At 38.6% G+C, this 144,179-nt stretch overlaps 1 protein-coding gene across 1 annotated transcript; it reads left to right on the top strand.

Annotated features, from left to right (window-relative positions):
- The first annotated feature begins 11,092 nt into the window (after positions 1–11,092).
- LOC122751134 (protein argonaute-3) lies at positions 11,093–121,553 on the top strand. Its single transcript, XM_043998073.1, has 19 exons — positions 11,093–11,477; positions 41,394–41,565; positions 57,203–57,323; positions 59,877–60,085; positions 64,667–64,803; positions 82,010–82,144; positions 85,143–85,230; positions 85,382–85,529; positions 86,432–86,551; positions 99,815–99,937; positions 100,281–100,414; positions 101,493–101,677; positions 102,438–102,597; positions 105,000–105,090; positions 113,075–113,269; positions 114,260–114,394; positions 116,166–116,267; positions 118,800–118,999; positions 119,656–121,553. Exons 1-19 carry the CDS (start codon positions 11,459–11,461, stop codon positions 119,762–119,764), a joined length of 2,583 nt encoding a protein of 860 aa, XP_043854008.1. The 5' UTR covers positions 11,093–11,458; the 3' UTR covers positions 119,765–121,553.
- The last annotated feature ends 22,626 nt before the right edge of the window (positions 121,554–144,179 follow it).

Genomic DNA, 144,179 nt, shown 5'->3' on the forward strand with positions numbered 1-144,179 from the left:
TTCTGCTGCTTGCTTTCACTGCTGTTTACACAATATACTTTTAGTTCTGCGCGCAAGGGGCAAATGGGGAAGTGTATACATGTGTGTGTATAGGCTTCCCTCTTTCTGCAGTCAGTGAAGGGGTCTGGCTGGGGAAGGGTCAGAGGGGTATAGTTGGTCAGTCACCAACTTGGGCACCAGACTGTCCAAGGCCTCTTTAGGCTGCTGGGTGCCCAGGGTGTCAGTGGTTAGGCCCCTTCCTCTGGCATGGGTAAGCATAGGGACTGCTTATTTTTTTTTTTTTTTTGCCCAGCTGGTGAGGACAAGGAACCTCAGCTCATTGTGGGAATTTCTCTTTGCGCTTTAAAGGATTAGACACAAGGCAGCCTAGTCTGTCATCTCTTCTACTGGGCTTTAGTTTGGTTGTTTTGCAACAACTGACCTTGAGGGCCACACCCTTAGATGAAGCCCATGTGAAAAGCCTTGGCCCTCAGGCCTAGTAGCTGGTAAAGCAGACATAGGACTGGAGGCTGGCTTCAAACCAATTCTCTGTCCTTGTCTGCTCAGGGAAAGGCGGGCAGGTGTTGAAACTGGCTCTTCCCCCTTCCCAGCAGAAGAGTTGCCAGACCATGATTTGCTATGCAAAATAATCTACCCCAATCTCTATTTTTGTTGACCGTTATTGTTCAAAGATATCAGCAAAATTTAGCACAAACAGTAGTTGTGGAATAGGGCATTGGGACAGTTTGGTAATTCCTTCCATTCTTCCTTCCTTCCCTTCCTTCCTAGCCAGTAGTATCGCCTACCCTGCTGTCCATAGACTGGATGGCTGGGAAAGCCAGTGGCTCTCCCCTAGCTGTGGGTGGCAGGGTGGGGAGGGGCTCTGGGAGGGGGTGAGCTCACCTAGGAGCCTACATTCCTTACACAAGTGCCTATATCGTGATGTCAACACTCTGCCCGCCTCTGTCCATCTCCATATCCCTGCCTCTAGTTTGTGTCCATTCATACCTCTGGGTGGGGCTTCAGCCTTTTGAAGCTCCCCCAGGACCAGTGGCTTTGCATGTTTTCTCCGCATGTGTCTTGGGGTTGGGGTACAGGGCAGTTTTCCTGGGAGGGTACAATCATTCACCAGCATTTATCCATGTCCGTGGCATGTGGCAACCACAGGGCCCGGTTTGTGTTCCTCCTTTTCTCTCTCTGCCTCCCTCCTGTTGAGTTTTGAGCTGGGGTCTGAATTGCTTTTTTAGACATGTTGGCATTACATATGCCATTTGTAAAATAAATGAAAGTGCGAGGAGCAGCTTGGGCATTGGTAAAAACAAACAAAAACAACAAACAAAAACAAAACTGCTTTGTTGCTCTTGTGATTTTTTTTTTTTAGCCTTTGAGACTTGAAATATAAACTTGACTTTAGAATTTGCACTTGTGTGTGAGGTGCCGTGTACAGGATGAGAAGGTGGTCCTGGCAGCGAGCTCTTAGCTCTGGGCTTGCTGGTCCAGGTGTTGGGGGCACTCAGTGTGCCCCGGCCAGCCTCTTAACTGTCTGTTGCTTCCCCCACCTTTCTCAGTACCCCCATACTGCTTCTATGCCTTTTTGAGCTCAAGCCTCTGCAGAGCCCCAGTGTCAGTAGTTAAACCTATCGTGAAGCCATTGCTTCTTTGCTTCTGAGCACCTGGAATTCCATTTTTTTTCTATAGGTCTGACTCATAGTGTAGTGCCCACCTGGCATCTGGTGCTGCATGAGTGTCCATGTGAGCCTCTTGCTATATGTCTCTGTCCCAAGGCCTCAGCTGATACAGAATCAACAGGCATGCCAAGCTGGGGTGACAATAGGAGGCTTTGCTTCTCCTTAGGCCCATCCCCAACCACCACAAGGTGCTATTCCTGCTGTAATACTGAGCACCCTGTATGCTTCTGGTCCTGGTTACCCCAGCAGCTGCCTCTCTTTCTGGGCCACATCTCTGAGTAGCCTCCTTTGAGGAGGCCTGGAATTCAATGCCTTAGGTGGCCAAATATTTTAGGCTGGGTGGGTAAGGGGGGCAGAGAGAACAAAATTCTTGCCTTCTCTTCCTTCATGGGTGCATGGGGTCAGACTGGATGAAAGATCCATCCCTTCCACTGTTTTGGCTAGAGTGTTAGTTGTTAAGCCAGTGGCTAAATAGAGAAAGGAAAGGGGAAGGAGTACTCCTGAACACTGCAAAGGCTGCCCAGGTTGGATTGAACTGATTCTTACTTGACATGCCAGTTGGGTCATCCCCTCCATCTGGGATCAGTGCCACAGAACCCCTGGGGTCCAGAGCAGCAGTGTTGGAAGTGGGGATGAGCCCCCTGGACAAGATGGGCAGCTTGGGACATACTTTTTCTCCTTGACTGGGCCAATAGTTAGGTACAAAGCTGTTGGAGGCTTTCTCTAGAGCTGGGACCTAGCAGGGAAGGCTGTTTGGCATAGGATATGGGGAGAGCTACCTCTGTGTAGCAAAAAAAAGGGGCTTTGGAAATAGCACCCAAGGGTGGTTGTGCTTTATTTATTCACCTGGTATCTGTGCCAGGATGAGTACTGGGTTACCCTCTTCTCCCAAAAGCTTGGACATCAAGTGGATGTGCCAAGTCCATGGAGGGCACCCAAGGCATTCTGCACCCTCTCTGCTCTGTTTGGCCCTCCGAAGCTGGGGAGGTGCTCTTATCTTTTCATCTCTTCAATTTTTAAGGACTTGCCTTCTCCCTGGGCTGATGCAAGACCCAAAATGGTTTTCTACAGCCATTCCACTCTCTTCAGATTCTGAGCTTCAGGCTGCTGCAGAGGGGAGGTTAGGGACACATTACTGAAGCACCCAAGGCTTGTGAAGAAGCACTAAAGAGGGGCAGGGTTCATCTCCCTTTTGAAAATGAATCTTCAGAACTGTGCAAATAAAGAGAATCTGTTGAGTCTAATGACAGTCCAATGGCTGAACAGCAATAAGAAAACGCTGGAGGACGTTTGTGTGTTTGTGGTGTTGTTGCACTTAGCAGAGGTATGGTGGGCAGAGGGTTCAGAGCACTCCCGGGGTTTAGTTTCAGTTCAGTTTCTAAACTTTCACACCTCCCTGAGCCCAGTGAGGGCGGAGCTGTCCTTGGGGCCCCACACCCAGAGTCCTTGTTTGCTTTTGGTTTTCTCTTTGACCTGTGTTAGTGTCCTGCTTCTGACTGTATGCTGGATGGTCCATTTGTGAAACTGCCCAAGCGGTTGTAACGGACATTTATTTCTGAAACAAGCAGCCGCATGATATTGTGTTTTATAAAGATAACAATGGCATATGTTTTAAAAGTACAGCATCATTTTTCTTCTTTTTTGGTGGGGGGCGGGGGTGGGGTGGATATCTGAACAAAGCTGCCAAGAGCAATTACATTGATTTTAGGCCAAAACAATAAAGAGATAGAGTAGAACCACTATCGCTTTTGAAGGAGAAAAAAAGAATTAAGAATTAAACAACCTCCAGATCATTGTATTTACATGTGGCTTCCTTGCTTATGAGAGGTGACTTCTTGGGCTCTGGTCCTTATGTTCCTGTTCCTGAGGGTGAGGGACTGTCTTTCCCAAGGGAGGCTCTGAGGGCCTTTATTTTGAGGTAGAAGGTCAAAGGTGAGCAAGGGTTTCATCAGGTTACAGCTCCATACAAACAAAGGAACCCACATCAGACCTTGACCTGTCCCCCAGAGGCCCTAGATCTAAGCCCATCTTATCTTCTTGAAGTGTCTCCTGGAGGGCTAGAGGCTATTTCCATGTCCGTGGTATGTTGAAGCCACATTTTTTTTTTTGAGGCACTTGGGGTTAAGTGACTTGCCCAGGGTCACACAGCTAGTAAGTGCTAAATGTCTGAGTTCAAATTTGAACTCAGGTCCTCCTGAATCCAGGGCCAGTGCTCTATCCACTGTGCCACTTAGCTGCCCCTGAGGCTATTTCCTATTAACAGCCAATCCATTAAGGATGCTTCAGAATTCATTCAATGGTGCTTCCACCACAGGATGAATATGAAGGCCTTCCAAAACTTCTGGGGCCCTGGAAGTAGATCCTGATTCTGTCATTGTCTTAAGGCTCAAATCAGCAGCCTCACTACTGTGCTGTCTTCTGTCCAAACTAAAGCAACCACAGGCCTTGTCTTCAATTCAGTAAACATTTCTTAAGTGCTTATTTTGTGCAAAGGTCAGGTGCCATAAAGAGGGAAGGACAGCTAGAGGTCCTATCATGCACTTGGTTTAGTGTCAGAAGACCTGGGTTCAAGTTCTGATTTTGCAGCCTAAGTTAATTCATCTGTAAAATGGATAATATTTCCACTACCTAACAGGGCTGTAATGTGAGGATCAGAAGATATCATGTATGTGAAAGCACTTTGTAACTGTAAGAAGCTACATAAATGCAAGGTGTTATTAGGATAGAATGTTATAAGGGTGGCACAAATGCTTTAAAAAAAGTATCACAGAGTGGATGTCATTTAAACTGGGTCTTAAAGGATGGGTAGAATTTCAACCATTAGAGATCTTGGGGTTCAGGGTGAGTGTGAGGAGATCATTCAAGGTAGAAGCACTTTGGATCTAATAAAAGGAGGCATGGAGACAGACTACTGTATACACATTGAATCAGAACAGAGATACTTACTTGTCTGTTGGTTTGGCCCACTGCCTGAGCCTAATATTCCTGGGGCTCTAAAGTGTGCTTCACTGCGATAAGCTGGTACTAGATCTCCCTTGGGTCCTCAAAGTGGTCTTTTGCAAGTAGACAGGGCTGCAGCACCCTTAGCCACTCCTGGGCTCATTCTCAGCATGGGAGACTAGCCCATGCCCAGGAAGGTTTCAAACAATCTGACACTAGCTTACTGTTGCTAACTTTTTAACTAATACCAGGGAATTAGATTGTGTCTTTTCCTATTTGCCTCCTCATTCCACCTCCTCTCAGGGGGTGTGTGTGTGTGTGGGGGGGTGGCAAGTGTCTATATAGCTTGGAAGAGCATAGTTGTGGCTCTCAAACTTTCCCTAATATGTCCTTTCATTTAGAACATTAGAACCACCTCTAAATAAGGCCAAGGCCTGCACTTCCAAAGTGTTTTCTTAGCCTCTTGCCATCCCTCCCCCACTCCCGGACCCCAGGAGATACTTCAGAGATAGGAGTAAAAAACCAGCTTTCCTTTCTACTTTCCTGGCCTTTTTGTGGAGGGACTAGGGCTGGGCATACCGGGGGCAGCTGCAGCTTGCTTTGGGAGAGACTATGGTCCTATTGGTGGAATGGAAAATGCATTGGAGTCAGAAAACCTGGGCTTCAGATCCATCCATAGCACTTCTGGGTAGGCAAGGGGCTTAACCTTTCTGGGCCTCAGTTTCTTCCCCTGTAAAGTGGAGATATTACTATTTGCATTACCTACCTCACAGGGCTGTTGTGAGGAAAGCACTCTAGAAATGAAAGTGATTATTATGTGACAACACCACTTTCTTTCCTAAGGTAAAACTACATCCTTAACTATCAGGTAAGGATAGACCGCCAGCATCCTTCATCATGTCCTTTCCCCAAATAAAATAAAAATGGTCCAACAGTTGACTAGGTCACATGGCTACTGTAAATCTTTCACCAAATAGTCCTTAACTCTGTAAAATCTTATCAAACATCATTCCCTTCCAGGAAAGCCAGTATCTGACCTGCCCCTCCCCAGCTGAACTGACTGGCCTGGCCCTTGGTACAGTGTGATGGTCATCTCAGTGAGATAGCTCAAGCAGGATGTGGGGAATTAGAGCTTCCAGATTGGGAAGAGAGGGATCACTTGCCCATGCCCAGCCTTCCAATAAGGGTTAAGTGTTGGGATTTTTCCAGATGTCCTGAATACAAGTGCTGCCTATGAATACAACTGCCTATGGCCACATCCCTGGCCAGATTCCACCGGGGAAAAACCTTTTTAGTATTAACAGCCAAATCCAAGTTTCTTTTTGGTAAGAAAAGAGGGATGGGGCGGGGGGGGGGGTAGCTGGCTGTGGTTGAAACTGTAGAGCAAGTTGAAACCTGGAATGAATTTTTTCCAACTGAAATAGAAAGCTGAAAAATAAGTTGTAATCCAAATGCTAGCAGTGGGTTTATTCTACTATCCCAAGGGATAGACGCAAAGTGTCTAGGTAAGAAATGGGGAGGTAACCTGGATGATTTGCTGCTCTATTTGGACTTAGAAGCAACTGAGGTTGTATGAGCTTCTGCATCAGGCAGTTAGCTGCTCCCCTGAGAACAGACATCTTGGTAGTGCAGGGAGCTGGAGCTGGCCAAGCATGTATTCAGTTCCAGGCCAAGGCTCTATTCCACCTAGGCCCAAAGCCAAAGATCCTGGGCTCAGGCTTGTCTCAGCCACTCCATGTTCTTTCTCTGCATAGGTTGTGCTGCCTCTTTGCCCATCCTGGGTTGGGGACATGTATCCAGTATTCCTGTGAACAAATTATCCTGTCTCCTATGTCTTTGCAGGTGGGTGGTCGGGCAGAGGGGGAGGGGATTCCAGCAGTTCCCAATGAAATGGTGCTGGAATCCAGTGCAGAGGCAAAGTTGAGGATGAAATGGGGTCCCTGTGGGGCTACAGGACCAGCACATTAGAAAGCATGTCTAAGAATTGATGGCATTTAGCTAAGTTGTGATGGGAGATGTAGGGACAGCCAGAAGAACCTAGGTTTCTTTCACTTAGATCAGGCCATCCCTCCAGTGACCTACATAAGACCCCGACCCAGACACTAATTTGGTTATGGGGAGTGGTATAGCAACTTTACCAGTTCCTTCTCTCCCTTGGCTGCCCTAGCAGCAAACTTGGAATATATATGCTTCTCTGAGCTGAGGAAGGACGATTGGTATTGGAGGGTGGGCCATGCTGCCTACAGTCCTCCTTCAAAGCTGCTACTTCTGGAAGGAGAAGCTGGAAAAATAGAGGCTTGCTGGGTCTGACTGAAGAGCCCTTTGGTTAACATACTACAACTGTCTGAGGCCTGTAGCCAAGCCAAAGCATTGCTTCCCCTCTCCGACCCCCCCGCCTCCCCAGCCCCAGCCCCTCCCTTTCCTTGGATGTTCCCTTTCCACAGGCTGCTGTGGTTTATGCTCAAGGAACATTATGTCCTGCTCTCCCTAGTTTGCTGCTCCAGGGGCAGCTACAAAGCTTACCCTGCCAGCAGTGCTACAGAGGGGCTAGGTAGAGGCAGAAGGGAACAGCAGCCCCTGGGGCCCACCTTGGCTTCCTGATCAGCCCCTAACCTTTCTTCCCAACAGAAATATCTATTTTATAAGCTGTCAGGGAAGTAAGAGTAGGGTAGAGGACCCCAGCCGGATCTTGGAGAAATACTGTGTGAAGAGCTTTTTTTTTTTTTTAATCCTGCTACAGGAAAAAATCTTAGGAATTCTCTCCTGTATTTCCAGGTCCTAGTATGATGTTTAGCACAATTAGGTACTTAATAAATGCTTTTCCATTTTTTCAAGGCAAGCATCAGCAATTGGACACAGGGGAAGAGCAATGAGTCTACTCCAGATCCAGTCCCAGCCCCTGAATAGTGAAAGAACCCAAGTTCAGGGCCAGAGCCTGACTCTTGGGGAATTACTCAGGGCGGGGGTGGGGGTCGTGGGGGTGGTGGTGATGAGAAAGCACTTTGATACATATCTATATAAAACTGATAGCTGCAGCTGATTATCTCTTCCTGGGCACAATGGGCATCTTCTTAGAAGCTGAGATGGTTCAGTTTTCATAGGGCACTTGGCCTACTCCCCATTTTACCAGGAATTCTGTTCTATTTTCTGTCGTGTTCCTCTCTGGGGTTAATATATGCCAATGGGAAGGAAGACAGAACTGTTATAATCAGGTAGTGGCTGCTGCTGTCAGGCTGGGTATAAGGCTGGGCTGATGTACCTTGATGTAGTTCTTCAGTCATAATCACACAATCCCAAAGTTGGAAGGAATTTAAGAGTTTAACCCATACCTACCTGACTGAGGTTTACCTCTTACAATGCCCCATCAAATAGTTATCCAGCTTTCACTTAAAGCCCTCAAGAGAGGAAGAACCTATCACCCAACCTGAGGTCAGCTCATTTCAGTTGTGGATGGATCTTTTTGTTGGGAAATTTTTCCTTATGTCTAGTCAAAATCTGTCTCTACAAATTGGTTCTTGTTCTATATCCTGGGACCAAGAAAAGCAAACTGAATTTCTTTCCAACCTGTCCTCCCCTCTAAGTTTCTTCTCTTCCCACTTCAGTCTCATAGTTTAGGTGGTAGGGAAGCAGATACTTGTGTTCTTAAGGCACCGTCAGTGTAGAAGGTGGTTGACCAAACAACCTCCAACTTTGCTTTTCATAAAAAAAAGCCTTTGAAAAATACAAATTCCTTCCCACTTCCTCCTCCTTATTTCTATTGCAGAAAACTAAACATCTCAGAAAATCAATTAGAAATTCAATTGCAAGAAGTCCTTAAGGTCTATCCTCTACTTGAAGTGTAAGTACTTACTTGCTTGGATACTTCAATACCATTAGAATGTAAGCTCATTGAGGCTAGGGACTACTTTTCTTTTTGTTGCTGTAAACCCCAGGACCTAGCACATAGTAGGCACATAATAAATGATTGTTGGATTAGATACTGAAGAAAATTTATGATTTCATTGCTATGGGCCTTCTTTCCACCTATGCACAATTCAATTCCTCTATCTTGGTGGTCTGTTTCATGAACTGTGGTTATCAAAAAACAAAATCAGCACCTGATAGTCAGCCCTACAATGAATGAATGAATGAATGAATGATGAACTTCAACTTTAGCTAGGCCGATTCCTATATGACAAACGAGCATGTCACTAGGCCTGTCCTTGAAGCCTTTCTAGCTTGGCAGAACTTCCCAAGAGCTCATATCCTGCTGGCAGAGCCTTTGAAAACTCAGGGTGACCTTCATGCCACAATGAGGCATCAAAGGTCTTCCTGTCTCAGTTTTGAAGACCTCACTGGTGACCTGCCAAAGAAGTCCATTACTCTTTTGAATAGCTCCAATTGTTAGCCATACTCCTTCCTTTATCTTGAGCTGACTACTGCCTCCCTGTAACTTTCACCTCATTCAGATAGAAGATGCACTCTTTCTCATGACCTTTAAGAACCTGAAGACAGTGATACTGTCCTTTCCAGCCTAAACACCAAAATGGTGTTAGTGCCACAATCCTTTAGTCTAAAGAGGCTGAATTAAATAGGTTATTTGTTTGACAAACTCCCTATGCCTGGAATCTAGGGACTCAGAAGCATGACCAGGAGAATGGGAAATCATTTAAGGAAACAGATTCAAAGCCATCAACCGTGGTAATAGGAGTGTAACTACAGGGCAGAGGTGACTAAAGACAGCTTGGAGATGGTCCTCACTCTGTGGTAGAATTCCAGTCAGTTGCAGGTGCTCTATTTCCCAACTCCCATTTCCCAGAGGACCAGCTTGGCCAAGGGAGGAGTGTGTTTTTGAAGCTCCCTCAGAAATTTATTGCTCAATCCAAGATTTTTACTTAAGAAAAATTGAAAATCGGTTATGTGGGGATGGGGATGGAGGGCCAACGATACTGGGCTTAGGGGGTGGTATGGGTTTTCAGCGTCTATCCTTCAACTCCTTCGTTCCAAGAATGGGTTTTAAGGCAGCAGTTCTCGTTCTTGGAAATGCCGTTTCCCCCACCCTGCGCCCCCAATTCCACCCCTCTTTTAGGAATGTTTGAGGGAGCTGCTGCTGTATTCCTTCCACCTAATCCTAGGCTTCAGTACTCAGGAGCAGCTTGGTGCAGCTGAGATGGGCCTTCAAGCTCGGGAGGAAGAAAAAACGAATGAGAGAATGAGACGCAGGAACCGAGTGCAGTTTTCCGATGTCCTCGTTGTGGCAGGAGCTGCGGCTCCCGTATGGGACTGCACAGCCACACTGTGGCCTGTGGTTCTTCAATGCCACTGATCCATGGTCGTGCGCAACTAATGGAAGCCTACTACTACTAATCCTAGGCAACTGAGAGGATCAGAAGAGTTGACTGTTGTTGGGAAGGGGGCCTTAGTTTTCCCATCTGTAAAATGACTAGATGAAGTCCCTTTTGGCGTTGACATCAAGGCGACACGCATTTATTATGCGCCTACCATGTACTAGGCGCTGGGGATTCAAGGAGGAAAAGAAAAGCCCCTGTGCTCAAATAGCTTACGTACAATTACTGAATGCATATGATGACCAGGGCCTGAGAAAGTCTAGGAATTGGCAGTGTGCCGGGCACATAATAAGCGCTTAATAATGCTCGTGGACTGATCACCCGTATGGGGGGGCGGGGCTGATCTTTCCGCCTAGAGATGACTGAGAGTAGAAACTGTCATGGCGGCCCTACTGGGAAGATCAGGGCTGGGGCAGGCTGCTGAGTGGGCAATGTCCTGGACAGCCCAGCCAGCGCGCGGGCGGTGGGCGGTGGGCGGGCGATCGACCGTTAAACGGCCCCTCAGTAGCAGTTGGTGGAATGTTCAGGCTACTCAACACCGAAGTGTAACTGTATAAACAGTCGAGAGGGAGAGACTCGGAGTGTCCAATCAGAGATGCAGAAAAGTGACAGACATGGCTATCAGCCAATCCTGAAATAGTCCGGGGGGGGCTGTCTGAAAAAGCTTCTTACCCGCCCCATGCCCGTCAGTCAGCATGGAGCAATAGGAGGTACTTGGAGAGTTCTGCCCCCTAGGAAGACCACGCCTCCAGAGCTTTCTTTTTCCCGATTGGCCCCATCCCCCCCGCACACCTGAGACCGATGGGACTTGCCCCAAGTCCGCAGGTCTCTTCAGGCCACCCCCCCACCCCCCCACCCCCCCACCCCCCCACCCCCCGTCATGTGTCCATCTGCTCCGCCCCTACCACACACCCCTTCCCCACTCCCTTCATCACCAACCCCGCCCACCTCCGGCACGAGGAAATCTTGCTTTCCCGTAGTTTCGCGCCCCGCCTCTTTTCCCCCCTCCCTGTCTCGGCGCCTTACAGCGCGCTCCGGCATAAAGTATTCATTCAGGGTAAAGGGCGGCTAGGCAACAGAGGCTGCAGGCTAGAACTGGCTACGGAAGTGACGTTGGAGGGCTTCCGGGGGGGCGCCGGCGGGGAAGTCGGAGGCAGTGGCGGTTGAGCGAGTCAGAGAGCCAGTGGCCGCTGGCTACGACAGTTCCGGACTACGGCTCGCTGCTCTCCCCTCCTCTCCTGTTCTCAGCTCAGTTCAGCTCGTGTCTGTGCGGCCGGCGCGCCTGCCTTTCCTCTGCGGCCGTCCCCTCCCCGCGTTGTCGGAGCGGCGAAGCTGAGGAGCTGAGGAGAGCAGAGCCCGGCCGGCAGTCGGCCAGCTCAGGGAAGGGGCCCTAGAGAAGGAGCCGCTGCCGCCGCCGCCCCGGGAGCCTAGCGCAGGGAGCGAGCCGCCTCCCACTTCATTTCGTCTCCTCCCTCGCCGGACCGGCCCCACTCTCTCTTAGAGCAGCCCTGCCCAGCTCCATGAATGGAAATCGGCCCCGCAGGTGAGTGGGAGCCCCCTCCGGTGCGTCGCCCAGCTTCCCCGCCCGGCGCGCTCCGCGTGGAAGGTCTATGGGAACCCCCCACCCCATCGTGAGCTCTCCGCCCCTCCCGGGAATCTCCACGGGGTCCCCTGGGTGTGTGTCACGCTGCTAGCGGTGGGCGGCACCCATCTCTGTCACTTCTGGGTGAGGTGTGTGGGGAAGAGCCTCATGGGCCAGCTGTCCACCCCCCTCCCCCGTCCCCTTCTCCATCCCACCCGAGCAGCTGTGGAGTTGTCCAGAGGACGTGTGTGTGTGTGTGTGTGTGTGTGTGTGTCCAGAGCACGTCACCTTTAGGTGATGCTTTACCATTCATTACTTTGCCTTTTGAAGGGAAATGGTTTGTTGACTAGACAAGGCTGTGCCTGTGTGCGTGTCCCAGAGTTGCTTTTAGACGTCTGTGCCCACTTCACCAAGTTGTCAGGATTAACGAATGTATTGGGTAACTTTGAAAACGTGTATAAACTGCAATGGAAATACGTGGTGATACCTGTTGCTACTACGCGCCTCTTAGTCATCGCCGTTGTAAAGTGCTTTAATGTTAACGCTTTAAGCAAATCAACCCAGGTCATTGTGTGCGGGCCCTGGTAGCCTAGCAGAGACGGGGTCCCTTGGGAGCGCAGAGTAGAAAACGATATGTCAGACTGAATAAACTCATTGAGGGCAAGGACAATCTTTTTGCTTATAGTTGTATCCCCAACGGTTAGCAGAGTACCTGACACAGTAATCCGGAAAGGTCTTGATGTCCATAGAAACCGATCGGAAAAAAGGAGTGTCAGTGATGATTTGTTATCATTTCTGGAGATTTTGCTTTGAGGGGAAGTTGAAATCTAGGCAATATTTTATTTTATCCACTTCTATTAATTAAAAGGTCCTTTGGGTAGGACATTAAAATGTATGTCCAATTTGATTCATTTCTAAAATGGCCACGTTTGGCAAATCTGCCTTTAAACGTATAGTTTATTCAAACATTTAGAAATTAATTTGATGTATTATTTAGATAATTACCATAAATGGAGCTACAAATTGCTAAGCTTTGAACTTAGTCTTTGCTTGTTCTAGAAACAGGAAAAAACTTGAACAAGAAGAAACCAACATTATAGTAAAACCAAATTGCTACGTTTTTCTGGGCATGGTGTCCACCACAACATCCAGCAAATGCAGAAAAAATTCTTTTTTCAGAAAAGATTGTGAAGGGGAAAAAAAAAGCCCTTCTTCTCCAAATGTATTGACTACAATTTTGGCTTTTAAGATGCTACTTTCTTACCTTTACAACATCCTGTAAACAAAAGGGTTTTTTTACCTAGATTTGTGCAAGCTTTATCATCTTTTTTTATTATCATAAAAGTATTTTATTATTTTCTAGTTACATGTAGAGATAGTTTCCAACATTTGTTTTTGTAAGATTTCCAGTTCCAAACTTTTCTCCCTCCATTGGCCTCTCCCTAAGACAATAAGCAATCTGATACAGGTTATATATTTTACCATCTTTTTACAAGAATTGTAGCACTGGACTTGAAAATCAGGAGGGACTTGGGTTCTCCGATACTGAGACTATGAAAATTCAATGAGCCTTTTATTACGTTTGAAGTAATAGACCAAGTACTTGTGCTAGATACTGAGGATATTAAGAAAAAATTTCCTTTCCCTCAAGCATCTTGCCATAGTAGTTTAAGGTTTGCAAAGCCTTTCACACACATGATCTCATTTGATCTTCACAGCAATCTTAGGAAAGAGGTTCTATGATTGTCCTTATTGTACAAATGAAGAAACTGAAGCTCAAAATCAATAAATATTAAGCACCTACTATGGGGAGGGGATTATTCAAGAATAAGAAAATTTAAGGGATTATGCTGAAAAAATAGGGATAATATCTGTGGTACCTGCTCCTGTTGTTCTGAAATATAAATAAAATATTTAAAATACTTTGCAAATTTTAAAGCTCTACATAATGGCAGTTATACCTTGTATATAAAATTTTCTTATCACATTTAAAAATTTAGTTCAGTAACAATGTACAAGCATCTTACCTAGAATATTTTATGAAGTCATTCTAAAACAAATTTTTTCACTTATGCTTTAGATAAAATAAAATAAAGTGTTGGGTTGTTTTCTGAAATTTTCTCTGCACACCCCCTTCCCCTTGCCTACTTTGATTCTTTGTGGAGCAATGAGGGTTAAGTGATTTGCCCAGGATCACACAGCTAGTGTCCCATGTCTGAAGCTAGATTTGAACTTGGGTCCTCCTGAATCCAGGGCAGGTACTTTATCCACTGTGGCACCTAGCTGCCCTTCTTATTTTGATTCTTTATGTATATAAATTCATCCACTTTAATTTTTGTTTCCATGTAAAGTTATATGAAAGATCAGGTATAATCTGCCTTTTGAAACGAATTCTTCAAAATATTCTCCTGATGTAGCCTTTCTGCCCAGAAGTTGAGTTCAGTGCAAATTATACAGTGTTCTTGCCATTTGAATAATTTTACTGCTTTTATTTTATACTAATGCTGAAATACATCTTCATTTAAGTTAAAGGAGTAGTTAATTTGTACTTAGATTGGCCATATGCTTGAGCATTTTGAAACAGAAAATCACTTTATGTGTTTGATTATTGCTAGTACATAAATTTACTATAGCTGGGTAACTAAAAATAACTATAACATTGTTTTAAAATAATCATCTTTGGTTGTTATTAATAAAACAAAATCTTGTACTATGCCTTAAATTTTTATTTGTTTTTTGGTTGGGCAATGAGGGTTTTAAGTGACTTGCCCAAGGTCACACAGCTAGTAAGCGTCAAGTGTCTTAGGTCCGATTTGAACTCAGGTCCTCCCGACTCCAGGGACAGTGCTCTATCCACTGTGCCACCTAGCTGACATATGCCTTAAATTTTTGATGATGGGAAATATGACAACTCAGTAGCAGGCATTTTATATAATACAGTACTTTAAGGTGTGCTTAGATGAAAAAGGAATACTGAACCTCCAAAAGGTTTTCGAGATATGTAGTAGAGAATGGATTGTATTAGAATGTTTAGATGTTAAAATCCCAGATTTTCAGAGTTGGAAGCAGTACCCACAAGAGCATTTAGTCTAGTGGTGTCAAACTCAAATAGAAATGGGGCTACTACACTGTGCAAAAGAGGATCCCTGTGCCTGTATTGATTTAGAAAACCACATGTTAACATTATTTATGTTCTATCATATTTTTAAATTTTGCTAAATATTTCCCAATTATATTTTAATCTATTTGTGGCTGCACCTGGGAACGTTGTGGTCCTCCTGCAGGTCCAGTGTTTGAAGCCTCTAATCTGTGTCTGAAGTAGAATCCTAGCTACAACCTCTCTGACAAATGGTCACCTAGAGTGTGTATAGTAACCTAATTGGACACTTCCCTACTTGAGAAGTATTTGTTGAGCCCCAAAATAACATGCTAATGTTATTTTTCTGAATCTCTGAAATGCTCTGAAATAAGAATCTTAGGAGATAAAGTAATTGTTTTAATTAGTGGTTAGAAAACAAACTCCAGTTATAGAATTGTTTTGTATTATATGGCTCTGGAAAAAAAAAAACTAAGGGGGCAGCTAGGTGGCGAAGTGGATAAAGCACCTGTCCTGGATTCAGGAGGACCTGAGTTCAAATCCAGCCTCAGACACTTGACACTTACTAGCTGTGTGACTGGGCAAATCACTTAACCCTCATTGCCCCACAAATAAGCAAAAAAATTAAAAAAAAAACCTTTATAGTTGTATTTGAATTGTTTTGTGAATCACTTTCACAAACTTTAAGCCTCTTGTTTCAGATGAAATATTTTAACTAGTATTTAGGATTATTTTATGATCTTGACCTCCCTGTTTATCGCAATTAATTGATACAGTAAAGAAAAGTGAGTTTGACTTAAACTATGGTTTAAGGTACTAGATATGATTACTATAGTTTCAACTCAAACTTAAAAAAAAATTGATTCTCCTTTCTTCTTCACTCCCACCCCCAAATAGCAAGATAACCTTTTAAAAACAATGATATTGGGGCAGCTAGATGGCACAGTGGATAGAGCACCGGCCCGAGTACCTGAGTTCAAATCTGGCCTCAGACACTTAACACTTACTAGCTGTGTGACCCTGGGCAAGTCACTTAAGCCCAACTGCCTCACCAAAAAAAAATAAATAAAAATAAAAACAATGATATTAATTGTTTTTGACCATCACCAGTACATAGTGTATAAACAAAGCAAAACACCACAATGAGGAGTATGAAAGACATCACAAATTGTCTGCTAGAAAATATTGAATCTTGTTTACTAAGCAGGGAGACACAGTAGCCAATGGAAATGCCAATTTTAAGTATAAACTTCTCTATAAAGCATTTCAAGGATGACAAGAAATTATAAGCAGCAATGCCTTGCAAAACAGTGAAAAGAAGTTGAGTAGGAAAATGACTTCAGACTGCAAAGGTTGGCATTGTTGCTGGCTGAGTCAGGGCATTTGGAAAGAATTTGTATATGAAATAAATTGATCAGTAAATCAATGATCATTTATTAAGCACTTTCTATGTGCCAGGTACTGTGTGAAGCACTGATAATACAAATATAGAAGTGAAACGGTTCCTACTTTCTAATTGGTGAGACATCATGTATACTTATAGATAGATAATAGGTAGGAAAGAAGGGAGGGAGGAATTTAGGAAGAAAGGAAGGACTCTGAAGATTTTTGAGAGGGGGGGTGATGGTGACATGATCAGACCTATACTTTAGGAAACTAAGTATAGCAGCTATGTAAGAAGATGGATTGAAGCAGAAAGAATTGAGACAGGGAGACCAATTAAGAAGACTATTGCAGGGGGCAGCTAGATGGTGCAGTAGATAGAGCACCGGCCCTGGAGTCAGGAGTACCTGAGTTCAAATCTGGCCTCAGACACGACACTTACTAGCTGTGTGACCCTGGGCAAGTCACTTAACCCCAATTGCCTCACTTTAAAAAAAAAAGAAGAAGAAGAAGACTATTGCAGTAGTTCAGGTGAAAGATAAGGAGAGCCAGAACTAGTTATGGTAGGTATGAGTAGAGATAAGGGCATGTTTTTTACTGTCATCATTCATTCTCACTGAGCTTAGCTCCGCTGGCCCATCAACTTAAATGACTTTCTCAAACTTGGCCTCAAATCAATGTTGCTTATTTTTATCATTGAAGAAATGTAGGTTTCTTAAAAGAATGAATCTCAACCACAGGCTGCAGGCAAAGATAAAGACATATTTGCATGTAGTCTTGAAAAAGATAAGATTATATAGGTTAACCAAAGAATTTTGCCCACATGATTTGTATTTAAGTTTTTTAGAATCTTCATTTTATAAACAATACTATAGATGTAAGATTTCTGCCCCTAAACTAAGCATATTTTGGCATAGATTAGTTTAAATAATTGAAATACTCTTATAGTCTTCCATATAGCTTTTGGAAAGAGTTAATAATTCTCAAAAGAATTTGGGGATTTTAACATAAAAACAATAGTTTAGTAATTTTCATTCAACCTAAGTAAGCATGTTCTTTTTGCGGGGGGTGGGGGGTGGGGGAGAAGGTCTGGGCAGTGAGGATTAAGTGACTTGCCCAGGGTCACAAAACTAGTAAGTGCCACGTCTGAGGCTGGGTTTGAACTCAGGGCCTGTGCTTTTTTCACTGTGCCACCTAGCTGCCCCCCCAGTTTTTCTACTAATCAAACTTCTCATTGCATCTCAACTCTGATACAACCTGATTGTGTAATTTAAAATTCTAAATGTGGGTTCTAATCTGTTCCCCCAGTTTTGGGGGAAACGGACTAAAATCACTGATAAAACGAGTTTAGGTTTTTAAGGGTTTATTGAAAGACAGAAAGAGAAAGGTTGAGAACAGAATTCCTACAGCTTGGTAATCCTATTTTTCCTCAATTTTCCTGTGAAGTCCTCTGGAGTCTCTCTCCTCCACCATGGTGAAGTCAGGAACCCAGAGACAGAGCTCTCTGCTCAGGCTCTCCTTCCTCCTTCCTGTCCCCTCCCAGAAATGGGAGGTTCTTCAGGCTGGTTGGTTGACTGGGCTGGAAGTTCAAAGTTTTTTTAGATTCTGAGAACCATGCTTTCTTAAGTACTCTCAAGCACCAGCCAGATGTGCTTAGAATCTAGTCAACTAGTAATCCAGTCAAATCAACCAGTAATCCACTCGGTTGGGCTCCTGAGTATCTGCCAAATCTCATCTATCACATTCCATTATCTTGACGTGATGTAAATGTCATTCCAAGAGTCATAGCACTCACTTAGAAGCTGAACACAAACTTCATGTTGATCTTGGCTGCCTACATCATGAGGGACAGGCACCTCAGAAACTCCTGTCAGAGGAATCAAAGGCATGAAGAAGTGAAGCATCCTAATCTTTACAAAGTTGCTCAATCAATGAATACCATCGCTTAAGTGAAATTTGGGTAGTTTTCTTGCCTTCATCAAATAGAAAGAAATTTAATAATAAGAGTTAACATTTATATAGTGCTTACTATATGGCAGGCATTATTATGCTAAGTGCTTTACAAGCATTAGCTTATTTGATTTCCACAATAGCCTTGGGTGATAGGTAGTATTATTATCCCCATTTTACAGATGAGGAAACTGAGGCAAAGTTGCACACCTGGTAAAAGTATGGGGCAGGATTTGAACTCAGGTCTTCCTAATTCCAAGCCTGGTTCTTTATCCACTCTGCCACCTTCCTATTTGTTTGGCATTTAAAACTCTTTACAAACTGGCCTCTTTCCACGTTTTGTCTTCTTATATTCTACTTTCTTCCACACTCTGATCCAGCCATATTAAGCTGTTTGCTTGACACTACATCTTTCATCTTGTGTCTTTACGTTGGTTGTCTCAGATGCCTGCATTTGCCATCTCTTTATCTCCTCTTAGAATATCTGGCTTCCTTCAAGGCTTAACTCAAAGCCCCACTTCTGGAGAGGCCTTTCTGAGGTTTCACTTCCTCACCCCACTTCTCCCCCCAGGTCCTAGAGTCTTCCTCTACAAGGTTACCTTCCTTTTACCGTGTGTGTGTGTGTGTGTGTGTGTGTGTGTGTGTGTGTGTGTGTGTGTGTGTGTGTGTGTGTGTAATTATTCACATGTCACTTTCTGCTAGAATATAAGTTCCTTGAGGTTGGGGACTGGTTTTGCTTTCCTGGATAGCCTTAGTGCTTGCTTAGTACAATATTTCCATGTAGTAACTGTTAATCAATTAATTAATAAACACTAAAACATAATACAACTCTGAGTATAGAACACAGAATACATATTCTCATTTTATAATATTTTTGGTATGTTTATTTTTTTTTCATGAGGCAATTGGGGTTAAGTGACTTGCCCAGGGTCACACAGCCAGTAAGTGTTAAGTGTCTGAGGTCGGATTTGAACTCAGGGCGTCCTGAATCCAGGGCTGGTGCTCTATCCACTGCGCCACCTAGCTGCCCCAGTATGTTTATTTAAGAAGAAAAGGAGGGGGCGGCTAGGTGGCGCAGTGGATAGAGCACCAGCCCTGGATTCAGGACGCCCTGAGTTCAAATCCGACCTCAGACACTTAACACTTACTGGCTGTGTGACCCTGGGCAAGTCACTTAACCCCCATAGCCCTGCAAAAAACAAAAACAAAAAAACAAAGAAGAAAAGGATATTCATGTCTGTATTGGGGAAGTAATGGATTTCATATTTTTCTGATGCTAAATATAGCATACTTTATATTAATTGCCCAGTTTCAGTTTGTTGGTATTTGTGAGGTTTAACCAGTTATAAGATTTTAAACAATTGTGGAAGATTTAAATAACAAGGTGTTAAGTTAGTATCTGTACTTCCTGTTTGCTAATGATAGAATAACTTGAAGAAAATAATTTTCTTAAAATAGAACTCAAAGAAAAGTAAATGTTATGAAGAAATAACTGAAAATGAATGAAATAAATGAAAAGATCTTTAGATGATGGTACTTTTTAACAGGGGGTTGAGCATGTAGTCATTAATGTAGAATTGACTTCTATTTTCCAAAGGAAGTGATGAGTTATTCTGGCTGGGCCTCTCAGTCTAAGCAAAGGTCTGGGGCCTGTAAAAGGGAATTTTTCCTAGAAGGGTTCTTTCTGTTGGACACAGACCAGTTCTCTATGACATAGAAAAGCCTTAGTTTAGAGCAGAGTATCTGCTTAGACAAATCATTCTGAGCCTCTGAACCATAGCTAAGTGATATTTTATTTAATAATGAATTTATCTTGTCTCACCCTGTATCTTCTTAAAGGGTGGCTTAAACTAAATATTTCATTAATCTAGCCCCAAATACGTTGGTTTATAATACTGAAAACTGAGAACAAAAAAGTATTACTTGTTGGCAAGTAATTATATGCTTGGAGGAAGGGAGAACTGACACTTTTTGTTGGAGGGGAGTTAAAATAAAAGGATAATTTTATTTCAGATCGATATTATTTTCATACTTGTTTAGAAGATTAGAAAAAATTGCTGTGATGTCTTAGAATGCTCCCATGAAAAGCATTCCCAAACATTCCTACTTCTAATTCAGTTATCTAGGATACTCAATAGTATCCTTGGCTTTTAAACAAAGTAGACCCAAGAAAGCATAGGATGTAGTTCAAGCATAGTGTATCTGCAGTTAGGATACATAAACAGCCTTTTTGTGTTTGGATTTTTTTTTTTTGGTTAATTATCTGTGTGATATAACTTTCTTTGGGTATGAATGAGAGACAACAGACAGGAAAGGATTCAGCAGAAAACCTTTTCACATAACTCCACTCCTCCATCTTAAATATGGGCTTTTGTAGTTGGTTAAAAAAAATGTTCCTTAGCCTGGAATGCCAGTTTAATGGTCCATTATCTGGAGGGATTCATTGTTCATGTCAGCCAGTGTTTTAAAAACTTTTAATGTAAATTGGCTAATTCTTTGAAAGTCAGACAATACAGAACATTTTTTGTGTTTTATTTAATGAGAAAAATCTTTGGACTGTGCCCTTGGTTATGTGGTAAGCATGCTACATGGTAATTTAAAAAAAATTATTGATGCCGGGGAAGCTAGGTGGCTCGGTGGATAAAGCACCGGCCCTAGAGTCAGGAGGACCTGAGTTCAAATCCAGATCACTTACTAGTTGTGTGACCCTGGGCAAGTCACTTAACCCTCATTGCCCTGCAAAAAAAAAAAAGGAAAAAAAAAGAAATTTTAATTTATTGATGCCTTTTGTCTTTATCTTTACATCAATCCTTTCAGGAAAAAGGATACCCCCAAAAAAAAATTGTGCAAAAATGCCTTATAATAAACGACAGCATCATCTCTCCCTAGACTAATGTGATAGCCTGCTCAATGGTCTTCCAAGCCCAGCTCTCTCTTCTCTTAGCTTCTAGCTTAGCTTCTTAGTCTTCTGTATCAGAAGTGTCAAACGTGTAGGTGGCTTGCAGTACTCCCCAGTGCAGCCTGAATGGGATAAAAATGTAATTGGGAAATAGCGAAATAAAAATACAGGAGAACATAAATAACATTACATTTTAAAACTAAGTTAATATGTGGCCTCCAGGATCCTTAAGCAGGTAATAGTGGCCCCCTTTTCTAGTTTAACTCCACCATTGTACACAACTGTCAAATATTCCTAATGCACGGGTCTGACTGTGCCACTTAGATTCCCTATTACCTCTAGGATTGGATACAAACTTTCTTTCTTTTTTTAAATTTTTATTTTGCAGGGCAATTAGGGTTAAGTGACTTGCCCAGGGTCATACAGCCAGTAAGTGTTAAGTCTCTGAGGCTGGATTTGAACTCAGGTCCTCCTGAATCCAGGGCCAGTGCTTTATCTACTTTGCCACCTAGCTGCCCCAAAACTTTCATTTTTGTTATTAAAACTCTTTAGGGTATGAGTCCAGCCTACTTTTCCAGTTTTAGACATACATTCCCATTTATGTTCTGTGGTCCAGCCAAACTTGCCTACTTGTTCCTTACATAACATTCTATTTTCCATCTCCATGTGTTTGAACAGGTTGTCCCCTCTGCCTGGAATTTATTCCCTCCTCACCTTGGTTGCTCAGTAAGTCTCTTCGAAGCTACATGAGACCTTTCCTGATGTCATCTCCGCCATGCCCCCATTACTTTGTGTGTATTTTGTATATTCTTATATATGTGTATGATAGCTTCATCCAATAAAATGTAAGCACCTTGAGGTCAGGGACCGTTAAATTTTTGTCTTTGTATCTCTTAACACCTGACCTACCTGGGTCATAGTAGGTACTTGATGAAGGCTTATAGATTGATTGACATAACATTTTTCCCTAGTATTTCTCAGTCTTGAGGAGAGTGGTTTGTTGCATTATTTGTTTTTTCAGACTTTCATTGGTTTTTGAAGTACTCTGAATTTACTTTCCTTCCATTCCATCTGCTCCACCAGATTCCTCTCCTCTTCCTTTGTCCCCATTTATTTTAACATATTTTTACTTATTTTCAGTCTCTGTCTACTGGCTCATACTGCTTACAAACATGCCCTTTTCTCCTCAATCCTAAAAACCAAAACCAAAACCCCCTCACTGTTTCTTCCATTCCCAATAACTACTGTCCTACATCTCTTCTGCCTTCACTTTCTCTCCTCTCTTTTCTTAACCCCTTACAAATCTGGGTTCCAACCTTAATCATTCTACCAAAACTGCTCTCTCCAAAGTTACTATTGCTCTCTTAGCTGCCAAATCCAGTGGCCTTTTCTCTGTTCTCCTTCTCCTTGACTTCTCTGCAGGTCTTTGATTGTATTGATAACTCTCCTCAGTACTCTCTTCTTTCTAGGTTTTTAGGATACTATTCTCTCCTGGTTCTCTTCCTACTGACTGTTAGTCTTCTTTGCTGAATTCTTATATGGGCCCTCAGGGTCCTTTCCTGGGCTCTCTCTCTTTTTTCTTTTCTTCTTCTATGCTACTCCTCTTGGTGATCTCATCAGCTCCTACAGATTTAATTGGCATCTTTATGGTGATGATTTTTAAATTTACCTATCCTGCCCCAACCTCTCTGCTGATCTCCAATTTCGAATCTTCACCTACCTTTCAGACATCTTCAATTTTTTTCCCCCAGGGCAGTGAAGGTTAAGTGACTTGCCCAAGGTCACACACCTAGCAGGTGTCAAGTATCTGAGGCGAGATTACCTTTCAGACATCTCCCCCCCCCCCCCAAAAGAGGGTTAAGTGACTTGCCCAGGGTCATACAGCTAGTAAGTATCAAGTGTCTGAGGTTGGATTTGAACTCAGGTCCTTCTGAATCCAGGGTTGATGCTTTATCCACTCCACCACCTAGCTGCCCCCGCCTTTCAAACATCTTGAACAAAATGTCCAATAGACATCTTTAACTCAATGTGTCTAAAACCAAGTTAATTATCTTTTCCTCTTAATCTGCTCCCCCATACCTTATTATTGTAGAGAGCAACTTCATTCTCCCAGTCCCTCAAAAGCTTGCAAACTAGGGAGTCATCCTGGACTCCTCACTTTCTCTTACCCAACCCAAGCTGTTGCCAAGCAAGGCATGTCAATTTCACTTTTTCAACATCACTTGAACATGTCCCCTTCTCTCTTATATGGCTGCTACTCTGGAGAAGGTCCCCTAGGTCCACTATTGTAATAGCCTGCCTCAAGTCTCTCCTCTCTACATTGCATCCTCCATTCAGCTACTAAAATGTGATTTCCTAAAGCGCAGGTTCAGCTATGTGTCTCTCACACACACACACACACACACACACACACACACACACACACACACACACACACACACACACACACACACCTCTCCCCCAATAAACTTCCAGTGGCTCCCAGTTACCTCCAGGATCAAATACAAAATGCTCTGCTTGGCATTCAAAACCTTCATAACATATCCCCTTTCTACCTTTCCACTTTACTTCCTACCTCCTTACTTTACTTCCCGACATGTTTATTTCTTCCATTCTGCGACACTGGCCTCCTGACTGTTCCACAAACAAGGTACTCCATCTCTCATCTCCAGGCATTTTCTCTGGCTCTCCTCCATGCCTGAAATGCTCTCTCTCTTCCATGTTACTTACCTCCCTGGCTTCCTTTAAGTCCCAACTTAAAATTTCCCTTTTTCCTGAAAATCTTTTCCAATCACTCTTAATTCTAGTACCTCACCTATCTTAATTCCTATTCATCCTGCATGTAGCTTCCTTTGTATATAGTTGGTTGCATGTTGTTTCCCTAATTTGATTGTAAGCTCCTTGAGTACAGGTACTGTCTTTTACTTCTTTTTGTATTCCTAAAACTTAGCACATAATAGGTGCTTAATAAATGTTGCTTAATTGATTTAATGGTCTTTTCATTTATGTTGTAGTCACTGTGTATTCTTTTAATTTTGCTTGTTTCACTCTGCATCTTCCAACATTTCTTTTCATTCCTTATTTGCCATTTCTTATTGCACAATAATATTCCAGTGCATTTCTGACCAGTAGTGGTGTGTTTTTTTTCCCCTTAGGTTTTTGGGTTGGTTTGTTTTTTAAGCATTTCTCTAATTGGAGAGCACCCACTTTATTTCCAGTTCTTTGCTAACACAAGAGAGGTGCTATGAAGATTTTGGTATTTATTGGACCTTTGCTTTTGTCTTTGACTTTCTTAGAGTGTATGCTCAGTACTGCATTTGGTGTCACTTTTCTTGAATCATTCCAAATTGATATCCAGAATGATTGAACTACTTCACAGTAGTCTATATTCAGTCAAATGTATTGGGATGGTACACTTGAAGTTTTAAGTTTGCCTAAAGTCTGAGAAAAGTTCATTCAAACAAAATAGGTGCTAGGAAAGAGAGAGAACTTAGATAAGATAGATAGGATTCTGGTTCCTATGGAGCTTATGGTCTAATAGCTCCATAATAATAAGACAAAACATAAATGAGTGAGATGCATAATATTCTAGTTAATAAATGCACAGTATTAAGCTAGATTCTGGAGATACAATGACAAAACATTCCCTGTTCTCTAGGAGATAAAATATGTAAGGGCTGTTAGTGGAAGTCTGCAGAAGAGGCGGTGTTTGACTTGAGCCTTTTTGGATGTTTAGGAATAAAACAGGCAGAGGAAAGGAGATGGTAAAATGCAGGGAGGTTAGGGGTCAAGTTTGACAGTTTAAAAGAGAGGACTATGAGAATACATAAAAGGTAGTGTTAAGAAATTGTGGAGGGTCTTGAATGTTAGGCAAAGGAAATTAAAAAAAAATTTTCCCCAATTACACATATAAGCAATTTTTGTTTTTTGTTTTTTGTTTTTGTAGGGCAATGAGGGTTAAGTGACTTGCCCAAGGTCACACAGCTAGTGTCAAGTGTCTGAGGCTGGATTTGAACTCAGGTCCTCCTGAATCCAAGGCCAGTGCTTTATCCACTGCGCCACCTAGCTGCCCCCTCATATAAGCAATTTTTAACATTTGTTTGGGGGTTTTTTGAATTCCAAATTTTATCCTTCCCTTCCTCTTGTCCCCCACCCCAAGAGGACAAGCAATTTGATATGGGTTATACATGTGCAATCATGAATATTTCCATATTAGTCATCTTGTGAAAAGACCCCCCCCCCCCCCAATAAAAAAAACACAAAAAAATAAAACGAAAAATAGTGCGTTTTGATCTGCATTTGGACTCCATCAGTTCTTTCTCTGGAGGTGGTTAACATTTTTCATCTTGACTCCTTCAGAATTCTCTTCGATCATTGTGTTGGTGAGAATAGCTACGTCATTCACAGTTGATCATTGCACAATATTTCTGTTACTGTATATAATGTTCTCCTGGTTCTTAGGCAAAGGCTTTTGAACCTGGTAGCTAGTAGTGGATCTCAGAAGGTGTTTTTTTCTTTGTTTTTTTCAATCAGAAGATTTTTTCAGCAGTGACAAATTTAACAGTTTAAGTAAATTACAAGGACATTTTTTGAAAGGCTACAGAATGACAAAGTGTGGTTTTGTATTTTTGTTTTTTTGCCTTCCTACTGCTAGAAACTCGGTGTTTTGTAGTGTTGTCTTGTGTTTTTAAGAAACCTGCTTTCTTCCAAATTTGAACTTGTTTGCCATAAAGTATAATAAGTATGCTCTCCATAAAGATAATGGCATTGCACTGATCCTTGGCTTGACACCAAAAATTTGAAAAGGTCCTCTTTAAACCTCTTGACATATGAGGTCTACTTGTGTGATTTCACCTGTGGAAGGGAGGAAAAGGAGAATCTTTTTTCCCCCCAGATTTTCTGCTGTTGGCCAGACTTTTTTTGGGGGGGGGGTTGAGGTAATTGGGGTTAAGTGACTTGCCCAGGGTCACACAGCTAGTAAGTGTCCACTACACCACTTAGCTGCCCCATGTTTGCCAGACTTAAGTGAATATTTGAAGGCTTAATTGTAGCATATGATCTTCAGCTTAGATACCTTCCACAAAGTGGAAGCTAAAGTGGGTATTATGGATAAATGCAGTGTGTTATGACAACTTAAAGTCTTTTAATGCTTTTAAAATCTGAATTAATGGAAATAACTTTGATTTGATGTAGCCTCCATATTGATGCCTCTAGGTTTGTATTTGTGCAGTGGAAATAGTGCTGGATCTAGTCTAAGAACCTAAAAAATTTTTCTTTTCCTCTTAATACCTACCTATGATTTGGACAAATAACTTAACCTTTCTGGGAGGTAAAATGATGGCATTAGGCTAGATGACTTATAAACCCTTTTCTAGCTTAAAATGTATAATTCTGTGATTCCACTGATCTCTGGTAGACTTAAGGCAAAGACAGTGACCACTAGTGATCTCAGACTTTAGGACAGAACGGGCAGGGTAAAAGTAAAGTTGCCAATCAAAATCTATGCCATAACAAGTTATTATATATTTCTAGCATTACATTTGAGATTTGTTAGATCTATTAATAAACCAAATTTTTGAACAGTGATTAATTCACACTTATCACTATGACCATTTGCTTTAGTCCACTTCCAAAGGAATTTGTTTAATATTTTTTTGCTTTTGCACAGTTTTTGAATATTTAAATTTAGATACTTAGGAAATGACAAACTACTCAACAACAAAAGTCTTGAAAAGGCTCTGTGGTAAAGTAGAAAGAGGGCTAAATTTAGTTAAGAGGATTTGGGGGACAGCTAGGTGGCGCAGTGGATAGAGCACTGGCCCTGGAGTCAGGAGGACCTGAGTTCAAATCCGGCCTCAGACACTTAACACTTACTAGCTGTGTGACCCTGGGCAAGTCACTTAACCCCAATTACCTCACCCCCCCCCCAAAAAATGGGGGGGGGCAGCTAGTTGGCACAGTGGACAGAGCACCGGCCCTGGATTCAGGAAATTGGGAAGACCCAGTTTTTAATATTGCCTCTGTCAGTTACTAGCAGTGTGACCCCATTGGATAAGGCACTTAATCTCTCCAAGCCTTATTTACTCATCTGTAAAATGGGGATATTTCCTATAGTATCTACTTTATAGCTGGAAGGACCTTCAGAAGTTATTTTCCCTAATCTTCTCACTTGCATTTAACATATGGCAAAACTGAAGCCACAAGAAGTGAAATGATTGGAGACAAATGGAATTCTGTAAAGTAGTTTGAGCATCAATTTAAAAAAAACCTTAATGTAGCAGTAGTAGTGTGTACATAGGATTGGAGGAATGAGTACATGAAGATGGAGCCTAACTAGATACCAGTTCAGAGACTGTTGTGATGTTCCCATAATTAGGTGGTGTAAGTCATTATTTAAGAGTGGTGGTATCTAGTCCTTGACAAAAAAGCTAGTTTATTTCTTGGTTTTCTGTAGCATACACCTGTAGTATTGTCACAGAATGCTCATTTTTAGAATTGAAAAAAAGATTACCTTTCTACAAGTTTATTTAAACTTCAACAAAGATGGTTCTTCCCCTCCTGCATTATTTCACTAATTATTCTAAATTTCTTTTAGGAAGTTCTAAGAATATAATTGGTCATTTGCTTGCAGTATGGTTTTTCTTTACTCATTGTTTCTCTTATTTTCCATTAAGTGGATGCACTTTAGTGTATGTATTCTTTAACTATCTTTTATGCCTTATACTCTACTATTTATGTCCTATACTCTACTTATTTAATCAAAGCATTTTTTTCATTACAAAGTATAACTTTACTTTTCATTGTATTTTGGCACATTGTGTTTCTTTAAAGACTTGAGGAAGATTAAATGAAAAATTTTCACAATAAGGAAATATTAACTTTCAGGTTACACACACACACACACACACGCACGCACACACATACACACATATATATTTTTTTTAGTGAGGCAATTGGGGTTAAGTGACTTGCCCAGGGTCACACAGCTAGTAAGTGTTAAGTGTCTGAGGCCAGATTTGAACTCAGGTACTCCTGACTCCAGGGCCGGTACTCTATCCACTGCACTACCTAGCTGCCCCTCAGGTTACTAATATTTTAACACATATTTTACTAAGATTTTAGATTACTAAATGATTACTTTCAGCTGCTAATATAAATCCCATAGGGTGCTATATCTGTGCTGTAGATAAATGCTAGATAGACATAAGTCGTTCAATAGAGCCATGATCTTATCCATGTTGCACAAGTCACTTAACCTCTATTTACCTCATTTTCCTCTCCTGAAAAATGGGGATAGTTAACAGCACCTACTTAGAAAGGGTTGTTGTGAGGCTCAAAGGAGGTAATAATTGTACAGCACTTAGCACAATGCCTTGCACATAGTAAGCACTATAGAAATGTTAGCTATTTTTTATTATCCTCATCGTTGCAGTGATGATGATGGTGGTGGTGATGTCATCCATATGGTCTACACCTTCTTTTCCATGAAGTTCTTGTCCACAACCTCATATAACTCTTCTATAGAGAAGCTACTTGTCAATATGGAGGCCTTTCTTCTAGATCTTCATATTTGCACTGTGCATGTGTTATCTCTTCCCTCCTTTTTTGATCATGTCTTCTTTTCGTCAATTCTTACAAGTAAGTTATCATTGGTCATCTTCTATAGCCTATACATTATATCCACCATGCATCTCTCCTTTGTTCTGTAAGTCACTTGCAATTTTGGTGTTTTAAACATTTTTTTATTTGGCATCCTATGACTCAGTCATGTAACATCGCCAGGGGAAAAGGAATTCTAGAATTAGAAAAAATGTGGAACACGAGATATGACAGATAAAAGATATAGGGGAGGTTATCTAAATTCTAAGGCAGACAACTATTGAAAGAAGCAGGTAGAAAGAATTGAAGGACAATTGCTTTGGTATGTGACAACCAGTTCCAGTACTCTGTTGTCCTTCAATTTCATAAGCAGCATATTATAATGCAGAGAAATTTTCCACCTCCAAACATAATTGTAGAGTATCTCTAATATAGAATTTTCTCATTCTACACCTATAATCTCCCTTAGTGAAGGGAGGGGAATGTATTTTATCACTTGTTCTCTGTGTCTGGTATAGATCATTGCAAATAATCTGTTGCCAGTTGCCTTTTAGGACTTTCATATATGTTATTTATAGTCATTATTCTTTTTTTAAAAATTTCTTAAAACTTAAATACAAAATGAGAAGAGAAAAAAAGTTGCCATGTACACAGCAGAACATTAGGAGAGGATTCAATAAAAAACAATAAATATCCATATTTAAAAACCCTACATAGTAAATATACACTTTTCATATCTTCTCAGCTTTTCTTTGCAGTTGATTTTCTTTTATTCTCTGCTGTGTACTTTTTACTTTATTTCCTCCTCCCTCCTCCCACCCTAAAGAAGGCTGCAATTAAGCATATACATATATATACACACACATACGTAGATATCTATACACATGCACATATACATATATGTAAGACTGTACTCTGCTTATTTCCACTCATCATCTGTTTCTCTGAGGTTGGCTAGCACTTTCCTTCACAAGTCCAAGTCTTTCCGTGCCTTTCCAAATCAACCAGGTCATCATCTCCTTCACCAAAGCAATATTCCAACTCACTTACATCCTATCTGAGAGATTGCCCGTGAAAGTTCCCCCCAACCCAAGTTTCTGCATTCCTTATATTCTTGGCTTACGTAGGTTTGGGGTTTTTTATACAAGAAAAATTAATTTAAAATAATCAAAGTAGGGGGCAGCTAGGTGGCGCAGTGGATAAAGCACCGGCCCTGGATTCAGGTGGACCTGAGTTCAAATCCGACCCCAGACACTTGACACTAACTAACTGTGTGACCCTGGGCAAGTCACTTAACCCCCATTGCCCCACAAAACAAAAACAATAAAATAATCAAAGTTATCCATTTTACACTTCAGTACTCTCACCTAATATTAAGGTCTGATAATGCTGAAACTATTTCCTTTACATCTTTTTTCCTGGTTTCTTTGAAGTTCTTGATATTTTGTTCTTCCAAATAACTTTGTTATTTTTTCTAAATCAGTAAAATATTTTTAAAAATGATTTATTTGGGATGACATTGAGTCCATAGATTAGTTAGGTAAAATTGTCATTTAAAAATTATATTGGCTTTTACCTACCCGTGAATAATTAATATTACTTCATTTATTTGGATCTTATTCTACTGGCTACCTTGCCCCCATATTCCCTACCCTACCCACCTCTCTAAGAGCTCCTTCCTTAACCCTCTCCCTGCTCTCTATCCCCTTTTAGCCCATTCCTGATGTTAGGTTCCATCACTACCTGCCCTTCCCCCTACTCGCTTCTTCTGTAACAGTTTTTCCTTTTGTGCCTCATTTGTTTGAGATAATTACTCCTTTTTATTTCTCCCTACAATTTTATTTTTTGAATCACCTCATCATACTCAAACTACTCAAATAATAATGACAATCACAAAAATACTGCTAATGTTTTCACATTTAAGAAGTAAACACTTTGTCCTTATTGAGTCCCTTATAATTAATTGGTTTTTAATGTTTATATTTCTCCTGGATGCTATATGTTGAATTTTCCCTTAAGTTCTGGGTTTTTGTTGTTGTTGTTGTTGTTTTTAATCACAAAAGCCCCAAAGTCTTTCAATTCATTGGATGTCCATTTAAAAAAATTAATGATTATACTTAACTATGCTGGGTAAATTACCCTTGGTCATAATCTCTGATGTTTTTCTAAGACCTACAGCCATTCAACATAATGGCTGCTAAGTCTTATGTAATCCTTATTGTAGTTTCATGATATTTAAATTTTTTTTCTTGTTGCTTCCAATATCTTCTCCTCAACATGGGAGCTTTGAAACTTGGCTATTATATTTCTGTGGGGTTTTCTCCTGGGATCTTTCAGGGGGTGATCAGTGGATTTTTTTCTATTTCTGCTTTGCCTTCTTGTTCTAGAACTTCAGGGCAATTTTCCTTAATAATTTCTTGTAATGTTATATCGAGATTCTTTTTGTTAATTGTAATTTTCAGGTAGTCTGATTATTATTTTGTTTCTTCTCAATCTGTTCTCCAGATCAGTTGTTTTTCTGATGAGATGTTTTACTTTCTCTTCTATTTTTTTTTTTCATTCTTTTGGTTTTGTTTTATGATTTCTTGTTGTCTTGGAAAATCATTATCTTACCCTTGCTGAATTCTAATTTTTGTTGTTGTTGTTTTTAAATTATGCTTCAATCTGTATTCAGACATCATCAGTTCTTTCTCTGGAGATGGATTGCATTTTTCATAAGCCCTTCAGAGTTGTCTTGGATCATTGTATTGCTGAAAATAGCTAAGTCATTCACAGCTGATCATCTTACAATATTGCTGTTACTTTGTATCCAGTACATTTCACTTTGCATTAGCTCATGTAAGTCTTTCCAGGTTTTTCTGATAGCCTCCTGCTCATCATTTCTTATAGCACAGTAGCGTTCCATCATAACCTCATCCCACAGTTTGTTCAGCCATTCCCCAATTGATGGGCATCTCTTCAATTTTGTGAATTCTGGTTTTCAAGAAATTATTTTCTTCCTTAAATTTTTGGTTCTCTGTTTCAAGTTTGTTGACTTTCTTTTCATGATTTTCTTGGATTGCTCTTGTTGTTTTTCTAATTTTTCCCCAGTCTCTCTCATTTGGTTTTTAAAGTCCTTTTAAATTTCTTCCAAGAAGTCTTTTTGTGTTTGGGACCATTTGACTTTTCTCTTTGAAAAAAGAATGGCTTGGGGCAGCTAGGTGGTGCAGTGGCTAGAGCACCACCCCTGGAGTCAGGAGGACCTGAGTTCATCTGTCCTCAGACACTTGATACTTAATGGCTGTGTGATCCTGTGCCAGTCACTTAATCCCAATTGCCAGAGGCTGGGGCTGGGGGGGGGGGGGGGGGGGAGTCGAAGAGAAGAGAAGAAGTCTTTTTTTTTTTTTTTTTTAGCACTGTCATCTTCCTCTGAATATGAACCCAGATCTCTACAGCCATAGTCACTACCTGTGGTTGGGCTCTTTCTCCTTTGCTTGCTCATTTTTATTCATTCATTTATTTTGTTTTGTTTTGGTTTTGGTGAGGCAATGGGTTAAGTGACTTGCCCAGGGCCACACAGCTAGTAAGTGTCAAGTGTCTGAGGCAGGATTTGAACTCAGGTCCTCTTGAATCCATGGCCAGTGCTCTCTATCCACAGCACCACCTAGCTGCCCCTATTTATTTTGTTTTTAGCAGTTTTTTCTGAGATCTGTCTCAGGGCCCAACTTTGGGCTCTCCTTTTCACCCCTAAGCCACAGGCCCCTAGCCGCACTGTCCTGCAAATGCTCTCTTGGCTGCAAACTATCCTCTTTGCCCTGGAACTGAAACCAGGGACTCTACTCTCTTTGCAGGTGCCCACAGCCCACATGGTCTCCACCTCTTGCTCCTCAGTCACTGCCCAGGGCGCATCTGGTCAGCACAACTGTGCTTGGCGTTCCTCAGCAGTGGAGAAAGTCTTTCAATCTACTCAACCAGCAGTTCCCTACACTGTGAGATGAAAGTTTCTAAGGCCGAGGCTGCCTCTCTCTACGCAGCTGCCTCCAGGGCATGTTGTTTGTTGATTCTGCTGAATCAGCCTGTAGGTGTTTGCACTTCACTCTGGCCAAACCTCTGCCCCTGGAGTTCTCATCTTTCCTGGGGTCTTCTCAGATTTATTTCTGCTGCTCTGTGGCAATGTTCTGGTTGGGGTTTTTGTTTGTTTGTTTGTTTGTTTTTGTGTGGAGGGAATTTGGAGAACCATGAATTTTCTGCCCAACTCCTGCCATCTTCCCCTATTGTCATTCTTATGACACACCTATCTTTTATCTCTGCACCTTTGCACTGACTGTTACTTCTGTTTAAAAATACACTTCCAAAATCCCTTCACCTCTTAGAATCTCTTGTTTTATTCAGAGCTCAGTCAACACCTAGATGAAGCATTTCTTGAACCCCTTGGCTGCTGGTGTCCTCCCTTCCAAAATTAAGAATCTTTTATTTATTTTGTATATTTTTAGATACTTTGTTTAAGATTTTTTTAAAATAGCAATTATTTCTTTTCTCTCTCACCTTCCCCTCCTTAAAAAAATTAAAAAGAGAAATAAAACTTGTAAGAAATATGCATAGTGAAACGTAACAAATTCCCACATTGGCCATGTAAAAATATATGTCTCATTCTGAATCTTGAATCTATCACCTTTCTGTCAGTAGGTAGGTAGCATTCTTCATCAGTCTTTTTGGAATCATGGTTGCTCGTTGCATTGATCAAAGTTCTTAAGTCTTTCAGCATTATTACATTGTGGTTGTTGCATATATTCTGATTGTGCTAATTTAACTCTGCATAAATTCATACAAATCTTCCCTTGTTTCTCTGAAATCATCCCCTTTCATCATCATCATCATCATTTTTTCCGGGGCAATGGGGGTTAAGTGACTTGCCCAGGGTCACACAGCTAATAAGTGTCAAGTGTCTGAGGCTGGACTTGAACTCAGGTCCTCCTGAATCCAGGGCTGGTGCTTTATCTACTGAGCCACCTAGCTGCCCTCCCCTTTCATCATTTCTTGTGGTTTAGTGTGATGTTCTGTTTCATTTGTTCAGCCATTTCATAATTGATGGGCATTCCTTAATTTCCCTTTTTTTTTTTTTTGCTACTACAAAAAGGGCTGCTATGAATATTTTTGTATATCTAGATCCTTTTCCTCTTTGATTGCTTTGGGCTATAAGCCTAGTAGTGTCAAAGGACATGCACAGTTTAGTAACTTTTAAGGCATAATTTAAAATTGTTTTTGAGAATTGTTGAACCAATTCCTGGCTCTACTAAGTGTGCATTAATGTGCCTGTTTTCCCATAACTTCTATAACATTTGCTATTTTCTTTATTGTTAGCTTTATCAGTCTGAGGGATAAGGGGTAGAACCTTAGTTTATTTTAATTTCTTTAATTTTTAGTGTTTTGGAGCATTTTTTCATATGGCTAATGATAGCTTAGATTTCTTCCTTTGAAAACTGTTCATATTACTTGACTATCATTTGTGGGGAATGGGTCTTATTCCTATTAATTTGAATTAGTTCATTGTATATTTTGGAAATGAGAGGAAACCTTTTTTTTTTTTTTGAGATATTTTATTTTTTCCGTTACATGTAAAGATAGTTCTCAACTTTTGTTTATACAAGCTTTACAATTTCAGATTTTTCTCCCTCCCTCCCCTCCCTCCCCCCTCCCCTAGACAGCAGGTAATCTGATATAGGTTATATCTATATATCTCTATACATATACATATATATATACACACACACATATATATATACACATAATAACATTAATCCTATTTCTGCATTAATCCTGTTACAAGAGAAAGAATCAGAGCAGTGATGCAAAACCTCAAAATAGAAAAAAAAACCAACAGCACCCAAAACAAAAGAAATAATATGGTTCAATCAGCATCTATACTCCACAGTTCTTTCTTTCTTTTTTCTTTCTTGGATTTGGAGATCCTCTTCTATCATGAGTTCCCTGGAACTCTTCTGTGCCATTGCATTGGTGAGAAGAATATAGTCCATCACAGTAGGTCAACACTCAATGTTGATGATACTGTGTACAATGTTCTTCTGGTTCTGCTCATCTCACTCATCATCAGCTCACGTAAGACCCTCCAGGTTTCTCTGAACTCTTCCTGCTCATCATTTCTTACAGCACAATAGTATTCCATTGTATTCATATACCACAACTTGTCCAGCCATTCCCCAATGGATGGGCACCCCCTCAACTTCCAATTCCTTGCTACCACGTAAAGAGCAGCTATAAATATTTTTGTACATGTGGGTCCCTTTCCCCCTTCCATGATTTCTTTGGGCAAAAGACCTAAAAGTGGGATTGCTGGGTCAAAGGGTATGCACAGCTTTATCGCCCTTTGGGCATAATTCCAAATTGCTCTCCAGAATGGTTGGATCAGCTCACAGCTCCACCAACAATGCATTAGTGTTCCAATTGAGGAAACCTTTTTCAAAGAAACTTCTATGTTGTTTTTTTCAACCTACACCTATTTTAAATTTTAACTAAATTTAACTAAATTAATTTTTTTTTTTTGGTGAGGCAATTGGGGTTAAGTGACTTGCCTAGGGTCACACAGCTAGTGTTAAGTGTCAGGTCAGATTTGAACTCAGGTCCTCCTGACTCCAGGGCTGGTGCTCTATCCACTGCACCACTTAGCCTCCCCCTTAATTAATTTTTTTAATGAATAAAAATCTACCTTCTCTCCCTTTCTTCCCCCCATTAAAAAAGAAAACAAAATCCTTTGTGCCAAATATGCATAATCAAGCAAAACAGATTTCTACATTGGCCATCTCAAAATAGATCTATAGATATTGATAGATTGCCCCCTCTATCAGAAGGACCTGAGTTTAAATCTGGGCTCAGACATTTACTAGCTCTGTGACCATGGGTGAGACACTTAACCCTATTTGCCTCAGTTTCCTCCTCGGTAAATTGAGCTAGAGAAGGAAATGGCAAGCCACTCTGGTATCTTTGCCAAGAAAACTCCAAATGGGTCACAAAGAGTCAGACATAACTGAAAGGACTCAACAACAATAACACAGGTCCATAAGCCCTCTCCTCTTTTGTTGCCAAATTCCTTGAGAAAGCTATCTGCAATAGATGCCTCCACTTCCTTTCCACTCCCTCTTTTCTTAACTGTCTCTGAATTAGAATTATCAAACTCAACAGTAGACAAAAGACCTCAAAGCAGCCAGAATCATATTGAAATGTTATTGAGAAATTCAATTCAGTAAATATTTATTAGGTACCTTCTGTGTGCCAGACACTATCCTGAGCTCAGGGGATACAAAAAGAGGCAACAGACAATCCCTACCCTTATGGAGCTTACAGTCTAATAGGGGAGATAACATACAAACAAATACATACAAAATAAGCTACATACAGGATAAATAGGAAATAATTAACAGGGAAGGCACTGGAATTGAAAAGGGTTGGGGAAAGCTTCCTTTAAGAGGTGGGATTTTAGTTGGGACTTAAAGGAAACCAGGGAGGTCAGTAGTGAGAGTGGAGGAGGGAAAGCATTCAAGGCATGAAGGAGAACCAGAGAGAATGCCTGGAGCAGAGAGATGGAGTGTCTTGGGGGCAGCTAGGTGGTGAAGTGGATAAAGCACCAGCTTTGGATTCAGTAATACCTGAGTTCAAATCCAGCTTCAGATACTTGACATTTACTAGCTGTGAGGGAGAGGGAGAGAGAAGAGAAGAGAAGAGAAGAGAAGAGAAGAGAAGAGAAGAGAAGAGAAGAGAAGAGAAGAGAAGAGAAGAGAACTCTTCTCTTAGTGTCAGAACCTTGGTACAGGCCCTTATCACCACATGTCAGGACTATTTACAGTAGACTGCTCTTTGGTCTCTGTGCCTTAATTCTTTCCCCATTGTCCACTTAGCTGTCAAATTGATTTTCCTAAAGTACCTGTTGAATAAACTCCCAATGGCTCCCCATTGCCTGTGTGATCAAATATAAAATTCTCTGGCTTTTTAGCCCTTCATAACTTGGCCCCCTCCTAGCTTTCCAGTGTTCTTAATTTTTTTTTTTTTGGTGAGGTAATTGGGGTTAAGTGACTTGCCCAGGGTCACACAGCTAGTAAGTGTCAAGTGTCTGAGGCCAGATTTGAACTCAGGTACTCCTGAATCCAGGGCTGGTGCTTTATCTACTATGCCACCTAGCTGCCCCTTCCAGTGTTCTTAAATGCCCATCCCTTCCCCTATATACTCTGCAATTAGTGAAACTGGCCTCTTTGTTCTTTCTTCTACATGACAGTACGTGTCTTGATTCCAGGTATTTTCACTGACTGTCCCCCATGCCTAGAATTCTCTCCTTCCTTATCTCTGCCTCCTGGCTTGCTTTAAGTTTTACCTTAAGTCCCACCTTTTGTAAGAAATCTTATCTAATTTTCCTTTATCTTAATGTCTTTCCTCTTGAATTAGCCCTAATTAATATTGTCTGTATCTTGTTCATGCATAGCTGTTTGCAGACTGTCTTTCCCTTTAGACTGTGAGCTCTTTGAGAATTGGGACTGTCTTTTGTCATTCATCGTATCCTCAGTGCTTAGCATAGTACCTGGCACATAGTAACTGTTTAACAAATGCTTCTTTTTTTTAATGTAATAAAACATTTTTATTTATACTCTTGGATTCCAATTTTTATCCATCCTTCCCTTCTCCCTCTCCCTCCCTGAGGCAGCAAGCAATCAGAAATAGGTTATACATGTATGATCATGTAAAACATCACTATATTTTTAATAAATGCTTTTTGATGGAAACTTAAATGGTCTGTTGTAATGGGGTTTCATTTTCAGGTGTGGGTTGAACTAAATGACCATTGGGGTCCCTTCCATCTCTGTAATTATCTTATTGTGATCTTATTCTTCTTATATCTATATGTGTTTATTGGAGAAATTTACCTGGTTGTCTCACTGACACTTGAAAATCATGATACGGGGGGGGGGAAATGGTTTTGAGTCACAAAAACCTTGGTTTAAATCCCAGTTTTGCCACTTAATTACTCAGATTATATTTACTTGTCTTTGGCAAGTTCCTTAACCTCTCTGGGCCTCTGTTTCCTCATCTGTAAAATCTCCTGTCCTATGTAACTCCTCTCCTTTTTTCTAAACTATGTAGCTAGGTGACATGGTAGATACAGTGTAGAATTTGGAGTTAGGGAAAGTTGAATTCAGATCCTACTTCCGACACTACCTGTGTGACACTGGGCAAGTTATTTAATGTCTCAGCCTCATCTGCAAAGTAGGTTCAGTAACAGTACCTCCTTCACAGGGTTGTTGTGAGGTTTAAATGCAATAATTAATATATGTAAAGTACTTGGCAAACCTTAAAGCATTAAAGTGTTAACTATTATTACTACCCTGTTTTTTTAGTACTTCCCATTATTCCATTCACCGTTTATAACCTAACAATGAATTTTGACTCTTCCTTATCCTATACTCCAAATTTTCAGTCACTTGCCAAGTCATGTCAATTCTATCTTCACAATATATTTTTCATCTTTTTTTTCTCTATTTTTACACTGCTACTATCCTAATTGAGGCTTTTATCACCACTTGGCTAAAATGTTGAAATAGCTATCATATTGGTCTTTGTTACTCTAGGGTATCCCTCTTCAGTTCATCCTTAGCTATGGAAAAATAACATCTTCCTGATGCTTATCATTCCTGTGCTCATCAACCTTCAGTGGCTTTTTCTTGCCTTTAGGTTAAAATGTAAAGCCTGGCATTTAAGCACTTTCACAATCTGGCTCTATCCTACCTTTCTAGCTTTATTTTACCTTACTCCACATTATGTTTTGGGCAAGTAGGTGACACATTGCTTAGAGCATGGTGTCAAATTCCAGAGAAACAGGGCCACTAAAGCCTGTACGTAAGGATTCCTGCAGGCCACAGGTGGTAATGCAGAGTGGTATTTGATACCTCTGGGGTAGAGTATAGGAGGATTTCTTAAACTTTTTCCACTCATGACCCCTTTTTGCCAGAGAAATTTTTATTCGACCCAAGGTATATAAAATAGGTATACATTTTACTGTTGCCAAATTTTTCACAACCCCCACATTCAGTTACATGATTCCATATGGTGTTGTGACCCACAGTTTAAGAAGTTTTGGCTTATAGAACTTGGAGACAGGAAGACATGAGTTCAAATCCTTCCTCAGGCACTTGCTGAGTTTGTGACTTAGTCTATATATGTCTGTTTCCCCATCTATAAAATGGAAATAGTAATAATAGCACATAACTTATATAACTTATGAGGATGAAATGAGTATGTAAAGCAAGTATGAAATACATAAAGCACTTTGTAAACCTTAAAATGATATAGAAATGCTAGCCATTATTAACACTTTGTTTTCTAGCAATATTTGACTACTAGCTATATCCCATGCTTGGAATGTACTTCCTTCTTAACTCTGATTTGTAGAATCCTTATCATGAAGGTTTAGCTTAGGTGCCACTTCTTCCATGAAGTTCTCTGTAATTTCCTCCATTATTATTCTTTTTTTCCTTTTAAAAGTTTCTTGGGGGTCAGCTAGGTGACGCAGTGGGTAGAGCACTGGCCCTGGATTCAGGAGGATTCTGAGTTAAAATCTGACCTCAGACACTTGACACTAGCTATGTGATCCTGGGCAAGTCACTTAACCCTCATTGCCCTGCCCCCCCCCCCAAGTAGTCTAAAAGTTTCTTGGGATACATTGATATTTATTTCTCTTGCTTTTTACAGGTTAGTGTTATAGATGTATGTATATGTGTGTGGGGGGGGGGTATGTGTATGTATCTATGTATATGTTTTATTCCCTTCCTTGAGGCTAAGGATTATTTGGTTTCTCTTTATATCTCCAAGACCTGGCACACACAGTAGGCCCTCAGTACATGCTCCTGTCAATTGAATTTCTGTCTTGATTTGTGGCTGTTGCTGGATGAAGATAGAAGAGTGAGCAATTACAGGATGGCCTCTTGAGTGCCATCCCCATGGAGATTCTCCCTTTTTCTTTTCTTCTGCTTTAATACAACAAATAGGCTTAATCATACAAACCATCAACCAGTACCTTCCCAGAAAATAATTAAGTAAAATTATGTGAGAGTAATTGCCACTGGTTATAGATGTGGCCTTATATTTTTAATGACCTTACCATTCATTCAATCAGTTCTCAAAAATGGCTTGAAGAAATAAGTCAGCAATTCATTCTAGAGAGCAACGAAGACATGGTTGGTCTAGATAACCTCCTTAAAATACATATCTGTATAGTTCCTGCTGTTTTAATCAGACTTAATCTCCCTCTTGTAATTATTGGAAGTCACTGAAGTGTGTGTGTGTGTGTGTGTGTGTGTGTGTGTGTGTGTGTGTGTGTGTGTGTGTGTGTGTGTTTGTGGGAGGGAAGTGGGTCCTTACCTTATTTTTTATGAGGCAGCATAGTATAGTATCCAAAAGACCAGTTTTAGAATCTAGAAAACCTGAGTTTCAGTCCTGCTGCTGACATATTGGCAGTGAAGCTGCTCTCAAGTCACAGGTCTTAAAGTAATTTTCTCTAAGACTATAAATTGCCCAAGTGGAGGGAGTTTGAAAGTTCTCTATGACAAAACAACTCATCTTCCTCCTCCCCTCAAACTCTCTGCTTTCAAACTTCCCTGTTACCATCAACAGCACCCCCATAACAATCTTGATGTCATTTTCAACTCCTTACTTTCATTCAGCCTTAATATCTAATCTGATCATGTCACTCCCTCCATTCAATAAAGTCCAGTTGTTCCCTGTTACCTCTAGGATCAAATAAAAAATCCTCTGTTTGACATTCAAAGCTTGACATTCATACCTGATCTCCTCCTACCTTTCCAGTCTTTTTATGTTTTAAATGTTCTCCATGAATTCTGTAACACAGTGGCACTGGACTCTGTACTAGTCCTCAAAAAAGAGACTCCATCTCCAGACTCTAGGCATTTTTTAGGCCTAGAATAATCTCTCTGTTCATCACCTTCTGGCTTCCCTGACTTCCTTCAAGTTCCAGATCAAATTCCGTTTTTTATGAGAAGCCTTTTTTGCTTACCTTTAATGCTAGTACCTTCTATTGATTATTTCTAATTTATCCTGTCCATATTTTATTTGTAAATAGCTGTATGTTGTTTTTCCCCCATTATACTGTGAGCTCCTTGAGAACAGGCACTTGTCTTTTACCTTTGGGGGGGGGGGCGCGGCGGATTCCCAGTGCTTAGCACAGCACTTGAGACATAAGTGGTGCTTAATAAATATTTATTGACTAAATGAAGAATCTTGAATCTTACCACTAGTATCCCTAATTTTTTTTTTTTTGGTGAGGCAATTGGGGTTAAGTGACTTGCCCAGGATCATACAGCTAGTAAGTGTTAAGTGTCTGAGGCTGGATTTGAACCCAGGTACTCCTGACTCCAGGGCCGGTGCTCTTATCCACTGCACCACCTAGCTGCCCCCCATCCCTGATTCTTAAAGTGCATTGATTAAGTTCTTGCTGATCACAATTCCTCCCTTTGAAATTCATTATTGTAGGTATCTCAATAGTTTTAATAATGTCTCTAAGTAGATATGACATACAATTATAGGCAACACTGTCAGAATTGACTTTTTTCATATTAAATGCATAGAAACCCTCAACCCAAGGTGTATATTAAGCTTTGCAGCAAGCCCAGATCCAGGAATCATCAAGTACAATATTAGGTTATCCCCATTTGAATATGACAGTGTTGATATTAATCATGTAGAACAGGGCTTTATAAGCTTCTTCATCATACTTTTGTTATGGCCATGGACCCACTTTAGCAGTCTGGTCATGTCTATGGATCTTTTCTCAGAATGTTTTTAAATGCATAAAATAAAATACATAGGACTGTGAAAGAAATCAATTATATAAGTATATATAATTATATAAGCAAATATAAGGTGCAATGATACATTTCTCTTTTTTTCCTATCAGGACCCGTTGGGGCACAGCCCCTGCTCATGGTGCCCAGACGTCCTGGCTATGGCACCATGGGCAAACCCATTAAGCTGCTGGCCAACTGCTTCCAAGTTGAAATTCCAAAGATTGATGTCTATCTCTATGAGGTAGATATAAAACCAGACAAATGTCCTAGGAGGGTAAACAGGTAAGATATGAAACATTTTGATTTTAGGAGTACTTTGCAACCTACTTTAATTGTTTGTGCATCTGTTATAAGAGTATGTCTATAATTTGACTAAGTATACTCCAACTTATTTTAGAATTTAGTATATACCTTGGGGATAGAAGAGTTGCAAAAGTAATAGTACTATTATCTAAACTATATTTCACTTTAACTTGAACATTTACATTATCCTAGTCATGATAGAAAAAGTCTAATGCAACTGTACATCTTTCCTTAACTCAGGGTAAACCCAGTAGGGAGGTGGGGAACATTCACAGCTGATCATCTTACAGTATTGTTGTTACTTTGTACACAGTACATTTCACTTTGCATCAGCTCGTGTAAGTCTTTCCAGGTTTTTCTAAGAGCATCCTGCTCATCATTTCTTATAGCATAATAGTATTACATCATAGTCACATAGTATAATTTGTTCAGCCATTCCCCAGTTGATAGGCATTCCTTCAATTTCCAGTTCTTTGCCAGCAGAAAAGAGCTGCTGTGAATATTTTTGTACATATGGGTCCTTTTCCTTTTGTTTTTTATCTCTTTTTGGATGCAGGCCTAGTAGTGGTATTGCTAGGTCAAAGAATATGCATGGTTTTATAGTCCTTTGGGCATAGTTCCAAATTGCTTTACAGAATGATTGAATCAGTTTACAACTCCGCCAACAGTGCATTATTAATGTCTCATTTTCCCCACATCCCTTCCAATATTTGTCATTTTCCTCTTCTGTCCTATTGGCCAATCTAATAGGCATGAGGTAATACCCCAGAATTGTTTTGATTTGTATCTCTCCAATAGTGAATTTGAGAATTTTTTTTCCATATGGCTATAGATAATTTTGATTACTTTATCAGAAAAATTGTTCATTTATCAATGGGCAATGACTTGTTTTCAGAGAGTTACTTCAGTTTTTTTTTTCCCACAGTTACTATTGCTAACTGTATTTCCCTTCATGCTTCCCCCCCCCCAATTTATTCTATTCTCTCTCCTTTAACCTGTCCCTCCTCAAAAGTGTTATACTTCTAACTACTCCCTTCCCTAATCTGCCCTCCCTTCTGTACAGGGCTAAAATTCTAGCTAGTCTGTCTAAAATATCTAATGAGTAGTTGCCAATAAATTATAAGCTTTAGCAAGAGTTAGACTTTTAAGCATTTATTAAGGAGAATAAGAATTTGGTGAAGAGAGAGAAAGAGACCTAGATTCAGCTGCCTATCTCAGGGAGTCAGTGTCTCCAGCTCTTCTCCCCCCCCCCCCCCCCCCCCCCCCCCCCCGCCCCAAGCTCCTCCAGAAAGAGAGCAAGCCTCACCTCTTTTATAGACAGTACCCACGAGCAAACGTCACTTCCTGATGCCAAGGAAAATTGCATGGCTTGCCCTCAGACAACTTCTCCTCATGGCGGAGCTTTCCTACAGTAGCTCTCCAGCAGGTGGCGTCATTCCAATCGTTACACTTTATCACCACCACCTCCTTCTCTTATCCCCTTCCTCTCCTTTTCTGTAGGGTAAGAAAGATTTCTATAAACAACTGGGTGTGTATATAATTCCCTCTTTGAGATACTTCTGATGAAAGTAAGATTCGTTCATTCCCCCTCACTTCCCCTATCTTCCTCTCCCTGTAAAAGCCTTTTCTTGCCTCTTTTATGTGAGATAATTTACTCATTCTACCTCTCCTTTTCTCTCAGAGCATTTCTCTCTCACCCTTTAATTTTATTTTTTTAGATACCATCCCTTCATATTCAACTCATCACCTGTGTCCCCCTGTGTGTGTGTGTGTGTTCCTTCCAACTGTCCTAATCTAAAAATTTCTTATAAAGTCTTAATAAAGTTCTTATGAGTTACAAGTACCATCTTCCCATGTAGGAATGTAAACAGTTTAATCTTATTAATAAAATAAGTCCCCGGGGCAGCTAGATGGCACAGTGGATAGAGCACCCATCCTGGATTCAGGAAGACCTGAGTTCAAATCCGGCCTCAGACACTTGACACTTACTAGCTGTGTGACCCTGGGCAAATCACTTAACCCCACTTGCCTCACCAAAATAAATAAATAAAAAAAAATAAAATAAAATAAGTCCCTTATGAGTTCCCTGTCCTGTTTACCTTTTGTGTGTGTATGAGGCAATTGGGGTTAAGTGACTTGCCCAGGGTCACACAGCTAGTAATTGTTAAGTGTCTAAGGCTGGATTTGAACTCAGGTCCTCCTGACTCCAGGGCTGGTGCTCTGTTCATTGAGCCACCTAGCTGCCCCTCTTGTTTACCTTTTTATGTTTCTCTTGAGCCTTGTATTTGAGAGTCTGTGACTTGCCCAAGATCACAAAGCTAGCTAAGTGTCATGTCTGAAGCTGAATTTGAACTCAGGTCTTCCTGAATCCAGGGCCAATGCTCTATCCACTGTGCCACCTAGCTGCCCCTGAGAGTCAAAGTTTTTATTCAACACTGGTTGCCTAAAAGTCCACTCTTTCATTGAGCTCATTTTTTCCCCTGAAAGGTTATACTCATTTTCACTGGGTAGGTGATTTTGGTTGTAATCTCAGTTCCTTTGCTCTCCAGAATATCATATTCCAAGGCCTCCAGTCCTTTAATGTAGAAGCTGCTAAATCTTCTGTAATCTTGACTGTGGTTCAACAATACTTGAATTGTTTCTTTCTGGCAGCTTGCAATATTCTCTCCTTGACCTGGGAGTTCTGGAGTTTGGCTAAAATATTCCTGGGATCTTTCAGGAGGTGATCAGTGGATTCTTTCACTTTCTATTTTATTCTCTGGTTCTAGAATATTAGGCAGTTTTCCTTGATGATTTCTTAAAAGATGATGTCTGGGCACTTTTTTTAATCTTAGTTTTCCAGTAATTTAAAAATTATCTCTCCTGGCTCTATGTTCCTGGTCAGTTGTTTTTCCAATGAGATATTTCACATTGTCTTCTATTTTTTCATTCTTTTGGTTTTGTTTGATTGTTTTTTGATTTCTCATAAAGTCATTAGCTTCCATTTGTTCAATTTTAATTTTTAAGTAATTATTTTTTCAGTGAGTTTTTGTATCTCCTTTTCCATTTGGCCAATTCTACTTTTTAAGGAGTTTTTTTCTTCATTGAATTTTTGTGTCTCCTTTACCAAGCTGTTGACCCTTTTTTCATAATTTTCTTGTATCACTTTCATTTGTCTTCGCAATTTTTCCTCTACCTCTCTTACTTCATTTTCAAAATCCTTTTTGAGCTCTTCCATGGGTTAAAACCAATTTATATTTTTCTTGGAGGCTTTGGATGTTGGAGCTTTGACTTTATCTTCTTCTGAGGGTGTGTTTTGATCTTTCTTGTCACCATAGTAACTTTCTATGGTCAGATTTTTTTTCTGTTGTTTGCTTATTTTCTCAGCCTGTTTCTTGACTTTTGGGGGGGAAGCAGGGCAGTGAGGGTTAAATCACTTGCCCAAGGTCACATGGCTAGTAAGTGTCAAGTTTCTGAGGCTGAATTTGAACTCGGGTCCTCCTGAATCCAAGGCTGGTGCTTTATCCACTGTGCCACCTAGCTGCTTCTTGTTTCTTGACTTTTAATACTTTGTTAAAGTAGGACTCTGCTTCCAGGGTGGAGGGTACACTGTAATAGCTTCAGGGAATTTGTGCAGCTGTTTTTAGAGATACTTCTAAAGACCTGTATGTTTTCAGTTCTTTCAAGTTTGTATGATCTAACCAGAGGTGTGTTTACTATTCTCCTGATCTGTGAGAGACCACAAACACTCTTTTCTGCCCTGGAAAATGTGATGAGGGTGCCTGTTTCACTAGGGCTGCAAGCTCTCTCTGGTGTGATAGTGCTACTCCTTGCCTTGGGACTCCTCCCCAAGACTGCAACCTGGAACTGTGTATGGGCAAAACAACAGAGTCCTGCTTCAGTGCTAGAAAAAAGAGGCCCCTGTAATCTCTTTCTGACCAGTCATTCAACCCCCTAATTATCTATGGACTGACATCAATTGGGGAATGGCTGGACAAGTTGTGGTATATGAATACAATGGAATACTATTGTGCTGTAAGAAATGATGAGCAGGAAGAGTTCAGAGAAACCTGGAGGGTCTTACGTGAGCTGATGATGAGTGAGATGAGCAGAACCAGAAGAACATTGTACACAGTATCATCAACATTGAGTGTTGACCTACTGGGATGGACTATATTCTTCTCACCAATGCAATGGCACAGAAGAGTTCCAGGGAACTCATGATAGAAGAGGATCTCCAAATCCAAGAAAGAAAAAAGAAAGAAAGAACTGTGGAGTATAGATGCTGATTGAACCATATTATTTCTTTTGTTTTGGGTGCTGTTGTTTTTTTTTTTCTATTTTGAGGTTTTGCATCACTGCTCTGATTCTTTCTCTTGTAACAGGATTAATGCAGAAATAGGATTAATGTTATTATGTGTATATATATATGTGTGTGTGTATATATATATGTATATGTATAGAGATATATAGATATAACCTATATCAGATTACCTGCTGTCTAGGGGAGGGGGGGAGGGAGGGGAGGGAGGGAGAAAAATCTGAAATTGTAAAGCATGTATAAACAAAAGTTGAGAACTATCTTTACATGTAATGGAAAAAATAAAATACCTTATACATAAAAAAAAAAATTATCTATGGGCTGAGAGCTCCAGAAGTAGCCGCTGTTGCTCATTCAGTGGTTCCCAAGGCCTGCTCCTGGTTTGCTGGGGCCTGGTCTATGCTGGCAGAGCCTGTGCTGGACTGCACTTCACTCTCGCCCTACTGGGACAGACCTTTCCTGCCAACCGTCTAAGTTATATTTGCTTAATGAATTAATGAATTAATTTATTTTTCAGTTTTTCTGGGCAATGAGGGTTAAGTGACTTGCCCAGGGTCACACAGCTAGTAAGTGTCAAGTGTCTGAGGTCGGATCTCAACTCAGGTCCTCCTGAATCCAGGGCCGGTGCTTTATCCACTGCACCACCTAGCTGCCCCACTGTGCCACGTAGCTGCCCTGCCCACTGCAATTAAAAAAAAAAAGTCATCTTAGATTGAGTCAATAGAAGCTTAGCCTTCAAGAATAGGGATGTGATAGTTGCACTGAAATTGAATATTGTTTCCAGTTCCGGGTGCTAGAAGAAGAAAATTAATAAACCTGAGTGTCCAGAGAAAGGCAACTAGAGTGGTAAAGGACCTTGAGTTGGTGATAAGTGATGATCAGTTGAAAGAACTGAGTACATTTATGATGGAGAAGACTCTAGGGAAACATGATAAACAAAGGTATTTGAAGGACTGGTGTGTGGAGGAAGGATTAGACTTGTTTTATTTGGTCAAAGGCAAATTTGGACTTGATGTCAGTAGAAACTACCTATCAATTAGAAGTATACAAAAGTGGAATTGGTTTCCGTGAGAGGTAGAGGGTTCTACCTACTGGGAGGTCTTGAAGCAGAGGCTGGATGACTACTTGACAACTACATCATTTCTTATGGGTATTGGTTGGACGAGGCTGCTGAAGTATCAAAATTTGTGATGTTGGGGGCAACTAGGTGGCACAGTGGATAGAGCACTGGCCCTGGAGTCAGGAGTACCTGAGTTCAAATCCAGCCTCAGACACTTAACACTTAACTAGCTGTGTGACCCTGGGCAAGTCACTTAACCCCAATTGCCTCACTTAAAAAAAAAAAAAAATTGTGATGTTGACCTTAGCCTTGCAGGAAGATAAGGATTCTGAGAGGTAGAGATAAGAAGTATTTCCCAGACATGGGGAAACAAATGCATAGGGGTGAAAAATGCCTTCCTACTGTCTAACTTGTGGTTTATTGGTGATTTATTTTTTTATATCTGAAAAAGGATAAGAAATCTACAGGTTACTATGCATGTGAACCCCAAATGGATTCCATTATAGATATTTGAGAGGGAGAATGATATCTTAAAAACAGTATGCTAGAAGAGCCCTAAGCTAATTAGCATAAGGGTAGAGTTTGTGTGAAGGGTTGATTGACTCTTGAAGTAGACCAGACTTGAGGTAATGAGGGACTGGACTAGAGTGGTGGCAGTCAGAGTAGAAAAAAAGGATAGACTAATTCACTAGATGTTCAAAAACAAACTACTAAATCACAAGCCTCTGTCTGTGTGTGTGTGTATGCATGTGTTGATATTGGTTCTGTTCGTAGTTTTAAAAATTTGTGTGGTTGATCCTACTATAAAAATGCTAAATGTAGATGAGATTAATCCTTTGGGTATGAGTTGGATTAGATGGTTTGTAAATTCTTTTCCAACTCCATGTTTTTGTTCCATTTAATCTCCAGTTTTATATCTTGAAATGTAGATTATCTTCTCATTGGTTGCATCATTTTATTGTTACTCAGGTAGGAGGAAAGAGGATCTCTGATTTTGTTCATTTTATTTTGATTTTCAGTTACAAATTATCTCCCTCCATCCTCCTCCTCATCCATAGAGAAGGCAAGAAATACAATACCCATTTTCCCCAATTACATGTCAAGACAGTTTCTAGCATTCTTTTTTTTTTTTTTTTTGCAGGGCAATGGGGGTTAAGTGACTTGCCCAGGGTCACACAGCTAGTAAATGTCAAGTGTCTGAGGCCGGATTTGAACTCAGGTACTCCTGAATCCAGGGTGGGTGCTTTATCCACTGCGCCACCTAGCCGCCCCCGTCTAGCATTCATTTTTACAAGATTTTGAGTTCCAAATTTTTCTCCCTCACCTTTTCCAAAATTGGTAGTCAATTTTGATATAGGTTATACATATCCTAAGAAAAATGAAAATTTTAAAATATGTTTCAGTGTGTACTCAGAGTTCATCAGTTCTTTCTCTAGAGGTAGATAAGCATTTTTCATCATGAGACTTTAATCTTTGATCAGAGTAGCTAAGTCTCTTACCATTGATTTTTGTTACAATATTTTTATTGTATCAGTTCATATAAATGTCCCCAAGTTTCTTTGAAACCATACCCTTTGTCATTTCTTATAGCACAGTACTATTCCATCACAATCATATACCGTAACTTGTTCAGCCATTCCCCAATTGATGGGCATTCCCTCAGTTTTCAATTCTTTGCCACCAGAAAAAGAGCTGCTTGTGAATATTTTTGTGCTTATTGGTCCTTTTTCTTTAATCTCACTGGGATACAGACCTAGTGGTGGTATTGTTAGATTAAAGGGTATGCACAGTTTTATAGAAGAATTTTTAGGCATTGTTCTCCAGAATGGTTGGACCAGTTCACAACAACTCCACCAACAAGTACATCAGTGTCCCTATTTTTCCACATCCCCTCCAGCATTTTCCTTTTCTGTCATGTTAGCCAGCCCGATGGGTGTGAGGTGGTGGTACATGAGAGTTGTTTTAATTTACATTTCTCTATTAATAGTGATTTAGATTTTTTTACATATGACTATTAATAACTGATTTCTTCCTCTGAAAATTGCCCATTCATATTCTTTGACCATTTATTAAGGGTGAGAAGTGAGACCTTTATCAGGAAAACTTGCTATAAATCTTCCCCCCGGTTTCCCATTTTCCTTCTAATTTTTACTGCATTGTTTTTTTGTTTGAAAACCCTTTGTAAGTTAGTGTAATCAAAATTCCATTTTACCTTCCTTGATTCTCTCTGTTGTTTTAGTCATGAACTCTTTCTTCCTTTATCCATAGATCTAACAGGTAATTAGGATCTCTGGTTTTGTTAAGTATTTCCAAACTAATTAGCTAAGGAGTACTTTTGGATATATAATATAAGAACTTTAGTATGGAATATGGGGATGGGGCCTAGGATAACTGTAATAAAGGAAACATTAATAATATTTTGGAGCAAAATAATGCTAGTTAAACTTGTTTTCATAATGTAAATTTCCCACATGTTGAAAAAACATTTTGACATATGAATTCATATCAAATATGATTAACATCTGAATTCTCATAAAACCTATTCACATCATACAGAATAGTCTGAGAAGTACTGCTTTCAGTGATTCCAGATGGAAACAAATTTTGGTTCCATTCTGTTTTATAACACTCTTCACCTTAAGGCAGCAACTATTTTATTTTGTCTTTTTATCCACAGTGCCTTTCCTATTATAATAGTCACTTAATAATTGTTTGTTGAATTAAACTAATTTAAAATTCAGAGGCTTTTTGTACCTCTGGAACTACTACTGATATTCTAATGTCAGTTTTATGCTTTATAAATATTTTTAGTTACTGTAGACTTGATTGAGTTGTCAAGATCAGCAGAATTTAATTCTAAATTCTTGATATCTTTTTATATTCTCCACATTCTGTTTTACAAAGAAGTGTTTGTTTTCAATTTCCATACTATGACCGCTTGAATTGACCAATTAAACCTCTTGATTAATTTATGGAATTTGTGGTTTAATGAGAGAAAAAAATACCCTGAACTTGCACAACTGCTATTTTAGAAAAGTGAGAGGTAGCTAGGATTCATTAACAATTTGCATTTGGGGGCAGCTAGGTGGTGCAGTGGATAAAGCACTGGCCTTGGATTCAGGAGGACCTGAGTTCAAATCCGGCCTCAGACACTTGATGCTTACTAACTGTGTGACCCTGGGCAAGTCACTTAACCCCCTACACCCCCACCAAAAAAAAAAAAAAGAAGAAGAAGAAGAACAGTTTGCATTTGTCTTAACCAGATAGCTGTGGATAAAACCTCAAAGTCACTATAGGATTAGATTTTAATTTGCAAAGTGTACAGGTTCTACCCAGTGACTTGTTAGTGGAAATGTTTGTTTATTTCTGTGAAGGCTTATGAATGATTCACTTAAGTGACTAATGCTCTGAAATACTCCAAAATGAACATGTGTTGGGTTCAGCAGGTCCATATGCAGTTCACACAAATATTTGCCAGAAGTGTATTAAATGGAGTACTAGAATGATAAATCCCATTGAATTACTGCTTCAGTCAGGAGTTTTATGGGTTCCCAGAATGTAATTAAATGCCTTTGCTTATGGTTCTGCATAGCATGTACATGAATCATCTCATGAGTAAACTTGAAAGATTTATTCTTCAGACTTAAGAGTCCGCTGCCTTTATGTTCCTTTTCTCTTGATTTTATTCTTATTCAGTGGTTTTGATTGGAATTTGTCAATAGTAGGTGACCATTTTTATTACACTGGTATCAAATGCTATAAATGCTTATTTTAAAACTTAGATGGATTTTAATAAAAAGAAACCTTTTAAGAATTGACCTAGATTAGAAATATTATAATTTTTCTAAGTTCTGTTCTGGTTCTTTATTTTGCTAATTTATATATATTGATAACTTATTTTCCTTCTTTCCTTGTGTGATCATGCCTGCGAGTATCTCTGGGGTAGAAGTTATTCTAATTTCAGAAGGACTTATATATATTTTACCAGTGTTTTATTTTATATTGTGTTAAATAGTATTTACTTTCAGGTGCTTATCTGTGTACTAATATAACATGGTATTCACAAGCAACTGAGTTCTGCCACCTGGCTCTATCCCATCAAGGGTATCTCTAAGGATCTTAAATAGTTACATCAACAATATTATACTGACCTTGTCTAGATGGGATCATTTAAGGATGCCTAGCACTTCCCACTGCTTTATTAATACTTACAATAATGAAGCCCATGAGAGAGCTATGTAAAACTATATACGATTTTTAATTCCTTTGCTTAAGGAATTTCTTTTTCCCTATACTAAGGCCACCTATGAAGCAATGTGGCATTCTACTTCTTGTTAACTAAAAGGCACAGAAAGCTTATATTCATTAAATGAATTAGTATGAAGTAAGAGAATATTAAATATTTGGATGAGATTTCAATCTGTATTGAAGCTAGATTCTCTAGTCTCCAAAAAGGGTAAAATTATCAAATACTATACAGAAATAGTTTAAAATCTAAGCATCTGATTGCAGTATGGCTAAAACTTCACATTCTTCTATAGAACAACTGATAGAATATGAGGTTATTTCTTTTTTTCTCATACATTATGTTATTGTCATTGTGAATTTCTGTATAGTTATCACACAGAAGCCAGCAGGTTGGCCAGGATTTCCTTCTTGTTCACCTAGAAGTAGCTCTGGAAGATAGACATCTTCTCCAGCATTTCCTTCTCTACTTTAGTGCTACAACTGCCATGGCACCCAGAGCAGTAGCTTCTTTGGCCTTCAGTCTTTTTCTTTCTTTAGTCAGTACTGTTCCCTCTCAGTCCAGGACTGCTTTTGCCTGCTTCAGTCTCTGGTTCTCTTATTTGCCTGCTTCAGAAACCTCAACAACTCACTTCTGAGCCTGTAGCAGCTGCTATATACCCCACAGCAAGCTGGCTATAATCATGCCAAGACTGCTAGGACTAAGCTCACCACCATATATTTAATTGGTAGAACAAAGACAGTGAAAATGACATCCTATCTGAATGTTTTTGAAGCTGTGCCATTGACCTGTATCATCAGTGTGCTAATTGCTTGCCGTTTTGTCCATAGCTACTCTGTAAATTATAGGTTAATATTCCTTTTGTTGCTGAGATATTGTGAAGACAGATATTAAATGATAAAATATTTAGTTGCGATGTAATATCTTTTTTTCTTTTCTTTTCTTTTTTTTTTTTTTGCAGGGCAATTGGGGTTAAGTAACTTGCCCAGGGTCACACAGCTAGTAAGTGTTAAGTGTCTGAGGCCAGATTTGAACTCAGGTACTCCTGAATCCAGGGCCAGTGCTCTATCCACTGCGCCATCTAGCTGCCCACAATGTAATATCTTAATGGGCTAATTTGATGAAAAGAAACTAGTGTTTTTCTGTATAAAGGTATTTTTAATAGATATACTAATTCTACTCCAATTATTATAGGAATATTAGTGGTTGCAATGGGGTAGTTGCTCCAATGCATGTATAGAATGCTTTTGTGTGATGTGATTTTGGAGGAAAGACCCAAGAAAATGTGAGAAACTTAGTTTTAGGTACTGCTCTGAGTACTTAGCTCTCTTGGGGAAACTATAGCAAACAAAATATATCGATAACTATAGTTATTGTTCACTGTTTTACTTAGAAAGTTAGAAAACTGACAAATACCAGTTGAATGCCTCACAGAGCTTAAAATGATCTTGGAGTAATATCTAAATACATCTTAATTGAAAGGAAGAATGATTCTTTTTATGACAGAACAAAATTTGGAATGACTATATGTGGACTTTTACATATAAAGTTAGATATCTTTCCTAACTTTTGGCCATCTTGGCAAATTATAACATTTTAGAGCTGAATAAATAGGACCCTAGAGACTCTGATTCCTTATTTTTCTTAACTTTGTCCTCCTTTTAAGCTCAGTTTAAGGGTTGGTTTGTTTTATAGACCAGTGATCTGAGCCCCTCCTTGAATAGAGGTTTTGGGAGGAGCCATTCAATCTGGGAGAGGGGCCCAGGACCTGGGGGTACTTCTTTGGTGAGCATTCCAGGGCTGAAGTAATCTTCCAGGATGAAGAGATTTCTGGGGCATATGGAGAAGTCCTTAGGAGTGTAGTCAGTTGGAAATGAAGAGAATTATGTAATGACAAATTTGGAGGAGGACTTTAATCTAAAGCTTACCTGATCAGGAATACCTAGTGCATTATCTCCAGGTAGTCAGCTACCTTTCCCTTAAAGACCTATTCTGAAGGAACCTAATGCCTCCTGAGATAGCTTAAACTGTTAGGAAATTTTTCTTGAGTCAAGTGTAAAAGCAGCTGGGAGTAGTGAAGAGAGATCAGTCTGAGTTCTGTAATATCCTAAGTCAGTTAGTCATCTATAGTTATTAAGTAACTGCTATGTGCCAGGAACTGAGCTAAGTGCTAGGGATACAAAGAAAGACAAAAATAAAATTCCCTGCACTTGAGGAGCTCACATTCTAATGGGTGAGACAATGTGCAAACAGATAATGTGCAAACAAGATAGAAGCAGGATAAATTGAAGATTATCAACAGAGGGAAGGCACTAGAATTAAATGGAATAAGGAAAGCTTTTTGTCAAAGGTGGGATTTTAGTTGGGGCTAGAAGGAAGCCATGGAATCCATAGAGACCAACCAGCAAACTATTTGTAATGATTCAGACGTGAGATGATGAAGGCCTCCACTAAGGTGATGGCATTGTCAAAGAAGAGAGAGAAGTATATGTGAGAGATATTATGAAGGAAGAAACAGCAGGATTTGACCACTGATTGGAAATAAGGGTGGGAGGTAGTGAGAGAGTGAGGAGTAAAGAATGACTCCCAAATAAAAATGTTTATTATTTAAAAAAAAAAAAGAATGGCTTCTGACTTGCAGGCCTAGGAATAGTGGTATCCTAGACAGTAATAGGAAAGTTTTGGGGTTTTTGTTTAAGGAGATGACCATTTATTTTACTTTTTTAAAAATGATAAACATTTTTACTTAAAGTTTTGAGTTTCAAATTTTATCCTTCCTGGGGCAGCTAGGTGGTGCAGTGGATAGAGTACTGGCCCTGGTGTTAGGAGGACCTGAGTTCAAATGTGGCCTCAGATACTTACTACCTGTGTGACCCTGGGCAAGTCACTTAACCCTCATTGCCCCACAAAAAAACCCCCAAAAAACAAAAAAAGAAAATTAAAGGAAAAAATGAAAGAAAGTGAAAAATAGCATGCTTCTGTGTTCTATCAATATCAGTTCTTTCTTTGAAGGTGGATAGTATGCTTCATTAGTCCTCTGGGATTGTCTTAGATCTTGTTGTATTTCTGAGAATAGTTAAGTCATTCACAGTTCTTCATCAAACAATATTTTGTTCTCTTGGTTCTGCTCACTTCACTATATATCAGTTCATATAAGTCTTTCCAGGCCTTTCTGAAATCATCCTGATTGTTATTTCTTACAGCACAATAATATTCCATCACCATCATATACCATAGCTTGTTTAGCCATTTTCCCAATTGATGGACATTCCTTTAATAGGAAAATTTAGAAGGGGGGTGGATTTGGAAGAAAAGATAAGTTCAGTTTTTGAAATATGGAGTTTGAGATTTCTGTAGGACATTCAGTTCAAGATATCCAATAGGATATGAGAGACTAGAGGTCATTAGAAAGGTTAAGGTTGAACAAATAAATCTGACAATCATCTACATAGAGATAATATTTGAATCCATAGGAATTGATGAGATCACCATGTGAAATAGTATAGGAGAAGAGGACCCAGGAGTGAGCCTTTGGGGATAGTTATTTAAGTCTGTAGTTCTGTAAAAGTGCTTTGTGGTTGTGTTCATACAATTCTTCTATGTGTCTTAGCAAATGGACTTGCAGATCTGTTATATTCCATTTGGTTAGTCAACAAGCATTTATTAAGAATTTTCTATGTTCTGATCACTTTTGCTGAATAGCGAGGATGTAAGGGAAAACAAAAACACAGTTCCTGCTTTCAAGGAACTCATATTTTAATGGGAGACAACGTGAGAAACAAGTACATCAAGATGGATACAATGTACGTGGAAGGTAATTTCAGAGGAAAGATTCTAGCAATTAAGGGATGAGGGTAGAACAAGCAAGAAGTTGGAATTTAAACTGTGTTGAAGGAACCCAAGGAAGCCAGGCATCTGAGGTGAGAAGGAAAAGCAAGCAGTCCAGGGATGGGGACAGCCAGTGCAAAAGCGGAATTGGGAGATATGGTGACTAGATGATGGTGTGTATGGAGGGGAGTTAAGCTCCAGAGTCCTGAGTAGTGGGGAAATTATATGATTAATCTACATCTAGCTGGTATTCTTTTAGTTTAGGTTCAGTATTGGAATGGTAGATTTACTTAGCTATTAACTATAGTATAGAAAAGATCTTCAACAAAAATATGGTATTACTTAGCTTGGGTAGAAGTGTCTCATCTCAGCAGGAGGAGTTCAGAGAAACCTGGAAGGACTTGCGTGAACTGATGATGAGTAAGAGAACAACATTATACACAGTATCATCAACATTATGTATTGATCAACTGTGATAGACTAGATTCTTCTCACCAATACAACAGTACAAGAAAGTTCCAAAGGACTCATGATGGAAAAGGCTCTCAGTCCAGGGGGGGAAAAAGGAACTGTGGAATATGGATGCTGATTGAACCATACTATTTCTTTTGTTTTTGGTGCTGTTGTTTTTCTTTTTTGAGGTTTTTCCTTTTTGCTCTGATTCTTCTCTTATAACGACTAATGCAGAAATATGTTTAATGTTATTATATATATATAAAACCTATATCAGATTACCTGCTGTCTAGGGGAGGGGGAGAGGGAGGAAGAAAAATTGGAAATCGGAAATCTTATATAAACAAATGTTGAAAACTATCTCTACATGTAACTGGAAAATAGTAAAATACTTTTATTTTAAAAAAAGAAGAAGAAAAAAAGAAGTATCTCATCTCTATTCCTTTGCATAGGCTGTCCCCCATGTTTGGAATACATTCTTCCCTTATCTCCCTTTTATAGAATCCCTTTCATCCTTCAAAGTTCAACTTGTATCACCTCCAGGAAGTCTGTCCTGATGTCAATTGTTAGTGTTGTTCCCTCCCCCTCACAAAATTAATTTGTATTTATATTTTGTATTTAATTTTTTTTTTTTAGATAGGCAATTGGGGTTAAGTGATTTGCCCAGGGTCACACAGCTAGTAAGTGTTAAGTGTCTGAGGTCGGATTTGAACTCAGGTGCTCCTGACTCCAGGGCTGGTGCTCTATCCACTGCGCCACCTAGCTGCCCCTTTGTATTTAATTTTATGCTCATGTTTCTCTACCCTAATAAAAATATAAGTTTTTTGAAGTTAGGCAGTATTTTGCTTTTGTCTTTGTATCTCCATAGCAGTCAGTCACTAAATGCCTGTTGGATGGTTGAATAGGTGAAAATAGAAAGAAATTTCGGTGTGGGAATTAAAGCTTCTTCTTAGTAAAAGAGGAAATGAGGGCATTGTTAGAAGCCTAAAGAGAGTACAAAAGGTTTGAAGATCAGCTGTGTGAATGGGATTGGGATTCAGAAATAAATAAAAAAGATTATCAGGCAATAGTGTGGTCTTACTGTACTTCTGACTTCAGGTTTATGGATTTCCATAGAATTATATATGCAAAGCTTCTTTATGTACAATGCTATTTCATTACCCTTCCTATTATACCTGATTCTTTTGAATAATTTAAAATTTTCAGCTATGAGGCCTATTCCACTGTCTCAATTTTAACAGATATCTAGCTCTACAATTTTTAGATTTTTATTCCTGCCTTCTCCCTCATTTCAGTTGGCAGCCTTCTTGAACAAGTTATCCAGCCAAATACATTCTTCCCTTCTCAAAATATCTAATCTTTGCCAGGAGCACATTGTTTTGTTTGTTTTTTTTAGTGAGGCAATTGGGGTTAAGTGACTTGCCCAGGGTCACACGGCTAGTTAAATGTTAAGTGTCTGAGGCCGGATTTGAACTCAGGTACTCCTGAATCCAGGGCCGGTGCTCTATTCACTGCGCCACCTAGCTGCCCCAGAAGCACATTGTTTGGATAATAATTTTCCAGAAAACCAAATTCCTTTCAGAATGTTGACAGGTTCTTAAATCTTATCAAAAATTGATTCAGCTAAATAGGTGATACTAAACGTGATACTAAAGATTTGTGATTTATTATCTTTTTTCCCTTCAGCCTCACATAGACATTCATATTAATATTGTTTTTTCTTCTTTAGGGAAGTGGTTGACTCAATGGTTCAACATTTTAAGGTAACAATATTCGGAGACCGAAGACCAGTTTATGATGGGAAAAGAAGCCTTTATACAGCCAATCCACTTCCGGTAGCAACTACTGGGGTAAGAAATTCATACTTTTTGCAGTTTTTATTAATATAGATGTGCTTTTACTAAGAGCCAACCACCTTCCCTTTCCCCCCCCCCCCCAGCCAAAAAAAAATAGAACTAGAAAAATACTACACACTATGTCCATATAAGAGAAATAGAATGAAGGAGAATGAATAGGGAGGAAAAAAAGCAAAGAGCTCTGATGGTAACCTCCAGGATGGGGCTGAAAAGTTATGATCCTTTATGTGTGAAAATTAATTTAAATGCACTTTGTTAGTTTGCTCAAGAAAATGCCTGAAGCCAAGAGATGCAGTTTTCCCCTCCTGGAATTCTTTGCCTCTTGGCTTCCCTGAAGTCTCAGATAAAATCCTACTTTGTATGGGAAGCCTTTCCCAGTCCATATTAATTCTAGTGCCTTTCCTCTGTTGATTACTTCCTATTTATCCTGTCTACAGCTTGTTTGTATGTATGTGTTTTGTCTCCCACATTAGATAGTGGGGTCTCTGAGGGCAGGGAATCTCTTTTGCCTTTTTGGGGGGTTGGGGGAGGTTAATCACTTGTACTTAGTACAGAATTTGACACTTAGAAGATGCTTAATAAATGTTCATCAATTGACCATTACTAAACAAGTTTAGTTGGTTGTCAATGTTTATTATTAAGGTTTAATAACATTTAAATTTAAAATCTGTGTTTATGCCTTGCAAGATAAGTCTTGCGTTATTTCATTTAAAATGCTTATTTAGTATTGTCCATGTGAATAATAATAGACATTTGAAAAGTTTTATTTATCTTTTAATAGCACCTCATTTCCTATTATGTTCTTGCCTTCTCCTCCCAGAAATCTGTCTGCTCTAACAAAGAGTTTTTTAAAAAGGGAAAAACTAAGTTCAGCCAAAAAAATCAACAACACGTCAACCCTTTCCAACATTATATGTAGCATTCTTGATGGAAGTGAGGTCTATCACCATACCTCTTCAGTGACAAGCTTGTTCATAATTATACAGTACTAACTTTAAATTTTGTTTTCAATTTATATTGTTGTAGCTATTGTATTATTTTCCTGGTTCTATTTATTTCACTTTTATATAAGTTCATATGACTTCTCATGCTTCTCTGTATTCTTTTTCATTGTTTCTCACAGCACAGAAATATTACATTACATTTTATGTAACACAATTTATTTAATCATTCCTTAGTTGATGGCATCTATTTTTTCTTCCAGTCCTTTTTATTTTTTTTTTAAATGATGCTGTAAATATTTTGGTTTATTGAATCTTTCATTTTGCCACTGTCTCTTTGAACTATGTGCCTAGCAATGGGATCTCTGTGTATGTCATAGCATATGGACATTTTAATCATTTGTTTAAATTACTTTCTAGAACGTTTGCTCCACTAACAGTACATCAATATGTTTGCTTCTGTCATTTACTATTCCCTTCCTTTTTCATGTTTGCCAAATTTCTGAATGTGAGGTGAAGCATCAAAGACTGTTTAGTTGCTTTTTTCCTTTTAATGATATGGAAATGTTTCCATATGGACATCATTAGTTTACAGTTATCTTTTTTAGAACTGTTTGTTTTGTTTTGTTTTGTTTTGTTTTTTGCAGGGCAATGGGGGTTAAGTGACTTGCCCAGGGTCACACAGCTAATAAGTGTCAAGTGTCTGAGGCCGGATTTGAACTCAGGTACTCCTGAATCCAGGGCCAGTGCTTTATCCACTGCGCCACCTAGCCGCCCCCAGAACTGTTTGTTAATATCATTCGACCATATTAGGTTTGTGGGGAATTCTTTTGTTTTAGACATTTGTATTGATTCCCTATATATATTTTGGATAGTTTCCTTTAATCAGAGGTAGTCGATGTAAATATTTCTACCTATTCAACTGATTCCCTTATCATCTCTGTGACTTTAATTTTCTTGTACAAAAGCTTTTCAATTTTAATGTATGCACTTTTTTTTTTTTGGCGGGACAATGGGAGTTAAGTGACTTGCCCAGGGTCACACAGCTACTAAGTGTCAAGTGTCTGAGGCTGGATTTGAACTCAGGTCCACCTGAATCCAGGGCCGGTGCTTTATCCACTGTGCCACCTAGCCACCCCCTAATGTATGCACTTTTAAAAGCTCTCATGTAAGTTTCCACTTTTACTTTGCTGTTTTTTTAAATTAATGCTTTAATATTTTAAGGCATTTGTGATGTTGTCTATTATATTCACACGTATCTCTGCTTGAACAGTCTTAGTAGTTTCTTCTAAAAAAAAAAATCAATCCCTCTGCCACCATTTCTGGTGATAAAGTCACCTGACTTCAGCCTCACTAGTCCTCCCACCAAAAATTTTCTTTAAAATCTGGTACCATATTTGAAGTTCTTTTGTTGTGGTGGATTTTTTTTGTTTGTTTGTTTGGTGCAGGATAGGGCTTATTTTCTACTGGCATAGTCTTTGTAGGCTATTGTCGGCCCCATGCCATGATGAAGCATTGGACCTTAGTGGAGAACTTGTAATTAAAGATCAGAGAACATGTGTGTATCTTGTTATGTTTTGATTTGGTTCTTTTTCTTTCCCAACAGGTGGATTTAGATGTTACGTTGCCTGGAGAGGGTGGAAAAGATCGTCCTTTCAAGGTGTCAATAAAATTTGTGTCTCGGGTGAGCTGGCATCTGCTGCATGAAGTTCTGACAGGACGGGCTTTACCTGAGCCTATAGAACTAGACAAACCAATCAGCACTAACCCTGTTCATGCTGTCGATGTGGTGCTACGACATCTACCCTCCATGAAGTGGGTTCTCTTATTTTCTTTGTATTTTTAAAAAATGAGGGGTGATTTGTGCATATTTTTCTTTGAAAGGCCCTCATTAGTTTTCCTATGTTGATCAGGCATTACATGTATGATCATCTGAAGTACAGATGTATTTTCCTTCAGGATTTGAAATCATAAACCTCATTGTGTCAGTATTCATCATATTTGTGTTCTGAGGGGGCAGCTAAGGTGGCGCAGTGGATAAAGCACTGGCCCTGGATTCAGGAGGATCCGAGTTCAAATCTGGCCTCAGACATGTGACATTTACTAGCTGTGTGAGCCTGGGCAAGTCACTTAACCCCCTTTGCCCCGCCTCTCCCCCAATTGTGTTCTGATGGCTACTTGTGGTAAAAATAGATATGTGATAAAGAAGATACTCATCCTTTCTCTTAGCTGATTAATTTTTATAGTTTTTTGTCCTACTAATGTTTTATATGTTATCTAATTTCATCCTCAAGAAAATCCTATCCATTAGGTCATATATGTGTTATTCCCATTTCTCAGATGAAACAAAAGCTTAGAATTTCCCACGGTCACACAGTAAGTGTCAGAACTTAGATTAGAACTTAGGTCTTCTGATTCCAAACTTGTTATTCTTTTCACTATGCTGCAGTATCTTTGTATATTTCAAACACCTTATTTTAAAAGCTATTTATCCTGTTGCTCAACCAATCAGTAAGAATTTATTAAGCTGGATAAAGCACCGGCCCTGGATTCAGGAGTTCCTGAGTTCAAATCCGGCCTCAGACACTTGACACTTAATAGCTGTGTGACTCTGGGCAAGTCACTTAACCCCATTGCCCCGTAAAAAAAAAAGAAAAAAAAAAAGAATTTATTAAGCTCCTACTGTTTGCCAGACACTGTGCTGGGCACTGGGTTACAAATACAAAAAAATGGAGCCTCTCTTAAGGAACTTGTATTCTAATGGAGAGATAGCTAGTACAAAGATAAGCATATACAGAATAAATGTAAAGAAAATAAATATAAGGTAATTAGGGAAGGAGGGGACTAGTTGTCGTTGGAAGATACAGGGATCAGGAAAGGCTTCAGGTAGGAGATGGTGCTTGAACTGCCTCTTGAAGGAATTCTTTGAGGTAGAGATGAGGAAGGAGTGCTTACCAGATACGGTGGATGGTCAGTGCAAAGGCATGGAGACTGGGAGAATAAGGCCAGATAGAATGGATCACAGCTTGTGGGAGAGGTAGTGAGATATTGGACACATAAACTGGATTAGGTTGTAAAGGGCTTTTAAAGCTAAAAATATCCTACTCATACCCTGGGTGACCTGAATTCTTGCACTGACTTCTTCCCAAGGTTAGGCCCCTCTGTATCATTGAGATTCAGACTGGATAGGATCTTCAGAAGTTCTTTGACATGTTAGGTCAGAATGCTAGGATCGTTAGAGCCCCTGGGCCTGGGCTGGCCAGGTCTGAGGACTGTTTTATTGTGGTCAGCTTTAGGCTAGGCTGGGCTAGGAGCAGCTAGGTGGCACAGTGGATAAAGCACTGGCCCTGGATTCAGAAGGAGCTGAGTTCAAATCCAGCCTCAGACACTTGACACTTACTAGCTGTGTGACCCTGGGCAAGTCACTTAACTCATTGCCCTGCAAAAAAAGTTAAAACTTAAATAAAATGTTTAAAGCAACATATAGGCTGGGCTGGTCTCAGGCCCCCAGCGGCTCTCCAACTATCCATAGGCTTTCTTAAGGGAACTCTCTGTTCTTGCTGTCTCAGGAAATAGAGACTTGCAGATTGCAGTTGCCTGTTTTTGGTCACTCTGCCCTCACCCTGGTAGGCTCATTCATGTATGAGCTTCTGGCTGACCTCTTATACAGTTCTCAGGTGGAAGAAATCACTTAGTATAGTTTGTCGTTGGATTTCTTGATCATTATCATTCTGTCTGCTTCACACTTTAGGGTCTTGCTGGAGTAAACATAGGCTATCTTCCTCCCATTCAGGCAGCTGTCTTGGCAGGAAGGCTAATGGTCTGGTCTCAGTCTTCATTCTTCTCAACCTGTCTTCTGTTTCATGTGACACTGCTGACTACTCTCTCCTCTGGGTTTTTGTGACAACTCTCTCCTAGTTCTCCTGTCTGTAGCTTATCAGTCTCATTTGCTGGCTTATTATCCATATCATGCCCCCTAACTGTGGGTGTTCTTCAGGGCTCCATTCTAGGCCCTCATCTCCCTCTATTGATTCTTGGTAACCTTATCAGCTCCTTTAGTTTGAGCTATCATTTCAGTTACTCTTTTTTTTTTTTTAAGTGAGGCAATTGGGGTTAAGTGACTTGCCCAGGGTCACACATGTAGTAAGTGTTAAGTGTCTGAGGCCAGATTTGAACTCAGGTACTCCTGACTCCAGGGCTGGTGCTCTATCCACTGCGCCACCCCTAGCTGCCCCTTGAGCTATTATTTCTATGCTGGTGACTCCTAGATCTATAATCCAGCCCCAGTCTCTCCCCTAAGCTACAGTTTTCAATCCCCAGTTGAACTGAATATTTCAAACTGGATATCTTGAAGACATCTCAAAGTCAACATGTCCAAAACTGAACTCATTATCTTCTCCCAAAACCCATTTCTCTTCTAAATTTCCCTCTTTCTGATGAGGGACAGTTAGGTGATGCAGTGAATAGACCACTGGCCCTGAAGGTGGGAGGACTTGAGTTCAAATCTCAGCTCAGACACTTATTAGCTGTGTGATCCTGGGCAAATCACCTAAGTGCCTTAAAAACATCTAGGGCCATCTCCAGTCATCCCGATAATATATTTTGCCACTGGACCCAGATAGCTGTGGAGGAGAGAGTGAGGCTGTTGACTTTACACAGTCCTTCCTCTCTTAAATCCAGTTCATTGCAAGTTACAATGTCTGTCATGGTCCTCTTCAAGAACAAAGTACAAACAATAATCTCTGATGGTGGTGCTACCATCCTTCTAATATCCCACATTGTTAATTATCGCATGATCTTCAACTCCTCATTTTCCTTCACTCCATATATTCATTTGGTTGCCATCTCTTGCTATTTTTACCTCCACACATCCAACCCCTTTTCTACAGTTACATAACTACCACCTTAGTTCATCACCTCTTGGATAGATTATAATGCAAGAGCCTCCTAACTGGTTTCCTTGTTTCAATTTTCTCTTCTCAGTTCATCTTACATAATACTGTCAAGTAATTTTACTTAAGCATAGATCTGACCATATAATCTGCCTACTCAGTTAATTCTAGAGGGCGTCTATTCCCTCTAAGATAAAATATAAATTCCTCTGTTTAGTTTTATAACCAGTTAACCTCTTGTAACATGGCTTTACAAGACTGGTCTTTCCAGGCATTACTTGCCATTCTCTGATCTAGTCTAACTTGAGTTCTTTCCTTTCTTCAATCATGTTACTCTATCTCTCATCATAATGCTTTTGCCCTGACCATCTCACATACCTGGAATGCTTTCATCCTCCTAGAGTCCCTCTCTTCCTTTAAGATGGAGCTAGAGAACTGTCTTTTCTGTGAAACTTTTACAGTTTTCCTGATTTCCATCCCCACAATTACTATTGCCCCTCTTTCAGATGACCTTGTATTTAACTATTTTGTATATATTTATGTTAACTTTATATTTATGTTGTGTGTATATATATTTACTTATTTTCACCCCTCCCATTAGAATGTAAGCTTCTTGTGAGAAGGGACGGTTCCATTCTTTAATACTACATTAATTGAAAAGTGAAAGGAAGGGGGGAGAAGAGTAGAGGAGATGAGACAAGAAAATGAGAAGACAGACTAGAATACTCAGATTGGAGTTTAGGGGAACAGAGTGAAGAAAAAGTAACGTCAAAAAATCCCAGAAGGGAAAGTGCATCTAGGAGGATAGGTGGTCAGCATTCTCAGAAGCAGCATAGGGGTCAAGAAGAATAGGAATGGAAATACAGTCTTATTTTTTTTATTTAACCAGACTTAGCATTTCACTCCCAAGTGAAAAAACTCTATCATTACAAGTCAGCACATTCTCTGCAACTTACACCCTTAGGGTGTTGCCTGGGGCACTGAGAGGTTAATTGATATGCCAAAGGAAATACTTCCAGTATGTGTCATGGATAGGACTTGAACCCAGGTCTTGACAACTCCAAATCTGCATCTCTGATCACATGCTACCACCTCATATTTAGTTCTGCTGTAGAAGAATGTCTCCATTGCTTTTGTTTATAGTAGCTTTTTACGTATCAGCAGTTCCATGACAACATTTCCTTATGCTTATGGAACTCCTGAATTTTGAACCTATGTGGACTTCTTGGAATGTCCAAATAAAACACTCATTCCACTAAATGAGTTTTTAAAATAATGACTTAACATTAAAATATGATGAATGGTTACAATCCAGTTGGGTCCTTTTTATTATTCCCAACCAGGAAAATGTTCCTTTTATTTTCATATATTTGGCATTTCTGTTCTTTTAGTAATATAGTTTTACAGTGTTACAATTAAAGTTTCTAATATGTTCTAAGGGTCATTTAAAACTTCATGTAGAAGACCAATTGAACACAGAAAGTGACTTGTTTTCGTTTTGCAGGTACACCCCTGTGGGCCGTTCCTTTTTTTCTGCTCCTGAAGGATATGATCACCCTCTGGGAGGGGGCAGGGAAGTATGGTTTGGATTCCATCAGTCTGTCCGACCTGCCATGTGGAAAATGATGCTTAATATTGATGGTAAGGAACCTAGTTCTGTATTGCATTATTGGTATGACTTTTGTGTAATGTGTGCCTCTTATACTAAAACTGTACATTTCAATTTTTTGATAAGACTTTAGCAAGACAGGAAAAAAAGAACCTTCTAAACTTTTATTAAAGCAATAGCATTCCAAAAACGCCTTTTAATAAAAAGCTTTACATCCTGGAAAGACTTAAGTGGATTGAGGCTGAGCAAAGTGGACAGAACCAAGAGAACATTGTACACAATAACAGCAACATTGTATGATGATCAACTATGATAGACCTATGTCTTCTCAGCAATACAATCATCCAAGATAATTCCAAAAGACTTATGATAGAAAATGCTTTCCACATCCAGAAAAAAGAACTGTGGAATCTGAATGTAGATTGAACCATACTATTTCTACTTTTTTTGCTTTTGCTTTTTGTGGTTTTTCCCTTTTGTTCTGATTCTTCTTTCACAACATGACTAATGGGGAAATATGTTTTTGTTGTTGTTTTTTGTTTTAGTGAGGCAACTGGGGTTAAGTGACTTGCCCAGGGTCACACAGCTAGTAAGTGTTAAGTGTCTGAGGCTGGATTTGAATTCGGGTACTCCTGACTCCAGGGCCGGTGCTCTATCCACTACTCAGAAATGTTTTGATATGATTGTACATATATAACCTATATCAGATTGCTTTCTGTCTTGGGGAGAGGGGAGGGAAGGGAGAAAGGAAGAAAAACATGGAACTCAAAATTTTATAAAAATAAATGTTGAAAACTATCTTTACAAGTAACTGGAAAATAATAAAATATTTTTAAGATTGAAAAACAAAAGCTTTACATATGATGTGCAGATTCATCCTATTTAAGTATTAAACATGAAGTTTGGACATGAGAAATATCAAACCCTAACTTTATGATCTGGGTTTTTTGTGTTTTTTTGTTTTTGTTTTTGCAAGGCAATGAGGGGTTAAGTGACTTGCCCAGGGTCACACAGCTAGTAAGTGTCAAGTGTCTGAGACTGGATTTGAACTCAGGTACTCCTGAATTCAGGGCCTGTGCTTTATCCACTGTGCCACCTAGCTGCCCCCTAACTTTATGATCTGAACAGAATTTTCTGTATGACTCATTTTTGTTCTTTTAACTCTAATAAGCAAGCATTTCTCTGCAAAATTTGTATTTTAAAGCAACAAACTGGAACAGTCAAGATAACAAAAAAGATGTTCTGTCTACTACTACTTTATAATACAGTGCTATTTTCAATCACAAACGTTTATTCTTCTTGTGAATCCTAATGTACTTTTCATTCATACAAATCTGTTGTTGAGAGAATTTTTCTGTTTTAATTACTGAATCTAGGAATAGTTTTAGATATTTTGAGAATGCTTTCAGAAGTTAGGGGAAAAAACACAAAATTGAGCTCAGTGTCTAGTTTGGGTCATGGTTTAAAAAGAAAAGGGCACAAATGGGTACTTGTCACTTTCAACCTTTATATCCAGTCTAATGCCAAGCATTGTGAGTTTTTTACCTTTATAACATATCTTGTATGTGCCCCATTCTCTCTTCTGACAATGCTACTGGGGTGATGCAGGTTCTTTTCACCTCACACCTGGACTACTGCAATAACTGATATGTCCTCTACTCACTCCTCAAATTGATCCTCCTAAAACTCAGGTCTAACCAAGGCATTGTCTCCTCCCTCTCCCCCTACCCCAACCCAATAAGTAAACCCCAGTGGTTTCTCGTCACCTCGAGGATCAAATATAAAGTCACCTGCCGTCTCTCCCACCTTTCCAGTCTTCTCACACCTTACTTTCTAGCCCCTCTGCACTGACTTCTTTGCTGTTCTTACACAAGATACACTATATCCTAGTTCTGTGCATTTTCTTCCTTCCTTTTAAAATTTTTTTTTCCCTTTCTTTTTTGATAATAACCATTTTATTAAAGTTTTGAGTTCCAGATTCTATCCCTCCTTCTCTCCTTCCCCTCCCCTCTCCCTGAGGCAGCAAGCAGTCAGATATAGGTCATACATGTGTAATTATGTAAAACATTACCATATTAGTAATTTTGTATAAGAAAATTTGAATAAAAGGGAAAAAATGAATGAAAATGAAAAATAGCATGCTTCAGTCTGTGTTCAGTCAATTTCAGTTCTTTCTTTGGAGGTGGATAGTATGCTTCATTGACAGTCCTTTGGGATTGTCTTGGATCATTGTATTGCTGAGAATAGATAAGTCATCAAACAGTATTGCTGTCACTATGCACAAAGTTCTCCTGGTTCTGTTCGTTTCATTATACATCAGTGCATGTAAATCTTTCCAGGCCTTTCTGAAATCATCCTGCTTGTCATTTCTCATACCACAATAATATTCCACTACAATCATATACCACAGCTTGTTCAGCCATTCCCCCATTGATGGGCATCCCTTTGATTTCCAATTCTTAGCCATCACAAAAGGAGCTGCTAGAAATATTTTTATACGAATAGGTCTTTTTCTCTTTCTGGGGATGTCTTTGGGATATAAACCTAGCAGTGGTATTGCTGGATCAAAGGGTATGCACAGTTTTATAGCCCTTTGGGCATAGTTCCAAATCATTCTTCAGAATGGTTAGATTCGTTCAGTTCAGTGCATTTTCACTCACTGTTCCCCATGCCCGGAATTCTCTCCTTTTTCATATTTGCTTCCCTGGCTTCCTTCACATCCCAGCTAAAATCCCACCTTCTACAGGAACCTTTTATCAGTTCCTTTAATTCTAGTGTCTTCCCTCTGGGATTATTTTGTATGTCTGTGTATATGTATGTTTGTGTGTTACATACATACATATATATATGTATATATCAATATATATACACACACAGAGTATATATGTACTGTTTAGAGAGAGTATGTGTCTATTACACATGTTGTTTGTCCTTTGTTTTCAAAGAGGAAAAATGACACCATAGGTGACATCTTGTGTGTGAATTGGATTTAAGTGAACAGAGTTACACAAAGTCATCAGCCTCACTCTTGTTAAGGGCTAAAATTCTAGCTAGTCTGTCTAAAATATCCAATGAGTGGTCGCCAATAAATTATAAGCTTTAGCAAGAGTTAGACTTTTAAGCATTTATTAAGGAGAATAAGAATTTGATAAAGAGAGAAGAAAGGCCTAGATTCCTATCTATTAAAGGGAGAGCACATTTCTAGCCCCGCTCTCCACCAGAGTCCAAAGGAAAGAGCCTGAGACCAAGCGCCAGTCTCTTCCTTCCTCCTCCCACTAGCCCACGTCACTTCCTGACGCCAAAGAAAAGACTCCTGGTCTTGCCCTCAAAGACCTTCGCTTCATGGGCGGAACTCTTCTACAGTAAGTCTCCAGCAGGTGGCGTCATTCCAATCATTGAAGAACAAAAGTCAAGATGACTGGCGATGGCCCAGGATGCATTGGATGACCTTGGCTTCTCTCTGATATCTAAGTACTCCACAGCCCCTACTTTAGCCTCCTTCATGGCTATCATAACAAATTATTCTCATCTGCCCATTCTACCAGGGTGGAGGGGAGGTCTTCACGTGTTTGAGGTAGACATCTCCCTAACTCACCAACAGGTTTGAGACCTACTGATTATCCTCGACCTGGTTTAGCCCATCTGCCAAGATGGTTTAGGGGAGTGTGGCTACTGCTAGCTAAAGCTTCTTGGAGCCACAGGTAAGAATTGGGTGAATCAGGTGGAGAATAAAAAGCCCTTACAGCAGAGGTGCTAGTCCTCCTAAATACCCAATGTACCTTATTATATAGATAAATTATACATGCATACATACATACATACATACTTACTTACTTACTTACTTATTTATTTTTGGTGAGGCAATTGGGGTTAAGTGACTTGCCCAGGATCACACAGCTAGTAAGTGTGCTCTATCCACTGTGCCACCCAGCTGCCCCCTAGATATACATATATAATGTATGTGTATACGCATCTCCATCCCACCTAATCCCTTGTAATAGACATGTGCACGTGCATACACACACACACACACACACACACACACACACACACATACATATCCTATAGGGAATGACCTAGAACTAAAGGGATTGGGAAAAGCTTCCTTTAAAAGGTGGGATGGAGATAGAGATATAATCTACAGTGTTACTTGATAAATCTTGTATGCAAATTGTCTCCCCCATTAAGTGGTAAGGTCCTTCAGGGCTTGGGCTGTCTTTTGACTTTCTTGTATCCTCAGTGCTTAGCACAGTGCCTGACACATAGTTGATACTTAATAAATACTTACAGACTAACATCACTTAATGGAGAAGTCTTAACCACCAAAAAGCACTTTTAGGATTTTTAATTGGGGAGTGCTAGCTAAGCAGCTCGCTGCAATATTGGGGCAAGGAAGGAAACCGGCAGCCTCCCTCAAAACAGAACAAGATTTATTTTAACAAGAATGAACTTAAAAAAAAACCACAAACAGGATCAGTAGGATCAAGGGAAAGGAAATAAAATGGGGAAAGGGAAATTATAATATCTGAAAAATACCACCGCCCAGGAATCAGCTGAAAATATGCAACAGAATGCCTGTCGCTTTCCAGCTTCCACCTAGAATGCCCAATTCTCCTCCCCCAAACCTAGAAACACCCCACACAGTCCCAGCCAATGGGATGGCTGCTCTGACAGTCACATGACTGCCCTCACTAGGATTCCAATCATTATAATTTTGCCAGGCCCATGTGGTGATGATGTGAGGTGCCAGAGCCCTGGCAAGGGCTACAACCAGTGGGTGGAGCCCCAGGCCAGTGCTCTCTGAGGCATAAAAACCTCAAATAACAATCAATTCTTTACAGGATGAATGTTTAATATTTTTGTAACTGAATTGTTTTAAGGAATATATTTGTGATTTAGGTGAGCTTTTCCAAATACTAACAAATCAAACTGATGAGGGTTAACTAGATAAAGTTTCTGTTTTGCTTTTGGTAAGTAGAAAAGAGTGAGAGAAAATTAATCCAAATTATATGAGAGTTCTGAATTGTCACTTATGACCTAGGAGTCACATAGATAATGCCCTAATGGGCTTGTTTAGCCATTGTTTGGCATTCCTTTGATTTTCAATTCTTAGCCACCACAAAAAGAGCTGCTATAAATATGTTTGTACAAATAGGTAAAAGGTGTTTTTAGGCAGATTATAGAGAACCTTTAAATATCTAGATCAGAAGCTTGCCTGTTAATTGGTAGACAGTGGACAATCACTAAAGGTTTCTGATTAGACAGGTAAAATCTTATGTGGCATATTAAAATGATTATCTTTATGATCGTTCAGTGGTGTGAAGGGTGAGTAGTAGAAGGGAGAGATTAGATTTAAGATAGCAGGGTTATTTGGCTATTGAAATAGTCCAAGACAGATGTAAGAAGGGTCTAGTTGGATGCAAGAGGAAAGGAGGTCAGATAGATGGATAAAAGATTTGTTTTGGCAGTAGATTCAACAGGACTCAGAAATCAATTGGATGTGTGGGGTGATGTATATGAAGGAATTGGAGATGGTTTAGGTTTTGAGCATGGACATCAAGGATTATGTGGTGCTGCCAACAAGAAAAGTAGAAAAAAAGGGGAAGCCAAAAGAGAAAAAGACCTATTTGTGGGGCAGCTAGGTGGCGCAGTGGATAGAGCACCGGCCCTGGAGTCAGGAGTACCTGAGTTCAAATCCGGCCTCAGATACTTAACACTTACTAGCTGTGTGACCCTGGGCAAGTCACTTAACCCCAATTGCCTCACTAAAAAAAAAGAAAAGAAAAGAAAAAGACCTATTTGTGCAAAAATATTTATAGCAGCTCTTTCTGATTTCAGAAAGGCCTGGAAAGATTTGTATGAACTGATGTATAGTGAAGAGAGCAAAACCAAGAGAACATTGTACACAGAGACCGCAATATTGTTTGATGAAGAACTGTGGAAGACTTAACTATTATCAACAATACAGTGGTCTAAGACAATCCCAAAGGACTATCAATGAAACATACTATCCACCTCCAAAGAAAGAACTGATATTTATGGAACACAGACTGAAGCATGCTATTTTTCACTTTTTCATTTTTCTCCCTTTTATTAAAGTTTTCATATACAAAATGACAAATATGGTAATGTTTTACATAATTGTACATGTATAACCTATATCTGATTGCTTACTGCCTCAGGAAGTGGGGGGGGGTGGACGGAGGGATAAAAATTGGAACCCAAAACTATAAATAGAAATACTTATTACTTTTTTTTTTAAGTGAGGCAATTGGGCTTAAGTGACTTGCCCAGGGTCACACAGCTAGTAAGTGTTAAGTTTCTGAGGCCGGATTTGAACTCAGGTCCTCCTGACTCCAGGGCCGGTGCTCTATTCACTGCGCCACCTAGCTGCCCCTGCTTATTACTTTTTTCTTTTTTTTTTTTTTAGTGAGGCAATTGGGGTTAAGGGTCACACAGCTAGTAAGTGTCAAGTGTCTGAGGCCGGATTTGAACTCAGGTACTCCTGACTCCAGGGCCGGTGCTCTATCCACTGCGCCATCTAGCTGCCCCTGCTTATTACTTTTTTTAAAAAAGAAAGAAAAAAGTGGAAGGTGATGGGATTTGGTATATATATTTTATTCTCTAAATTATCAGCTTCTTGAAGGTTGAGATTGTATATTACTCAATTTGCTATTCCCCATAACATGTGGATTTTATGTATTTTAAGACAGTTATTTAGTATTTATTATTTGTCAAGACCCAAGGTAGACAAAGAAACAAAGATTACATGCTGTTAGTGCTTATAACCTAGTAAATTACTTTGCCACAGGATAGCATAATTCCATTCTAAAAATTCACTTAGTATATAACCTGATAGAATATGATGTTTCCCTAAAGGATAATTGAATCCCATTTCCGTCAAGAGCCTATGAGCAGGTACACCACAAACCCAGCAAATCTGAGTTGAAAAACTTTATTTCAGCATACTTTTAGGGGCTGCTTTTTCAAGAAGTTATGTTTTTGTATCTACCATTTCAGGAAAAAAAAAGATTTTGTTGTTTTGCTTCTAGAAAAAAATAGGGAGAATAAATAACATGTAGAATTTAGCTGCTTTATAGTCAGAACCACTTAAAATGTGTCCTTTAGAAAGGAAAACACATTTAACCAATAAATATTAGTCTAGGTAAGAGTGTTTTGTTTTTTCATGATTTTTATTATCTTAGATTCGGGGGGAAGCTCTAACTTACGTAAGGGGCTAAAATTCTAGCTATACTATCTAAAATCTAATGAGTGGTCGCTGGTAAATTATAAGCTTTAGCAAGAGTATTTAAGTGTTTAAGTATTTATTAAAGAGCATTAGGATCAGAGAGAAAGGTAAAAATCTAACTATTTTGGGGCAGCTAGGTGGCGAAGTGGATAGAGCACCGGCCCTGGAGTCAGGAGTACCTGAGTTCAAATCCAGGCTCAGACACTTAACACATACTCGCTGTGTGACCCTGGGCAAGTCACTTAACCCCAATTGCCTCACCAAAAAAAAAAAAATCTAACTATTTCTAAGAGAACCCATCATCTGATCCATCATGGCAAGGTCAGGAACAAAAAGGACCCAATGCTTCCTCCTTCCTCCCAGAAGCCTCCTGTGAAACTGGGAACATCCCCCATCCATATGCGCACACAGCTCCAAGCTAATTGGCTGGTAGCTTTAATAGACAATACCCACAAGCAAATGTCACTTCCTGATGCCAAAGAAAAGCTGCATGGCTTGCCCTCAGATGCCTTCTCCTCATGGCGGAGCTTTCCTACAGTAACTCTCCAGCAGGTGGCGTCACTCCAATCGTTACACTTAAAATTAGAAAATAGTTGGAGGTAATCAGTTTCTATACCAGTTATTGGAAATATAACAAAAATGCTTTTTTATTCTCCTGTACCCTATGGTATATAGTAGTGAGACAGTTACTCAACAGCCTTCTTCCTTTTAGTGAATTAACTTACATTTTTGTTTTTAATTCAACCCATAAATGGCGGCAGGGGCGGGGGGGGGGATGCGCAATTATAGAGATGAAATTTTAGATATCTTCACTGGAAAATATTATTTTCCCTCCTTTGTCATATGAGTTTACTTGATTTTAAAAGTATTAAGTGTTTACTTTATATCAGGCACCATCTTGCGTTATAGAGAAACAAAGATTAAAATGAAACAGGCCTTGCCCTCAAGGAGCTTATGTTATGTTGAGGGAAGACAATATTGAAGTCAGATAAGTAAATACAAAATGTATACAGCCATTTGGGGAGAGCAGCAAGAGGTGGAAGCTCTGACTACTTCAAACATAAGAATAGGCCTCCTAGAAGAAGTGAGCTAAATCTCTGAATAGATTCTATCAGGCGAGGGAGGAGTACCTTCAAGGCTATATAGAAGCACTGACATGAGACCTGCTATATATGTAGAAGGGAATTGGCAAGTAAGCCAGTTTGACTAGAACATATAGTGCTTAGAGCAGAGTAATATGCAATAAATCTGCAAAGGGTAAGCTAAAGCTAGATTGCGAAGGACTTAGCCAACCAGAAGAGTGTATTGTATCCTGAGGCAATTTTGGAGCTTTGGTGGGTGAGGGAGAGGGTTGTTCATGGTCAGACCTGAACTTTCAAGGCGCAAAAGGATAGGAAAAGAGATAAAAATATTCCCATTTGCCAATGATATGATGGTTTATTTAGAAAATTCTAGCAATTGCGACAATTGCTTAAGCAAAGTTGTAGGCTTTTTTAAAAAAAATCCTCAAAAATGAACTGCATTTCTATATAATAATAACATAATCCAAGAGATAATAATAGAAAGGGAAATCCATTCCAGATAACTATAAAATGCATAAATAATGTGGGGATCAGTTTTCCAAAGCACACAGAAGACTTGCATAGATTCAGTTACAGAGTTCTCCTTAAACAAACAATTTAAATAGCTAGAGGAATGTTTTATTCAGTGCTCATGGCTGGTCTGTGCCAGTGTAAAAAAAAGATATGGTCAGAATTAATTTATATTCAGTTCTATGCCAATCAAATAATTAAAGGGATGCTTTTCAGAACTCAATAAAATAATAAAAATTTGTTTGGAAAAATAAAAGATCTAGAATATGAAGGGAAATGAAAAGGAAGGAGGAATAGCACTTATCAACCTTGAACTGTATTACAAAGCGATCATCAAAACCATTTGGTATAGGTTAAAAAATACTAAGTAGGTCATTGGAATACACCAGACGAGGGAGATCTAAAAACAATGAAACTCAATAACCCAGTTTTTGATAAACCAGAAAACATAAATTAGTTAGGAAAGACCTCCTAAGGAAAGAAAAGCATTTCATACACTTTAACAGCTGTAGGTAGATGTATTCTTAACCAAACTAGGGATGGAGACAATTACAAAAGATAAAATAAATAATTTTAATTACAGGAAAACAGAAAAGATCCTGCAAAGAACAAATTAATGGATCTAAGATAAGGGAAGCAACTAAAAGGGGGGAAATTTTTTTTGTATAAAATTTCTCCGATAAGAGATTGTTATTCAGGATATATTAAGCAATGTATATATGATCAAAAGCCATTGCCCAAGAGATGTGATGAAAGAATATGAGCTTCAGTTCTCAAAAGAATTGCAAACTATTAACAAACATGAAAAAATGCTCCAAATGACTAATAATAAAAGAAATGTAAATCAAAACAACCTTTAGGTTTCATCTCACATCCTGAAAACTGGCAAAGATGGGCAGTGTTGGAGGAATTGTGGGAAGATAGGCATTGTTGCTAGATCTGTGGTGTAATGGTAGAGCAGTTTGAAATTCTGCAAATACAGTGACTAAAATGTCTGTACTCTTTTGATTATTCGTGCCCAACCTGTGGTAGAACATGCCAAACTCCTATTGGTCTTATCAGCCAGTAGTACACATTGTACCTTTTTTCCAACATACTGGTGTCACTTTGGTCGTCTTCGAGAATGAAGGGACAACAACCAGCTCTTTGACCCAGAGAGTCCATTTAGATTTATACCCCAAGAAGACCATTGACAAGAAGAAAGTTCCCATACCCACACACACACAAAAATACTTATAGGATTACTTTTTTATGATAGTAAAGAATTGGAAACAAAATAGATGCCTATTGATTGGAGAATGGCTAAACATTTTGTAGTACATGAATATAACGGAGCATTATTGTGCTGTAAGAAATAATGAATGTTATTAATACAGAGGGACTTGGGAATATCTACATGAACTGATAACCAGGTTAAGGAAGCAGAGCCAAGACACACACACACACACACACACACACACACACACACTGACAGTATTTTTTTAAATGTTGCAAAAATTTTTTTTTAAAGCATATTTCAAAATAAGATGGTATCACCCCAGTCCTTAATGGAGGTAGAAGGTCCATAAGTGTTGTCATTGCACACTTTTAAAAAATAATAAATATTTTTATTTAAAGTTTTGAATTCCAAATTTTATCCTTCCTTCCTTCCCTCCCTCCCCTCACTCCTCCCTAAGGCAGCAAGCAGTCAGATATAGGTTATACATGTACAATTATATAAAGCATTACCATATTAATAATTTTGTATAGGAGAACTTGAATAAAAGAAAAAATGAAAAAAAGTGAAAAATAGCATGCTTCAGTCTGTGTTCCATCAATATCAGTTCTTTCTTTGGAGGTGGATAGTATGCTTCATTGATAGTCCTTTGGGATTGTCTTGGATCATTGTATTGCTGAGCATAGATAAGTCATGCATAGTTCTTCATTGAACAGAATTGCTGCCACTGCACACAACATTCTCTTGGTTCTGCTCACCTTACTATACATACGTTCATATAAGTCTTTCCAGGCCTTTCTGAAATCATCCTGCTTGTCATTTCTTATAGCACAATAATACTCTATCACAATCATATAATATAGCTTGTTTAGCCATTTCCCAATTTATGGGCATCCCTTTGATTTCCAATCTTAGCTACACAAAAAGAGCTGCTATAAATATTTTTGTACAAATGAGTCTCTCTCTCTTTTGGAATGTCTTTGAGAGATATAAACCTAGCAGTGGTATTGCTGGATCAAAGGGTTTGAACAGTCCCATAGCTGTTTGGGCATGGTTCCAAATTGCTCTCCAGAATGGTTGGATTTGTGCACAGCTCCACCAGTGTTGGATTATCGTCCCAGTTCTCTCCCACATCCCCTCCAACATCTAGTATTTTCCTTTTTTTGTTATATTTTTTTGCCTTGTTAGATATATTGATCAGTTATACTCATTGATTTTCCTTATCTTTTTCTCTTCAAAAAATATTGCTTGTTATATCAGTAAAAGGGAAGAGAAAAGGGATATTAGTGGAAACTGGTGATGTAAAAATAAGAAGACATTAGTAAAATCTTATTTAAAAAAAAAAAAGAAAGAAAAACCAGCATCATGTACAAGATGAGAGAGGGATGGGTAGGCAACAGTTAATTTCAAAAGAACTTGGAGGTTTTACTGGCCTGCAAGTTCAGTGTGAGTCACTGTAATGTGCAGTCAAGATTTTCATTCAAATTAAATTCAAATTAAAATCAATTAACTTAGTACAAGGACTTTTTAAGTTGTTAAATTTTTTTAATCTAGTTTGAAACTGTAAAAACTAGAATGGAAATCTATTTTATTTGATCATTTACCTCACTACACTAGCAAATACTGCTCTCATCTAGTTCATAAATTTGGTTACCAAGGAAACCAAAACCTTGGTTTGCCAACTGCTGTGGGCGTAATCTATTCATTTAGTAATTAACTTTAGTAGGTATTGGCTACAGTTTACGTCATTTGTCATTGGTGGGGCTGATGCATGATTGAAGAATGTTTTGTTATATTAGATTTTTAATTTTTTTTAACATTTCAAGCCTCAGAACTTTAAAAATGCTGGTTAACTATTTTATAATATTTGTCAAATTAGACAACAGATTTTGATGCTGTACCTTAAAAGTTAATTTAGATATAACTTAGTATTGTTGACCTAAAGTAGTGAGGGAAACTTACATTAGTTCATTTTAGCCTGTTGCATAAGCTCATCAAAAGTCAAATTGTAACATGTTGAAGATTTTGTCTGTCATGGTAGAGAAGTATTGTCTTTTATCAGCAGAAAATTAGCCTAGTGGTATTGGAGGTAGCATTGGCAATTAATCATATAATTTTAGAGCTGGAAGGGTTGTTAGAGATCATCTCATTCACATCAAGGAAAATGAATGCAGATACATTTAATTGAGATCTCACAAACAGTTTGTGACTGAACAGGGACTGGTACCTTGCCTTTCTAGTCTTTTGTTTTTTTTAACTTTAGTCTGTTTTGGATGGAAATATTTTAAAAATTAACTAAACTCTGGGGCAGCTAGGTCGTGCAGTGGATAGAGCACTGGCCCTGGAGCCAGGAAGACGTGAGTTCAAATGCGGCCTCAGACACTTAACACTTACTAGCTGTGTGACCCTGGGCAAGTCACTTAACCCCAGTTGCCTCACTAAAAAAAACATAAAACAAGACAAAAATTAACTAAACTCATTGTAGTCTTTCTACGTCATACATGTGCGGAATTGGTGTTTTAGAGTTCATAAATAGTTTCTTGCAAATATTGTTTTGACTGAGGCTATATTTCAGTCTTCATGCATTCTCCATACCTGCTGCATGCTCCTTCAGTTCCAAGCTTGTGAAATCCTTCCTTATTTCTGCTGCAAATGATTTCTTGTTTCTTAAATTCTTATAATCCTTTGCCTGGAATTTTTTTGTGCTTCTCACCTTCTACTTTGTACCATACTTATTTATATGTATCTCTTTTTATTTCCTTTTAAGTTGTTAATTCCTTAAGGGAAAGGGCCTGTGTTAGTTTTAATCTTTGTATCCCCATTGCCAAAGCCCCAGGGCTTTGCATATATTAGGTATTTGATAAATATTAATTGAGTGGAATCCATTGTGGTTCTTTATTCTCATCTAGATAAATGAGATTTGGAGATAAATTTGGGATAGGTGGATAGATTTGGAATTTCTATTATAATTTTGCAAATAGAGATTATTGAAGTAAAAATAATAATTTCAGTAGTTTTCAATCATCAATTCATTGTATAAAACATTTGAAAGTTAGACCATTTTTGTAAGGGAGAGTGGCTTGGTTGATAAGGTAACTTGGAATCATATTGTAAAGAGATTTGACAAAATTAATACCTCTGGTCAAGGCTAAGAAATTTTAGCTTTAATTTTCTAGGCAATAGAAAATCATTGAAGGTTTTTGAACAATGGAATCATTCAATTCAACAAACATTTATAAAGGACATTCTAATGCTCAGTGCTAGGAACAAAACTGACCCAAATTCTTCCCAAAAGCTTGCAGTGTAATTGAGTGGACCACACACGTGTGTACACACGTTTATATGTATGTATATGCATGTGTTTATATATATCTAGAATGATGTATGTGTATATATATATAGAGAGAGAGAGATAGATACATGCTCATGCACACGCGCGTGCGCGCGCGCACACACACACACACACACCCCAACAAGGATAATACTTGTAGAATATTATAGGAGCAAGAGAGCTGTCATTTTCATCTTGGAGGAATTGGAAGAATTTGTGGAAGGATTAAGTATTTGAGCTTAGCCTTGAAGGAAAAGGAAGATTTCAGCAGGCAAAATTGCACTGTATTTCAGATGTTCAGAACAACCTGCACAGATGATATGATGAAAGTGGTCTTTTAGGAAGGTCATTCTGGCAACATGTCCATGCTGCATTGGAGTTAGATGAACAGGTAGGCCATGATATATGGTAAAGGCCACACTTAGGATGGTAGCATTTGAAATGGGAGGTGGATAGGATTTCTAAGGAAGAATTGATAAAATTTGATGTCTAATTGTGGATATTGAGTGAGTCAGAGATGACTGAAGTTTTGTGTCTGAAAATTTTTTCTTTTTTTTTTGGTGAGGCAACTGGGGTTAAGTGACTTGCCCAGGGTCACACAGCTAGTAAGTGTTAAGTGTCTGAGGCCAGATTTGAACTCAGGTACTCTTGACTCCAGGGCCAGTGCTCTATCCACTGTGCCACCTAGCTGCCCCTGAAGATTTTTTACTAGAAGATTGATCTTAGTGAGTATTTTGTTCAAATGAAAAAAAAATTAGTAACAGTGGTTTTGTTTTTCTCTCTGGCTTTCAGCTCTTTGTATATGCTGTGAATAGGATCCACTTCTATTTACTATGTTGCATTCCCTATAAAATAATATTCATAGCTAAAATTTATATATTGCTTAGTATGTGCCAGGCACTGTGTTAAGTGCTTTACAGTTAGTATCTCATTTGATCCTCACAACAACCCTGGGAGGGAGGGGCTATTATTATTCTGATTTTGCAGATGAGGAAACTGAGGCAAACAGGGTAAGTGACTTACCCAGGGGTCCTCCAGCTAGTAGGTGTCTGAGGCAGGATTTGAACTTGGGTTTTCCACTCTAGACTTGGTACTCTGTCCATGACACCATCTAACTGCCCTACTAATCTTATGTAGGGAAAGAACTGGGAGAAAGAAAGCTGTTCAAAGACACGAAATCTACAAGACCAGGCTTTAATAAAAATCTCTTTGTTGCACTTGAAATGGTTTCATGAATAGTTATTCCCCAGCTACTTCTCATGCCATGCTGCCTAGAAAAGCCAAAATAATTTTAGTGGTTTTAATGTAAAATGCTGCTCAGTATTGGTTACAGTAGATTGAAATCTTCATTCAAAAGTTTCATCTAAATTTCATATATTAACCCATATGAGAGAGTTTTTATTGCCTTTAGTAGACTGTTTCTGTTATTCTAGATGTCTGGTATCAAAATACCATTTGGCAAAATAGATGTCACCTTTGAATTTCTAAAGACTTGGCGGTGAAAGAATATACCTTATCTCAAAATAGTTAGCTGGAATAAGCCCTTGTTGCTAAATGTGATAAGTCATGTAGTGCTTTATAGTTAATCACATAGCATACATTTTTGGTCTCACTTTATCCTCATGACAACCCTGTCCAACAAATTGTCACATCTCTGATTTACAAAGCTGAAAACTGAAGTTCCTTAAACTTAAATAACTTCCTCATAATCGCACACATAAAACATGCCCACCTTTCACAGTTCTTAGGAGAGTTTCTTGGACATTTGATAAATTCTTGTTGGTTGATTGCAGAGCATAGTGGTAGAAAATTCAGAGAATGCTACTATAATTAATTCAACATGGTATAGTATGAAACAGCATGGGTTCCTCCAAAAAAGGTTCCAGCAAAAGGAGCACTGGGCTACAAGTCAAAAGACCTGTTTCCTGATTCTGCCACTTACTAGACCAAGGACACCCTTTTTTAAGGCTAATTTTCCTTATCTTTTAAATGAGGCAATGGTACTTATGCAACCTGCCTCTCTAGGGAGTAGTGAGGATCAAATGAGATAATGTACATAAAGCATTTCATAAGTGTGAGGTTTTTGAGTTGTATCTTTGCTTTTATGACATAGTTTTATTTGAGTCTTACCCTTTAATCAGGATTGAAACCCCAACTATAGTATCTTTTTTTATGGGAAAATCTCATCAACATTAGGATTACCTTCTTCATGCTATGTTTTTCAGAAATACTTTGCAGCAAAAAGTAAGGAATAGCCTGAAATTACAAAAGCAAGTCTTTCTCAGTCACTGTCTTTCTTTCACATGTGTTCACACCCACATAAAATTCCTGTAACTTTTGAATAAAATAAATCAGTAGTATTGGAAAGGACAGTGCTAAAAAACAATCTTTGAATCTTTATTTATTGCACATATCTTATATAGCTTTATTTGCTTTTTCCAATATAGACTATTGACATAGCAAGGAACGCATTTCTTTGACAGCCATTCATTAAATGTCTGTTATTGACAAGACACTGCTAAGTGAGAAGTAGGAGACATCTTCCTTAACTCCATAGTGCTTAGATTGTCCCAGCAGTGAAAGAAAGGTATAGCACTTTAAAAATGTGAATATTACTTCTCAAAAACTTCATTTTAGTCATTGATTTTAGTTCTTCCTTGACCTCTGCAAATTTCTTATAAATGAAAAAAGTTTGATTCCTTTTTTTTCGGCAGGGCAATGAGGGTTAAGTGACTTGCCCAGGGTCACACAGCTAGTAAGTGTCAAGTGTCTCAGGTCCTCCTGAATCCAGGGCTTGTACTTTATCCACTGCACCACCTAGCTGCCCTGATTTTACTTCTAATGTACCTGCCCTACTATGGAGGAGCTGCTGACCAATGACCTAGACTAGAGACAGACCAAAAGGAGAAACATTGAGTAAAAAAACATAATATGACTAACAGGACTAGGAGAATGGTGTCAGATCTAACTCTTGGCATGTCTTAATTGTGCTGACATGAAAATTTTTAAATGCTATATTTCTTGCCTTTTCCCTGAACTCTTTACATATTTTCCTCATTCGTATAAGTCTTTGGGCTTAATGATGACAAAAAGCAAGTGTAATAATGGCAACAGTAACAACAATAATAAATACCATATTCAGTTGGCTAAATTTTTTCTTTTCTCTGAGGAGAAAAAGAAAGTAACAACCAAAAAAATCTTGTCACAGATTTGTTAGAAAAACCTACTTTTAGATTTTATTATCAGTAATATTAATACTACACTTATTACCATTAATGTCAGTTTGCCTCAGTCACTTTCAGAATTACCGTAGTATCATGGAAAGAATAAGTTTATAAGACCCAGACAACCTGTATTTGCATTCCAGTTTTACCACTTGTTTCCCATGTGACCATGCACAAGTCACTTCACCTTTTTGAGTCTCACTTTCATTACCTGTACAATGAAATTGGACTAAGTAATGCTGTATGATAATACCTTCGCTAAAGTGATTTTAGACTGAAAAGAACTGTATAAAGAAGATTCATTCTTTAGTGTTTTAGTAGTTATATACCTCTAATCACGTTAGGATCCTGCTTCATGAATGCTTTTTAAAAACAAACCTAAAATTGGTATATTAGTAACTTTTGTTATATGTACTGGTTGATGAACTCTAGATGTTGATATTTCTTTTAAGTAGCATTTGAACTCTGTACAAAGAGTGACTTGCCATGGGTCACACAGCTAGTGTCAAGTGTCTGAGGCCGGATTTGAGCTCAGGTCTTCCTGAATCCTGGGCCTGTGCTTTATCCACTGAGCCACCTAGATGCCCCCAGATTCCTTGATTCTTTAAAATTTTTTCTCCTTCTAGTTTCTGCCACTGCCTTCTACAAAGCACAACCTGTAATTCAGTTCATGTGTGAAGTCCTTGACATTCATAATATTGATGAACAACCAAGATCTCTTACTGATTCTCATCGGGTAAAATTCACCAAAGAGATAAAGGGTGAGTAGACAAGCATGTCTTCATCTGGAATAGCTTCTATATCATGACCAAAAATGGAGTGATGATTACAGCTTTCTTTGAAATTTTGTTTCATAATCCAAGTAGCTTTTCATTTATCATATATCACCAGTAAGAATACTCCCCAGACTGTCATATGCATTCATTTCTACAGCATCTTAGTTGGGTAGGGCTTTATTTTGCTTCATCTACAAGAAATAAAATAGCAAATAATGAAAATATTCTGTGCTTTTTAAAAGTAGTATGAGTCATCATCATGCAAAATAAAATTGATGTGCCAACTAGTATTTTGACTGGATACCAAACCTACTCTAACTGGAGAAGTTGGGGTGTTGGTGGGATCCAGCTTTTGCCATGCCCTTAAAGGCAGGAAGCTCATCTCTCAGGTGTGTTTAATTTTCAAAGCTGGAGTACTTAATCTTTGACAGTGTTCCAGTAGAGTGACTTTCTTCAGTTTCTGTGAAATTAGATAATGTAGACTGTCAAACATTACCTCAGTCAAGTCCTCTCTACTTTCTTTTCATTTAAAAACATTTGGAATGTGGAGCTGATCAACCCTGTTTAACATACGTTGTCCTGAAGTAATGAGGACTAAGGGTAGTTAGAGTTGGTCACAGTTGGCCATTGATTCGTTGAAATCTTAACAATTTTGTCTCAGTGGCAAAAACGTATATACAGTTACTTCCTTTTACCTGGGTGGCACAGCTTCTTCCATTTAGTGTAACTGATAAGAAATTTACAAAATGCCCATGCCCAAGAACAGATACATCATGGTTTTTAAAAACTATTCTTGGTGAATGTGAGTTTTGGTTCAATGGGCTAAATCATTCAAGCTGTCCAATATAAATGTTTTAGAATGTCAAATAGTACTGAGAAGTGGTATCTCTGCTTCTCCAACAGACATTAATACTGTGCCTGTCACCAGGAGAAAAAAGATTAGAAGGGAAATTTCTCCTGCTTTGAAAATAAGCATCTTAGTTTTATCTTAAGAAATGCTCCTCAAGTGCTACAACAAGAAACCTTTATTTTATCTTGCTACTTATGCCATTGTCTTTACGTTATTAGCATTAACGGCACAGTTTGCATTTTCCAGGAGATAGGGCAGAACCATTAATACGTTACCATCTAAATGCCATAGTTTCCAATGGAGTTGCTGCTTAGTTACCACCTCAGTATCATAAAATCACATACATTACTTTGCGGTAACTATGCAATCAACTCATATCACCACTCTGTCACAGAAAATACAAGATGTACAGAACAAGGATTCAGCTGCTGCCCGAAGAGCATGGAATCGAGCTTAACTTCAACTGCTCAGGGGCCCAAAGAAATGACTGAAAAATCACTAGAAATCATTATAAAGTTGATGTTATAGTGAAGGTAAAGCCAAGTTTATAGGTTAAATATTTGATTAAAGCCAACCAAACATTTGGTTGGGTGGAGGTGGTGGGGAGGGGACTGGGAACCAAAACATTTAGCCACATTTTAAAAACTCAGCTTTTTATGCCCTTTTGACAATGATCTGAATATTTATAGCTTCTGTTGTCTTATATTTGGGAAAGTGGGGGTTGCTGACTGGCCAATAGTATTTTTCCCAAATAATGGCATTTAAGTATTTCTCATTGACAAGTCAGGTTTTTTCTTCCCTTCCTGATGTTTTAAAGAGATAAAAACATGTTGTGTTTATATAACAACATTAGAAAGTCAGGCAAACTCAAAATTTCAGTCTTCCAAGCTATACACTTTAAATGGAAAGTATATTTCATTTTCAGTGTATTCCCAGAAAAAACCCTGATGACAGGCATATGAAGTGGAAGCACAAACACTCATTTTCCATGGTATTAATTTGCTTCCAGTTGAATTTTTTCTTTTATTTCTATTAATGTTTAATAATAATCTAGAGAACATTGATCAATTCAGCCATCTTTCATAGTTGGACAGCAGAAATCTTGAGGGAAATTTGTTTTTATAACGTAATAAAAATGGTAGTTGCAGTAAGAGTGAAACTTATTTAGGATGTTTGCAGAGCTTTATTAATGAAAATGACTGTCCAATTCAGAGGGGAAATAAATCATAATTTATTCAAATGATTCAGACGGCTAGGCAGTCCTTTTTGCAGTTTATTATTTGAAATATTTTCCTCACTTGACACTTTGCTATATAATAATACACACACCTTTAGGATATATTTTTGTAATGTTTCTCGCCATATTTTATTTTCTTAGCCTTTGTTATTCTACAGAAAAATAGTCTGAATTGTGATTGATCTAGATTTTTGTATGTAAGGGTCACCTCAAGAATTTTCTGTCTCCTTATTGATTCAATTTAATAGTTTTCTAACATATCTCTAAGAAGTATATCACCAAAAAAGTATTGAAGCAGAATCTTTTAGGAAGTCTAGGAAGCATTTTACATTGTCCCTCAACCCCAGTAGCTAAGAGTAAAGTAGCTCTTTAGAGAATAGCTCTACTTGTATACAGAGGTCCTATTCAAGTCACCTCTTGCTCAATAAACTTGTCAAGACCTTCCTTCCACTGGTTTATGGAGTTACGGTCTCTAGTCAGTATGTTAGTAAATCAGGCTTATCAAATATTCTATATTTTCAAAGGGTAGAACACAGTCATCTTGATATTATTTACACTCTCACAGTTTCCCTTTCAAACACCTGGATCTTATGACTAATAGGTGTTTGCTGATAGTAGCCTTTTTCCCATGACTTGTAGAGGTTACTGAATTTATATTAGTTTCATTGTTTAAGTAAAGAGCCTTTGGAAAGGACTGCATTGAGTTGATGAGAATTAAGAATTTCTAAATTAATAGTATTTCACTACCAATTTGTGCTCTAAATGTTTTTATCTGTTCAAAAATAACTCTTTAGCTCTTGTGGTAGTACACGGGCTTTTCTGTTGTTTTCTATGTTCAACTGCAAATGTATTTTATATGCAATAGTTGTAACCCCAGTTTTTGTTGTTGGGTACAGGTCTGAAGGTTGAAGTGACTCATTGTGGAACAATGAGACGGAAATATCGTGTTTGTAATGTAACAAGGAGACCTGCCAGTCATCAAACGTAAGAGAAGCTGGTATTTGTAAGTGGACAGACAATGTGTAGGGAATATTCTAGCACTAAGTGGATTTGGAGCTTTCCTCATTCATAACAGGATGACAATCAATGATCTTACTTTCCATGTTGTTTTTTAAAATCATCCTCTGTTTTCCAGCTTTCCTTTACAGTTAGAAAGTGGCCAAACTGTAGAAAGGACAGTAGCACAGTATTTCAGAGAGAAGTACAACCTCCAGCTGAAGTATCCTCACCTTCCCTGTCTTCAGGTGGGACAGGAGCAGAAGCATACTTACCTGCCTCTGGAAGTAATTAAAACTTCTTGTCTTGGTTTATAATTCATAACTTTGGGAACTGTTTTTTTTTTGGGGGGGGGTTCATTTTTCAGTCATGTCCTACTCTTTATAACCCCATTGGGACTTTCATGGCAAAGATATTAGAGTGGTTTGCCATTTCCTTCTCCAGCTCATTTGACAGATGAGGAAACTGAAGCAAACAAGGTTAAATAACTTGCCCTGGGGCACACAGCTAATAAATGTCTGAGGCCAGAGGAGTCTTCTTGACTTCAGGCCTGGCACTTTACCCACTGTGTCACCTAGCTACAACCTAGGAACTATTATAATATGTAAATAGGCTAATAATGTACTTTGTGATCCATCAAGTATCACTAGTATGTTCAAATTTTTTACATAATCTTCCTTACTCTTCCTTCTGATAAATAAGTAAAAGTATATATTAAATTCTACAAACTGTTCCTGTTTAAAAATGGAAAAAATCTCTGGTACTTTCAAAAGTTCATTAAAGTAGACTTTGAGAAAGAAGGAACAAGCATTTTTTATGTGCCACGTCCTGTGCTGATTAAGCATTTAACAAATATCTCAGTTAATCCTCACAACCACCTGGGAGGTAGAGGCTTTTGTTATCCTGATTTCACAGATGAGGAAATACAGACAAAAGGAGGTTAAGTGACTTGCTCAGGATCATCCAGCTAGTAAGTGTCTGAGGCCAGATTTGAACTAATTTTCCTGAGTCTATCCAATGTACCACCTAGATAATAGAGTAATAATAATAGAGGTTTATGGAAGTAGATTTTTCACACCAAGTTATGTAACGAATGGTTTGTTTTTATTTTGGGGGGGGTTTTGTTCATTTTTGTTTTTAAGAAGGACTCAAGTGACATTTAGAACGTAATCTTTTTCCCCATTTGTAGGTCTGTAATATTGTGGCAGGACAACGGTGCATTAAGAAGCTAACTGACAATCAGACGTCCACCATGATCAAGGCAACTGCAAGATCTGCTCCCGATAGACAAGAAGAAATTAGCAGATTGGTTAGTTTTTTATTAATCCTTTAAAAACTGAGAAAAGTCACAGTAAGGCACGAGAGAAGTCTCTTATTCCTCAGTGCAAGTTCAATCAAATTTTTCACACTTTGCACTCTTCCTTCACCCTACTTCCCCAATTGCTTCTGTATAGCTTTTCCTTTGCCTTTAGGAGTACTAGAATCCAATCTCCATTTCAGCTCTATAAGCCATTAAGCAAACATTTTTTAAGTTTCTGCTATGCTAGGTGATGGGAATATTGCAACAAAAATAAAACAGTCCATGCTTTCAGAGAACTTGCATTTTATTGAGAGAATACAATAAGAACACAATTTATACAAAATAATTTTTGAATGGAAGAGCACTAGTCACAGAGAGAAATAGGTAGGAGATGGTACATTTTTAGTTGAACCTTCAAGTAAATAAGGAATTCTACAGAGTGCAAATGAAGATAGAGTATAAGCCAAGCATGGGGAAAAGTCTTTGCAAAGGCACTAAAATGGGAGATGGCATGTTGCTTCAGTTGAAGAGCAAGTAGGCCAGTTTGACTGGACCCTAGGATATGTGAAGAAGAGTAGTGTGTCATAAGCCTAAAAATGTAGGCTGTAACTTAAATGTAAATGACCTTATTTATTTTTACCCCCAAAATCAAATTTTTTTAGTGTGCCTCCCCCTGCCCTTTTGAGTTCCAAATTTTCTCCCTCCACCCAGCTGATACTATAGTGTCAGTTATACATGTGAACACATGCAAAACATATTTCTATATTTGCCATGTTACAAAAAAAGACAAGAAAAATAAAATAAAGTGGAAAAAAAAATACTTCAGTCTGCATGCAGACTTGGCCAGTTTTTGCTGTAGTGGTGAATAGCATTTTTCATCATGAGTCCTTTGAAATTGTCTTGAATCATTGCCTTAATGTAAGTAGCTTAGTCTTTTCATATTTGATCATCCTTACAATTTAGCTATTACTGTATACCATGTTCTCCTGGTTCTTCTCGTTTCACTTTGTGTCAGTTTATATAAGTCCTTAATATGGTAATGTTTTACATAATTGCACATGTATAACCCATATCTGATTGCTTCCCACCTCAGGGAGGAGGAAAGAGAGGGAAGGAAGGAGGGATAGAATTTGCAACTCACAACTTTAAATAAAGATATTTATTATCCAAAAATAATGTATATGGGTCTTCTCAGGTTTTTCTGAAATTATCCTGCTCTTTATTTCTTACAACACGGTAGTATTCCATCATATTCAGATACCACAACTTGTTCAGCCATTCCCCAATTTACGGGCATCCCCTCAGTTTTCAATATTTTGCTACTACAAATAGAGCTGCTATAAATATTTTTGTACATATGGGTCTTTTTCCTTTTTCTTTAATCTCTTTGGGTCAAGGAGTATGCAGTTTTATAGAAAGCCCTTTAGGCATAGTTCCAAATCGTTCTCCAGAATGGTTGTACCAATCACAACTCTAGCATTACATTAGTGTTCCTGTTTTTCCACATCCCCTTCTGCATTTGTCACTTTGCTTTTCTGTCATATTAGCCAATCTGATAGGTTTGAGGTGGTACCTCAGAATTGTTTTAATTTGCATTTCTCTAATCAACAGTGACTTAAAGCAGTTTTTTGGGTTTTTTGGGGTTTTTCCCCCTTAGGCAGTTGGGGTTAAATGACTTGCCCAGGGTCACACAGCTAGTAAGTGTTAAGTGTCTGAGGTCAGATTTGAACTCAGGTCCTCCTGACTCCAGGGCCGGTGCTCTATCCACTGTGCCACCTAGCTGCCCCTTAAAGCAGTTTTTTAATCTGACTATATAGAGCTTTGATTTCTTCTTCTGAAAACTACCTGTTTATACCCTTTGACTATTTATCAATTGGGTAATGATTCTTATTTTTAGAAATTTGTTTTTCTTCCATATATATTTGAGAAATGAACCCTTTATCAGAAAAACTTGCTGTAAAAATTTCCCCCAGTTTCCTGATTCCTTCTAATCTTGACTGCATTGGTTTTATTGGTTCAAAACCTTTTTAATTTAATGTAATCAAAATTATCATTTTACTTCCATGATCCTCTCTATCTTTTGTTTGGTTATAATTCTTTTCTTATCCATAGATCTGATAGATAAAATTTTCCAAGCTCCTCAGATTTGCTTATGATATCACCCTTTATAGCTAAATCATATACCCATTTTAACTTTATCTTGGTATATGGTGTGAGATGTTGGTCTTTACTTATCTTCTGCCAAAACTTTTTTACAGTTTTTCCTACAATTTTTGTCATATAGTGAGTTCTTGCCCCCAAAACTTGGATCTTTGAGTTAACAACCACTAGATTACTATGGTCATTTATTTACCACTGTGTATTATGTACCTGATCTATTCCATTGGTCCACCACTCTATTTCTTAGCCAGTACCAGATTGTTTTGATGATTACTGTTTTATAATATAGTTTGGAATCTTGTACTGCTAGGCCACCTGCCTTCACTTTTTTTTTTATTATTAATCCCCTGGATATTCATGACCTTTTGTTCTTCTAGATGAATTTTGTTATTTTTTCTTGTTTTTTAAGGTTTTGGATTGATTGTATGGCATCGAATAAGTAAATTAATTTAGGTAGAATTGGCCTTTTTTTATTATACTGGCTTGGCCAATCCATAAGCAATTAATATTTCTCTAGTTATTTAGATCTGTCTTTACTTTTATGAAAAGTGTTTTGTGGGGCAGCTAGGTGGTGCAGTGGATAGAGCACCGGCCCTGGAGTCAGGAGTACCTGAGTTCAAATCCGGCCTCAGATACTTAACGCTTACTAGCTGTGTGACCCTGGGCAAGTCACTTAACCCCAATTGCCTCACTTTAAAAAAAAAAGTGTTTTGTAATTGTTGTTAGGGGTTAACTAAGCCCCCCTTTTACTGTTCGAGCAAAGCTCACAGACAGAAACCCAACACCCCCCCCCCCTCCAGAAAATATGTGCTGATTCTTAGCCCTTGATAAGAGGGCTATAAACCACAATGATCCTTCCTGGATGCAGATGCATTTGCTGGGCACCAAGGATGATGCATTTGCATAGGCGCCAAGGAAACTTCAAAGGACAGAAACATGCTCCTTATCATAAATAAGGCCTACATGGCCAAGGTCTAGGAACCAATCCCCTCATCCTGCTCTTTTGGCACGAACTTCACACAAAGACATTCCTTTTGCTCACCTCAGGTATAAAAATGTCATACTGTCCAAATAAACCTTGCCTTTTGCCTCCACCCAAGTGCATGGAGCCCTTCCAATCCCATCCTACGTCTCTGTGTCTTTTTTCCTTAACATCTTACCTGTAGCAGTGCAGGGACCTGTTCCAGCAGACTACTGGATCCGAAACTGTCAAATTGTGTTCATGTAGTTCCTGGCTTTGTCTTAGCAGGTAGACTACCAAATATTTTATTTTGTCTGCAGTTATTTTTTTTCTATAGTCATGTGAAAGAAGAAACAGAATGAAAGGGAAAAACCATACACAAAAAAAAGTGAAAATAGTATGCTATGATTTGCATTCAGACTTCATAGATCTTTCTCTAGATGTGGATATTATTTTGCATCATGCGTCTTTTGGAATTGTCTTGGATCATTGTATTGCTGAGAAGAATCAAGTCTATCACAGTTGATCAACACATAATGTTGTTAATACTGTGTACAATGTTCTGGTTCTGCTCACTTCACTCAGGATCAGTTCATGTAAGTCTTTCCAGGTTTTTCTGAAATCTGCCTGTTCTTTTTTTCTTATAGCACAATAGTATTCCATTACATTCAAATACCACAGCTTGTTCAGCTGTACCCCAATTGATGAGCATTCCCTTAATTTCCATTTCTTTGGAATTTCTCTTTTTGTCTACTTTGTTGGTAATATATAGAAATGCTAATCATTTATGTGGGTTTATTTCACCGATTTTGCTAAAATTGTTATAGTTTTTCAGTTGATCTCTAGGATTCTCTAAGTATATCATTATGCCATCTGCAAAGAGTGATAGTTTTGTTTACTAATTACTTATTCTTTCAATGTCTTTTTCTTATTGCTATAGCTAGCATTTTTAGTACAATATTGAATAATAGTAGTGATAATGGATAACCTTTCTTGACTCCTGATCTTATTGGGAAAGCTTCTGGTTTACAGATAATTCTTGGTTTTAGATAGATACTACTTATTATTTTAAGGGAAACTCCATTTAGCCCTGTGCTTCCTGGTGTTTTTAATAAGGAATGAGTGTTGCATTTTGTCAAAAGATTTTTTTGCATCTATTGACGTAATTATATGTTTTTTGTTGGTCTTGTTATCAATATGGTTAATTATGCTTATACTTTTTCCATTATTGAACCAGTCCCACATTCCTGGTATAAATCCCTCCTGGTCATAGTATATGAACTTTGTGATATATTGTTGTAATCTCCTTGCTAGTATCTTATTTAAAATTTTTGCATTGATATTCATTAGGGAAATTGGTCTATAATTTTCTTTCTGTATTATTTCTCTTCCTGGTTTAGGTATAAAAACCATATTCATGTCAAAAAATAAATTTGGTAGGACTCCTTAACTGGTTTTTCCAAATAGCTTGTATAGTATTAGAATTAATCATTCTCCGAGCAGCTAGGTGGTGCAGTAGATAAAGCACTGACCCTGGATTCAGGAGGACCTAAGTTCAAATCCGGCCTGAGACACTTGACACTTACTAGCTGTGTCACTTAACCCTCATTGCCCTAGGGGAAAAAAACTCATTCTCTTAAATAGATGGTTGAATTCACTTATAAATCCATCTGATCCTGGGAATTTTTTCTTAGGAAGCTTATTGATGGCTTGTTCAATTTCTTTTTCTAAGATAGGGTTATTTGAGTATTCTGTGTCCTCTTCTGTTTATCTGGGCAATTTATATTTTTATAAATACTCATACATTTCGCTTAGAAAGTTAGATTTAATGGCAGAAGCTAGGCATAGACCGAGATCTTACACTGTATACCAAAATAAGGTCAAAGTGGGTACAAGATTTAGACATGAAGGGTGATATCATAGATAAATTAGGAGAGGAAGGAGTAGTTTACCTCTCAGATCTATGGAGAGAAAAACAATTTATGTCCAAACAAGAGAGAATATTCTGAAATGCAAGATGGATGACTTTGATTACAGTAAATTAAAAAGGTTTTGTAACAATAGAAGCAATGCAGCCAAAATTAGAAGGGAGGCAGAAAGCTGGGACACAATTTTTACAGCCAGTATTTCTGATAAAGGCCTCGTTTCTAAAATATATAGGGAACTAAATCAAATTTATAACAATGTAAGTCATTCTCCAGTTGAGAAATGGTCAAAGGATATGAACAGGCAGTTTTCAGATGAAGAAATCAAAGCTATCTATTATCATATGAAAAAATGCTCTAAATCACTATTGATTAGAGAAATGCAAATTAAAACAACTCTGAGGTACCACCTCACACCTATCAGATTGGCTAATATGACAAAAAAGAAAAATAATAAATGTTGGAAAAGCTGTGGAAAAATTGTAACACTAATGCATTGTTAGTGGAGCTGTGAACTGATCCAACCATTCTGGAGAGCAATTTGGAACTGTGCCCAAAGAGATAATAGAAGAGGGAAAAGGACCCACATATACAAAAAATATTTATAGCAGCTCTCTTTGTGATGGCAAAGAATTGGAATGCCCATCAATTGGGGGATGGCCAAACAAGTTGTGTTATATGAATGTAATGGAATACTATTGTGTTGTAAGAAAAGATGAGCAGGAGGTGTTCAGAGAAACCTGGAAGGACTTACACGAACTGATGCTTACTGAGAGGAACAGAATCAGGAGAACATTATACACAGTAACAGCAACATTGTGTGAGGAACAATAGTGAAAGACTTGGCTCTTCTCAGCAGTGCAGTGATTCAAAACAATTTTAAAGAACTCATGATAGAAAATGTTTTCAACATCCAGAAAAAAAGAACTATGGATTATGAATGTAGATTGAACCATACTGTTTCTATTTGGGGGCTGTTTTTTTTCCTTCTTTTTTGAGGTTTTTCCCTTGTGTTCTGATTCTTCTTTCACAATATGACTAATGCAGAAATATGTTTAATGTGATTGCACATATATAACCTATATCAAATTGCTTTCCTTTTTGTGGAGGAGGGAGGTAAGGGAAGGTGGGAGAAAATTTTGGAACTAAAAATCCTATGGGGGCAGCTAGATGGCACAGTGGATAGAGCACCGGCCCTGGAGTCAGGAGTACCTGAGTTCAAATCCGGCCTCAGACACTTAACACTTACTAGCTGTGTGACCCTAGGCAAGTCACTTAACCCCAATTGCCTCACTAAAAAAAAAAATCCTATGAAAACAAATGTTGAAAACTATCCTTACATGTAACTGGAAAATAATAAAATGCTTTTATTTTTGACATCAATTTAAAAAAAAAACCTTTGTGTTCCAACTTCTCTTCCTCCCTCCCTTCCCACCCTCACCCCAAGAACTCAAGCAATTCAATATAAATTATACACGAGCAGTCATGGAAAACAACTCTACATTAGCTAGGTTGTGAGAGAAAACAGATAAAAACAAAACTTTGGATTAAGAAATTGTCAAAAAAAAAATGTGTTTAAGTTTGTTTTCAGATACCCATCAGTTCTTTCTCTGTAGCTGGATTGAAATTTTCATAAGTTCTTCAGAGTTATCTTGGATCATTGCCTTGCTGAAAATAACCATATGCTTCCCTGCAGATCATCTTACACTAATGCTGTTATTTTGTATACAGTACATTTCTCTCTGCTTCAGTTCATGTGGGTCTTTCCAGGTTTTTCTGATAGCATTCTGTTCATCATAACTTTTATATAGTACCTTAAACTTGATAAAGAATTTTCTTCACAATAGCCCAGCAGAGTAGGTACCATATGTTTTGACATTGTAGTCAATCATCATAACTATTTTCCTCCATCCTTTTCCCTTCCAATTATATTTACCCTATTTTCTATCTTATTTTGCCCTATTCCTCCTCAAAAGTGTTGTGCTACTGACTGCCCCCTCCCCCGCTCTACCCATTCTTTTGACTTTGTTTTTTTTTCTTGATGTCTTATGGAGTTGTTAACTTCCACTTTCCCAATTCTGATTTTTAAGGAATGATTTTCTTCAGTAAAGCTTCGTACCTCTTTTTTCCACTTGGCCAATTCTGCTGAGTTCTTTTCTTCAATGAATTTTTCTACTTCTTTTATCATTTTACCAGTTCTGATTTTTTAAGGTGTTACTTTCTTCAATTTTTTTGCCTTTTACTTCTCTTCATAGTTTTCTTGCATCACTTTCATTTCTTTTCCCATTTTTACCTCTACCGTTCTTTTTTGTTTGTTTTTGTGGGGCAATGAGGGTTAAGTGACTTGCCCAGGGTCACACAGCTAGTAAGTGTCAAGTGTCTGAGGCCAGATCTGAATTCAGGTCCTCCCTAATCCAGGGCCAGTGCTGTATCCACTGAGCCACCTAGCTGTCCTTCCTTTACCATTCTTTTCTCTTTCTTTGGTGCTTCCAGGAATTCTTGTTGGACTTGTGTCTAATTTTAATTTTTCTTTGAGGTTTTGCTTGTAGGTTGTTTTATGTTGTTGTCGTCTTCTGAGTTTGTTCTTGATCTTCCCTGTCACCATTATAGCTTTTTATGGTCAGATTATTTTTTTGTTGTTGTTTTCTCATTTTCCCAGCATATATTTGATGACTTTCAACTTTATGTTATAGTTGGGCTCTGCTCACTGGGATTTGGGAGGCACTTTTCTAAGCTGCTGTTTTCACAGCAAGTTCTGGGGGGTTGGAAGTTTTTGTTGCTTTCAAGGTGATAAGATCTGAGGAGAGGTGTAGTCACTGCCTTTCTGGTCTGAGCTTTGGCAGAAAGACCCCTGTTCCCATGCATCCCCAAGGACTAGCACTCTGCTTCACTCTGGAGCTGTGACCCAGAACTATATTTAGTCAATCCAGTAGGGTCCTACACCCAGTGTTAGCTCTGGATCCCTTGTAATCTCTTTCTGACCAGTTGCCCAACTCTTTACTGCCTCTAGGCTGAGAGCTTGACTCCACAACCCACCACTGGGTTGCCACACCACATGCACTCCAGACTGGTTCCCACCCCAGTGTCACAGACCTTTCCTACCAACCTTGTGAGTTGTCTTGGGCTGGAAAAATATATCACTTTGACCTTTTGTTGTCTCTACTACTCTAGAATTGTATTTGACATGTTGTTTTAAAATTGGAGGAAACTTTTGGGAGAGTTACTTGGGTTGCTTCTTTTATACTGCCATCTTGACTCTGCTTCCTGTGTATGACTTTAAATGTTAAACAGAAGCATTTGGAAAGCTATTTGAGTAAAAGAAAATCAAGGTCAAGGGGCAGCTAGGTGGCACATTGGATAAAGTACTGGCTCTAGATTCAGATGAACCCAAGTTTAAATCCAGCCTGACACTTGACACTTACTAACTGTGTGACCCTGGGCAAGTCACTTAACCTTCATTGCCCCACCAAAAACAAAAAAAGAAAAGAATATCAAGGTCAAATTTCTGCTTTAGAAATCTCATTTTGGCTGTAGCGTGCAGAAGGGATTCGCAAAGGGAGAAAATTAGGGAGACAAAAGTTGAGGCTATTTAGAGCAAGACTAATGAGGCCTGAACTGAGATGGGGGTTGTATGAGGAGAGAAAGGAGGTAGATAGAGAAGACTTTGCAACTTAATATAGGAAATGAGGGAAAGGAAGGAATAATAGAAAGTGCTGAGGTTGCAAAGCTAGGTGATTAGAAAGATTGTGAGTAGTGCCTTCAATAGAACTACTACTCTTCCCATTCTGTTAGATCTTGATAATGAAAAAGAAAATGGTGTGGTTGAAAGAAACAAGCTCTGCCAGACTAACCATTTCCCTGTTAGACATTGAGATTGTTCTTTTGTTTATTTGCAATTATGTTTATTGTTGCTATGAAAAATCTGACTAGATAACAAAAATAGCTAATATTTTTTAGGATAGCTTTCCAACAGCATAATTATTGGGTCAAATGATGATTTTTTTTTTTTGGACAAGGCAGTGAGGGTTAAGTGACTTGCCCAGGGTCACATAGCTAGTAAGTGTCAAGTGTCTGAGGCCAGATTTGAACTCAGGTCCTCCTGAATCCAGGGCTGGTGCTTTATCCACTGAGCCACCTAGCTGCCCCCAAATGATAATTATTTTTAAACTTTTACTCTATTGTCAATTGTTCTCCAGAAAAATTCTGCAGGTTTTTAAATTATAGCAGTAAATAAATCTGTTTCTCCACACCCCTGTCATTATTGAGTTTAGTCATTTTTTTTCATTAATTGGGTGTTAATACTTCAGAATTGGTTTAATTTATATTTCTTTCATAATTAGTAAGTTTGAATATGTTTGCAAATGGGTAAATATTTTGTATTTCTTTACTAAATAATCCATATATTTTGAGCATTTATCCATTATTCACTAGGAGTTACCTTTATACATTTTTTTAAAGAGTACCTTCATCTATTTTTTACCTTAGCTTTTTAGGTGTCCTATTTACCATAGATTCACAATCTGGCTTTTTTTTTGTTGTTAACAATGATATTTTCATTGTGCAGAAATTTTTCATTTTAATATAGCTGAGCCTATCTACCTTTTCTTAATTTCCTCTTTTTTTTGTTTTATTGTTTGTTTGTTTTGGCAGGGCAATGAGGGTTAAGTGACTTGCCCAGGGTTACCCAGCTACTAAGTGTCAAATGTCTGAGGCCAGATTTGAACTCAGGTCCTCCTGAATCCAGGGCTGGTGCTTTATCTACTGCACCACCTAGCTGCCCCAATTTCCTCTTTTTTTAAATAGGAATAGGAAATCTCTTCTCCACAATTTAGATACATATATTCCATTTTCTTCCATCTTTTAATTTTTTCTCATGTTTTTAAGTCTTTCATCTAGCTGGAATTTACTAAAGTATATCGTTTAAACATAAGGGTTTAAATTTATTTTCTTTCTTTTTTTTTCCAATTTTTTTTTTAAGTGAGGCAATTGGGGTTAAATGACTTGCCCAGGGTCACACAGCTAGTAAGTGTTAAGTGTCAGGCCGGATTTGAACTCAGGTACTCCTGACTCCAGGGCCAATGCTCTATCCACTGCACCACCTAGCTGCCCCTAAATTTATTTTCAACCAAGTTACTGAATAGTTTTCCTAAGTATTTTTCCTGTTCTTTTTTTTTAATAGCCATGGTATTTTTATTTATTTTTTTAAAATAATAAACATTTCTATTGTGAGGGCCAAAATTTGATATATGGGGCATTATTAGGGTGACTAGCCTTAATATTGGGGTCCCAGAAATATGAGGGACTCTTTTAGGTTTAATCTCCCCTTTGAACTTTCCTTTTTATATGTTCCTCCCAGGCCAATAAGAAAAGGAGCCTCTGAGCTTTAGTTCATAAAGGATTGGGTTTTATTACTTGGGAATTAATTAAACCACAAAAGGGAAACTAATAAAACTCAAAGATAAGGAAATAGGAAAATAGAAATACAGAGAAATATTCTAAACTTAACCTATTCACTCCCAGACAGTTCTCAATTAAGCTAGTTAAAAGGAATTTAGGGTTAAACTCACCAACCCTAGTCAGTTTACAGGTGCTCATTAGAAAAATGCAGTCTCCCGAAACGGAGCAAAACAGATGCATCCACCAGGTCCAAGGACACCTCCAGAATGAATGCCAGACCAAAAGAGCGTGAACTTTTGAACACGCCCCTCCTACCAGAAGTTTCCTCCCTTCTGGTTGAGTTTTCCTTCCCCAAAAGGGGAGGTCCTTCAAAAGCTGCTCAGTAGCATGCACAATCTCAGAGTGGTCCAGCTGTGGCCCCTCCCAAATGATTCAGCTAGAACTTTCGATATTAATCTTTACCACAAATAATTTTTACCACATTCCCCCCTTTTTTTCATTGAAAAACCCCGAATGGGTTTGCTCAATGAAAGCCAAAAATAACAGAATGTAATATCCTATGCTAACTAACAATATATTAATATAAATATAGAAAAGGGAGAGAGAAAAGTTTTGTCCAAAGGGGCAGTCCCTCATGAACGGGACGCTTTGGCATTGGTCTTGCAGAGGGTGGGCCTTTGAACTGCTGGATTTTTTTACTAAACCTTACCATAGCTTTATCAATGATCAAATTAATACATTCTATTACATTCCCCTCCTTTATATAATACAGGGTTGAGGTAGTTATGCAATCTATAACACTTCTTACCACCATACGTCTGGATCAAAGCCAAATTTAGTAACGTGTTCATGACACCTGAAAATGTTATGGAAAGGTTATCATACCACATCTCATGGTTTCGAGACATCCAGTAATTGTGCTAGGCTACAGGTGGATGGATTCTGACCATGCCGTTAGACTGAGTGAGAGAAAAAGAAAACAAGTTCAGTTAAACTAGGTTATTTTAGGAGGGAGAGAGGACGAAACTGGACTGTGTCCAGCAATTGTGGTCTACATAGTCGCCATCCTAAGCAAATCATGGACTTACATGTACCCGTCTCTCCAGGGCCTGCATTAAAGCTCACAATAAGAGCAGTTAGTCTCTGAAATGATAAGTTTCCATAATTCATAAATCTCATATTAATTTCACCAAAGACAGTATGATGGTAAAAATGCATGTTATGTTGCATAACTGAGGATATACTAGTAATATATACAATAATTCCAAACCAAACCCAGAGTATAATGACATATAAATGATAAATGAATGTAAATAGATGATTATATTAGACATTATTACATAATCTTCTTTTAGCAAGTAAACCACATCATCTTGTACATGAATTCTCTATCTAGTATAACAGTAGCAGATACTTAAAGTGGTAATCAATTTATCAAGAAATAAGACTGGGGTGGCTAGGTGGCGCAGTGGATAGAGCACCAGCCCTGGAGTCAGGAGTACCTGAGTTCAAATCCGGCCTCAGACACTTAACACTTACTAGCTGTGTGAACCTGAGCAAGTCACTTAACCCCAATTGCTTCACTAAAAAATAAAAATGAAAAAAAAAATAAGACTTCAATCAGCAAGATTCAATATTCAATATGTTAAGTGATAAACCAAGCAATAGGTTTCAATAACCCCTTTATTTTTTTAATTTTTTTTTTTAGTTCATAAAGGATCAGGTTTTATTACTTGAGAATTAATTAAACCACAAAAGGGAAACTAATAAAAATCAAAGATAAGGAAATAGGAAAATAGAAATACAGACTTTAAAATTTTGAGTTTCAAATTTTATCCCTCCTTCCCTCCCTCTTCTCACCCCTCCCTAAGGCAGTAAGCAATCAGATAGAGGTTATACATGTATGATTATGTAAAACATTACCATATTAGTCATTTTATACAAGAAAACTTGAATAAAAGAAAAAATGGGGAAAAGTGAAAAATAGCATGCTTCAGTTTGTTCAATCAGTATCAGTTCTTTCTTTGGAAGTGGATAGTATGCTTCATCATTAGTCGTTTGGGATTGTCTTGGATCATTGTATTGCTGAGAATAGTTAAGTCATTCACAGTTCTTCATTGAACAATACTGCTATCAATGTACACAACATTCTCTTGGTTCTGCTTACTTCCCTATACTTCGATTCATGCAAGTCTTTCCAGGCCTTTCTGAAATCATCCTGATGGTCATTTCTTATATCACAATAATATTCCATCACCATCATATACCACAGCTTGTTTAGCCATTCCCCAATTGATGGGCATTCCCTTGATTTCCCATTCTTAGTCACCACAAAAAGAGCTATTGTAAATATTTTTATACAAATAGGTCTTTTTCTCTTTTTGGGATTTTTGTTATATTTGCCACCAAGTTGTGTTTTTTTTTAATTAAATAATCCTTTTCCTCAGTTTTATCTTTATAGGTTTGTCCAGCCAGTTTGATTTTCCCAATTTTATTTTTTTTCTTAACTGGTGGTGCAGAGCCATTTGTTCACTATTTTCAGATATGTCTTTTGGATATACTTCAACTTAGTAAGAAAGGAAGCATTATGAAAGGCCATTTTGGGTGTTTGAATAAATAAACTTAACTATCACTGTGACATTTTGATCAATGTTACTATCTCCTATTGTAAAATTTTGTGAAAATTGTTAGATCCTTGACATTTATGGTTCCATTAGCAAAACAAACCATGAAGCACAGACTTAACATATTGAAGAATAACTAGTTTCTAAATACCAAGTGATTAAATTCATCTTTTCTTAACAATTGCACATTTTTTAATGTTTTTAGGTGAGAAGTGCAAATTATGATGCTGACCCATTTGTTCAGGAGTTTCAGTTTAAAGTTCGGGATGAAATGGCCCATGTAACAGGACGTGTACTCCCTGCTCCAATGCTGCAGTATGGAGGACGGGTAAAAGCCCTCGCTTGTCTCTTCTTCATACATATTCCATTTTTCAAGGGTGGAACAGAAGGACAGCTGAGTTGAGGTGGCATTTTAAGTTTTTCCCCTACTCCTCTTTGTTTAAACTGGTAGTATAGATCATTTTAAAATTAAATTGCTAATAGATTTTTTTTAGATTGTTTTGCTGTGATTCTGCTTTCTATTTAGGGTCAATATGTGAGATAAAGAGAGAAACCAGTTATTTCTCGGCATAAGGTGAAAGGTTTCTGATTTCAGAAAAATGGTGTATCATTTAAATAGAGTATAAGTGTTCTTAGCACCACTTGTACAAATTTGTCTTGTCTTTTTTTAGAATCGAACAGTAGCAACTCCAAGTCATGGAGTTTGGGACATGCGAGGAAAACAGTTCCACACAGGTGTTGAGATCAAAATGTGGGCTATAGCTTGTTTTGCAACTCAGAGACAGTGCCGAGAAGAAATATTGAAGTAAGACTTGTTACTTTCTTAAAGCCTTTTCGTCTTAATTTGATGTTAAAATTTATTTATTTAACAATTTTGTCTTGTCCTCACAATACTAAATACACTTGATTACTGTGTATAGTAATCTGATTCTTCTTTGAAATGAATTATAATCTGTCAGCAGATCTTAAAGACTTAAATGATTGATCTCTAAAAGATTTCTTGGATAGCCAATATTGGAAATCAGTGAGAGAAAACGCCTCCAATTCTTTCTCAGTATTTTCAATTAATTTGGGGGGGGGGGGGGCGGGCAGGGCAGTGAGGGTTAAGTGACTTACCCAGGGTCACACAGCTAGTAAGTGTCAAGTGTCTGAGGTCGGATTTGAACTCAGGTCCTCTTGAATCCAGGGCCAGTGCTTTATCCACTGCGCCACCTAGCTGCCCCCTCAGTGAATTTTTACTGTGGCTTTCTCTGTATCTCTTGGCTTAAAGGGAATCTTATCATATTTGGCCCTATAACCTGCCATTCAAGTTTTCCCTCCTCATTTTTATCACAGTTGTTTGGCTTTTTGGTTGTTGTTGTTGTTAAACAAAAACAAGATTTTGGGGTGTTTTGTTTTTTTAAAACCTATCTTCTGTTCCCAAGTCATTGTTATTGACCCACGTTTAAGGAAGGACAAGGTCCTTAATTTGGGACCTTTTAAATTTTGGTCCAGCTGATTTAAATCTGCAATAAATACACATTTATTTTAAGCTAACCACTTAATTCTAACACTGTTTTCTGACTGAGCTTTCCCTTGTTGTTTCTAAATAAATCAAAATGCATATTATATCATAGAGCTTAGGAAATCAATATGCAAAAATGCAAATGAAATGTAAATGCAAAAAATAACTTTTTTTTTACTGTTATCTAATCCTGTATTCCCTTAAAGCCAAGATTTTTGCCAGTCATCTTCATTTTTAAATAGTTACTCATTCCAATTTTTCTTATTGAACACATGGTCGTCTTATTCACTTTATTCCTCATCTTATACATTGCACTCTTACCTGATACTTCATGTTGTTCCTAGAGAAAGTTAATACATTCAAAGGTTCTTCTCTGAAGGGGTTTCACAGACCAGCTCCGTAAGATTTCCAAGGATGCAGGGATGCCCATCCAGGGCCAGCCTTGTTTCTGCAAATATGCACAGGGTGCAGACAGTGTGGAGCCCATGTTCCGACATCTCAAGAACACCTACTCAGGATTGCAGCTCATCATTGTTATTCTGCCTGGAAAGACGCCTGTGTATGGTAAGAAGTTCATTTAATACCATGTTTTTTTTCAGTTGTCATTTAAACTTGGTCTCTCCCTCACCTTTCCAGTCTCCTTACATCCTGCCATGTATGTACTATGTGGTCCAGTGACACTGTCCTCTTTGCTATTCCTCTCACAAGAAAACTCTGTCTCCTGAGTCTGGATGTTTTCACATCTCTCCTTCGTCCAAGGAATTCTTTCCATCCTCCTCTCCACCTCCTGACTTCCTAGTGTCATTCCTCTGCTGATTATTTCCTATTTATCCTGTATATAACTTGTTTGTACATAGTTGTTTGCATGTTGTGCCTCCCCATTAGATTGGGAGCAGGAACTGTATTTTGCCTTCCTTTGTATCCCAGCACTTAGCACAGGGTTGGCACATAAGTTCTTAATGAATTTTATTGACTGACTGATCTTCAGGTTTTTTTTTTTCTTTAAATATAATTAAGTGCTAGAGACAGTCCTAAAATCAATCTGACATTTTGTTTTAAATTTAAACAAGTAGGGGCAGCTAGGTGGCGCAGTGGATAGAGCACCGGCCCTGGAGTCAGGAGTACCTGAGTTCAAATCCAGCCTCAGACACTTAATACTTACTAGCTGTGTGACCCTGGGCAAGTCACTTAACCCCAATTGCCTTACTAAAAAAAAAAAAAATTAAACAAGTAAAATTATGATGTGATAGTAGTATATAGCCAGCTTGATCTCAAGGTTATGCTTTTGCTTTTTCCTAATGAAATATGTATATTTGCTCCTCAGCGGAAGTGAAGAGAGTAGGAGACACACTTTTGGGGATGGCTACTCAGTGTGTTCAAGTCAAGAATGTTATAAAAACATCTCCTCAGACCCTCTCAAACCTGTGCCTAAAGATTAATGTTAAACTAGGAGGAATCAATAATATCCTTGTACCTCATCAAAGGTAAGATAATCTAATAATAACTATATTTCTATTAATGACCCCATTGGGCTTTGCATTACCATAACCTATCAAAGATAGTTCTGGGAGAAACAACATTTAATTCTCTAAGTATCCCATTAGTACAGGGATTTGTTTACCCATTGTAATATTTAAGTTTTTATCAAATAGTTTTTATCAGAATCATTATAAACTTTTGCTTCCAGTTCATTTTGAATACTGAATAAGAACTCTTGCGAGTATCTGGCCATAAATTATTAGGAAAACTAGTCATATTCTACTCTATTTGGAAGGATAAGTCGCTGTCATCCTCAAAAAGCTTTCTTCAAGCAACAGAGTCCACACATCCATGTTCTAGGTGCTGTTTGAAAAGAATGGCACAGCCATAGTTCTCTGCATTCTAGAATTATCCAATTTAAATCATCTTTTAGTGAGGCAGGATGGGATAGTGGGAAAAACTGAATTTGGAGTAAGGAGACCTGGTTCATATGGACACTAGAGCTTGTGTGACTTTGGGCCTAAACATTTAATCTGAGTTTCCTATTATTTATTTGTAAAAATGTGGATAATATTTGCATGCCTACTTCATGTGATGGTTATGAAAAAAACTACTTACAAACCTAAAGTACTACAGATATATGAAGGATTTTAAAATAGTCATTGTTTTAAACATAAGGTTATTTTATTTTCTTAAAGTACAAAATATGTGATAGTGATATTTTGTGAAGTGAATTGCATTGGGTTTTTTTCCCTTTATATCTTTAGGATCATATCTTGGGGTTAAGTGTCAAAGTAAAAACATGGTCCTGAAATGATTTTCTAAATTCATTGTGATCTCCACCATTAACCTGGTAGAGATTAATAAGATATTGCCCCTGCCTTCACAGAGCTTAGAATTTTTTCAGGGAATTTCACATATACTTAAGTAACTTGTAAGCACTTTGTAAGGTCTCTGGATTGAAATAATTTCTGACTCTGGCAGGCAGGGTACAGGTAAAGAATAAATAGGCAAGACTTCATTGGATAAGGTATAGCGTTTGAATTACATTCTTAAATTTAAAGGACAGGATAATATTTTAATAGCCATCCCAGGAAGAGGGGACTAGAGCTAAGGAATGGAAGCTAAAAAACACAAGACAAATACAGAGGACTATCTGTCAATAAACATTTCTTTATCATTCTTCAGTCGTTTCCAGTCTTGTCTGACTCTCCATGACCCCATTTGGGGTTTTCTTGGCAAAGGTACTGGAGTGGTTTGCCACTTCTTTCTCCAGCTCTCTTTGTGGATGAGGAAACTGAGGCAAACAAGGTTAAATGACTTGCCCGGGGTCACACAGCTTGTAAGTGTATGAGGTTGGATTTGAACTCAGGAAGAGGAATCTTCTTGACTCCAAGCCTGGCATTCTATCCACTGCACCACCTAGCTGCTCCAAACATTTCTTATATGCCTGCTATTTTCCAGTTCCTGTGCTTGGTGTTGAAGGTACAAAAACAAAAAAGGAAAGCATTCTAACAGAGGAGACATTGGCTACGTGTGTGTGTGTGTGTGTGTGTGTGTGTGTGTGTGTGCGCGCGCGCGCGTGCATGCACATATACATGTGTGAATGTGAATGTATAAGTATATGCAACAGAATAAAAACATGGTAGCTAAATATAAGACAGAAAGAGGGCCTTGGTAGTTGGGGAGATTGGGAAAGGCTTTGTGTAGAAGGTGGTACTTGAGCTGAATCTTGAATGAGTCTATGCATAAAATAAAATGGGGATATAGTGAATATAGATGCGTTTGAACAAATTCTAGTCTAGGTTTAGAATAACTAAAGAGAATCTGGGGCAGGGAGAGGGAGAAGTGGACTGCACTAGACTAGACTAGACGCCTGAAGATGTGACTCCTAGTTCTGGCTGCTTACTAGCCATGTGACTTTAGGAAAATCACTTCTCTTCGGGCAACGGTTTCCTCAAATGTAAAGATAGGAAGTTGAATTAAGTGATTTGTAGCATTTCTTTACATAAACTTTAGTATTATACTACAAAAGGGAGGAGATAGTGAAAATATTTGGGGTAGTTTGCTGGTCTTTTGTCAGTGTCTTTGAGGGTATCTGTAATGCTTCTCCTTATTACCATTGTCAGAATGTTAGACTTGAGATCATTGATTTGACATAATGTAATATTTTTAAAATATTTCTGTGGGATAGTGAAACATGAATTAAGCAAATAAAAGTTTTCAAGTAGAACAGGCTTACCGAACAAACTATTCACAGGCTTTTTTCTTTTCACTTGTGTATTCTTCCTATACATGAGGGATTTTTACCTATTGCAAGTAGGAAGTTCTGTAATTAAGCAACTTATAACCCATTAGTAGTAGCCTAAAGTGTGTGTGTACATATACTTTTTTTTTTATCTTAAAGACCTTCTGTGTTCCAACAACCAGTGATCTTTTTGGGAGCAGATGTCACTCATCCACCTGCTGGTGATGGGAAAAAACCTTCAATTGCTGCTGTGAGTTTCTTCTTTTTAAATTTTATTGGTTTTATTCTGAATTTAAGTTCACATACAAAGTAGAACACAAAAGGAAGAATGTGTATGAAGCTGCGAGTCTCCATTTCATACCATTGGCTTACTGAGTTCCTTTCTGCTTCTTATAAGCTTATCAACATTCCTAAAATATCATTAGATTTACAAGTGGACTTGATAAATATCAGAAATTAACTTATAGTACTCTGTCATATGTCATTAGTTAATTTTCAGTTAATGATTTTGTTTTTGTTTTTGTTTTTTTTTTAAGTGAGGCAATTGGGGTTAAGTGACTTGCCCAGGGTCACACAGCTAGTAAGTGTTAAGTGTCTGAAGCCGGATTTGAACTCAGGTCCTCCTGACTCCAGGGCTGGTGCTCTATCCACTGCACCACCTAGCTACCCCAGTTAATGGTTTTTAAATTATTTGACAAAGTAAAATAAATTAGCTCTTTACTGTTAAACAGCACTTTATGCTGCAGCACTTCATTGGATCCATGATCTCCTCCATGTGGGCATTCTTTTCACAGTATAAATCACAACCCATCTCTGTCCATTCATCCAGTGTAATTCTTGTCAATACCTTTCTAAAAGTAGCTTCATAAATGATATATTTAATATGCTAGAAACCTTCTAATTTAATATTTCATGGACAGCTCTACATTTTAGCTCTTCATCTGTTATCCCCCACTCTTACTATATTTCTAGTCCATCTGTTTTTCTTATCATGTATCCCTTGATGTTTTTAAATTCTCTTGTGCAAATAAAATGCTCCAACCTGCTTGTAGCTACCTTTAGGTCATCTGCAATTGTGATCGTCTTATGATCATGGTGTTGCATGAACTACAACTGAACACTGTCACAAGGAGAACATTAGTATTCAGAAGAGAAGATTTTGAAACAATGGGGTCATTAAAAGTGCTATGTCATTTCCCAGACGTTGTCCAGCCCAATCTCCTCCTTTATTCCATTCTAGGCCCAGTTCACTATTTATCTATAGTACAGTACCCTGTCCAAGATAGACATACTGATGGATTAGTGGTTTGTTCATCCAACTGCATATCATAACTTAGGCAATATGTATTCTTCATCCACTTTGTTTTTCATTTGTGCGTGGCTAGGCTGATCTTTTTTGAGTGACTGGATCTCTTTGAGAAACTATAGCAGGGCACGATACAATCAACATAATGTCTGGGGAATCTCTAGAGGGAATACCTTTTTTATTTTGACTTTGCCCAGAGTATCTTCCATGACTCTAGCAAACACCTTTGGTGAACAGTCTCCCTGTTTGATACTTTGCTTGATGTCGATGATCAGAAGTCACTGAACAGAATTATCTCCATGGCCATATTTGGCATGGAATCTTCTTGTTCTTAACATACATAAAGTATTTGGGAAAAACCTTGAAGACTACATTGTGTTCTCCTAATTAGAATGTGGTTTTGTGGCTGATGGGGTGTGTGTGTTTGTATATACACATAAATACACACACACATATAGAAATTAATGAACGATGTTTACAGCAGGATTTTCTTTTCTCTACACATCTGTAAGCCATGTAACTCAATATGTGCTCTCCTATAGAGAGCACATCGAAAGCCTGTTTGTTCCTTTTTCTAGTTCATTGGAGGTATACTTTTTGTCTAGGTCATTCTTTTTTTTTTCTTCTTTTTTTTTTTTTTTTGGTGAGGCAATTGGGGTTAAGTGACTTGCCCAGGGTCACACAGCTAGAAAGTGTTAAGTGTCTGAGGCCGGATTTGAACTCAGGTACTCCTGACTCCAGGACCAGTGCTCTATCCACTGCACCACCTAGCTGCCCTGTTTTTGTTTGTTTGTTTGGGTTTTTTGGGGGGTTTTTTTGGTTTTGGTTTTGGTTTTGTGGTGAGGCAGTTGGGGTTAAGTGACTTGCCCAGGGTCACACAACTAGAAAGTGTTAAGTGTCTGAGGCTAGATTTGAACTCAGGTCTTCCTGAATCCAGAGCTAGTGCTCTATCCACTGTGCCACCTAGCTGCCCTGTCTAGGTCATTCTTGTGAGTTAAAACACGTGCCACAAAATATTGGTGGTGGTTCTCTTAGTTTATGTTAAGTTCTGAGTCATCCTTTACATTCCTAAGAAATTTACTGTAATAGGAAAAAAAAAAAGTAAATGGCTGGAATATAGAAAGTTGATTTTGGTGATCTTGCTCATAGGTCATTTTCTAGGGAAACCTAAGCATATATGATGTTTTGTGGACATTTAAGGAGTCAGTGTCTTTTCATATAAAATCTATGTCTATTAAATGGCCATTGTAATTTCTTTACAAATCAAAATAAGTCTGTAAAAGGAAATTTCTAATAAATATATTGGTGGTTTACTTGTTTTTTGTGTTAAACAGGTAGATGTGGTGAAATACAAGACTCCACCCACATTAGAAATAAGTGGTTAGATGAGATAGAGTATATTATAAAATGCAAAGTGGATGATTTTGATTATATTAAATTAAAAAATTTTTGTACAAACAGAAGCAATGCATCCAAAATTAGAAGGGAGGCAGAAAGCTGGGAAACAATTTTTGTGGCCAGTGCTTCTGATAAAGGCCTCATCTCTAAAATATATAGGGAATTAAATCAAATTTATAAGAATCCAAGTCATTCCCCAATTGAGAAATGGTCAAAGGATATGAACAGGCAGTTTTCTGATGAAGAAACCAAAGCTATCTATTCCCATATGAAAAAATGCTCTAAATCTCTAATGATTAGAGAGATGCAAATTAAAACAACTCTGAGGTACCACCTGACACCTATCAGATTGGCTAAAATGACAAAAAAGGAAGATAATAAGTGTTGGAGAGGCTGTGGGAAAATTGGAACACTAATGCATTGTTGGTGGAGCTGTGAGCTGATCCAACCATTCTGGAGAGCAATTTGGAATTATGCCCAAAGGGCGATAAAGCTGTGCATACCCTTTGACCCAGCAATCCCACTTTTAGGTCTTTTGCCCAAAGAAATCATGGAAGGGGGAAAGGGACCCACATGTACAAAAATATTTATAGCTGCTCTTTACGTGGTAGCAAGGAATTGGAAGTTGAGGGGGTGCCCATCAATTGGGGAATGGCTGGACAAGTTGTGGTATATGAATACAATGGAATACTATTGTGCTGTAAGAAATGATGAGCAGGAAGAGTTCAGAGAAACCTGGAGGGTCTTACATGAGCTGATGATGAGTGAGATGAGCAGAACCAGAAGAACATTGTACACAGTATCATCAACATTGAGTGTTGACCTACTGTGATGGACTATATTCTTCTCACCAATGCAATGGTACAGAAGAGTTCCAGGGAACTCATGATAGAAGAGGATCTCCAAATCCAAGAAAAAAAAAGAAAGAAAGAACTGTGGAGTATAGATGATGATTGAACCATATTATTTCTTTTGTTTTGGGTGCTGTTGTTTTTTTTTTCTATTTTGAGGTTTTGCATCACTGCTCTGATTCTTTCTCTTGTAACAGGATTAATGCAGAAATAGGATTAATGTTATTATGTGTATATATATGTGTGTGCATATATATATCTATATGTATATGTATAGAGATATATAGATATAACCTATATCAGATTACCTGCTGTCTAGGGGAGGGGGGAAGGAGGGAAGGGAGGGAGAAAAATCTGAAATTGTAAAGCATGTATAAACAGAAATAAGTGGTTAGGGGGCAGCTAGGTGGTGCAGTGGATAGAGCACCGGCCCTGGAGTCAGGAGGGACCTGAGTTCAAATCTGGCCTCAGATACTTAACACTTACTAGCTGTGTGACCCTGGGCAAGTCACTTAACCCCAACTGCCTCACCAAAAAAAAAAAGAAAGAAAGAAGTGGTTATACAGAAATCATCATTCATTAAAAACCAAAACAATCAGATGATTATCCAGAAATGGGAATAGATCCATGTTTCATACCATTTGCTACAATAAATTTTGATTAAATCAGTTAAGCTTTTTAAACATGTAAGGGGAATTAGTTCATCTTTATGATTATGATGACTTTTAGAGAAATGGAAGAAATTATTGGAGATGAACTGGTTGGGCTACCTCGATTAAAAAAAAAAGGTTTTACACAGCAAAAGGCAGTGCATCCCAAGTAAATAAACAAAGCAGGTCGTAAGGGGAAGACCTTTGACCTAAATAAATGTTCGAATAAAAATCAAATCTCCAGAAGCTATAACTATGGCACATTAAAGTGGAATAATACATATCCCCCCTGTGAATAAGTAATCAAAGATTATGCAACAGGCAGTTCTTAAAAGAATTAACACATTATTAATAATCACCTGAAAAACTTCCAAGTCTGTAATCTGAGAACTTGAAATTACAGCTTTGAAGTGAGGCAGTAATTTTACCACTTGTCAAATTGGCAAAGATAATAAAATTCATTGTTGGTTGGTGGTACTGAAGCTGTGAATCAGTTCACTCTCTTTGGTGAGTATATTTAGGCCTTCTAAATTGAATTACAAAACTGATCATAGCTTTTAGCCCAGTAATAGTATTTCCAATTAGAACTGTTCCTAAAGATGTTATTAAAAGGAAAATATGTATATGTAGTAGTCTTATTTATGATAACAAACATTGGAAACTAGCCTCTACGTCCAGTGATTTGGGAATAGCAATGTAATAGAATAATTATTGTGCCTTAAGTGACAAAGGATATAGCAAAACGTGATTTTTTTTTTTTTTATGGAGCAATTGGGGTTAAGTGACTTGCCCAGGGTCACACGGCTAGTAAGTGTCAAGTATCTGAGGCCGGATTTGAACTCAGGTACTCCTGACTCCAGGGCCGCTGCTCTATCCACTGCGCCATCTAGCTGCCACCATTTCAGATTTTTAAAAAATCATGTTTTAGGGGGCAGCTAGGTGGCGCAGTGGATAAAGCACCGGCCCTGGAGTCAGGAGTACCTGAGTTCAAATCCGGCCTCAGATACTTGACACTTACTAGCCGTGTGACCCTGGGCAAGTCACTTAACCCCAATTGCCTCACCAAAAAAAAACAAAACAAAACAAAATAAAAACAAAAAAATCTGAAATGGAATTCTATCTGTTGTTTTATTTTAAATAAACATTTTTATTTAAAGTTTTGAGTTCCAAATTTTATCCCTCTTTCCTTCCCTCCTCTTACCCCTCCCTAAGGCAGTAAGCAATCAGATAAAAGTTATACATGTGCGATTATGTAAAACATGAACATACTCATTTTGTATAAGAAAATTCAGGAGAAAAAAATGAAAGAAATAAAGTGAAAAATAGCTTGCTTCAATCTGTTTGATCAATATCAGTTCTTTGGAGGTGGATAGTATGTTTCATTAGTCCTTTGGGATTGTCTTGGATCATTGTATTGCTGAGAATACTTGTCATTCACAATTCTTAATTGAATAATATTGCTGTTATTTGCATAACATACTCCTGGTTCTGCTCTGTTCAGTATACTTCATTTCATAGAAGTCTTTCCAGGCCTTTCTGAAATCATCCTGCTTGTCATTTCTTATACCACAATAATATTCCATCACCATTATATACCACAGCTTGTTCAGCCATTCCCCAATTGATGGGCATTCCTTTGATTTCCAATTCTTAGCCACACAAAAAGAGCTGCTATAACTATTTTTGTACAAATAGATCTTTTTTTTTTCTTTTGGGGATGTCTTTGAGATATAAACCTAGCAGTGGTATTGCTGGATCAAAGGGTATGCACAGTTTTATAGCCCTTTGGGAGTAGTTCCAAATTGCTCTCCAGAATGGTTGGATCTTTTCATAGCTCCACCAACAGAGCATTAGCATCCCAATTTTCTCACATCCCCTCCAACATCCACCATTTTCCTTTTTTGTTATATTTTCCACTCTGATAGGTGTGAGGTGATACCTCGGAGTTATTTTAATTTGCATTTTTCTGTTTATCTGTTGGTTTTACTTAACTTTTTATTTTTTTTTTTTAGTGAGGCAATTGGGGTTAAGTGACTTGCCCAGGCACTTAACTTTTTCTTACAAAGGAGGTTAGAGGGGGGCAGTTAGGTGGCGCAATGCATAAAGCATCAGCCCTGGATTTGGGAGGACCTGAGTTCAAATTTGGCCTCAGACACTTGACACTTGACCCTAGGCAAGTCACTTAACCCTCATTGCTGCACAAAAAACAAGAACCAAAACCAACAAAAAATGGTTAGAGGGCTGGACATTTTGGGGAAAAGACTATGGAAGTGATTCAGGACAAATTACTACTACTCAGAGAGTGGGAGGTGTAAATTAGCCTCAGGCTTCTGGAATGGAGCTGCCCCGCCCCCTCCCCCTCAGTTTCAGCTGCAGGGGGTTCTGAGCTGGGCTAATAAGCTGCGTGGAGGAAAACCCCCAGTTCCCGCAGTGGTGTGACTGCTGTGGCAAGCAAAGAGGCAGGAGGCCTGAGGAACACTAGAGGGACACCAGAGCTTCCTTCATCCAGCCCCGAGCTCCCAGAGTGCCCAGTTTGGGGCTCTGCTACGGCCCTGGGGCGGCCAGCAAATTAGCTTGGCATCTGCATGGGCTCATTGTGGCCAAGGGTCCAGTGAGAGAGAAGGGTTTATATTCAGGAGCAGGAGGGTTGGGGGGCTGACAGTGAAAGGAGAACAAGTAGAGAGAAAGTGCAAGCAGTGAGATAGAGAGGGGGAGGTGAACTAGGGCCTGGCTGCGGTGTTGGGGGGGGGGGGCGCCAGCATACCCTCAGGCGAGAGAGATGAGCCCAGCAGGAAAGAAAGTTTAAAATGCAGTCAGGTGTATTTTACTTTTGTTGCCTTTATCCCTAAGTTTATTCATCTAAATAAACCCTTTACTGTTAAATTGGAAGAGGCTGTTTGCTTATCAATTTGGGAGAAGCAGTGGGGGAATTTTTAAACAGCCCATACTAAATTAAAAACAGGCAGATAGCCAGGCAGCAGTCCACAGATTAGGCCCACCAGTTAAGTTAAAATATTTTTTACAGAGGAGAGGGAATGCAGCAGTCTAATAAACTTATGGAATAAAAGAAGATTGGAAGGGAACATAGGAGCAAAAAAAGTGACAAAACATCCCCAAAATTAGAGTTTTCCAAAAGTGAAACAGGCTTCCTTGGTAGGTTTATGCTGAATGACTACTTGCAAAGATATTTTAGAGAAGATTCCCATTCATCTATGGATTAGATAGATGGTCTTTGAGGTTCTTTCCAATTCTGAAATTCTATGATTTTATATAAAGGTGTTCTTATCCTTTCGTTAAACTTTCTCAATGGAATTTCATAGTTATATGTTTAATTGTATTTCTTAATTTTTGATATCATTAAATTTATATTTTAAAGAAAAAACTTCCAGAATGATGCTTTGGGAGCTAGTACTGTTGAATGGACCTTGAAGCAGTTATTATTGGCAAACTATGTGTTTTCCCCCCTCATTTCCTTTCTCTTCCATTCATCTTTTCTATTTCCCAGTTTTTCTTTCTTCATTCCTTCCTTCTTCTTACTATCCTATCTGTCAGTAGTATGCTTCCCCTTGTTGGTGGTATGGGCAGAGTTTTACCCCAGGCTACATATAATAAAGAATGCTCACATTTCTTTTGCATTTTAGTTTACAAGAAGGATTCGCATGCAGTGTTTTGTTTCCTTCGCAAAATGACCCTGCGATATACTCATCATCAGGGGAATACTAGTCACATTTTTCAGATGAGAAAGCTGAGTCTCAGGAGTTTTGATTTGTTCATAAGCATGCAGTTCATGAGTGTTGGAGCCAGGATAAAACCCACTTCCACCTGAGTCTCCATAGCCTTTTGTGTTACCTTGTGCTGCTCAGATGTCTGTAAAATAATGAAGAGACTCTTGCAGCATGATAATTTGTTAATTCTCTAGATTAGAAATTATCTAATAATGACAATGTTTATAAGGAAGATATTAATTTGTAGTAATTCTACATGACTTTGGTAGTCATTTCTTCATTTTCTTATGCAACTTTTTTGTAGGTTGTAGGCAGTATGGATGCCCACCCAAGCAGATACTGTGCCACAGTAAGAGTTCAAAGACCCCGACAGGAGATCATCCAAGACTTGGCCTCCATGGTCAGGGAACTTCTCATCCAGTTCTATAAGTCAACTCGGTTCAAGCCCACTCGCATCATCTTTTATCGAGATGGTGTTTCTGAGGGCCAGTTTCGGCAGGTGAGCTGCCCAGAGGTTCTTGTTCCAGGGATGAATCCAGAAATGATGCTTATGTAATGAATTCTAGTTCTCTAAAAAATCTAGAGTTGAGAGGTCATAAATGGTTTTAAATTTTGATGTTTCAATATCATTTATTTTTGGAATAACCAGGAGATAGATTTTGTATGGTTTTGCTAGGTGTGAGGAGCATACAGTTTGACAGAAGGGATGCTGTTGTTCCTGATCATCCCACCCTCCTGGACCCCTGTTTAATGCATTTAGCATGTAATGCCACATATAGCTACATGGTTTTCTTACCCCTCTACTAGACTGTAATCTTCATAAGGGCAAGGATTATTTCTTACTTAAACCTTGTATCTTCCCTTAACTCAGTGTACTGCACAAAGTTGGCAGTCAGTGAAGAAACATTTGTTAAGTGATTATGTACCATATATAACCTATATCAGACTGCTTTCTGTCTTGGGGAGGAGGGAGGGAAGGGAGGTGGGAGAAAACTTTGGAACTAAAAATCCTATGAAAACAAATTATTGAAAATTATCCTTATATGTAACTGGAAAATAATAAAATACTTTTATTTATTTAAAAAATCATTAAAATTTTAAAATAGGGTCCAAAAAAAAGTGATGATGTACTAGGCATGGTGCCAAGCACTGGGAATACAAATACAAGCAAAAAGAGAGAATGTCAGTGCCCTCAAGGAGCTTCTGTTCTGTGGAGATTAGAGAATACATAAAGGAAGCATTCTCCTCAAAATGGAAGTTCTTGGAGGAACTCAACAATGGGAGAAAGAGGCCATAGGAGTGGAGGGAGAAGGTAGGGAAGCATGGTGTCAGAGTCTGAAGAACTATGTTGAACTATGTTGAATAAATGGAATAAGAAACTAAATTGAAAAAGGGGAAGAGAAAATAAGGAGCCTTAAGTATAAAACATTCTTTTCAATGAAAAATATACAAAAAGCACTGTTGAATTTCTAAACTTTCTCTTATATAGGTATTATATTATGAGCTGCTTGCAATTCGAGAAGCCTGCATCAGTTTGGAGAAAGACTACCAGCCTGGCATCACCTACATTGTGGTGCAGAAACGCCATCACACACGGTTATTTTGTGCTGACAGAACTGAAAGGGTAATCTTGCATCTAGGACAGTGTCATGAATCAGGCACACATCGCACACGATCAGCAGAGTCCTCACAACTTGTGACATGTTTGGGGTGAACCTTTCCATGGAAATCACCCTCTCTGCCTTTGCGGAGTGGTGGTTGTGTGTGTGGAACAAAGTGTGGGTACAGAAGCAATAGACTCATTAGGTGTTGACTGTTAGAGGTGAATGACCCTTTTTAGTTTCTAGTGTTTCTAACAACTGGATGAATATTAAAAATTCATTTTGTTTTTAAGTTAATGTGAAAACATTGCATATCTGTTTACAAACTGTTGGTGTTGAGATTCAGAAGAAAAGTCCTAGCCTTTAGAGATTTTAAGAGTCTGCAGTACTGTCTAGCAGAAGCCAGATTATAATGAAGACAACTAAAAGCCTGCTAGAGTGGGTCATGTGTGATATTAAACCATTTACTGCAATTTAACTTTTATATTAAAACTAGCTTCCAAATTAAAATAATTAGGGAAAAGAAGCTGCTCAAGTATAAGAGTTGCCTTGTGCTGTATCAGACAGCATGAAGGTTAGTTGGCATTCTTACATGTGCATAGCAGGAAGGGACAGGTTTACTGAGCTAGAAAACCAAGTCACTTGGAAGAGAGACAGATGTGAGGAATAAAAGGCAAATGTCATCCTCTTAGAAAGAAGACTGCTAAGGCAGCAAATCGATGTTCTTTAATAAGTGGCAAGTAAGTAGTTTAAACACTTTAGATACCAAGCTGCCTAAAAGCCACAAAGTTGTTAATACCTGAAGCATAAATGAGTGATGGCTGAAGACTTCTCCTTAAAGAAAAACAAATGAAATCAGAGTTAAATTAACTAACAGCTCATAACAAATGAATTTTATTCATGAAAGTATTTAGTCTGTACCTAGATGTTTATATTTCATTTGGATTTACTCTAAATACCTTTTCCCACTGCCCCACCAGCCCTGTAATTTCATTAGTATAGTGAAGCAGCAGCAAATCAATTCCTTCTGCTAGAGCAGCTGCTCTGCAGCTACGTTTTATTGTTTGCCATACTCTGGAGCAGAGGGGCACTGAACAGTTAAGTCATTTCCCAGAGCAATATAGCCAATTTGTGTTAAAGGCTAGATTTGAACCCAGATATCCCTACTTACAAGCCAGCTCTCTATTCACAATGCCAACCTGCCACTACATCATTTTCTTATAAATAATAGAGATAAATAACTATGCTTGTGTATTTTAAGAGAAACCTTCAATGTTCATGTTCATCGATATTATACAAATATGGCAAAAAGAGACCTAGCCAGTTGACCCAAAGAACCACCACACATAGCACTTACAGTTTAAATGATGGCATCTATCTAATTTTCAGGCTTTATTATGCCTAAGGGAATAAAATTGCCTCTGATGTACTTAAAATCTAAATTGGAAAAGAGTGATGGGAGGGGCGGGATCGCATTGGGGGGGGATATACAGGGATGGAAAATAGAAGAACTGGTAATAAAATCATGTAGTTCAAAATGTTTTCTACAATATTCTATGCCCAGTGCTCCATGGAATAACTCTGGGAGGGAGGAATCCTGGCTGGAGTGACCCCTGGCACTTTGCTGGGCAGGAGGACCACAGACAAGTAGATAAGGAAACCTGAGACCCAAGTCCTAGACAGAAGAACTGAGATCTGCCTAGGCAGCAGACATAGGTCATGGGTTTATTCCCTCTGATGTACATTCATGTTATTTATGTCTTGTTTACATTTTGTTGGGGGGGAAAAACATAGGTTGGAAGAAGTGGAAACATCCCAGCTGGAACAACAGTAGATACAGATATTACCCATCCATATGAGTTTGATTTTTACCTCTGTAGTCATGCAGGAATACAGGTAAGCCTTTTGCATTTTGACATATACTTGCAAATATCAAGAATCATTTCTTTTTTTAAATGTTAGCTTCTTAAAGGTAAAACTTTGTTGGTCATTTAGTATGTATTCAAACTACATGATGACTTTAGGTGAAATTACTTCAGGTATCTTTTTTCTTTCAGGACATACTTCAGTATAATTTTACATCTTACTCCAGGTGAATGCATTCCACAGGATTTTTAAAAATCCATCTACAGTATGCAAAGTGCAGGCGATGTTAACAGAATTGAGGAATGATCCCTGCCCTCACATCTTCTTATAATGAGTTAGAGAGAAATAGGACATACTGATGTGCTATATTCATGCAACCATAATGCAGAACTGCAAGAGTATGAGTAATACAAAAGGATTTGCAGGACTCAGGGAAGAAAAGATGTTAGCAGGGCAGCTAGGTGGATAAAGCACCGGCCCTAGAGTCAGGAGGACCTGAGTTCAAGTATGGCCTCAGACACTTGACACTTACTAGCTGTCACTTAACCCCAATTGCTTTACCCCCCAAAAAAAGAAAGAAAAGATGTTAGGGATGTGGGGGAGAGATGTGGAAAAGAGTTCTGAAGAGCTGCTATTTGTTGAGTGTAGCCTTGAATGATGGGTACAATTTCAAATGGTGGAAATGTGGTAGGAACATAGACTTACAGAGCAAGGAACAGAATGAACAAAGGCACCTCCAGGAGGAAAGTACCAGAGATAAGGTAAAGCATGATGACACTATGTTGTCAGATGCTATTGAGTTTATTGAGTGCCTGTTCTGTGCCAGGCCCTGTGATAGGACTAATGATGATGAATGTGAGAAAAGGTGCCTAGTTGTGTAGGACCTCGAAGGTCAGACTAAAACCTTATTCAGTAGACAGTAAGGAGCCTGCATTTTCCTACCTCATTTCACCACTCTAAGGCATTTATAACTTCTGAATGTTTGCTATAGACTCTTCACTGAGCCCTCTACCTCCAGGTTCTTCTTCGTGATGCTTCTGTATATAGCTGCCAAATTTGTACACCTAAAGCATAGGTCTGGCCATTTGCTCAAGAAACTTCAGTGGTTCTCTATTACCTTTAGAATAAAATGCAACTCTGCTGTTTGGGAATTTAAGCCCTTTATGCTAAGGTTCCAGCCTGAGATTTCAGACTAATTTTATGTTATTCTCCCTTTCTTCAAGACACAGCTTAAACAACACCTTCTGTAGGAAGCTTTTTCTGATCTTTCTCCCTTGCTGCTGGTGCCTCCCCTCCCAAACTACCTTGTATTTCATTTCTTTGTATTTATGCCCTTCATATTTATTCTTTCTACATGTCTAACCATGCTGGCTATACTTGTCTTCATCACAAATATGTTGTCTTTGTATTTCCAGCATCTAGTACAGTAACATAGTATCCACACTGTTGTTCAGTTGTGTCTGACATTTTGTGACCCCATTTGGGATTTTCTTGGCAAAGACACTGGCATGGTTTGCCGTTTCTTTCTCCAGCTCATTTTACAGATAAGGAAACTGAGGAAAACAGGGTTAAATGACTTGCCCAGGGTCACCCAGCTAGTAAGTGTTTGAGGCCAGATTTGAACTCGGGCAGATGAGTCTTCTTGCCTCCAGTCCTGGCCCATGGATAAGAAATGTCTGATTGATTGATCTACAGTCTTGCCAAATTATCCAGCTTTCCTTTCCTCTTACAAAACATCCCATGTCTTACCTTTGCAGAAGCTGTCTCCCATGCCTGGAATGCTCTCCCTTTTCCCATTGGCTTCTTAGAATCCCCCCCTCCCTCCAAAGCTCAGCTGAAGTGCTTCCTCTTGAACCCGAGATATTAGTGCTCCTGCACTCTTGCTTCAGATATATGCTTGGTGTTTACTTGTCTCTGTTGTAACTTCTATAGGGCAGGTCCCATTTCATTTTTATCTTTATAACCCTGGTGTCATGCATGGTGCTTCATGCACTACTAGTGCATATATTTGTTATAGGTGTGGCATCACCATATGTGTGTGTAAGGAAAATTATCCTGGCAGTAGTGGTTCCTAAAATCAAAGATCTAGAACTAAGAGAGACTTCAGGTACCCTCTGATTTTACAGACTTGGAAATGGACCCAAGCAAGGTAAATGACTCACTCTCAATCACCCAAAGTAGTAAGTGTAGCATCAAAGATAACCTAGAGAGGAGCAGAGAATGAAGGCAGAGAGGCTGGGGTGGAAGGCATGTACTATAAAAGTAAGAATGGGAACAGGAAGGAGTAGAAAAAATTAAGAGATTAGGAAGATTGGTGACTGGACCAGAGAAGAAACTTGAATCAGTTTTACTAATTTAACAAGCTGCCTTTAAAAAGAACAAAACTAAACTAAAGAACAGGAATTAAGCCTGTGCATTGTGTGTGCGTGCGTGTGTGATTGTGTGTGCGTGCATGCATGTGTGTGTGTGTGTGTGTGTGTGTGTGTGTGTGTGAGAGAGTGAGTATGAGTATTGCTCCAAAAGTTTTTTATTCCATGAGAATTGCTGTTGCTCTTTGCCCAGGGTACCAGCCGTCCCTCACACTATCATGTTTTGTGGGATGATAACTGTTTTACTGCGGATGAACTTCAGCTACTAACTTACCAACTCTGCCATACATATGTGCGTTGTACTCGATCTGTTTCAATACCTGCACCAGCGTATTATGCTCACCTGGTAGCATTCAGAGCCAGATATCATCTTGTGGACAAAGAACATGACAGGTAAAATGTAATAGGACACAGGTATTGCTGGTTACTCTTTTGAGTGCCAGTCACAGAGTAGGTGCTTAATAAATGTTCATTGAATTGAATTTTGAGCTTCTGCTGTTCTTCTCCACACCCAGTTTTTCATTGTAGTGAACCAGTAAATTTTTTTATGGCTTCCTGGTTAACAATACAGAAGGGAATAGAGCTTAGTTTTGTACCAAACATAAAATAATTCAGATAAATGGATTTGAAGTTATTATTTTCAGAACCCATAATCCAAATATATTCTCAGAAAAATAATGGTATTCTCTGTTTATGAAAACTTCTGAGATGTTGTGGCACACAGGGTAAGGGTGAACCTCAAAGGTTTTCTGCTATTATGCCTTAGCATACAGATTTTTACTCCAGAGGGTTGTGATTCAGAATGAAGACTTTAGCATTCCAACTAAGCCAAATAGGTCCTATGATGTTAAGCTGAATAAACTCTATAAATTGTTGCTTTTATATTGAACTCTGAACTTATTTACTATGAACGTGAGGGTTTATCTGTTTTGGTTTTTTCCCTAATGAGTAATAACAACAGTGATACAATTATTGTACTTTTTATCCCAGGAAGAAAATTTTCTTTCTCTAGGGTATCCCTTACATATTGATTTTCACTTCTCTTGCAGTGCTGAAGGAAGTCATGTTTCAGGACAGAGCAATGGTAGAGACCCACAAGCTCTTGCCAAGGCTGTACAGATTCACCAAGACACCTTACGCACAATGTACTTTGCTTAAAAAATGAAGTCCAAGTATACTTACTGAGGAAAAAACTGAAAATGAATTCACATACAATGTATGTTTCCAGTGAGGTCAGTTGAATGGGTATGCACACCTCCAGCCATAGGGAGGCCAGCCCTGTGGAGGGTCCGGGGACGGATCCTCAAATTGACGCACGGAACATTGTTTACTTCATCGAGGAACAGAGCACTATTATGCAATATGAAACCAGCCAACTGCTTTTTGTGCGGTCTCCCATAGGAAGTATCGCAATCCATTTTTTTTCTTATAGTTAAACCCTTCTAATGCCTTTACCTCAAGTTGCTTGGCAGCACAACTATCTTTGCAAAAAAGAAAAGAAAATTATGGTTTAACAAACATATACACCTACAGGAATAATCAAAATGATTGTTCAAAAGAAGTGTGCAAAAAGTTAGTGTGTATACATGTAAAAAGTGTCCATGTGTGTATTTTAAAATATGCACATGCACACTTTGCATATGTGTATGTGTGTGTATATGTATATATATATATATGCATAGATAATAGATATATGGGTATGTGTATATTTTTATATCCTACTCCATTGGAGAGCATTCTCTTTCTCTTTTGCTTATTACATCCTTTTTTTTCCCCCTTCTTTCCACCTCATCAACCTCGGTTCCTTTTATTTCTGATGCTACCAGTGACATTTGAAAACTCTTCTTTCTGGTACATTTGAATGTGCAGCATTGGCTGACTAGATTTTTATTTTTGCACACCGTCATCAATTAGCTTAGCCAGCTGCTGTCTTCATGTCTTAATACAGCTCTGAGTTCTCGGCTCTAGAAATCATTTTCATGAGGGCAAAATGCTCATATATTGACATGTGTGCATTGAGCATGTGTGTGGGTATTTATGTACAAATGTGGGCTTTGGGTTTGCCGATTTGTAAGACATACACATATGCAGTAGTAGTAACCTCAATTATTTTTAGCTGTTGTTTTACCTTGTTAGAAATTTTCACTATTTTTCTGGTAAGCAATATGGATTTTGAAGCCTCTTTGCATTTTACAAATTAAATACAGATGGCTGCCTCAGATAGTATTCCTAAGGGGTACATATTTGAAGTAAGTGGAAATCCAGAGTTGGAGGTCTCTTAAGTATGAGGATGGAAGATGGATTTTTTTTTTTTGCTAATTCCCTTGCTGCCCTCTCCTAACTTAATGTGACTTTCATATATACATATATACACACGTGTATATTATGTATATATATTTATGTTTATGTATACACACATCTACACATGCATACATGTATATACACACATTATCTGTTTGTAGTATATGTGTGTATACAAACATATGTGTGTGTTTTGAAGTTTAGCCTTTCTTTGGTATTTATTAGAGTAATAATGCTTTAATTTAATAATTGTAGATCATATTAGCCACATCCTTTTTAGAAATGTAATCATGTTTATTTTAAGAACTGACGCCTTGTTTTTGCTATCTTGTAGTGCAATAAGCTGTTCTAAAGGAAAGTTGTGTCTGCTTGGATGTATTGTAGATTGTAGCAGCCTTTGTACCATTCTCTGGGCAAGAGTGGCCCCTCCATGCTTTTAAAGGGCAAAGCAATACCCCAAAAAGCCTTCATCTCAGAAAGAAAGTGCTGTCACCTGTGGGCACACAGGGGACTTTCTGGGTAGCCTCACAGTGATGGTGGAAGGCAGTGGGAGCGCCTACGTGGGAGTGTGTGCTTCTCTGTTAGGAATGAACTAGAGCTTTGAGTTTTAATAAAGGCCAGTGCACAGTTCAGGTTTCAGAACACACTGAAATGCCTTCAAAATGACTGAATGTTTGGGTCGGGTGGGTTAGGTTGTTTTCAGGAATCACATTTCCTCATGCCCATTTTCATTTGGCTGAAGTAAAATCAGGAAAAATTCCTAGTGAACTAATAATCCAGAGGCACTTTTTTGCTTAATCATTGTTACAAATTCCCTTTTAAAATTAGGATGTTGGTGACTTAAATACTTCATTTCACTTTATAAATACAGAATAAGGGCTGGGATATAATATAAATAAGTTAAATCACTGAGATGTGAAATTTCACAAAACTCTAATACCTTCATTCCACTTTAAAATGAAGAAAGGACTAGAAAGGTGTCAAAACTGAGCATTCAGTAATAGGGAATCAGGGGAGCTTAGCACTTTTTAATTCTTGAGAAGCATTTTTAACTGTTTTGTTTGCACTGGTTCACAGAATAGATCCTGCTGGTAGTTGATAATGGGCATTGCTGTTATCCCAGCCCTTTAGAATCCCACCTGTTCTCCACATGAAAACCAATGGGTTTAGTTCTTTAGTTTGTTTCTTACCCATAACCCACTTATTGCCAATTTGCTGTATTTTGAGCCTAAAATCTGAGCCCATTTGCTCCAACAGGCATAAATTCCTTGGTCCTTCTTTTTATGCCAGAAAACTGAGAAAGTACTGTATTTGGTACATCATTTCTATGTTGTATTGAAATGTATGTAGTGCTATTCACAACATTTACCTGCAAAAGCTTTACATTGCAGTATATACATCTATTTTCTCCCAGGGGAAAAAATGTATACTGCAAAGACATGAATTTTTAATAATTAAGCTTGCACTGGATGCTGTTGTATAGGTGGGCAAGAGAAGGAAACACAACAGACCTCTAAGTAATAAAGGGCCAGATTTCTCTGTGGCTGCTGTATATTTCCTTTTGTTAGTGAGTCGAGTGGGAAGAACTCTAGGTTCTTCAGTTATCATTGTAAACATCCCTCATTTACAGGGAAGATATTTCGCAGCATCTTATAGAAGACCTGCTTGAGGAGGCCCATGTTTTATACCTATTGGAAGCACTTTTTTAGAGAAAAATAAATAAATGTAAATGTTTACTTTCTGAGTAATTCCTTTTGAGGGTGCTCTGATTCTTCATAACAATGCTAGTTCAACGTCTTAGGTTGGGTGAAAAAAACTTCTGTTTTGCATACTAAAAATTATTATTGAAAATTTAATTACAATCAACATTAGAGTTTTAAGATGCTGGGTCAGGTGGCAATTGTTTGTTGTTGTTTTTTTGGAAATTGGGTTATAAGCATTTATTATTGCATCTTGGTACAGAATATTTAACCTTTTTGATTATTTTTTTAAAGATCTGTTCCTGAGACCCTTTGCACCTGCCCTTATTATCTGTTATGTGCTTTTAAATTTATTTGCTGCTTTACTTTTTCCTTTTTTAAAATGTTAGCCCTACCAGCAGGAATAATTGGTTTTCATGTGAAGAGAAGTTGGAAGTTGAATGCAAATATGCCAGTGCACATTTTTGCATTCCAATATTGTTTCAGGCATTTTGGGCCAAACATTTGTGATATTGTAGCTGCTATATTTATTAAACAGAGACGGTTAACTGCACTAGAGAATGAGGAGGTGAGCACGAATCATGGCCTGGTGTTTGAAACCAGGCTTCTTTTTTCCTCCTAAAGAAAATCAATGGCATGGAAATCAAGTATCATGATGGGCGCTGTCATTTTAGCTGATACTAAATGTCCATATCTTCCTTTATTTAAAACATTTGGGTTTTTAATCTTTCCCTTTTGGAAAAAGGGCAGCTCATCTTCAGTGGTAGTTGATGACATTTTTTATTGGAGGCCCTGGATTTCTTTTGTTGTTTTTCTTTAAGGAGACATTCAGAATATTTTTAGTATGCTTCTATGGAAATAAATGTTCTTGATCACAGTATAAGTAATCTTTTTCTTTTCTAAGGCAATAGTCTAGGATTGATGTTATTAACAAAGATGGACAGCTTTGTTTGACAGGTACGTGAAGACAGCTCATTCCCACCTCCTGGAATTAATTAACATCTGCAGCCTTTTCATTACTTGGCCCAGTTTGCCTCACTATATAAACAAACATACATACTGTTGCATCCTCTGCCTCCTATTCATTTCTACATTCTCACATGGAATGTACTTCACTTATTGTAGAAAATCCAGCTTCAGTTACAGATAAGAGAATATCCAGGGAAATTAAAGGCCAACTACAGTGGTATAGGAGTGGTTGGCAAAGGGTCTCCTTGGTGAGCCCGGGGCAGGATGACAGTAGAGTAGGGGTACCAGACAGATGGTCTGGATGAGGGACCATTGTCTGAGAAATGCGAAACTGGAGTTCTTTTCAGAAGACCACATGATCTTTCCAAGAGTGATTATTCTTATGTTATTGTGACTCAAGAAGTTTGACCTTTGGGTCCAACTTTCAAAAGAAACCAGCTAGAATTGTAATATTTGTGTTTTTGTTCATCTGGGATAGGGTTTGGTTGGGGTGGGGACTGAGGGGGTTGGTAACTAACATTTGCCAATGTGCTGAACTAACAACTCTATATAGTGGCATTTTTACTGAGGGTCATTAGGCTGATCTTAAACATTTGTTAAACAATTCCTTTCTGATACTGTTTGGAGATATTTTGAGGACTGATAGCACATAAAAGTAACTTTCACATTAAATTGAGTTAATCTGATTTTTCATCTATAGCCAAATGTCATTAACCTGGCATATTTTCCTTTTGTATGAATCATAAGCCTTTAAATATCATCTCTCAGACATGAATAATTAGAATCTCATTCTGTTGTTGGTGGGGTTTTGGTTTGGTTGTTGGGTTTGTAGGGTTTTGTTTGGTGGATTACTTAGGTTCGTAGAATTCCCATGCTTAACAAGTGTGAGGTATTGTTTCAAGATGTGAAGTCTTGTGTTTCAGTGTAGCATATGATCTTATACCCCAATGAATTTGTTTCTGTATTTATATATACCCATATGTGTATGTTTTCTGACTCTTCCATTGTTACCAAAAGTGTTGAAGGTATGTGTGTGTGTGTGTGTGTGTGTGTGTGTGTGTGTGTGTGTGTGTGTGTGTGTGTACACACCATATACATACTTTTCTCACTTTTGATAACCCTGATGGAGTCAGAAAAGAAATATTATATTTGCATATAATCTTTCAGATCTAAAATTAACTAAAGGAAACATGAGTGGATTTTTCTCTCAAATCATTCTCCCCTCTTACCAGGACAGATTTGTTCAATCACTATATTGGCAACATTTGTCTTGTTTCAGTAGACAAGTTGACTCCTGGGACAAATTATGGCTTGCTTTCCTACTCAAAAATGGTCCTTTAAAAATTATATAACTTTAGTTTCTAACTTTGAATGTAATTTTGGTAATACTGAGACAATAGTGGTCAAGGTTGTTCAATTATCCTGTTTATAACTTTGACTGGTCATAGTTAAGAACTCAAGCTATCTAAAATATTGAAAATAAAAATGTTTATGTTGGATGAAGGCAAGGGAATACTAATTATATGGCATGAAGAATCTTAGAATTACCCAAAGAAATGCTATTTTGAAGTTTCTTTTCCAAGAATGCCTGTCAAATTGCACATCTAACTAAGCATCCTCTTCCTTTTTGAGTATTGTCTGAGGTAACTTAATTTAATAGGCAACTAAATTAGAGTCTCCATAAAGCATTTCTTTTCTTTCTTTCTTTTTAAGCATGACTATCCTCAGGATGTGCCTTTTCCAGGAGATGGTGCTGTCGATTTTTATTCTTAACAATTATGTGGTAGGAAACCTACAGGAAAAATTATTTTTAAATGCCAAGTGTTCTACCCTAGAATCATTGTTTCTCTTAGTCAGGATTAAGATAAAACAAGAAAAAAAATTTATGTGCATTTGTTTTTTGATCTCTCCGGTAAAAGGAAATTCTCACCAAAGAGTTTGTAAAACTAACCCTTTCAGTTTTTGGTGTCATTGAAAGCCATAGACATAGTCGTTTTTAGAACAATAAAACTATTAGACCTTTATATGACAGTGTATTTGACCTGAGTACAGAAGAAAATACCCAAAGGTGAAAAATTATCTGCCAGGGGCCATATATCACAGATGACTTGTTTCTCTTTCTCTCTCCCCCTTCTCTCCCCCTCTATCCCCTTCTACACACACACACACACACACACACACACACACACACACACACACACACACACACACACACACACACACACGGTTAAGTGACTTGCCCAGGGTCCCACAGCTAGGAAGTGGCTGATGGCCAGATTGTACCTCAGATCCTCCCAAGTCCAGGACCAGTGCTCTATCCACTGTGCTGCCTACTCTTCCCTGTCTTTTCTCCTCATGCATACCTTGCCTTCTCTCGAAATCTTTATCATGAAAAACTTCCTAAAAGAGGAAGATATGCGTGCGCATACACACATATACACTCTCAACAAACACAGGTAGCCTACATGCCTACTTCTGGCACATACTGACTGTGTGACCTTGGCCAAGTGGTCTAACAACCTCTTGGTGTTCTGCATCTGTAGTGTCTAACTGAAATAGAAGTGGATCCCTGCAAGCCATATATTAACTTAGAAAACCGTCAAATTAACATTACATGGTGATGTATTTTTATTTATTTTGTTGAGCATTTCTTAATTACATTTTAATATGGTTCTGGTCTCCCTCAGGACTTTTTCAGGCCTTGAGTTTGACACCTCTGCTTTAGATAGATATAAATTGCCAAGAAGGTGCTGAACTGCATTGATAGAAAGAATTCCTTCACCTGGGACTCTAGTTTCTATCCCTCAGCAAATTATACATGCTCATTTTTGTAATGGTCTTGATACCAAATATGAGTTTATTATTTTTTTAAATGAGTTTTTTACTGTGCCATTTATGTTTACTGGCAATATCTGTACACCTTATTACTTAATAGCCTGGATGTTACTTTTAAAATATTTTGTCTAAAGAAATTTTCAGGTTTAGCTTTTCTTATTTGTGTTAAGCTTTCTAATCTATTTGGGGTTTGTTTTGGTTTTTGGTTTTTGGTTTTTGGTGAGGCAATTGGGGTTAAGTGACTTGCCCAGGGTCACACAGCTAGTAAGTGTTAAGTGTCTGAGGCCGGATTTGAACTCAGGTACTCCTGCCGGTGCTCTATCCACTGCGCCACGTAGCTGCCCCTCTAATCATATGTAGTAGACGAAAGCAGATGCATTGTAATTACGATAACAGCCAAACAGCTTAATTTCATTTAGAGTTTGGATTTGATCTACAAATCTATTTTATAACCCCTTTTTTCTATTTTTAATTCTCTTAATACCAGCCTGGACATTAAAAATAGTAAAGATGTTAATTTCCAATATAGTGGCTTTTTGGGGGGCAGCTAGGTGGTGCAGTAGATAAAGCACTGGCCCTGGATTCAGGAGTACCTGAGTTCAAATGCGGCCCCAGACACTTAACACTTATTAGCTGTGTGACCCTGGGCAAGTCACTTAACCCCCATTGCCCAGAAAGAAAGGAAGGAAGGAAAGAAGGAAAGAAAGAAAGAAAGAAGTGGCTTTTTTAATGTCTAGTTACCAGAGCTGAGGATATTTCTCCAATTTGGACTTACACCTCAAACAGCAAACTTTGTTACTGACAACGTAGATTTACTTAATTTAGAAAGTTACCAACTAGAACAGTCATGGCATTTCTTTCTCAAATTCACTTCATTTGAAATTATCTACAATAGTAACTAAATCTCTTTTCGAATTATGAAACAGTTTTACAAATTCAGTCAAAGGAGGCAACATTGACAATCTAACATAGAAGATATTTATCTTTGGAATTCATTAGTGCTTCCCTACCACCATTGCCACCAAAAATTTGCCTTCTGAATTGTTTTTTATGTTTTGTTTCCTGAGTTGTCAGTATTAAAGGAAGGTAATCTCTAAGCATAGGTTTTGGGAAATCAGCAGGCAAAGTTAGCAAATAATTTTTAAAGTTCCAGTGGTTAGTTGAGAGTTTACTGTTGTAGCACCTCCCTAATTTGAATTAATGAGAGGGAAGACCAGTAAGAATTGGACATGGCTGATTTTTTTTTACTTCAAATATATACATATATAATAATGTAGAACACTGCCAAGTGTATTCCTCCTCCCCCCCGCCTCCGGGTTTATTTGTCCATTATATTTCTCTTTAATGCAGATGGTTTAGGAACCTTTTACCCTTCCCAAATGCCTAATATCCCCTGACTAATATGGCTGTCAAAGTTGATTTATCATTAATGTGTAATCATTTGCCTCTTTAAAAAAAGAATACCCTTTATCAATTCTGTGTAACATGGATAGAAATATTAGTATATGTTTTGATATATTAGACCTTTCCTGTACATTTGTACATTGTAGTCAGTTTAAAGTATACTTATATGTTTCTTACAGATCCAATATAGATAGACCATAATTTTTATGGCTGCTATAAAGAAATCTCTCCCTTCTGAAAGGAATGAGCATGGTGCATATAGCTCACATTGCCTTTTGGCTTAGGTTAAATCCCTGAACCCAAGTTTTACAACACTAGGTCTAAGACAGTACAAAAGCATAGTGATTGGTGAGTTATTGAGGCCTGTTGAAATATTTCATTGAAGTAGAGAAAAGATGGATCAGCAAAGAGCTGCCATGAACATTGTTAGGAGAAGGAAATATAAGGATATTGGGAGTTTAGTGTGGGGAGCAGGGTTTTCTCCTAACAGCTCGCGCACTCTCGTGCGCTCTCTCTTTCTCTTGCTCTCTCTCTCTCTTTCTATATATATGAAAGTAATTATGTAATTTTCTATTTAAATGGAGCTGCTTTAGGACAAGTAAAGGTGATTACTTTGGCCTTCAGTATATTTCCACTGGGTGGGTGGAATATTATTACCTTTTTAAAAATATTATCAAAACCAAAGAAGGGAACAATGTTTCTGCAAAAACATTGTAAATGTGTCTAGCATCCCTTTGTTACATGGAGCTTGTGGAGGCATCAGAGATCTCTGTAGATAAATTGGTAAATGAAATTAAGGAAAACACTTAGGTGTTTGAACAGTACTTGGGGAATGTTATAGTTAGGAAGGAAAATATATGCCAAGTGGATATGTAGAACAGACCTGAGGGAATAGCAGGGAAAACTCCGTTTGGATTCTGGATTGTTCCTTTACTCTCTGAAGTATCTTGGAGTTTGCTTACAGAATGTATAAGGCAGCTTTAGCTAATTCTTCGTTAGTACATACAGCCATGACATTGCAGTCACACCACCTCGTCTTAAACTCTCCCTTTAACAGACTAAAACTGAAACACTAGTTGGGGTTCTCCTATGCAGAATGGTGTAGAAAAGACCTTGAATTTTGTCAAGCAGGTTTGATGGAAGGGAAAAAATATCTTTGGCAGTAGAGATACTTCAAATGTCCATGAGTGTATCTGTCGGGTTACTTCCTTGGTTGAGACCCAGGATCACAACTCTTGTACATCTTAGGTCGTTTTCACGAATTGCTGTGACTGAAAAAAATTCACCTTGTAGGCAACCTTCTAATGCCGAGCCTCTCTGCATTTAGTGAGGCTGGGGTTCAGGTGACAGACAGAGGCTATCACCAGGCCTCTACGCAAATCTTTTCCGACCTCCTAGGACCCGTCAGGTTTGTGGTCCAGTAGCATATCCTCCAAGAGTCCCTAGTCACTTTTATAATACAATGAAACACCAGGGATTGGGGAAGAACTTCAGTGGAGGAATATAAAATGATTAGAAAGTTCACTTGGTCCTAAGGAGTTGTTAGTTGCAAGAAGTGAAGTGTAACTAGTTTCTCCAGTATTCAAGGAATTCATAGGATCTCTGTTCTTAAAGATAGATAGCTTCATAAAAGCTATATGAGCTTTTATTTTTAGAGATAATCATATAAGTACCATGTGCCTTTTTTTTTTTTGAGCTGATAATAAGGACCCAGAGCTCCTCCATCCAAGTATTCCTACACTGTAAATTTTCCCTAAGATGATTTAAATGCCATGAATTATACTCTGGTTGATCAGAATCATTTAGCTCTTTTAAAAAATAACTTAGTGTTTTTGTTTTGATAAATACCAGCAAACATGGGTGTTTTCATATACAAAGAACAGCAGGAAAAGAAGCTTGTACCTGAAACTATGAATCCCTATTAGTCATTTAGCACTTTATGCTTTGATTTTCTTCCCTTTCTCTTCATTGTGTCCTGTGATGCATTCAGTTGTTTTATCTCATATAATGCTTCTTCAGAACCTAAAACTATTCTTGCCTTCATGTTCCAGTTCCAGTTCTAATGTAGACAATCTGAAAGTTGCTTTTGAGGAAAGCAGAGAAGGTAGAGGAAAGGTAAAGAGCAAAGAAATCATAATCTGGTTAAGTAAAAAGTTAGAATTGAAAGAGCAGAGGCTGCAAGTGGTCATTGTAAGGCTTGTTTGCTCACAGTTGGGTGGTAATGCTGTTTGGAGAAAACAGTAGATTGTGTTTAAAATGTGTGTGTGTGTAGCAGAGTGGTATGAAAACATTGCCTCCTGTTTGTCATCTTCATGGAAGTTGTGTTCAGCCTCCTACAAAAGAGATCCCATTCTTCACAGTCAGTAAATATTGCTTCCAGTTTTACTGAGTTGGATTTCATCTCATTCCAACTTTTATTCCACAACAAAATTTCAGACATTTAATTATAATATCAAATCAAATGCTACTCATAATATTCTTTCCTCTTAATCCATCTATGAATTCATTCTTTTATTATGTCAACTAGGCCATGAACTGAATGAGAGAAGGAAGTATTTTCATACAGAGACTAGAGAACAGCAACTGAAAGAAAACAATAGGCTGTTCCTTGCCTTCAAAAAGTAGAAAGAGAAGCTTGACTGGGAGTTGGAAGCCCTAGCCTTGGTGCTGGGTCCCAGCTCTGCCACTAAATTGCTATGTGTCCTTACAAATTCCTTAACCACTGTGCCTCCGCTTCCCCTTAAGTAAAATGGTAGTAAATAATACTTGCCCCTAGCTACCTCACAGAGATGTTGTGAGAATAGGATAATGTATATACAAGTTTGCAATCTAAGAAAGTAGTAATATAGTGGTACCATGGAGATCATCTCTTTCCAGCTTGCCTCTCTGTGAAAGTGTCTTTAATAGGCTCATTTCACAAAACCAGTATCACAGTATCAGAGAAACACAGTGTTCAATTGCAAACATGTCCTGCTCTATCCCTCTCAGTGCACAAGACTAAACTTTACTTTATGATTGTTCTTGGCAAATGACTCAAAAAAACTACTCATTTTAGTGGTGCTATGGTAACTGAAGATGTATTTTGAATATGTTTCCACAGGGAAGCCATCACATTAGCAGCCTTTTTTAACTTCAGATAACTTTCTTGGTTTTTGCCAAATTTTGGCATCTGGGGCTATTTAAGTTTTGTGTATACACTTATTCCCCTGCTGGTTGGAGGTTTAATGACCCCTTTTTGCTCTTTGGGGCGTGGGGCGGGGTGTTGGTTTTTGGTTTTGGTGGGGGAACATTATTTTAAAGAGGAAAGTGTACTTATTTCACTCGGAGTAGCTTTGCCACGTGAGCCTGGCTGTGCCTCTGGCAGCTCTGAGGGCTCAGATACCTGCAGATGTTTGCTAGAATAAAGGCACCTTCGGGGCAGCTAAGTGGGGCAGTGGATAGAGCACCAGCCCTGGATTCAGGAGGACCTGAATTCAAATCCAGCCTCAGACACTTGACACTTACTAGCTGTGTGACCCTGGGCAAGTCACTTAACCCCAGTTGCCTCACCAAAAAAAAAAAAAAGAATGGAGGCACCTTTTCCATTTTCCTTCAAAAAGTCCACAGAACCTGCAGGTGCTACTGGAGAAGAAAGTTTCTGGTGTCTGACCCAGTTTCCTATATGGTGGGGATGAAGGCTAGGGGACACTCCTTCAATTTTTGATGACAACCCTACTCCCCATTGCAGAGTTACATCCCTTGGTAAGACAATTTGCCATGTAGCATCAGGGCAGGAAATAGATTGCTTGTTGCAGCAGTGTAAATTTTTAAAGAGTACATTTTGGGTACACGGGGTATAGATTCATTTAATAGTTGACCTAATATATTTTTGTATATGTATATGTATATATATACCCACACATGTATATATGTGTGGGTGTGGGCGTGGGCATGTAAGTATCTTTACACACACACATATACATACACATGCACGCACACGCACGCACGCCCACACATATACACACCCTGAGCTTCTCTTGGTACAAGCAGTTGGGTTTTCCAACAGATGCTAATCTGAAGGAGGTGGCATTTGTCCTTGTTATATTAGGGTACTTAAGACTTCCAGTTCTGAACAGTAAAAGATAAATTATGCCTAAAGAAGGAGAACAAGACAACTTTACATGATTTCTATAGATAAAGAGAAATTGTCTTTACCATATAACAAATATTCATTTAAAGGATTTTCATTGTAACAGAGTTTTAACCTATTTATTTATTCAGTTATGGACCCATAAAAGTATTATTGTGCTGTGTGAGCTTGCTACTAAAAGACTCTTCCAGATCATAGGTTTGGAAAGGAGCGATTTATATATGTGTGTGCATATAAATAAAGTACATGGGGGGCGGCTAGGTGGCGCAGTGGATAAAGCACCGGCCCTGGATTCAGGAGTGCCTGAGTTCAAATCCGGCCTCAGACACTTGACACTTAACTAGCTGTGTGACCCTGGGCAAGTCACTTAACCCCCATTGCCCCGCAAAAAAAATAAATAAAGTACATGTATAATGTAACACTGTGTATCAGAAAATATGCTCAGTACTTTTTAGAATTAAATTATAAACCACTCCAGTGGACCAAGAGAACATTTTTATTATCTGCACACACACTCCATTAGCATTACCAACCCATTCACTGCTACTTTGGGCAACTAATGGCAAATTGTGCTCACAATAGTAGAAATGTATCCTCTTGAGGGCCTCTCTCATGAGCCAATATACAGGTGGGCTTTGCTGGGAAAGAGGCAGGAGAGGGAGCTTCCACTAAGCAGGTTAATCTACAAAACCTTTTGATGTTTCCATTGTAACCATCTTGACCATGTGCGCCTATATGTTGCTGATATAAACTACTATTGGGGGCTTGGAGAAGGAGGTGTGTGTGTAATCGTTATGTTTTAAAACTGAATTACTATCTGAATCAGTCTCTTCAGTCTCCTTTCTTATACTATACTTGCCAAAAATTTCTATCAATAACCAAGTTTCAGCTTTCAGTGTGGTAAAATGATGGGACCCTGAAACTGTCTTCCATGTTGTCACTGTTCTCTGTATTACCACCAGGCCTGTCTTTCTTTCTTGTTTCTTTGTGTGTGTCTGTGTTAACTCTTCCAAAAAATGATTAAATGGTCCATGTAGTCATTTAGAGACTATGTGATTTTGAAGTGCTTCTTTTATTTAAGTCTTTTCAGTTAACATGTATGGAGTAAGGCCTGGATGTAACCAAATGAGATCTGGGATAACCAACAAACAAAATCACCAGAATTTTATAAAGAGGAAGTAGAACTTTTCAGGAATGGTTCATCTGCAATTAGAGGGATGAGAGTGGGGTAGATGCAAGTATTAAGATGAAATAGTTAAATTCCTGAATTAGCTCCAATGAATGTTTAAAACCATGGGGTTTATAGATTGCATCTTATAGGGCATTCAGCAATATCAATGTCTTTGACAACAGTCACTGTCCTTGAGACTACCAAGTGACATGTGATTGTCCATTTTGACCTCCTGAGGCTGAATATGAAAACAGAATAAAAAGTATGGTTGGGGCAGGGTTAATTAATTTTGATGCCCAGTGTTCTCCCTTAAATTGTTATCTTGATGATAAGATGTATTCCAAAGAACCCATGAGAAATGAGAAATCTGGGAAGGCTATTTTGAGTGGGTTTTGTTTTATTTTTTAATATCACTACAAGTACTTTCAAGAACTAACGTTAATTTCTTTCTGAGCCAAACTGTCACCAGAATTGTCTGTGATAGAGCCTTTCTTCCCTCTCTGCCTCACTTGCTGTATACTGGAAGGATTCTATGTTGTGTCTATTTTTACAATTTTTTTAATCTTTTGGTTTGTGTCGCTTTGCTTCAGTTTGAAGTGTAACTTTCACTACCGCAATAAAAAAAAATTTTTAAGCTTTGCTCCAAACTCTGTGTCATCATTACAAAAAGATCAAAGTTTCATTTGAAAGCATGTAGAGACTCCATGTGGACAACTCTGTGAGCATCTAGTGTTGCTCTGATTACCTGCTAACAGACTTTATGCATTTTAGAACAAAAAAGCTTTTTTATGAAGAGGTGGAAAACAAAGAATATGGAGATGAATTTAGAGGATTTCAGAACTAAAGGAAAATAAACCAGACCTTGTTAAATTCAACAGACTTTAATTAAACCTACTGTGTGCCCTACCATATATGCCTTAACAAATAGTCCTTGGCCTCAGACAGCTTATATGGTGGTCCCAGGCACACAGATAAGTAATTTGAGGGAGAGAAAGCACTAACAGCTGAAGAATTCAGGAGAGAAGTGGAGGAAAGAGCACCTGAAAAATGCTGGAGCTTCTAAGAGGTGGGGAGTACATTCCCAGAAGAGGAGACAGTCTATGCAGTGACATGGAGAAATCCAATTCCAGGAATAACCGGAGCAGTTTGAAGGGTGCAAAGAGTAATATAGGACCATGGTTGGGGAAGACTTTTAAGTGCCAGGTTGAAGAGATTGTATTTTGTACCCTCTTGAGGCAGTAAATGTGTATTGAGAGAAATCTATTAGATACCTGGTAATCAACCCACCAAGATAATCAGAACTTAATGAAAACAACTATTATAAAAAAAAACACTACAAAAGTGAAGGAAAATTAATCAGAAAGCTTGTGGTTGTGATGCATCACCTGAATTTACAGCAATGGGTATGTCATTATACTCAGAGGATATACCATCAATTACATGGAACTTACCCTTGCAATACCTGCAGTAGTTTCAACTCTTACACAGTGTGCCTCAATCCCTCATAGCAAATACTAATAGGGTGCCATGAACAAAATGTTTTTGAGAACCATTGATTTGGTATACCAAACCACTAAGGTTGGTTTTTAGAACTAAACAAAATTCAGCTGGAAGGAAAAACTTAATCTCAAGGAGTTCTTGTAGGACTTCAAACTACTCCACAAAGCAATTGTCAAAATCATTTGGTACTAGTTTTAAAAACCAGAAAATTGGAACAATGGAAGACTAGGGTAATAAGACCCAGAGGCATTTGAACATGGGGTCTTTGGGTTTACCAGACCCCAGCAGCTAAAACACTCTCCATTTGAAAAAATGGATAAAACTGGAAGATAGTTTAGCAGACATGAGGTTTAGATGAACATCAAAGCAATCACTCGGTCATTTATTAAGCTGCTAGTGTGTGCCATGCAGTGTAGATACAAGTACAAAGAATGAAACACTCCCTACTCAAAAAAATTTAAGTTATAGACATTATGAAAATAGTGAATAAAAGAGTTAAATTCAAGGTAGTATGCAAGGAAGGGCAGTAGCAGTTGGGATCAAAAGAAGGCTTCCTACAAAAGATGTTTCTTGAGCTACATTTTAAAGGAAGAGAAGAACTCCCACGAGGCAGAGCTGAGGAGGAAGTACAGTCCAGAGCAAAGGTGTGGAGATGGGAGATGGAGCATCTCATGGGAGGAACAGAGGCCAGTTTGGCTGGATTGCAGTTTAGAAGGGGAAGTAATGTCCAGTGAGGCTGAGAAGACAGATTGGGGCCAGGTTTTGAAGGGCTTTCAAAAGCTAAATGGAGTTTATATTTTATCCTAGAGACAATAAACAGAAATGAATATGTGGCCCAAATTTAAAGATCGCTTTTTTAAAAATTAGAGAATGGAAAGAGGTACCTTGTACTGCTATACTTAGAAACGAATTCTTAAATGAGAAGTTCATTTATTCATGAAAGTTCAAATGATCATTTCATTATATAACATTGAAATGCTCTTGTACAAAATCAACACAAGCAGAATTAGAAAAGGAGCATTATGTTTTAAGCACTTGTGCTGGGGTATGTGGGTGTGGGTGTGGGTCTGAGAGAGAGAGAGAAAGAGCCATTCCCTAAAAGATAAGTAGACTCTGGAATGAGGGTTGTAGGCTATGTCTTAATTTTGTTTTGGAGAGTATGACACTATAAAAGAATATTAGTGGGCTAGGCACTGCTACTCAGACTATGAGGAAATTTTCCCATTAGACAAATCTTGCTATAGCTAGGCAAAACAAAACATTTGTTCAACCTGTTAGATCTATATAATAATCTATTAGTGTGTTAACTTTCTCAGAATATTCACAAGCCCCAGTAATTCTCACATGTACTCTCATCAGTCTTCTAATTTCATGCCTCCCCTGGCAGCTAAATTTATATCACCCTCTCAATATTTTTATATTCTTAAAATATATGTTGCATATATCAAATGAAATCAATCAAATTAAAAACCTGGCTGTGGCACCCAATTGTGTCAGTGATATGGCTCTTCCTTTGTGCATGAAATAAAAATGCACTAACCCTTAGGGCGGCTAGGTGGCGCAGTGGATAAAGCACCGGCCCTGGAGTCAGGAGGACCTGAGTTCAAATCCGGCTTCAGACACTTAACACGTACTAGCTGTATGACCCTGGGCAAGTCACTTAACCCCAATTGCCTCACTAAAAACAAACAAACAAACAAAAAAACCCAACCAAACAAAAAAATGCACTAACCCGAAATCACAGTACTCTGGGTTAATTCTTTGACAGGACAAAGGATATGAGGGAGGGTGAAGGAGAGAATTTCAGTGATGGAGACAATGCCCAGAATCAGGAGACAGGATGTCATTTCCAAGAATAGCCAGGAGGCCAGGGGCCCTGGGTTACACAGTACATGATGGAGTATGAAGCATTAGAAGATAGGGTGTGGGGCAGCTAGGTGGCGCAGTGGATAGAGCACTGGCCCTGGGGTCAGGAGGACCTGAGTTCAAATCCAGCATCAGACACTTAACACTTACTAGCTGTGTGACCCTCGGCACGTCACTTAACCCCAATTGCCTCACTAAAAAAATAAATAAAAATTAAAAAAAAAAAAAGAAGAAGAAGATAGGGTGTGAGGGACCAAATCATGAATGCTAACCAGAGGGTTTATTTGATCCTGAAGGTGATAGTTTAAACACTGGAGTTTGAGTGGGGGAGGGTGTGACATGGTTGGATCACCTAAGCAGCTGAGTGGAGTCAAAAGAGACTTACAGTATGAAAACCAACCAACAAGTTATTGCAAACAATCCTGGTGTGAGGTGATGAAGCTCTGCTCCAGGCTGATGACAGTGTCAGAAAAGAGAGGGGAGGATATGCAAAAACTGTTAAGATAAATGACAGAACTTGGCAACAGATTGGGAAGTGAGAAAGAATTGAGGATGAAATTTAGGTTGCAAGCCTAGATAACTGGGAGAATAGGATGACTTCAAGAGTCATAGGTAAATTAGGAGTGGAGGCAAGTTTGGGGGGAAATTGAATGAGTTCAATTTTGAGCATGTTAAGTTTAAAATATCTACAGGGCTTGTAGGTCATGATGTAAATAAGCAGTTGAAGGTACAAGACTAGATGTCAGCTGAGAGGTTATAGCTGGATAGGTAGAGCTGAGTCATAAATAGAGATGATAACTGAATCTAGTGGAACTGATGAAATCACCAAGGGAAACAGGATAGAGGGAAAACAGAAGAGGTCCAGTACAGAACTCTATGGGACACCTCTGATTGGCAGGCATAACTTGGATGAAGCTATAGTAAAGGAGGGTGGAAAGGAGCAGTCAGGTAGGAATGTAACCAGAAAAGAACAGCATTATGAAAGCCTAGAGAAAAGAACATCAGGGAGAAGAGGGTGACCACCAATGTCAAAAGCTGCAGAGAGGTCAAGAAGGATAAGAATGGAGAAAAGGCCATTGGAATTAGTAACTTTGGAAAGGACTGTTTGGGTTAAATGATGAGAATGGAAGCCAGACTCTAGAGAGTTAAGAGAGAAAAAATGAAGTAGAGGCACCTGTTACATCTGGTTTCCTTAATTTAGCCACAAAAGAGAGGAGAATGTGGGATAATAGCCAGCAGGAATGGATGTATCCAGTAAAGGTTTTTGAGGAGGGGAGGGGGGCGGGGATGTAGACATGGGCATATTTATAGATGATAATGAAGCAACTTGTGGTCAGAGAGAAGTTGAAAATAAGTGACAGGGTGAGCATGATAAAGGGGCAATCCGCTAGAGAAGATGGAATGGAATGGAATGGGATCATTTGTGCAAGGATAAGGGTCACTTCATGGGAGACAAGGGAGACAAGGGTGGAGATGGTGGGGGAGAGCATCCTAGGGAGGGTAGAAGAGTGAGCTCTCTGAATGGCCTCGAGTATTCCAGCTGAGAAGTAAGGAGAGGAATCCCATCCAGAGTTTGAGGAGGGATGAAAACGTTTAGAAAAGCTACTGTGCTGAGTAGAAGAGTCAATTAGGAGATAAAAGAGGACAGTCTTACCTCAGTGAGGACCAGGTAACATAACTTTGTAGCGGATCTATTGAGCACAGTTCCACAATTTTCTCCACTTGTTCAGCAACACTTGAATAGGAGCTAAGGCAAGAGATGATAGGAGTGATCCAAGGTTAAAGCTTGACAAGGCATTATCAGCAATAGGATAAGGGTGCAAGGAATTGAATTGGTTCAGGAAGGAGTTGAGATAAGAAAGAGTATAGACAGTGCAGGGGTGATGGCTTGGGAAAGAACAGGGCAGTGGGGGGATTAGAGGTCACAATGAGGATGCAGAACAGGGTTCGTGGTCAGAAGGTAGGGGGAGAGATGGAACAATAAAAGTATAATCAGATAAATGAATTTTGGAGTTTGTGATCATAGCATGTAGCTGAGGTAAAGTGGAGAAAAAGGCCACAAGGAATTAATATATTCAGGAACTAGGGATTTAGAGTATATGAAGAGAAATCAATATGTATGTTGAAGTCTCCCAATAGGAGGGAAGGAGTTGGGTAAGAGAGAAGAAGATCCTGAACCAAGCACCGAACTCACCAATGAAGGAAGCAGAGTGAGCTGGAGGGAGGTAGCTAGCTACCAGAATCTTGATTAGATGATAATTACTGATTGAACAAACCTCACTGAAGGAGAGTCTATTGAGTAATGGTGATCAAGAGAGAGTCTGGAAGGAGAAACGAGGAAAAAGGAGTATTCCAATTCTCCCAGCTTGGCCAATGAGTAAGGGATATGAAAGTTCAATAAAAGAAAAGTCCTATACAAGCAAAATGTTTGTGACACCACTTTTTAAAATAGCAAAGAACTGAAAGTGGATGTCCATCAACTGCATAATAGCTGAAAGAAATGCGATAATTTAATAAAATATTGTTGTGCTTATGAAATGATGTGAGACTTCTGGTTTAGATAGTGACATAAAAGAAATTCATAGAGAATCCCAGCTCTCCCACATAAACCCCAGAAAATATCTGAAAAGGCACCAGAAAAACTAATGTTAAAATACTTTTTAAAAGGAACATGCTGGGGCAGCTAGGTGGAGCAGTGGATAGAGCACTGGCCCTAGACAGTGTCTGACCTCAGACACTTGACACTAGCTGTATGACCCTGGGCAAGTCACTTAACCCCAATTGCCTCACTGAATGAATGAATGAATGAATGAATGAATGAATGAATGAATGAGTAAATATAAATAAAGAGAAACATGCTGTGGGGCCGCTAGATGGCACAGTGGATAAAGCACTGGCCCTGGATCCAGGAGGACCTGAGTTCAAATCCAACCCTAGACACTTGACACTTACTAGCTGTGTGACCCTAGGCAAGTCACTTAACCCTCATTGCCCCATCCAAAAAAAAAAAAAAAAGAAACATGCTGACTATACATGTATAACATATTGAATTGCTTGTCTTCTTAAAGGGCTCAGAGTAGGGAGGGAGGAAGGAAGAGAATTTGGAACACAAAGTTTAAAAATGGATGTTAAAAATTGTTTTTACTTGTAATTGGGGGGGCAGCTAGGTGGCACAGTGGATAAAACACCAGCCCTGGATTCAGGAGGACCTGAGTTCAAATCTGGTCTCAGACACTTGACACTTACTAGCTGTGTGACCCTGGGCAAGTCACTTAACCCTCACTTCCCTGCAAAAAAAAAAAAAAAAACAACATATAATTGGGGAAAAAATTCTAAATTTTTTTTTGTTTTTTTTTTTGTTTGTTTGATTTTTTTTGCGGGGCAATGGGGGTTAAGTGACTTGCCCAAGGTCACACAGCTGGTAAGTGTCAAGTGTCTGAGGCCGGATTTGAACTCAGGTACTCCTGAATCCAGAGCCGGTGCTTTATCCACTGTGCCACCTAGCCGCCCCCTAAATTATTTTTTAAAGAGAAAAAAGAGCCAATGACAAAGAGACTGGACACCTCAAAAACCTCTAAAGGTTTAACTCCTGAGGAAGGTGGCCTTCACTTCCCACCTGGTTGCTCTGCTGGACTTTTCCATCATCTCCAGAAACTCATCTTCCTGCAAGATCACATCAACTCCGAAACTCACATCTCCTCCATAGCCCCCTGCCCCTTGAGAGGGGTGAGGGTGGACATCAGAGAGTTCCTCCCAGATCCCTTATTTTAAGGAAGGGACCCAGGGCAGACACCTCATCATTTCCCATCTGGCTGCAGGACTTCATCATGTTCTTCCCCAACTAAGTACCCCCCTTCCCTCACCTTTTCAGCTTCTTTTTATGTGCTGTCTCCCCCATTAGGTTATGAGGAGTTCCTTGAGGGCAGGGACTGTCTAGTGTATGCACAGTACCTGGCACATAGTAGGTGCTTAATAAATGTTTATTGACTAGTTGACTAATCAGCCTCACAAGGATTGGGGGCCAGGCTAGTCACTGTTACACTTAGAACAAGGTCAAAAGTTGAAAAAAATAGACAAAAGTGCAAGGTACCTACTACCAAAAATAAACGATTTGGTCAAGGAAAGATAATTTAAGAACCATCAGACTCCCTGAAAACCATAACAAACAAAAAAATCCTGGACCCATATTTCAAGAAATAATTAAAGAAATATTTCCAAATTAATTAGAATCAAATGGCAAAGTGGACATAGAAAGAATCCCCTTTACATTCTCAGAACTAAACATAGGGCCTGGAACATAGTAGGTGCTTAATAAATGCTTGTAGAGACTAACTCAGTCAGAGAATCCACCAATCACTTCCTAAAAGAAGGGAATAAACCAAAGGGAATAAAACTTGGAACATGAGTGCCAAAATAGAAAACTTCCAAGTTAAAAAAAATACTGCTAGGAGACAAAAAGAGTTCAAGTACTAAGTAAATACAGTTGGGATCACACAAGATTTAGCAGCAGCTACTATAAAACAACAAGCATTTATATACTTCTAGAAAGAAAATTTTGGGGGGTAGCTAGGTGGTGCAGTGCAAAATGGATGATTTTGATTACATTAAATTAAAAAGTTTTTGTACAAACAGAAGCAATGCATCCAAAATTAGAAGGGAGGCAGAAAGCTGGGAAACAATTTTTGAGGCCAGTGCTTCTGATAAAGGCCTCATCTCTAAAATATATAGGGAACTAAATCAAATTTATATGAATCCAAGTCATTCCCCAATTGAGAAATGGTCAAAGGATATGAACAGGCAGTTTTCTGATGAAGAAATCAAAGCTATCTATTGCCGTATGAAAAAATGCTCAAAATCGCTATTGATTAGAGAGATGCAAATTAAAACAACTCTGAGGTACCACCTCACTCCTATCAGATTGGCTAATATGACAAAAAAGGAAAATAATAAATGTTGGAGAAGCTGTGGAAAAATTGGAACACTAATGCCTTGTTGGTGGAGCTGTGAACTGATCCAACCATTCTGGAGAGCAATTTGGAATTATGCCCAAAGGGTTATAAAGCTGTGCATACCCTTTGACCTGGCAATACCACTATTAGGTCTTTTCCCCAAAGAGATCATAAAAGGAAAAAGACCTACATATACAAAAATATTTATAGCTGCTCTTTTTGTGGTGGCAAGGAATTGGAAATTGAGAGGATGTCCATCAATTGGGGAATGGCTGAACAAGTTGTGGTATATGAATGTAATGGAATTCTATTGTGCTGTAAGAAACGATGAGCAGGTGGAGTTCAGAGAAACCTGGAAGGACCTGCATGAACTGATGATGAGTGAGATGAGCAGAACCAGAAGAACATTATATACACAGTATCAACAACATTATGTGTTGATCAACTGTGATAGACTAGATTCTTCTCACCAATCCAATGGTACAAGAAAGTTCCAAAGGACTCATGATGGAAAAGGCTCTCCAAATCCAGAAAAAAAAAAAAAAGGAACTGTGGAATATGGATGCTGATTGGACCAAACTATTTCTTTTGTTTTGGGTGCTGTTGGTTTTCTGTTTTGAGGTTTTTCCTCTTTGCTCTGATTCTTCTCTTATAACATGACTAATGAAGAAATATGTTTAATGTTATTATGTATATACAACCTATATCAGATTGCCTGCTGTCTAGGGGAGGGGGGGGAAGGGGAGGGAGAAAAATTTGAAATTGGAAATCTTATATAAACAAATGTTGAAAAATATTTCTACATGTAACTGGAAAATAATAAAATACTTTTATTTTTTAAAAAATTGGGGGAAGGGGGCAGCTAGGTGGAGCAGTGGATAAAGCACCGGTCCTGGATTCAGGAGTACCTGAGTTCAAATCTGGCCTCAGACACTTGACACTAGCTGTGTGACCCTGGGCAAGTCACTTAACCCCCATTGCCCCGCCAAAAAAAAAGAGAACTCTATACCTCCCTCCCTTCCTCCCAGTACTGGGAGGAAAAAAAAAAAAGGCTGAACCTTGCTCAGGCTGCAACAGTATTATATGCCACAATAGAGCTCAGGCAGAAAACTGAAGTGTGTGTGTGTGTGTGTGTGTGTGTGTGTGTGTGTGTGTGTGTATGAAGGTAGGGAAGGAGAGGGAAGAAAAACATTCCACTGGGTTTAAGAGAAAGAGCCCAGTATCCAGGTGGAACCAGTACTCCCCTCCCCCAGGTCATTTGTGGCAGAGAATGAGGCCCGTGAAACATAAATTAATTGTCTAGCAAGGAAGGATGCTGGGATAGCTTTGAGGTCCAGCCCCAACAGAAACTGTCATCAAAGGAGAAGGAGTCAGAAAGTGAGTGATTGGGAAATATGGGAGGGGAGACAAATTATTAAAGATTTCAGGAGGAAGAAAAATCAGAGATCTTGAGCAAAAGCAGATAAACCAACAGGGAAGATATTAATAATGCAAGGGAACATGGCCTCTAGGTCAGATAAAAGAGCCTAGACATCTTTGAATAAATATTGCCAGGTCCCAGCAAAGAAAAGAATGATAGTTAACATTTATAAGTTACCTGTGTGCTGTTGTTGTTGTGTTGTTTCTGTCCTACTCTTTGTAACCCCACTCATAGTTTTCATGGGAAAGATACTGGATTGATTTGTCATTTCCTTCATCAGTCATTTGACAGATGAGGAAACTGAGGCAAACAGGGTGAAGTGACTTTCCCAGGGTTACAGTCTTCCTGACTTTAAACCTAGTGCTCTATCCACTGTATCACTATGTGCCAGGCTCTACCTGAAATGATTTACAAATATTATCTACTTTGATCCTCACAAAATTTTGCAACGTAGGTGCTTTTATTATCCCCATTTTATAGTTGGGAAAACTAAAGTAAACAGAGGCCACATGACTTGCCCAGGGTTATATAGTATATAGTATATAGTAAGGGTCTGAAGACGGATGTAAATTCAGATCTTCCTGTCTGTAAACCCAATATTCTATTGACTGTGCCACCCAGCTCCCCTAGCACGGGAAAGACAAAGGGCAGATGCTTGCTCAGGCTGTATGTCACTAAAAAGCTTACGCAGAGAACTAAGGGACAGAGAGAACTAAGGTTGTGTATGTGGGAGAGGAGGATGGGAAGTAAACATGGTCTTCCCCCAACAGGATGTTCCTAAATGGCTTCAAAGAAAAATAAGGATTATGAAGGCAGAATTTCTGAGCCGTACAGCAGAAATAACTGGCACAGTAGAAAATCTGCCAATAAATCCACTGTGATAAGTCTTACCAAAGAAACAAACAAGATTGGGAATGCAAATACACAGAAGGGAAGGATAATCTAGATGAAGAGAAGCAATATCACATTAAGAGAAAGCATAATCTCTGTAGAAGCAAAATAGATTGATCTTGAAGACAATGTGCACAGGATTATAGGTCTCCCAGAAGAACATGGCAGGTCAAAAACCTAAACACCATAATATAAGAAATAATACAAGAAAGCCACCTAGGACTTCTGAACACAAACAACAAAAATCTATTCTGCAAACTCCAAGACACAAAGCAATTACATTTAACAATTCTGCAAGTGGCCAAGAGAAAAGTCTTCAAATACAAAGGGAAGGAAATTCAACAGCCTATTCTGCACTGGCCAGGAACTGCAAGAAGGAATGGGATAATGTATTCCAAAGAACAAAAGAGCTCAAGATGCAATCTAACGTGGCCTCCC

The sequence above is a fragment of the Dromiciops gliroides genome, chromosome 3 (genome assembly GCF_019393635.1).
Source record: "Dromiciops gliroides isolate mDroGli1 chromosome 3, mDroGli1.pri, whole genome shotgun sequence".
Classification (NCBI taxonomy): Eukaryota; Metazoa; Chordata; class Mammalia; order Microbiotheria; family Microbiotheriidae; genus Dromiciops; species Dromiciops gliroides.

Bases quoted from the DNA above. Each gene is read 5' to 3' on its own strand.
- LOC122751134 (XM_043998073.1), top strand. The intron at 60,086-64,666 runs GTGGGTTCTCTT...TTCGTTTTGCAG, and splicing joins CGACATCTACCCTCCATGAA to GTACACCCCTGTGGGCCGTT. The intron at 85,530-86,431 runs GTAATTAAAACT...CCCCATTTGTAG, and splicing joins ATACTTACCTGCCTCTGGAA to GTCTGTAATATTGTGGCAGG.